Source organism: Numenius arquata, chromosome 10 (genome assembly GCF_964106895.1).
Source record: "Numenius arquata chromosome 10, bNumArq3.hap1.1, whole genome shotgun sequence".
NCBI lineage: Eukaryota > Metazoa > Chordata > Aves > Charadriiformes > Scolopacidae > Numenius > Numenius arquata.
The window spans coordinates 27698965-27843143 of NC_133585.1; the positions used below are offsets into that span (position 1 = coordinate 27698965).

The following is a 144179-nucleotide window of genomic DNA, read 5'->3' on the forward strand; positions in this document are numbered from 1 at the left end:
TTCTCATTGCACGGGGGTGTTCCTAGGAGAGAAATAATACTTTTGTTGTATACATCTTCATATCATTGCAACTTAGACTGTGAATCAGAGATGGAAAGGGTCAGAGATGAAGCTGCAGCTGAAACACACTCAGATCTACTTACTGCTAGTTAACAGGCATTTCCAGCTGCTGTTGATAAGCCAAGTCTCCAGGCTGAGCCTAGGTTAGAAAACACAAGGGAGAATTGGAGTGCTATAAAGGCTCATGCTGTGTTCCTCCTTTGCCAAATACTCGCGTGTCACACAGGAGAGAACCTGTCCCTATGTGTAAACTGAACATAAGCATCTGGATTATTGAATATGTAGTGGTAGTGATTCTCCTGAATCAAGTGGAATGAACTGCTTTTGCCAGAATGCCACTGGGGCTGTTGGGAAGTTGAGATGTCTAATTCATGCTCAGAGAAGGAAATAATGAGCTGACCAAAAAAGTCAAAGTAAGCATAGGTCAGAATGTACAACAATACATCATATTATCAAGGCAGGCAAATGCAACCACTTCTTTGACAGTTTTTCAAACTCCAATACATCCTTTATGTGACGAGCAGCCAGCCAGCCTCCTGCAGCAATAAAGGGACAGAGATAGAGAGAGAAACTGTGTTCTTCTTCCTTCCTTGGAAGCTAGCTGGGTTAACTTTGTGCTCAGGAGATGAAAACTTCCCTTTGGCAAGCAAGAATTTTTCTGTTGCTATTTTATTGATGCTGTAAGTTATAACTGTGTTCCTTGGAATGGTTTTTGGGTCCAAGAGTTCTAGACTGCAGTGACAGAGCTGTTGGGGTTGTATGCTTGTGGTGATATTTGGAGGCTTGGCAGAACAGTTTACAGACGTGAAATTTCCAACTTCCTTGAGTTCCTGTTTTCTCTTTTTTCCTATGACCAGGAAGGTCTCTTCAGAGGTTCTTCAGACCTATTGGGAGAGCTTCACAGACAGCTTTTTTTTTTTTTTTCTTCTTTAGCTTTAATCCTTGTACACTGATGAGGACTAGTTTTCTTCCTTTTTCTCCAAAACCACTTGTGATACAATCACTGCTTTTATCACTGACATTTCTTCTCTTTTTTTCACCCTTTGCCGGTCAATATTTATGTTAAGTTTTCTAGACCAGCTGGAGGAGATTGGTTAGGAAATGTAGGAACGTAGTGAAATACCCATTTTTCATTTTGGTTATATCACTACTTTGTCAGTGTCACTCCCTGAAGACTACTGGCAGCTTCAGAAGTTAATAGAATGGGAAATTATTTTAAACTGGTTCAAGAGAAGACACAGCATGCCTTTAATCCATTGGAGGCCGAAAAGTGAAGGTTGCCATTTGTATTATACCTGACATTGTTGGCCTGGCTTGGGAAATTAGAGCCAGTAGTCATGGAGAAAGCAGATTAGAAATACGGTGTTCTTTAGGGCTTCTGATTCCTCTTTTAGTTGAGTGTCTCCTGGATTTTTGTTTTCTACAGTATTGATTAGACATCAGAAAGTGCTCCCAAGGATTACCTTATGCATGAGAGAGACAAGAAAATACTGTTTCCTTCTCCTTTGTTGTTTTTGTATGGTGCATAGGACTACAAGCCAGGGAGTCAGCCTGCTGTCCTAGGCATGTGTGACCCCTCAGCTTGAAAGAGAACCTGTATTCTAATTAGATGTCCTGTAGAAAAGATGCACTTGACAGTTTCTCTGGGAGACCAAGGTAACAATGGTTGAGGTTGTGCGTCTGTAGAGCAGTTGTCCCTTGGGGGAAAAGAAGTAAGTGGGGAAAAGATGGAAAACATTCTCCTTGAAATGACTAGATATGTCCTGGATGTTGCTGTATGTTTTTACAGTGCTGCTGAAACCTTCTCAAGAGCTTTCCTCAAGTACTGAAGTTATGCTGGGCTTACATTAGCCTGCCCCTGTACAAACCCTGGTGGGAGTTCTCCACTTCTCAATTCCAAAATTTGACTATACCTTTGAAGAGATACGGGAAACCTGATATATCTATTGCACAGTCCTTTGTATTTAACAACTTTGTGCCTAGAGGAAGAAGGATGATATATAATTATCAGGTTCTGTGTCATTAGTCAGGTATTTTCTGTTCTCCTTTTCTGGAAAGCTCTTGCTATTACCAGTGAGAGAGGAAGTATGGAAAGGGAAATTTTATCTGAGATCATGCACATCTACATTGCCATAGATTTAATACTCCATTTTGAGCCCAAACCAGTTCAAAGTAAGGACGATGTCCATCTGTGGTTTTCCCATACTCTCCTGGCACCTGCAAGGATTGGACTGTTCTTTAGTTTCCCATCAGGGGCACTAAAGCATCTCTACCTTGGAGTTGAAGTCAGTAACTGCAGTGCTTCGGTAGTATTTGCTTGTCTTTACCTTCCTCTGTATGTTAATGATTTCTTCCTATTTTATAGGAGCCAGGGGGAGTGTGTGGCTTGGGGAGGGAGGTGGTTTGGACTTGGTAGGAGGAGCTGAAGGGAGACTGGGAGCTTCATACCCTGTGTATATGCTCAGCCATTTCAGGGGATGTCGATGGGAAGACGGCAGGTGCTCTTGCTGTGGTGTTCAGGTGGGCTGGGGGTGCTCTGTCATGCACAGAGCAGGAGTAAACATGGAGACAGTGGCCTCAAATAATGACAGCAAGGGAACTTTATTTTCTGGAACTATTGCTTTGGTGCTTAGAAACCTTTTTTAAATAAGCCTGTTGTAGTCTTGTTTATAGTAATTAAGGGTTTGCTAGTAGTTTAAACAGTTGATTTTGGCAACGTACAGATCATCTTCTCATAGGTACTGGTAAATGTAAGGATGAAAACATTTACACAAGAATAAAAGTCAAGGAAGCAGGTAATTGACCGATTTATCAACCTTAGCAGACAATTTTTTTCTGATGCGTCGTGGTAGCTATGGTAAATTTACTCTGGATTGCTTAAGGGCACAATCCTATATGGTGTGTAGAACACATGAGGGCAACTCCTTGAAATGAATGGGTGAAGGAGCAGGTAATCAGCCAGCGTCATTTTGGTGCCTCGATTAGCCTTTTGGTCAGTAGTTCGTCCCCTAGGAAAGTTTGGACTTGCCCTGCACAGCACAGCTCAGCTCAGAGCATGGGTGTTTTATGGCTTTTTTTCCTGGAACTTTTAGATGTGATTCTGTGATTCTGTAATTTTAGTCTTTCAGGTAATGTGAGAACTTTTTGTAAGCTTCTGGCCATTCCCAGGCTATAATACTAAATTACAGTTGTGATCAGAGAGTTATTGTTTGTATGCAACAAAGCGGCATGTTGGAACACTTTTCTAACTTTAGTCAGCCCCTTTTGCCAGCTGACTTGACACTTGCAACTTCTCATCCACTTCCTTTCCAAGTGTAAGGGTGACTAAAATCATGTTGCTGTGGTGACCCTGTCAGTTTTAAATGAGTGGCCACACCAACATTAGTTGCTCATATTGAGGATAAATCAGTGTTATGATAATCTATAGCATAAGCAGTTTGCTTTATTCTAGGCTGCTGTAACTTGTGAGGAGCATGTGAAAATTCTGGTGCCTACTTTTTACTGTAAGGGTTGTGACTGTGCTGAGGCTTGCAGTGCATTTCAGGCAATGGAGATGCATTTGTCGCAGTAAAGAGTTGAGACAGCTATCACTGCAGCCGGTTCTGGGGAGGTGGCAGGTCAGGTGCAGGCCTTAATTAAGATGAATTGTTAGCTGATGAAGGCACTGAGTAAGAGCAGGCAGTTTAGAGATGTAGCTCAAAAACAGAGAACATAGATATGCAAAATAGAGTGGACCACCAATTTTATTTGTTACCAAGTCAAATGAAGGTTAGAAAGCAAAGCTTTCCTGCCTTTTTTGGCAAGTGATATAAGAAACTGTGCTATTTGTGCTTAATGTCTTACTTCAGTTTTGCTATGGAGGTTTCTTTTCTTGGGAAGTGCTTGCATCGTACAAGTGATACCATTAAGGGTGCTCTCCCAATTTTCTTCTGGTGTTTGCCAAAGCCTTGTGGATACCACTGACAGCCAAGAAGAGTATAATCACTTTAAAATGCCTTGAACCATTAAGTCGGCAGATAGTTTCTCTAAGCTGTATCTTATGCTTAGTCTTTGTCTTGGAGACTGATTCTCACAGCACAAAAAAGCATTGTAGGGTATATGGAAAGAAATTCTGCTGGTCTTGCCTGAGCTGTTCAAGGCAGAGGCTTACCTCTCTGAAAATGGATAAATTTCCTTTATTTCTGAGCCTTTTATTCCAGTCATAGGTCAAGTTTTTGTTGAGTTCCATGATCATTCACATGTGCCCACCTCCTTTCTTGAAATCCAGTGCCTTTTAAGGGATGAAAGGTATGAAGAACTGAGGATGTTATCCTGTTGTCCAGTTGAATGTATCTTGTCTTCCATAACACCTAAACAGAACTGTATGATGATAGATTGAGAGTGCTGAATTATTTCATTGCTTGAGCTCATACTGATTCTGTACTCTGACCATGGTTTTCCTTCCTCCCTCCCTCCTTCCCCTCCCTCCTTCCCCTCCCTCCTTCCCCTCCCTCCTTCCCCTCCCTCCTTCCTCTTTTACTTTTGTAAGGCAGGGATAATTGCACCCTGAGATCTCATCAGAGAAAAAAAAAATTAATATCTGTATTTTGTTGTCTTCTACCTCAAATATACAATAGAAGACTATGACCTAGAATTGAACTACTACGAAGCAAGTAGCCAGTTGGAAATGAGTAACTGAGCCTCTGGTTTTCAGATAGGCTATGTTTAAGATAAGGCAGTTTTGTGTTTCTGCTTAGAATTTCTTAATAGAGACACTAGTTCTGTGTTCTGTAAGCAACTTTTCAAAGAAGATTTCATTAATGACCTTCTAAAGGAATAAAATCTCTTCTCATTCATGAAGTTAATTGTTATTCAAGGATGTCTTTAAAATATTATGGAATCCTATATTGACCATTTGGCATTCATGTGATTATCTCCCACAACAACTTGATCTAGAGTAGAAACTAAGTTTCCTCATTTGGAGATCTTCTGGTTTTAGCCAGCTTTTCCAAATTGTTTGGAGTTTAATTTCTAATGAAGGCCTATGATGGAAAATCTAAAAATATTTCCCCTCCTTTATGAAGTAGGCTGAAATGGTAAGACTTGACTCTATATGCTATGTATAACAGAAGTCTTGAGAATAATGCTCTTATTTTGGAGGTGTCAGCATCCTTATTACCTTTTGGTGTGTGATACTTTCTCACTGCAACAGCCTGTTGCCATAGACATCTATCTAGAGAAAAAGAAATGAAGAAGCAAAGTGAATTTTGGCTAACTAGGAATAATTTTAAGGAGTTTTAAAACTTCCTTATACCTAAGAAAAGGTAGAATTTCTAATCGCTGTACTGAACTTAATATAAAGGTGAGCCTACAATGGTAAATGTACGCTGATGTAAATGATACACTGCCACTCCAGGTGCAGGGAATCTCTCTGGGTAGACTTGCACATGGACCACTTGAACCATCAAAGATTGTTAAAGATGATTCTCATTTCAAATAGAGCTGTGGGAATACCAGTTGATCTCCCGCATAATTAGTTTGTCCTCAAATTTTTAATTCTCTGTTAGAGTCTTAATCTGATATCATAGCTGGTTTTAAAAGACCCAGGGAAGCCTGAAGTTCCTGATAAGGGGCTTGAGTCTGACTCAGAAGTTGCTGCCTAAGAAGTGTTTGGTTTTATAGCAAATAGTTTATCCTATTCTCTGTTTTCATCGGGTAAGAGAGGTGTATTCCTTTGATACATCCATGTACAGATTTCAGGTTTTCAGATGGCCACATTCTTTTAGTGTATAAATTAGTCTGATTACTATCTTGTGCTTTATGAAAGGTGTGCCCAAACTCAACTATAGATTATTATAGGATGTTCACGAGGGCCTGTGGAAGAAACTTTCAATAAGCCTGGCTGTGGTATTTTGCTCAGTCTCCATAAAAGTGTTACAAGAAGAACATTGATACCATAAAATATCTTTTGTAAGAAACATGGTTTTCTGTTGTTATACTGACACTTTATGTGCTTTATGAATCTTGTCTTGGGGCTACTAGCCAGACTTTGCAGCATAAGCTGACTTCAGAAATATTTGTTTCTTTTGAAAACCTCAATCATAAAAATCAGCTGTCTTTGTCTACCTTCTCTCCTGGAGTTCTAGGAGAACTCCAATGGCCAAGTCAGCTGATGAAATCTTCTGATGTAGGATGCTCTTTTGTGGCATACCACTTGAGAAATGGTCTTTAAAAATATTCCCCTCCTCTAAGCCCATGTGTGTTCCATTCTGTTTCATGCACACACCTCAAGTACTTCAGCTCACTGAGCCTCAAATAATGGCAAAATCCAGCTAGAACAGAGTAATTCTAAATTGTAGTGAGGCAAATAGTATACGTATATTATTATACACATATTCTATATATGTAACATTGTCTTGTAGTGTAGTATGTATGTATAACATACTGCTCTGCCCACCTGCTTTTCAGGGTTGGTGATTACTGGGCCTCGCTGTTAAGATATTATTTCTGTGTCATTAGGACTTGTTCTTCTCCCAGGAAGATGCTGCCAACCAATTATAGAAAAGAGAGTTTTTAATTAGTGTCAAAAGAGTCTGTGGTGGCCAACCCAGTTGCAAGTGTTCTACATAAGTCTTCTAAAGCAGCCTGCGTGATATTGACTCCTTTGGCCATCCTGACTGCACAGGCCATCTCTACCCTGAGAGGTGTAGTACGTTGTTGGGGTTTGGGGTGGGAGAGAGAATCCTCTGGTGTTTTTCATTGACAACATGTGATAATGCTTTGTGCCCCAAAAGACCTCAGGAGATAGGTGGTTCAGATTGTTGACTCCTTCTCCTGCTTTCCCATTCCTGACTCCTTCACATCAGTTTTATTCTGATTTTGTGGAAGAGTGAGTAGTTTTCTGCCAGATTAGTGAGTTGAAATTGGTTCACCAAGTAGTCAAACAACAGAGCAAATGTAAGGGAGGGTACAGGACCACCATTTCCATCTGTCTTGAGCATTTGTCACCTTAACAGTGTCTTCTAACTGCACTGTAAGGCAGTGCCTGTTCATTTGGTGCATAAAATCTCTGAGACCCGGTGGAAGCAACACTCCTCAAACACTGATCCCGCAGCTACTAACTATAACCTCTTGCCTAGAACAGAAGACTAGTTAATCTTTCTTGGAGGCAAGTTGTCAAACATCCATTGTACTAGGAGTTATCTTTTGAAGAACTTGTTTTGGGGGAGATCAGACTTGTTGTCACTATAAGGTCATATGTTGTGGTATGTCAACAGCCCTGAGAACCTGCATCAAGTAGTGACAGTTCAGCTCAGTAGGAACCATGTATTTCTGTCCTCTTCCATGGATACTTAGCTAGTAAAAGAAGGATCTTTTTGGCAGGTAATGAAAGCCACTTGACACATTTATTCTGGGGCTTGTGGCTGAAAATAAAAGGTCGCTGGCTCTGTTTCCCATCTAACCACAAAATTCTTCTCCTTTGAGGGAAAAGAAATAAAGGCAATTTTGTGTTGTCTGTGACAAGCTTTTTCAGTAAACTGTCCTGCTTCCTTTCTTCCTTACAAGAGTCCATAACACCTGGATTCTGCCTTTGAGAGGAAACTGAGGTGCTGTACGTGCATTTTGACCTTCTATGGTTGTCTAGCAGTTGGGAAACCTGAATGTGTGGTACTTCTGCACATTCACCGTTGTTTGTGCATACGGGCAAAGCATCCTGGAGAGTTCCAGTTATTGCAAGGTAATTAACGTTCTCTAATCTTGTTCATCTTGGAGCCCTTTTTTAAAAAAGCAGTACTAGATAAATTACTAGGTGAATATTCTGGGGTTTTCTTGTAAGTGGATTTTTTCAAAGTCACTTTAAGTTAGGGATAAAAGTAGATGATATGTACCTTGGCTTTAAAAGCTGTGCCTTTCTTTTCCCCTATCCTCCTTCCCTCCAGTTAGGAAAATCATTATTTTAGAAGATGTGGAGATGAAATAGAGAGTCCTACCTAGGGCTGCTTTTCCTGTCTAATTGTGTGAGTATTTTCACACATCTTAAACACAGGGGAGAAGGACAGAACAGAAGAGCTATGGCTTTTTGGCAGTTCCTTCTTGCAGCTGTGCTGCTCTCTCTAGGTCAGCCTGCAGTAGAGAAATTTGGTTCAAGCACCAGCAACGCTGCTAAACCATTTTGTGATGAGGTCAAGAGTTGAATAATCATCCCGTTGATAAGTGAGCAAGCCAGAAATTCCATTCAAAGAGGACAGTGACTTTCTGTGCTGCTTACCTATTATAGGTCACAGAAATCATGAAGGGAAAACGGGGGACTGAGGGCACTCTAGCACATCACTGTTTATGTAACACTGACTTTTATTTGCTGCTGTCGATATAATAAAAGGAGTTAAGGCAGGCCTTTGTGTCTTTATTAAAATCATGACTTTCTTGCAAACATCCCTGTGGGAAAATCAACGTAGCTGCTGCTCTGGATGTATAGTCTAATCAGACGTGGCTGTAAGTGCTTTTTGGAGGTGGAGCCTGTGGAGTGTCGGTGCACGGTGTGCCCAGCTTCTCAGAGGCAGTCCTACAGCTCACACACCTACATGGTCTGGTGGGTGTGGGAACCCACAAAGGTTGTTCAGCCAAAGAAAAGACATTCACTCGATTTATTTGAAATGCTTAAAAACCAGCCTGAATACAAAAAGGATAGTTTATGGGCAGCTAGACGGAGCAATTTATATAGGATACCACAGAATAGACTTCCCAGGTAAGACTGCCACTTTTAGGCATGCGTATGCTGCTTTCTGTTGTACCTGGTCGTGAAATCAGCAAGGGTTTATGTGAAGCTGACACCCAGAGACAATGTGAATTAGAAAGTGATGTGATATTAGCAAGTGATCTCTTAAAATTATTTTTTTACCAGTGCTAAAATGATGCACTTACACAGTGTACATAGTTTACCTAAAGGTATCTACTGTATTCAGGCATCACCTCCTTCATTCTTTTCTCTTCTGTATTATCTGGTCTGCACTAAATTCCGATGTGGCACTTTTGTGGCTGATAGTTCTCACTGAATTTGCTCTTGGCAGTTACAACTTCAAGGTCCTCTCCTCTAATTTCATCCTGGAGTTTCTCCAGTATGGCTTCTGCTTTCTTTGTTCCAGTAAAACTGTCCTGCCCAGGGTGGCTAGCAACCAGTCTCTGGCAAATTTCAAGGCTTCCATGCCAGTGGTACTTACTGGGTGTGGCTGAAGGAAGTGAGCATCCCTCTGTAAAGGGCATAAGTTGGCTGACTGTTGCAGAGCTAAGATGGAGACATTGTGGGCCTGCGTTCTCCTCTTGAAGCAACAGTCATGTGATGGGGAACTCTTCTTACTTGCATATGATGCTGATTCTAACCTGGGTTACAGCAGCTGTAAAAAGAGGATATTCTGAAATGGACTGCCAGAAGGGCAAATTTTGGTTTGTGGCCTGATCCCTAATCCTCGTTTGAGGGTTAGACAGAAGGGAGCAGGACATGGGAAGCTATTCTGGAGGCCAAATATGAGCACACCAGTTTACAGTCTCACCTCTTCCATGCGCATGACTAGTTAAATGACTTTACAGCTGTCCATGCATTATCGGTGGTCAGCTGCTGTGTCTCTTCGTTCACTCCCCTTTTGTTGCTATTCTTGATAAAAGTCATACAAGGCTAAGTTCTAGGTTGGTCAGGTGTTCTCTGACTTATTTTGATGCATTTGCCTATTTACTTGGCCTTAAACTGGTTGCTCATTTGAGTCAGTCTGCGTTTCCTCAGAACTCCTTATGGATGCCTTGCTGCTTCGTTTAAGTTTAATGTGTCCTTTTAAATTCTTTAGGTATCTTTGCAGACCTCCTCAGTTCCATAGTGTAAACCTATAACTTAATCTTTCAGTAGGTCTAGGTATAGTTAATATAAGATAATACAGAAAATGTTTTTTTGGCAGGTGTTAGAGATGGAATAAGATAAGCTGTTGGGGCAACAAATTAGGAAGATGACCTGAGTGCCAAATAGCCAACAAATGCAATTGTAACTTTATTCAGACTGACACAAGCTTGAATGATCATGTCTGAAATCCTTATATAGATCAAAATATTTGATATCAAGATAATAAAAATGCAGTTTGGGTCTCCTGTCCCTTTAAATCCTGGTCCTGTAGATTCCCAGATTTTACTTGAAATGTAACTGGTGAAGGTAGGGCAATCTTATCTAATTTATCTCCTCAGCAATTTTCCAGTGCACATTTCTTTGAAATTATTTGACTTCTACCTACTTTTATATTTGTTTTAATTTTGATTCTGTAATCCCATAATTACAATTTCCATATGTTTCATATCACTGTAGCATATGGATTTGCAATGTTAATTCTGTATTGAAGTTCTTTAATTTACTCATTGCACTGAATGATTAAAGTGAAATTTTGTCCTTCTCAGCATGAAAATTCGTTCTCTTTGGAGTGGGTTCCTTCTCAGATAAACTCTGGTAGTCCAAATGGTGTTCTTTCCATGATGTTTTCACTGCCCATGTCTGTCACTCAGTGCCACAACCTGGAGACTCTTCCCTTTTCCATGTGCTGCACAGACTGTTTCTAGATCTAGCCTGCTATATTCTTATTTCTCCGCTCCAAGTCCTACAAAGTTGAACTGTGGATCATCTCACACTTGGCCACTTTCAGGAATGGAACGTGTACATTACGTTGGGTACAGTTCAAGTTTCCAGCATTTGAATTGGGTGGCTCAGTATATAAATCAACAAACATGTTTGTCTTTCTCGGTTTTCAGATATAAGTAGTTTGGGCAAGTTAATATTTACATTACTAATGATGTCTGTGTCAAATTCTACTCACCACTCTAAGTAAAAGGGCAGATGCTCATAAAGTGAAATAACATACTTTGCAATCAATAAGATTTATCTTTTAAACTGATCTCTTGAAGAGGAAACAGAACTTTTCCATATTTGAAAACAAGCAGATGAGTGGATGAGCGAGGGAAACTGGCACTTTTTCAGACAGTGCTTCTGCACACGTTTGGGGCTTTGCCAGAGATTGTTTGATATTGGGCTATGTCAGTGGCAGCAGTCGCCCGACAGTACTTTGGTGCTTTTTGTCATTCCCGACAGGGGTGGGAAGTCCTTGTGTGAGGCTCCTGGGTGCTGTGTGATGGGGTAGTCCCGAAGCAAGCAGGACACCTGTAACTTCCACTAGCCTCTGCCAGTCACAAATGGTTTGGGAAGCAGTTTGCTCTCCAGAACTGGCATGGAAATCAGGGAAGAGAAGCACTGACAGGTCTTGACTCTTGAATTATGCTGTGAAGAGGCAATCTGGTGAGTGGTTACTCGGTAAAAGTTGGTGAGAGTAGCCAGGCCTTGTTCCGAATGAAGTCAGTGAGAATTTGCCTCTAACTCTGAAGTTACCTTTTCCTGTTTTGCAACTTCCATGTTCTTTCGTACCCATGTTTAGGATTTCAGGCTGCAATAGAAATGAAACACCAGTAGCTTAACATTAATAAGTAAATCTATAATAACAAACTATGGTATGTTTATGGTGGAGAGAAGAAATTTAAATGTGTTATTACATTTCTATTCCAAGCTTTCAAGGACTTCTTACTGGAGCTCCTTAGCTATGTTGTGAGAAAAGGGGAAAATAAATCAGGCAGGTCTTCTGCCACAGATGTGAAATACAGCTGAAGTTTCTTGACAGACACATCGAGGTTGGCTCGTGTTTCAGACAAACCTGGTCTGAGTGTCCCATGAGCCTTCTGAGTTCTGAGGGAAGGTTTGATTTAATTTGAAATCATAGGAAAATTGGTGGATTGGACTAATTTCTCCTGGAGTTCTCAAGCTTGTTCAAACTCACAGGCTCGCAACTCGGTGTGGTTGAAATCCTACCCGGAAGGCCCTGAATGGTAACTTTGCATAGAAATGAAATTGCCAGGCTTCACTGTTATGCTTCTAAACCAATTCACTACTGTTTAAAAGGAGGTTTGACTGAGCTCATGTTAAGACAGTGATGCTGGCTTTTTAAGCATTAACCTTACAGCCTTAAAATACAGTGGACTTGATACTGCAGCAACTGCGGGAATTACTGAGAAGAGGAAAATTAGAACTGTGTCAGCAGTTAGAGGTCTGGTTCCTGGGTACAGAAAGAAACTGCGCTGGTGAAAAAAAAAATCCAGCAGGCTTTTGGGATAGAGAGGCTGCAAAGGAAATTTGCCCTTTGTTTTGGAGACCACTTGGAGATTTGAATGCCTGAGTGGTTACAGGTAAATTAGTAACAGGAGGGGGAGCTCTCACTGCGTTACCCAAAGAGGAGGGAAATTCTGGACTTGGTAGCAAGCCTTTAAATTAGGAGTACTGCACTCCTGCTGCTCCCTGCCAATAAAACGTTGGTGGCTGCTCTTCACATAGGCAAGACCAACTGAGAATGTGCATGTCTGCAAAAAGCAAGGCAATCTATGTCCTGTTCCTATCTCTTCTGCTATTGCTACCTTTTTTTTTTTTTTTGTTTCAGGCATAGTGTAGTCGTGTTACTGTCAAAGAAAGCTATATTGCTGCTATGCTGTAGCAGATGTAGTTCCTTTCCTCCCATCCTACCATCAACTCCAAATACCAGTGTCCTGTTCCTCAGTTACTGTGAAAGTCAGCTTTAGAGAGGAGGGACAGATAGTGCAAAGACGTGGGACGTTACTTTAATGGTTAGAGCAAAAACTGGTGCAGGTGAGAAGGAATAATTTCTTCCCGGTGCAAGTAGGATGAACAAGATTGAGAGATTTGTAAAACAGTGTTATTTAACTGTTATTTTAAAGGCTGGTTGTGACTAGGAAGCCCATCAACATTAAGAAATTGAGGCTCATGGCAAGGAAGAGAGACATTTGGGTGTTTATTAAGCTGGAGATTTCTCTAAAACAGAAATCCACTTCCTCTTGTAACCATTTACACTTGAATATCTCTCAAACTGTAATTTTTGGATTACTTTCTGAGTGAAGGGAAATGCAATTCTCCATCCCTATTTATGGACAGGCAGCGGAGACACGGAGAGAATAGGGTTTGCAGGGGATAAGAGGGGTTGTTTTAACACAGAAGTAAGCAGACACATGGGTGTAAGTGGTAGGATGCAGGCTAGCTCTGGCTCAGAAGCTGTGTAGTGGTGTCAACTCTAGGCTGTGTCCCAGAGGATGGGCCCTGCTCTTGGTGTATCGGTTCAGGCAAAGTGCCAGTAAGATGCTTTTTTGGCTTCCCATCCAGAACTTCTTTGCATCTGGGATGAGTGGATGGATCTCTCATCTGAGTGCACCCAAATGAACAGATGTGCCTCAAGTTACTTTTTAAGTGTTCACAGGGTGAAAATGGAATACATTCAGTTCTCCTTTAACCTGCATAAGAGCTGGCTCAACTGATTAGCATCTATTTTCTTGATTTGAATGTGCATGGTATTGGCCTTTATGCACGTTATTGTTGATCTTGCTGTGTCTGTGATGTTAACTTGGATAATATAAAAATAATTTTAGGTAAGTGCTTTGGGGTTTGCTTGGCTTTTGTTTGTTTTGAATAGGAAAGATGCAAGCCCTCTTCTGCTTGAATTATTAATCTAAGGTAACGGAGTGGTTTTATTGTGGGCTCTTAAAACATTGGTGAATTTTTTTCCAAGGGGTTTTGAGTAAAAGGAACTTGCTGCGAGAGACTATTCCTCAAATTCTGTATAGCGTTAAAAAAATATATCTCTGCCTTCAGTGTATGTTGGTATCTCTACACTCATGATACATTTGGCTGGATTTGAATCAAAGCAATAATAATAAAAGAAAAAAAATCTAAGTTTTTATTCATCAATTTCTCTCCAAGTTTTGTAGTTTGCTGGAATTAAATAGGGAATCTGGGAATAATACATGATCATAGATACAGTACATATCATGCAGGCTTTTTTCCAGAATGTCAGTGGAGGGTTATATTAAATCCTTTTGTTTTGCTGTAGCATGATTACAAAGATTCTTTTGTAACTTGGGACATTGAGTCTGAAAGCAAGAAATGTGAGAGGTATCTGGCAAGAGAAGATAACATGAATTGAATTCTAGCATTGCTGTTGTTCTTAACTATATTCTGATTGGCTATCATGATCTGCAAAAAAAGTCTTGGTCTTGTCTGTATGACTTTGAATACCTCTCAGGAAGAAGAGCAATCCAGGGTCACGGTGCTTTAAACACTGTCAGTTAGGTCTCAGGAGAGACTAGATGTGTTGCAGTTACCAGAGAGGAGAAAATGTAACTAACTGCATTGAGACCAACACTTTGTTTTTTTCTTTTTTTCTTTCTTTTTTTTTTCCTTTTCAGCTAAACTAAGTTTGGTTTAGGACGGTCTTTAAAACTTTTACATTAATGAAGAATGACAAGCAAATGACAAGCAAGTAGTGTCTAGATAAGAAGAAAAAACCCCAAAGATTAGTTTTGTGTGTGTGATATTCCTTTCCCAAACAGTTGGAAAGATGAGAGCTTTAGCCTGCATTCATGTATTAGTCATTTCAGCTATTCAGGAAAGAATTGTGTATTATTGGTACAAATTTTATTTTCTTTTAGATAGGGGTCACTGCAGGATTGGGCTGAAATTTAAAGTCACTGGAAGAAACTACTTTGAGTAGCTACACACCTGATGTGCTTTTGAAGGCGCTCCTGTGCTAGCTGTATAAAGACACAAGTATCCAGTAATTTCTGGGCCTATTAAATCCCTGCTTTATACCACAGAGTTCATAATATTCTGCAGGATGTACAGACTATACCAATAATGAAATATTTGCAATTTACAAACATATATTATGTGTATTTGTATTGTTGCAGTTTTAGCTGTTTTAGTTATACTGACTGAAAGAATGGCTTGTCATGATTGTTTTCAAAGAAAGACTTACTTGTTTTCAGAAAACTTTTTTTCTTGGTCACTCAATCCAGGCTGATGCCAAGTCCATGCACTTTAGGGGGACGTTAGGTGACTGTTCAGAAGGATCATGCAGAGGCCAGGCATACTTTCTGCTAAGAAGTTATTTTATGCAGATTTGGGAATAATACTGTTGTTCTTGGTTCCACACAGATGGTACCAGACAGGAAGAAGTGGAAGGTGAACTCAGTGAAGAAGAACGCTGGTTTGGAAATTCTTCGGAAACTCCTTCAGAAGCATCATATGGAGAAGTCCAGGAGAACTTTAAGTTGTCTCTTGAGGACAGAATTCAAGAGCAGTCCACTTCCCCAGATACTTCTTTGGGAAGTGCAACTCCTAGCAGCAACACAGCGGAGCTGGGTTCCATTGAAAATGAGGCAGTAAGAGACACATTACAGAGCAAAGAGCACCTTTCTCCTGATGTGTCATCTCTGTGTGAAGAAGAACCTCCTGGTCCAAATAAGCCACTGAGTAGTAACCTGAGGCGACTACTGGAGGCTGGCTCTCTCAAGCTGGATGCTGCTGTTACAGTCAATGGCAGAGTTGAGTCCCCTGTAAATCTTGGCTCAAACCTCTCCTTCTCTCCACCTGCTCATCATGCCCAGCAGCTAAGTGTTCTTGCCAGAAAGCTTGCTGAGAAACAGGAGCAAAGTGACCAATACAATGCAAGTAGTCACTTTATATGGAATCAAGGTAAGTGGCTGCCAAACTCAACCACCACCTGTGGTTTGTCCCCTGATTCAGCTATCCTGAAACTGAAAGCTGCAGCCAATGCCGTTCTGCAGGACAAATCTCTTTCAAGGACTGAAGACACTATAAGATTCGAATCTTTTTCCTCACCTTTTAGTTCTCAGTCAGCCAGCTCCACGTTAGCAGCTTTATCTAAGAAAGTGAGTGAAAGAAGCATGACTCCTGGGCAGGAGCACCCGCCTCCAGCTAGTTCTTTCCTCTCTCTGGCTTCCATGACCTCTTCAGCTGCCCTTCTCAAGGAGGTTGCTGCAAGGGCTGCAGGCACCCTGTTGGCTGAGAAGAAGAAATCACTGGTTGCTGAGGATCCCCTGCAGCTTTCAGAGATGAAGCAAGAGAAAGCAACTCCACCACAGTCTTTGGAATTATTGTTACTGCCAGTCCCTAAGGGAAGAGCATCCAAACCCACTAATACAGGTATGGATACAGTTTGAGCCACTAAGCGGAATGTATTTATTTTGCTATAGGCTTATATAACATCTCTTCAATGGGTCTGGATTTGGTTTGATTCCACAAGAATAAGAAACAGTTTCTTTAGGTAATCAGTAGAAAAGCTTTTTAAAATACCACTTCAAGACCAAACTGTCACAAATGTTTCCATATTTGAAAGACGCGAGTGTACAGTACTTTTTTTTTTTTTATTCCATACAATGATATTTCCCCTCTTACGAAGTTCAGAATAAGGCCACACAAAATATTTAATGGAGAAGATCAAAGTGTCCCTGTTAGGAGGCTGATGGTATCAGTGAGCATGTACAAAACTAGTGCTTTTGAAATACTGGACAAGGAAGAATTCTCCCTCCTGCTGTCTCTGTCACAAATGGACTTTTGTATAATCGCTTACTACCCTGTCCTAATTTACCAGAGTATATTATTATGTTGCCATTTTTCATTAAATTTTTTTTCCGCAGTTTGGTATTTTACAATCCTTTGTCATTAAAAAAAAGCAAACTGCGTTTCTCCAATTTGCTCAACAAGAACCGTTTTGCGTTTCTGACTTCCCTCCACCAGTTCCAGCTGTTGGCAGTCAAGGAATCAGGCTTATAGGGAATAGGAAGAAACAGTTGTGGTAACAAAAGCTTTCAAGAACTAGCAAGCCATGCAGGGAAATTTAAATGATCCATTTTCAAAATAAGGAAAAATAAAGTTTCTTTCATCTCTTTCTATAAAAAAGTTCACATCGTGGATTCGTATTTTGGGTAGAACATACAGCTTCAGGTGTCGTCAGCGTTCTCCCTGGAGTGGCGTTCTGCTGCAGAGGGGAAGGGAGCACATCGGCTCCCTTCACAAGATGCACAAAGTGGTTCAGTATTAGAGCTTTATCAGGCTCAGCTTTATCAGGAATACTAGCTTGACTGTACAGGCATATAGTAAGTCAGTGTACAGACATGAAGCTTGACATGGACGTTGCATAGTTGCACTGCCGTCTTTCCGACCTAGCCTTTTTATTTAGGCGTGTTATGAGGTCTGATCTGTCCCTGTGCAGCTCTTTGTAAAAACTCGTAGCGTAGAAGCTCTTGGATGGAGAGTGATGCTGATTCTTCCCTTGGAAGAGGAGGGGGAGGGATGGAACGAGGTGCAGCCTGTACCAGATTTTTTGCTCCGAGTTACATGTGTTCTACAAATGCTTTGTTGGTGTGTTTTGCCAAGGCCATTAAAGTGGCAAACTATTCTTGGCATGGGTCTGGCCTAAGGTTTTCATTAGTTTAGATTAAGTCCTTTTTGAAGTAACATAAGCTAAACCAAGAAAAGACCCTTTTGTGTGGGAATAGGAGTACCACACTGGTTACACCAGTGTGACTGTGGGCATTAATTTAATATAACTTTCCCTATGAAGACTGGCCTTCATTTAGGAAAAGCATCAATGTATAGAAAAGGAGTAAGGTTAAAATCTATTTGAAGTTATTAGTTTATTTTCTGCTGGAGAAAAAGCTGTTCACATCGTTAAGTTTTTACTGGGGAAAAGTAAATGGTTGTAGTAAAATCCAGGTTCTGTGTTTGACCAGCAAACTGGGATTTGTCTGTGCAGCTTATGCTAGGGCAATGCCCTGTACCAAACTAGCTGTGATGCAGCAAATTCCTAGCAACTATTCTCTTTGCTGAAGGCCCAAGCATACTGTGCTGCTAGAAGATAACAACGGGGGCTGACTACCTCAGATCCTTGGTAACCAAGGAACAAGGATTCATTCTTTATAATATATGGGACTAGTATCCCAAGAGGAAGGGTGTTTCCTCTCAGTTCATACGCACTGGGCCAATGCCAGTTGGCATCCAAGCAAACTTTATAGTGCAGTATTGACAACAAAAATTCTTTTAAGTCCATTTTCTGATATGCTATTAAGTTTTTCCTTTCTAAATAATTAACTGACTGAAAATAAAAAGCAAGCTATTTGTTAGCGTATCTGCGTGTTGATTATGGACAGCCAGACTCCTTGATTCCTTCAGCCATGGAGAAATACAGCTTTCAAAAAAAGGGTCAGTGTTTAATGACCTTTGATTGAAGACTTCACTTCTGTAAAAGTTGAAGAGGGCAGCTAAGCATGTATATTTGCCATGAAAATAAATGTTGCACGTTCCTAATTTCCTTTTGCACCTACAACCTTATGGAACAAAAGGCAAAAAATGGTATTTCATTTTATAATGTTTTATCTTTTTGTGTGTGTCTGATTGTTCCTTGAGACATGTAAGGCCATGTAGGGAAAAGAATAGAAAGGCCAAAGCCCAACTAAAACTTAACCTGGCCTTGGATGTTAAAAACAATAAAAAGAATTTCTATAAATATATTAGTAACAAGAGGTGGACTCGGGAGAATCTCCATCCTCTATTGGATGCGGGACGTGACATAGTGACAAAGGATGAGGAGAAGGCCGAGGTACTTAATGCCTTCTTTGCCTCAGTCTTTAGTAGTAGAGTAGGTTGTTCCTTGAGTACCCAGACCCCTGAGCTAGCAGACAGGGGCGGGGAGCAGGATGAAGTCCCCGTAACCCAAAGGGAGGTGGTGAGGGACCTGCTCCAACACCTGGATATAAACAAGTCTATGGGGACGGATGGGATCCACCCGAGGGTACTGAGGGAGCTGGCAGAAGTGCTCACTGAGCCACTTTCCATCATTTACCAGCAGCCCTGGCAAACTGGGGAGGTCCCAGCCAACTGGCATCTAACAAATGTGATGCCCATCCACAAGAAGGGTCGGAAGGATGATCCGGGGAACTACAGGCCTGTCAGTCTGACCTCGGTGCCTGGGAAGGTCGTGGAACAGATCATCCTGAGTGCCATTACGCAGCACATGAAGGACATCCAGGCAATCAGGCCCAGCCAGCACGGGTTCATGAGGGGCAGGTCCCGCTTGACAAACCTGATCTCCTTCTGTGACAAAGTGACCTGCTTGGTGGATGAGGGAAAGGCTGCGGATGTTGTTCACCTGGACTTTAGCAAGGCCTTTGATACAGTCTCCCACAGTATCCTCCTGGAGAAACTGCATGCCCATGGCTTGGATGGGATTTTATGGCAGTTTAAAAACTGTCTGGAGGGCCAGGCCCAGAGAGTGGTGGTGAATGGAATTAAATCCAGTTGGAGGTCAGTCACAAGTGGTGTCCCCCAGGGCTCGGTATTGGGGCCAGTTCTCTTTAACATCTTTATCAATGATCTGGACGAGGGGATCCAGTGTACCCTCAGTCAGTTCGCAGACAACACCAAGTTGGGTGGGAGTGTCGACCTGCTGGAGGGCAGAAAGGCTTTGCAGAGGGATCTGGACGGGCTGGATTGATAGGCTGAGGCCAATGGTATGATGTTCAACAAGGCCAAGTGCCGGGTCCTGCACTTGGGTCACACCAACCCCCTGCAGCGCTACAGGCTTGGGGCAGAGTGGCTGGAGCTGCCTGGCAGAAAAGGACCTGGGGGTGCTGAACATGTTGAACATGAGCCAGCAGCGTGCCCAGGTGGCCAAGAAGGCCAACAGCATCCTGGCCTGTATCAGGAACAGCGTGGCGAGTAGGACTTGGGAGGTGATCATCACCCTGTACTGGGCACTGGTGAGGCCCCACCTCGAGTACTGTGTCTGGTTTTGGGCCCCTTAATGCAAAAAAGGACATTGAGGGGCTGGAGCGGGTCCAGAGAAGGGCAACGAAGCTGGTGAGGGGTCTGGAGAGTAGTAAGTCTTATGAGGAGTGGCTGAGGGAGCTGGGGTTGTTTAGCCTGGACAAAAGGAGGCTGAGAGGAGACCTTCTTGCTCTCTACAACTCCCTGAAAGGAGGGTGTAGAGGGGTGGGAGTCGATCTCTTCTCCCAAGTCACAGGCAACAGGACAAGAGGAAATGGCCTCAAGTTGCACCAGGGGAGGTTTAAATTGGATATTAGGAAAGATTTTTACACTGAAAGGGTTATTAAGCATTGGAATGGGCTGCCCAGGGAAGGGGTTGAGGCACCATCCCTGGAGGTGTTCAAAAGATGGGTTGACATAGTGCTCAGTAACATGGCTTAGTCATGTTGGGGGTGTGTGGGGGGGTGTTTTTTTGGTTTGTTTTTTTGTTTGGGTTTTTTTTGGGGGGGGGGGGGTTGTTGTCTTTTTTTTTTTTTTAATATCAGAGTTAGGCTGATGGTTGGACTAGATGATCTTAAAGGTCCCTTTCAACCTAGACAATTCTATGATTCTATGGGTTTTTTTTGTCTTGTTCCCAGAGAGAGACATCTGTTCCCAGTAGGCATAGCTTGAGAGGTGGTTTTTTCCCCTCTTACACTTTGAATTTTAAGGCACTGGTGAGTTTGCTTTGTTGTTAGGAATCTGATTTACTTACCTACTAGCAACATGTAGCTTTGGTTATGAGATCAATACTCAGTGAGATTAATTAGATGTTGACAAGTAAGGAACAGCAAAGATGGAGGCTATTTAAAGAGTAATATTTTAATAACAAAGAGTATGCCTGCTGCTCTTTTGTCCCCATGTTGAGCTATTTGCTCAGAATTGTTACACACAAGAAGCTGGAGCCATGGCTTGTCAGAGCGTAGTCATCTCTGAAACTGTATGTCAGGTTTGGTGGACCTAATCATTACTTGCATAGTTTATAGTAAACTGGTACAGAGAAGACTAACTTTTCTATCAATCTCTTAATATTGCCAATTTTATAAAATGCTCGTGTGTTTGGGGTGAAATTTAAAGGGAAATCTGAAATCTGTTAAAGTTCCGATTTTGTTTTTGAAAGAGTGTGGGTGGCAGACCCTTCTTTTATTGACTGAATGCTTGTTTGGTGTAACCTTTTGCCTGCAGTGCTCGCAATTTTGCAGTTTTGTTCCTGAAGCTTCTTTGGGAAACCCTGGCTGATTTTTTCCTCACCGGAGTCACTCTTTCCAACTAATTGACACTATGTGACATGAAATAGACATCAATGTAAATGAAGGAAAGCTGAAGCCCATGATTTTTTTTTTTTTCTTGTGCTGAGGTTTATGTAGTATAGTGAAGAGCTAACATGGTTCAGCTTTGGAGAGCATTGACATAATTCCTGTGTGCCATTAATTGGTGAAGTCACACGCATTCAGTCCAGTTCTTTGCATATTTTGTAATGTGTTAAGTTACTGTTAAGCCATCTTGCTCGCAGATTTACTTTTAATGGGGTGGAAAACAGTTAATACCTTGTTACACATTTCTGTATCCTTTGATAACCAGAGGCTGGAGAAAAGATATGATAGAAAGAAGAGAAATGATAGGTAAAAATGCTACCAATATATTTTGTTTTCTGTGGTTTGTCTTTCTCCTGCCTTTTGTGAAGAAGTAAAGATATTTAAAACCTGAAATGCCATCAATTATAGGATTGTCTTTCACATACTCTTTAGAGGTGCAGAGAGGGGAACAATTTGATAATATGTTGAGCGTGATAGACTATTTAATAAGGACAATTTCTGAACTTGCAGAAGTGCGTGTTTTAACAATGTGTCCTTTTTTTGTACTTATGTAATGACTACTTAATCAATTGAATTACAGCGTTTTTGTTTCCTACCTAATAGCAAGAGTTATGTTTTAGGATATGAAAATATTTCTGGAGGTTTTTATCATTTAGTTCTTCTTCAAGAGAATTTGATGTTTGCTATATCCTGATCAGTAGGAAATAACTGATAATAATGGGATTAAATATTCTGAGAGAAATTCCAAATAGCAGGATGCATGTTGCTGAGCTCTGGATACGTGAAAGTAGTCTATCTTTTACAGTGAAGAAAAAGGCTTTTGATTCCACAGTAATACTAGGCCTTTCTTTATAATAAGCAGAGGAAATCATGGTGAGAGGATGAATGAATGGTTAGTTGTGTAAAGGTGGCAGCAGCAGGAATTTCTCTTTCCTTCAACCTTGAGATGGTTCCGCCCTCAGTAGACTAACCATATTTGCCTGATAAATGCCACCAAATCCTTTTCTTATCTTAGGTGAATTGGGCAGTAAAGCAGAGTGCAAACATTTAGGAAGGCAGTAGATTTAAAGCCCTGGCAACTAGAGGAGCAGAAGAAAACCCACAACCCGAAGACCCCTGATTGCTGAAGTTGCAGCAGCTTCTGCTCAAGCCTTAACTAAAGTTCAACAGCAGGGGCTCTGAAGCCATTCACTTCTGGAGTTAAATATATCTGATATGCAATACTAGCATGCTTTCCAGTTAAGTTGTGGGTTGTTCTATGCTTTATATCCTGCTCCCCTGCTGGCTAACCATCAGGTATGGAAATGGATCATTTTTTAACAGTTAAGCATATTTTCCATAACCTAATACAACTGGCCTTTGATAGGAAATGAAGCTGCAAAGTGATGATTATGAGAGACATCCATCTCAGTTCAGTTATATTATAAGGAACATTAGGACCAGGTGAGATAAAGTACCATCCCATACTGATTAGCTAAAGGATGTTTGGGACATTAACCTTTATAAATTATGGTGACCTTTCTTAGAGGGAGAATAACTAGATTAAGGGAAAAAAGGATATGCAGGGGGGAGGAACTGAAATTTCTGGTACCTGTTGTTGTTTGACTGTTGTGTCTCTTTGCAGATGAGATTCTAGCATTGAAAAATGATATCTTGCGTATGTTTACAAGGGGAAGGTATTTGACAAGTGGCGGTAAAGGATCTTCTCTTTTTCTTTCCCCTTCTGCTAAGCCTCAGAAGAAGAAGGAGGAAAACCTTTCCAGTGTCCAATCTGTGGTTTGGTTATCAAAAGGAAGAGTTACTGGAAACGGCACATGGTGATTCATACAGGTTTGAAAAGTCATCAGTGTCCACTCTGTCCATTTCGCTGTGCACGCAAGGACAATCTCAAATCACACATGAAGGTAAGAGAAGTGTTTACTGACAATCAAAACACTTGAATAATCAATCTAACCTTTTGCATTTACAAGAACAAAATTTCCCTAGCTGTACTACTAATGATGCTTTTATTTAAATAAAGAGACCATAAAAAGAGGGAGAAATAACTTTCTTCCCCTTTGCTTGCCTTTCCCTTTTATGCGATGTGCCTTGGGTTATGTCAACATGGTGCAGCACAAGCTGCCTGGGACGGATTTAGTTCTGGACCTGGAACTACCAGAATTAGGGATGTTAGCTGAGATGTGACACTATGCAAACACAGCAGTGCTGCTTTTCAGGGTGCCGGCTAGTATCTCTGTATGCCCTTGCATCACAGTAAGTGGGCGCAGCAGCTTGGCCACTGCTAGCAGGGGATCTCCCTGTTACTTTCTATGGACAGGCCTGCAGTTTTGACTTTTTTCTCGCTGTAGGTTTTAACTGCAGGCATTTTGGGAGCAAAGGATCCAAAACAAAATGAATGACAGATTATATTGTAATGTTTTGTTTTCAAATGTTTCCACTAAGTTTAAAGTGTGCTTTTAACTAACTCAGCCTAGGTTTTAGGCTCAAACCGAAGATGACATTTGAAGGAAGCAACATCTGTGTTGATACAGAAAAATATAAAAATGTAAATAAACTCTGTGTCTGCTTAGCTGGTTGCAACATACAAAGTACCTGGTCTTGCAAGCCGTAGAACGTGCTTGGTGAAGTAAAAATAATACCTGTCCCATTAGCCCATGGATGAAGAAGCTGAAGCGCAAAAAGTTTCCCTTATTAATGCAGCTGAGTTTTATAACAGAGTGAAGTGTTTTATTATAGTTAGTATTTTGTCTGGTTTAGACAAATGTGTGTAACAGAGTATCAGGCTGGTGTGGAAGGGGACAGAAATGCCTGTTCAGGTTTCATATATGCTATTAAAGAATCTGAGATCATGAGACAGGAGTCTAACTTTGCTTACACCTAAGTAACTATTCACTTCAGTGTAAATGATTCAGATTATTCCACTGATTGCAACAGGAGATCTTGCTGGTTTTAGGTCTTTTCTGGGCCTGAAATCATCCCCCTAAAATCTGAAGGTTCGGCCTTTAACTCTTTTACTGTGGATCAAAGCATCATTCCCAGGTGTTCTTGGTGTATGATGCTAATCCTCATCAGGTATGAGTAGGTTTAGTGTTTACGGCTTGCTCTTTTAGGATTTGGTGTCCCATGTTGACTAGAGGACTCGGTTGTTCTGAGTAGATGGGTAGAAAGAATGGCAACACAGCATGGTAAGAAAGGGGTTTTTTTGTGTTCAGTTTTTGACAGCCTGCACAGATGTATGCATCACTTAAAAGGTTGCTATTCCCTGGCAAAGACCTGTTGTTGTCCCCTGCTTTGGAAAGGATATGCCTATTATTCCCTGCAGAAATTCTTGTTCTCTGCTTTTTTTTTTTTCCTTTTTGGAATTATTATTTGCATGTTGAGGGCCTATCCCTTCCTTTTTGGCATGGTGGTTTCCATAGGTGGTCACAGGTAGTACGATGGAGAAAATTAGGGACTTTTTCACTGTCTCTGTGTGCTCTTTTCTGTGCCCTGCCTAACATAAACCCCTTCATTAACTGATCCCGTGTCATCTTAAAACAGACCCCTTGTACAAACAGGTAAATGTAGTCTTAATTATTTGGTGATATAGTAACTATTATCAAGTAATGCCTGGTTAGATATCATTGAAGTCAGTCAGGCCCGGTGCTGCTTGATGTGCAATGTAAGAGATTACAGTCTCCTTTAGCTTTACTGTGCAGATAAGATCTGAAATCTCCTCAGTCAGTGCAGTCCAGTCATGCAGGTTATGATGGTCTTTGCTGGTAAAACTGCTCTCTATTTAAGATGAAAGCAATTGTCTTACAAAACGAGATGTCCTGTATTTGGTCTTTTGTCCTTGTTATAGTTTTATGGATAGATGTAAAGAATCACAAGTACAAGAATCTGAAAGGTAGTGCTTTACCTTAATTTCAGTGTGTTTCATACATTTTTCTCAATCAAGTAGGCCATTTGTAAAAATATTTTCTATCACATCAAAATTGAGGCAGGTGAATGAGGTAGGGGCATGTTAGTCATCTGTTAAACAGTGTCAAATTAATTTTAATTCCCTTTGGCGAAAGTTTAAATTAATAACGAGATTAAAAATAAAAAATATCAGATTTACTTTCTCATTATAAAAGAAGTGCTTCTTTTAAATCTGTATGTAAACAAGCATGAGATTATAATAACTGACACACATATAAACCAACAGTGTTCAAATTGGAGTGAATACACATGAGAAATGGTGCAGCACAGATGGGAGCTACTTAGGATGTAGCGTTCTGGTAATGCCAATCGGATGTTTCAGTTCTCTTCATTGTCCTAGGATCCTTTGGGAGCTACCTGTCCTTATCTCTTTCCTGGCAGGCAACCCATGAAGGTAGACCTGCCTCTAGCTCTCCATCCCTCTCTGCCTCCCCATGAGTCAACTGTGGCTGTGGGTGAAAACACATGTTTGCAAAACCAAAAAGGCTACTCAAAATTAGGGTACTAGGCTGGTGTTTGTCATTCATTGTAAGCCAATTTTTATTCTAGGATGCTATCACAAGCCAAGCTTTTTTCCTTTATGCTGCTTTTTGGTTTTCAGGGTTTATGTTCTACTGATAAGGATGACAAGCAAAACCTGTTGAGGTGTTTTGTCCAGCTGCAGTCCTCAAAAACTAATAGTGTTGGTTTTGTTTCCTCCTAGGCAGCATAGGCCCGAGCTGAAGCACCTCTTCTTTTTTTTTCTAGGTTCTTACAAGCATTTTCCATTGAAACGAGTCATTTAGGGATGTAATTTCCATGAGTGGTTTGTGTGTGTCGCCATATGGGCCTTCCTTATTTTGTGTATCCTTAGGTTAATGAATAATAACTATATAATATAAATACTGTGTAATTTTATGGTAATTATAACATGTCAAACTGATTGGCCCAGAATACAACATTGCCAACATTTTTGGTGTCTTGTCCCCTGCTAGAGAAAATATTAGCAGAGAGCTGGACTGATTCCAGCCCTGACTGTATTCAGATCTACATGTGCTACCCACCATGTTGATGAAGCGTTCCTCCAATAAGGGCACTTTGCCAGGACCAACTCACAACTGGAGGCCAGGAAGTGAAAGGCAAGAAGGGAAGCAGAAGGAAAGTTTCCACACAGAGACACAATGAACAAGGGAGACTGAGTAGACTGCCTTTTAAGGCACACGGTATTATCTATAATTGTTCTATGGCATTTAGATTCCACACTGATAGGCACCTTAGAAAAGTCCTAAAATAGACACGGTGCAGAATTTTATTAGTCTGTTTTGGAGAAAAATTATAGTACATGCATAACCACAAGTTTTGGCCCTTATTCCCAGGAATCTGGAGATAGCATCACAGGACTTGATTCCAGTATCATAGCGTGGTTTCCAGGGGTGCTGAGAATACTGAACATGAAGCTGGACAAAATGAATGGGTAACTGAGAGGTGTCTTGTCCAAGCAGCCAGCAAGGGTTGTGCTTGAGTCATTCTCTCTGTTTATCTAAACATATATTTAGTTGGAATACGTTGTTTTCTTCTTGAGAGAGTATCTTATGTATTACTTCTGCAGAAGGAAACAGAAAGGGGTGGTGTAATTCAGCAAGATGTATTCAGGCTTTTCTGTTTTTCCTGGTAGGGAAGTAGGGATTAAATTTACCTCAGAGCAATACCACAAGCATCAGTCAGACTTTGGCCAATTGGTGTCTTTGGATCATGCACATATCTTCCTCAGCAACTGGTAGACGGATAAGCTGTGAGATCATACAGATATGTTCCAAGAAAGCAACAGGATATTATCCTGAGCTCTTGGAAGGGGGGATGAGGAAGAGGAGCATATGGCCAAAAATAATATCTATAAATGTTCCTTGTGCTGCTATATAGACATAAGGCAGAAATGGGTGAGCTAGCTCTTTTAGCAGTGGAAAAGAAGGTTGGTATTGTGAACACGTGCTGAAGCATGATGGTATGACAGAAAATGAGGAGAGGGAAGACTAAGCTTAACAGAGGAGTTAGATGCAATGGCAGGCAGGTCACGTGATGCTCAACCACAGGACCTTCCTGCTTCTGTTTCTTCTGAAGAGGGACAACATAGTGAGATCTCAGGTTAATATAACTGTGTAATATGAAGAGGGTTATAATCAGTCTCCTGATTAGGGAGAGGCTATTAATTACATGATAGTGGGAATTAGGAAAGTCCTTGAAGAATGTAGCCAGGGGCTCACTATCCCTTGGTGATTTCCTTTTCCCTCGTTCTTCCTCAGCTAGGGTTAGACAACTGAATAAGCATTCCTAATTCATTTTAGTGAAGTATAGGATAGGTTATTTTAAAGTGTCCTCACTATACTGGAGGAAGGAGGTTGACGGTGTTTTATGGGAGGGTTTTTTGTTTAGTTTGGTTTAAGCTAACCTTAAAGAGTCCTGGGAAGCACCTGTGATTCCATTACCTCCCCTCAGCCAAGGGGAGGTAATGCAAACTTGCACAGCTTTTCAACAAGTGAAAATCTGTGCCCCGAGTCTCAGACAGGTACAAGTGACTTCAAGTATCTGCCTTTTATTCTTGACACTTTTTGCATATGAGACAAGGGGTAAGACAGGAAATGCACTGATACCTTAAATCTTAAAGAAAAAAAAATACAAAAAAATTTTTTTTTGAAACACATAGTCTGGTCTAGCACTGCAGAGAAGCTTTTCTTTTTTTTTTTTTCCTTTACTTTCAACCAAAGCAAGGAAATAGTTTCAAAAAGAAAATACTCTATAAATAATGTATGTGTCCTGAGGGGAAGGATCATATCAAAACTAGCACTGTAGCACTAAACTTCTGAAAGTGCAATACTTTAAAAATGAGGGAACTCGTCAGAAAAGAGCATCAAATGAAAAAGCAGAGGGCACGTGATAGATGCAAAATGGAGACCTCTCAACTGTACTCAAATGCAGACACAGAAGGCATTTTACTAAAAGAGATTTAAAAAAAAAATAATAAAAATAAGCCCTAAACAAACAGAAAAAATCAGTGAGTAGGCAGGTATGGCTGAATGGGTAGGTTGTAGTAGTTGTTGATTGCAGTAGTTGTTTAACAAATGCCCCTCTCATGGAAATGTTAATCCACTTGAAAGACGGTGAGAAAATGAAAACCTATAGCAGGCAAAGAAAAACAAAGTGATAATTCTGTTACAGAGAGTAAAGACTGAGTAGCCAGAAGCAAATATAGCAGTGAATGGATTGAGAACCACAACCCCGTTATGTTTTGATTTTGCTTGGGAATGAAGGTTCTCAGAAAAAACATTTCCTCTTATTCTGAGTGTTTGAAAAATAACAGCCAAAAAACCGTGTTAAGTCCCACAAAAGAAAGGTGAATACCAATCCTTCCCTTCCTGTGCCTCGTAACTAGAAGGAAGAGTCTGTGCAAAGCATTACTCCTTCTTTAAGGAAGGGGAAAAGAAAAGATCTACCTCACCAGTACTATAAAATCGCAGGACATGCCTGTGTCACCATTTCCCTCACCCCTACTTCCCATTGTACCCTGTTAGGTGTGATCATGTGTATTTGTAGCTGTGGTACATCTCTATGGGCCAGTGTGTATTTCCCATGACTTAAATCGGCTGGTAAATCAGCAGGGATGTTGCTTTTAAGTATGAAAAGATGATTCAAGAAACTGCTTATGATGCCAGAAATGTTAGTATGTCAACAAAAAATGTAACAGAAAAAATACTGTGATACGAATGATGTGATACATAGGGACATGTGGTTTCTGTAAAAGAAAATCGCGTGTTCTTCTGCTAAGATGTTTTGAGCATGTCAGGAAATTATGGACTTAAGAATCAGTTGAAATTTATTTGGTCTTTAAAAAAGCCTTTGGCAAAGCTTCTCAGTGAGAAGCTGCCAAATAAATTAAGCAATGTGATGTACTATGGCAAATTAGAAATTCACCAAGAGACAGTAAAACAAAGGGTAGGAAGGAATTAGCAATTTTTAAAGTATGACAAAAGGCTAACAGAGGGTTGTTCCATTACCAAGAGTGGAATTGTGCATATTTTAGCAAATGTGATCAGCACAAAATGATGACTGTGGGTAAGAGAATTGTAGACGATACAACCTGATGTGCATGAGTCAAGATTAGAAAAGGCAAAGCTTGAAAGGGAATAAAAAGGGGCTGGCTGACAGATAAACAAGGGGGCAAATGAAGTTATTGTTGACAAATACAAGGTACTGCACCTTGGAAACAAGAGTCTAATCATGCACCTGGCTGTCTGATATAATGAACTGTAACTACTCAGGGAAAGTATCTGAGTATTGTTGTAGACAGTTCAATGAAAACCTTTTCTTGGCATGAGCAGCAGTGGTTAAAAAGTACATTAGATATTTCAACGTCTGTAGAATAAAACAGAAGTAACACTGAAAATATTACAATGCTATTATTAACATATGGTATTCTGCCACTTATGATACTCACTTCTGGTCACTACATCAAAAAGATATATCAGAAATAGAAGGGATTTTAAAAGCTGCTAATAATGATTAGTGGGATGGCAAGAACTCCCTTGAAGAAAGAAGCTGAAAAGAATAGGACTGCCAGATATAGAAAGGAGGTGTGATCAAAATAATGCCATGTGATAGAGGAGATAAATTGAACGGCTTCTGTTTTTCTTTCTTGTAATATAGAAGGAGGAGGCAACAAGAGAAACTCAAAGAAACAAATTTAAAAAAAAATAATTGACCAATAGATAATTTGTACCCAAATCCTCAAACTAGGCCTAAAGCTTGTAAGGAGTTGTCATGGGTTAGGCCAAATTGGCCAATGACAGCGACAGATACTTCCCCCCCCCGCCCTTGCTCCAAGGAGAGGAGGAGGAGATATAAGGAGATTTATGAGTTTAGAAGGAATTAAACTACTTTAATGAAATATGAATATTAAAATAAAAATAAAATAATGACATAGAAACAAAATATACAAAACCGTATCAAACTTGCAGGCTGACGCCACCAGCAGGCACTGGGGAGGTCCCGGACCAGACTCAGCAACAGATGGGAACTGGATTCCAGTTCTGGAGTCAGGAACACACGGGTCAGGATCAAAGGCAGATGAACAGACAGGGTCCTCTTCAGACGTCAGCCATTGAAGAAAGAAGAGCTGACCCTTTGATCCCTCAGCTTTTATACTGAGCATGGGGCAGATGGGATGGAATACCCCTGTTGGTCAGTTTGGGGTCACCTGTCCTGTCTGCTCCTCCCTGCAGGTGGGACCCCTCTACGCTTTTCTGTTTCCAACCCTCCAATGGGGCAAGTAATGAAATTAGCTGACCTTGGTTGTTATAGCAATAAGTATAAGCAAGAGGCTCTCTGCAAACCATTCCTTGGCATGAAGTACAAACATCGGTCTTATCACTCTGAGAATGAACAGTTTTCTGCACAATATGCTCTTTCAAAGAGTTAGAAGAGGCCTAGCTGAGAAGTAAAATTACTGAACAGAAAGTTGGTTCTGTTTTACCTCAAGCCAGGACAGGAGTGTAGAGTTATGTTGAAAATTATTGCGTATGTTGTATCAAGCACACACTGGAAAAACTTAGAACTGAGAAATAGCACTTGAGACTGGAAAGACTGTAGGGTTAAAATAAAAATGATAAAAGTACTTTGCACTGTAAAGAAGAATATCCATGGTTAAATAAAATAAACTCAGAAGGTAGGAGTCTTAACTGTTTCTGATGTAAGTCAAACATAATTTTTCTGGGGTTTTGAAAGAACTATTCTATATGAGCAGGTTGTGCACTATAGTTTGTTGCAGCATAATTGAGAGAGATTCAAATCTGGCAGTAGCTGGGCTCAGAGTGGGATTTTAGAGAAAACCTGTCAGCTGCCCTCTTGTCTCCTCCTACCTGTGGTTCTTGGAGTAACAGCCTAGTTGAGTCTAGAGAGGCCATCTGATGGTTTGGGTAGCATTAGCACAGTGCAAGAGCCATTCCCTGTCTCATGGAGGGAGAAGACAGCAGAGTTGGGGCTGTTCAGCCTGGAGAAGAGAAGGCTCTGGGGAGACCTTATAGCAGCCTTCCAGTACCTAAAGGGAGCCTACAGGAGAGATGGGAATGGGAATGTTGAATGAGGGATAACGGTTTTAAACTGAAAGAGGGGAGATTTAGATTAGATATTAGGAAGAATTTCTTTACTGGGAGGGTGTTGAGGCACTGGAACAGGTTGCCCAGGGGAGCTGTGGATGCCCCATCCCTGGAAGTGTTCAAGGCCAGGCTGGATGGGGCTTTGAGCAACCTGCTCTAGTGGGAGGTGTCCCTGCCAATGGCAGGGGGGTTGGAACTAGATGATCTTTAAGGTCCCTTCCAACCCAAACCATTCTATTCTATGATTTTGGACTGTAACATTGCATGACCTGGATCTCCCCTGTGGCTTTCTTTATAGCTCTACAGGGTTTCTTGTTTCTTATTCTGCAGCAAGTAGTCGCTGCCTTGAGTTTTCCCTCCGAATAACATAGAATGGCAATTTTTGGCTCTTTTAGCTGCTGTCAAATGAGAAAATAAGGGGTGGTTTTTCCTTTAGAAGGACTTTAATTCTTAGCTTCTATTTCCAATAGCGTTCAATTTTTAAAATAATGTCTTGTGGTGGGACTGGACCCAGAACATTGGGAGGTAAATATTTGGCTTGATGTTGTTTCATATGGGCTTTTTTGTAAATCTAAAATTCTTCCTTTCAAAACTCTAAATATTGGGTTTGAATCTGTCATTCCTTGCCTGCGAGTTATAAACATACTTTATTTTATGAGAAATCCATTGGTGATGCTGCAATTGTCTTTGAGCAGGAGAAAATTCCAAATCAGATGAATCAGTCCCCTCCTATTCTCATCCGTTCTCAAAAGATATTGCAGGGGTGGCATGCCATGCTCCTGGGAAGAGAAGGTGGGCTCCCACACACTTTGCCACCCGACTGCAGCAGTGACAGCCTTCAGAAGGCACCATATTGATGATTGTGATAAGGGGTCTCTAGAAGAAGTGGTTAAATATGTAGGCAGGGAAATGTTGATTGAAGGGGATCCTGGAGAAGAAGCCCTGGCACACAGAATCTCAGTGGGTGTAAGAGATAAAGTTGCCATGGTGAGAGTGCTTGCTACCATTAGTACATCTTGGTGCTCTTCGTGAAGAGTGCTTACACACTGCTCTGCTCACAGATTATCCTGTTTCCAGTAGGGTAGACAGGCAATCTGGTTGGCATTTCTGTTGTAACCTGTTGATATTTAGAACTTATTGTGCTGCTATTCTTCTGCAAGGTTGTTGCTTTAAAACTGTCTTAGGTTAGCATTAGTGTCCAATTTTTTTTTCTTGTCAGGTGCAATTTTAAGATTCCAGAATTACTTTGTCTATGAATGTCATGTTTATACTATACTGAGAATGTCATTCTGGAAAGTGGCTGGCCAAGAGAAATTCTCTCTTCCTATCTGTTTGTTTAGTACCTAATCTCCAGAGCCCTCGAAGAACTACTGAATGAAAAGTTATACACCCCTAATGAAATGTGTCTTCACTGAATATAAAAAAAAGGGCTAAAAGAGGGACGTTTCCCAGCATCACGTTTTAGCAGACCTGAATTCAGGTCATGTGTATGTAGAGCTGGGAATGCTGGATATGAACCTGTGACTGAATTCCTCTTAGAAAATGAATTGGGCCAAATCTACACTCTCCTCTACTCTGCCCTGGGGAGGACACATCTGGATTACTGTGTCCAGTGAAGGGCTGTGAAGTTGATCAAGGGATTGGAGCATCTCTGTTGTGAAGAAAGGCTGAAAGACCTGGTTCTGTTTAACCTGGAGAAGACTGAGAGGGGATCTCATCAATGCTTATAAATATCTAAAGGGCGGGCGTCAAGAGGATGGGGCCAGACTCTTTTCGGTGGTGACCAGCAACAGGACAAGAGGCAACGGGCGCAAACTGGAACACAGGAAATTCCATCTGAACTTGCAGAGAAACTTCTTTACTTGGAGGGTTCCAGAGCACTGGAACAGGCTGCCCAGAGAGGTTGTGGAATCTCCTTCTCTGGAGATACTCAAAACACGCCTGGACACTATCATAAGCAACTTGCTGTAGGTGAACCTGCTTTGGCAGGGGGGTTGGACTAGATTATCTCCAGAAGTCTCTTCCATCCCCTACCATTCTGTGATTCTGTGAATCTCCAACCTGAATTTTGACAGAGCTGTGTTTGTGAAATGCTACTGGTTACCCCAGAGCTCTGCAGCATCTGCACCAGGACTCTCAGGATCTAAATCCCAGCACTGCAGGAAACTGGAAAATGCTGAAAGCCTTAGTTAAAGCTAGGTTTTCCAGGCTTCCTGGTGTAGAGCTGAGCTGTCACTAGAGCTTGAGCTCTCAGGGCTTTTGGACTCCCAGGCTACAGCAGCGAGCCTTGGATCCCTGGCACAGCTGGCTGCTTCTGAGCCAAACCCAGGGAGCTGGGGGGAAGAGTGCCACTCAGTGGGGTAGGGGAATCACGCCTTGTTTGCCAAGAGTTCATCAAACCTCTCCGTGTTTCAGGTGAAATATTTTGCGTTACACAAATTGCCATTTTCCAACAAAAATCTGTCTCACTGAAATGTTTCCAACCAACTCCAGTCACAACTGAAAATGAACGTGTGGAGCTCAGTCTGGTGCCAGTTTGTCCTGATCACATGTTCATCAATTAGTAGGGAAAAAATGTATGTATTTGCCAGTCTATCTGCAGGGACTGCAGGGAGTGGCCTGGAATGCTACTGGCAGGATTTAAAATCCATTTCTGAAGCTATAGGGAAAAAACTTTAAATATACCTGCCACTATTATGCTGGGCTCAGCATCATTGTAGTCATACTGGAGCATGCAGTCTCTATGAGAATGAGCCTGCAGTCAAAATATGAGGACAGTAAAATTAACTGTGATCATTAATTGGCTGATAAAATAGAATAAATGGCAAACACCATGTCTCATGTTTGTATTTTATGGTAACTGAGCTGTTTATTTTCTGGTAGAATTGATTTGCAGCAAACTGTTTCAGTTGTGCCTTGGTATTGCCAGGTGCTGTGTTTTTATTCTGGTGATACATGAATCAATGATGGACGTTGCTGTGCAGGTTGGTGTTTTTCTGGGTTGCTCTGAACAATTGTTATTTATGAGGTAGCGTATAAGGATCATGCTTAGCAGAACATATAATAGATAGGGATTTGTTTGTTTGTTTGCTTTTTAATCAAGAAAGCTACTAGTTATAGCTTGGAAGTCATTTTATGCACTGACAGGTCATCGGGATCCAGTTGTAAGGACTTTGTTTGATCCAAAGCAGACTTCATCATTTCCATGCTGCAAAACAGATGTTCCTGATTTATTTTTTTTAGTTGAGTCTGATGTTTATATTCTTTAACTTATGTGTGAAAGAATCCTACTGTTCTTAGTGCCTGACCTCGTTCCAAGTGCTCAGAATGAATTCATCCATTAGTTAACTTTTTTTTTTTTTAAAAAAATGGCATGAGAAGTGTAGAGTTGAGATTTCTATAATGCTAGTGAGCTGTAGTAAACTGTTTTGCTTAATACATGCTTTTATCTTTCACCTCTTGAACCAGGTTCATCAGCACCAAGACAGGGGTGAGACCTTTCAATGCCAGCTATGCCCTTTTACCTCCTCCCGCCACTTCAGCCTGAAACTCCATATGCGTTGCCATCAACATTTCCTCAGGACAGAATCCAAAGTGAAGGAGGAAATACCAGAAACTGAGGTGAAGGGGTCACCACAGCTAAATAGTGACCCCTGCCCGGGACCACAGAGGGAAGGAGGTGGACCTGACCTTACGGGATCAGCATCTGTAACTAAAACACCTGATGTGGCTGGGCAGCCTAGTATTCCACCTTTACTAGTGAAAGAAGAGCCCAAAGATGACAGTGGCATCTCAGCTGCACCTTTTGCTCTTAGCACTGTTGACAGAGCCCCCAACAACACAAAGCTGAAAGACTCCTCTGACTTTGTCGCCAATACAGCATCAGCACTATTCAGCCAAGACATCTCTGTCAAGATGGCATCAGATTTTCTTATGAAGCTGTCAGGTAATTGAGCAGCAAGCAGCAGCGTCAGCTGCTCCTTTATGGGTTAGGAAACACTTTGCCTTGGGTTTGCTAAATCATGGAATTGCAGGGAGAAAAACATTGCAACTTCTTAACTTATAATTTCTTGTTTCTTTTGATAAGGAGAGGTGCATGATGGAGGGAGGAGGGGAAACAATGAGAGAAGAGAGGGATTTGTGTGTTTAATTACTGGGATTGGGAGTGAGAATTTTTTATCCAGGCTTTCATGTTCATTGACAGTTACCTTGGCAAATCTCCTTTGGTGTGTTTTTCAGGCATGCTGAATACCTGTGGTTCTGGTTTGAAATCTCCAAGAGTCACAAGTGCCCAGCATGTTAGAGAATTTAGCTCTAAAGTTTTCTGCCTTTACCCATCTGTTAAATAGGATCAATAAAGTATTGGTCACCTTCGTTTCAGAGTAGTATTTGAGGTCTAACTAGTAAATATGTGTGAAGTATGAATGTTACTGCATTTCTTGATTATTAACATTTGAAAAAGGTAGTCTTAGAGATCCATGAACAGCTTTTAAATTTTTTTACTATTTTAACTGAAATCCACATCTAATGCAAAGCATGTATTTATTTTGTTTTCTTTCACTGTCAGATTATTGCTGTAAGAATGATATTCTTATGTGAAACTCTGAAGTGGAGGATGTGTTTAGGGCGAATCTGTTATATTTCATGTGCTCTTTTATTGATTTGACTGAATACTTCAAACTTTGTTGTTAGGTAAACTGAGGAATTAGCTCTGTGCTCATGCCATAGCCTTGATGAAACCACAGCCATTTATTTTGGAAAGGCTTGCTGTCCTCATATGCCCATACCTTTATACCACTGGGATTGCCATTCTGTGGGGAATCGAGTAGAATGGGTAAACACAAGAAATCAAGCCTGAGGCTTCATGGAGCCAACCAGGAAAATGGAAAAGAGCTGAGGACAAGCAGGAGGTGAAATGGGCTGGCACAAATGGTTTGTGGTGTGGGTTGGAAGCCACAGAAACCTCACCTTTAAAAAATAAATCTGTTGATAATAATTTATTATTATGACCGATAAAAGATGAGCGAGGATGATTCTGTTTTGTTTTGCTTATACATTTTTTAATTGCGTTTTGAATTTGGATTCTATATGAAATCCATATTTTCAAGTTGTCTGATAGTTGTCCCGTATGTGTTGTTGTTCCGATGTCTGTCTTAAATTTGGGTTGCTGTGCACTAAGTGGCTCTACACATGAACTGTGCTTGACTGGTAGATGGTAGTGCTTATGATGGCTGCAAGAATGAGAGCAGAAAGCAGGAAAAAGGGGGAAGGCCTGAAAGCTGAGAAAACATACAACATTTTGATGTGTTGTTTTTCATGTAGCAGTTGATGGGGAGCTGTTTACAGTTTGGCAGACAGTCATGTTTTCAGTATCTAATCTACTGGCATCAGAAAAAGGATACAAATGTACATTATTCATGCAAAAGGCCTATGCAGTTATTTTATGGTGACTTACTAAAGGTCTTGAAACCTGACTTGTATGCACTGTTACCTAGCAACATGTTATAAAGTCACTGGGGGAGTGAGATGTATCTGCAGTTTTGTATGTGTGCATATTTGGATTAAAATGTACTGCCAGTCACCAAGTTTATTACACCAGAAGAGCAATGCTAAAAGGAAAGGAATTTCTTTTCTCCTGAGATTTATATTGTGTTATATACATTTAGCTCATGCTTTCTGCCATACAGCGTGCACAAATTTAGAGTAGAAATAGAAGTAATTCTCTTTTAGCAAGTTGGCTAAGTATTAGGTGCAATTTTTTGACTGCTTGCTGTGCTGAACCAAGTTCCTTTGAGTGATTTCTTTATTACGACACTGTCTTGTTAGGCCCATCAGAACTTCAATTATTGGCCCTACCTTTTCAATGATATAAATCTTTTGACATCTCAAATTGTATATGCCAATTGTAACAGCCAACACAGATTTGTCGAGACCAAATTATGTCAAAACAATCTAATTTTCTTCTCTGACAGGCCTTGTGGCTAAGGAAGAAGCAGTAGATAGATATATAGACTTTTAGAATTTGACACTTATTCTTATTGAATATTGATGGTTTAAATGAACATTTATTTTTGCTTGCCAATGTTTATTGCTGCTCTTCTTCTTGGTTGGTGTCAGTTTGTATGCGCCCAGTTTCATGGGAGACCTCAGGGCCTGTTGGTTTTCATTTCTGGGCAGTTTCAACCTCTTCTTTTTCCAAGCGTGGGACTGAGACAAGTGCTTGTCTCCCTTCAGAACTAAGGCTTACAATTTCCAGAAATTTATCTGGTGTGCCTCAAAGATGGTACAAAATTGGTGCTTATTAACTATTATGAATTTTTAAATCGAGTCTTAATAGGCATGTACATAATCTTGACTCTCAGTATTATTTCTGATTGTGTGATGCAGTACCTTTCTAGTCTAGATGACGTAGATGTCAGATGGTTGGTAAACAGTACATTGAAAGTAGTCCGCAGCCAAAAGAGATCTGTAAAAAATGTGCTACTGTTCAGCAAACAGTTGCACGAATACAAAACCAGGAACAGCTAGCTAGGTAACAGTTCTGTGGGAAAGGAACAGGAGTTAAAACATCATACTGCTACTAAAAAGGCAGTCATTTTACTGGGATGTATACAGAGAGAAACAGCATCAAAGAAGGGGGAAACAGTCTTGCTGAGGTCCAAGGTTTTGGCACTATAGTTTATGAAGAGTGCGGACAGTTGGAAGGACTTCAAAGGAGAGCAGCAGAAATGACTGGAGGTTCAGAAAACATGTGTAGTGAGGACAGATAAAAGGGAGTGAGATTGTGAAGCCTATAGAGAAGACTAAGGAGAGTCATTCATGAGCTTTCAATGCATTAAAAAGTCCGTGCAAGGAGAAGGAAATAATCTGCTGGTAATTCATTGTAATTAGTACAAAAATAACAGGTTTATATTGCTGTAGGGTTGAAGTTGACATTGGGAAAATCTTTCCAAAAGTTGAGGTAGGTTAAAACTCTATGATAGTTTGGCTGGAGCCATTGTGGCATCTGTGCCACTGCAGAATTTTAAAAACAGGTTAGATAACTACCTGTCAGATACGGTTGATCACATATTAGGCAGTAAGATGGACTAGATCTGTGTATCTCAGTGAAATATAGGACATCAGAAGCAGTTGCAAGGAATTTCATCTGAACAAAAATGAACAGCAAGCTGTAGAGAAGCAAAGTGGGGAAAAAACTTACAGATGTTCAAAGTTAGACCTGATTTCAGGTGGGCCAGAAATGAATTGTGATGGCGCTGCTCAAAATGGCCTCTGAATTCTTTTCTGACAGGCTTAGGGGAGCTTTAGATTTAAAGAAATATTGGTGTGGGTGACCTTTTGAGATCTTTTCAGCCCTAATTCTGTGCTGTTCATTGCCAGATAGATTTTTAGTTACCTATTTTATGAAATAAGGCATAACAAAAATCACCAAATGTAAATCTAAAAATAAGAAATCTTGTTATTTTTTTCTTGATTCCATTCTCTAGGTCCTAGTTTAAGGTAGAACTTTAAAAGGGTCCTCTGAAATTTTATTTAAATTTGGAAAGGGTTATTGTTTGTAAAGACAATTAGCAGATGACATTGAACATATAAACATGCTATTTAAGCATGGGCACGTTTTTACCTTCAAATCTTCCCCCTCTTATTTCAGTAGGACTGGTTGTATGCTTTAAGTTGCCTGAACTTTGCTGGATCAGTGCTTTGACAGAATGTTTTCTTCTCCCAGTCCATTAATTCCACATTGAAACTTTGTAACTGCATTCATATCTGAATTTGCAGAGTATTTGCTTTTCCTGTTTCAAAGGTTTCAGCAGCAGACATTATACAACACGTCTTTAAATACTGTTGTCCTTCCACCCACTTCTAAGGCTTGTTTTCTTTTGTAATAAAAACCAGCTTTCACAGTGATCCAAATTACAATGGCCAGTGTACTCTAGTGAAGTTATTACTATGCCTATGTTATGTGCTGCAGTTACTTTTCATAACGTTCGAAAATAAATGAATCTCATCAAAATGAATGGGATTCTTGTGCTATTGATCTCAAAGGAATTCTGTGTGGAAACAGTAATTGTAAAGCATACTTCATTGCTGGCCTCTCTCCACCACCTCTCTTGTGTTCACCATGTGCGTTGCTCTAGAAAGGGTGTCTTGTGATGGTGTATATTATCAAGTGTGCCCTGCTTCTGCAGTTCTTTTTATGTTCCCCGAGTTATTCGCATTGAAAAAAAACTTTAAAATAGAGAGGAAGAAAGAGAGAGAACATGTTGAGGGTCTGGGGCTGGCCATGTTAAACAAATGAGAAACTATGTTTTCTCCCAGTTTAAGTCATACATGCTGTCACCAACATGTGAGGAGTCAAATATTTATTTTGGAAAATAATGTCATCCTGGGAATTTGATGACTGTCCAAAGTACTTGGACTCTGCATTCATGTTTTATTAGCTGATTCCATTAATGGAATAATGAAATAGGAAATCACCAGACAGCTACATACAAAGTATTAGTTGATAAGCTAAGTAATCACTTTGATTATTTGTTCTGTTTGGCTCTTTAAAATTACTCCATTCCTTAAAGGTAACAAAGGTAATTTGAAATGTTTTAGCATTTGCCATTGACAGTACTGAACTGACTGCCTCGAACTCTTCAAACAGCTATTTTATTTAAAATAAAAGCATGACCAGTTAAACTGTCATAATTGATGTATTTGTGTAGCAAGTTCCAAAGAAAAGACCATGCTGCCTATATTTAGGATTTGTAGTTTATGCCAGAATGTAAAATTTCAATTAGAATATGTAAGCACACAGGACTGGCAATTATTGAGCCATATCCTTAATTTAAAAATACTGTGAATTCCATAATGCTTCTGTCAGTGTAAATACCCCTGATGTCATCAAGCTCTGTCTTTGAAGTGTCTCTCCAGATTCACATTTTCATAATTTCCATATAGACCTTTAATTTAAAATAAAACTGAAAAAGAGCAATACCATGGTTAATTAAAACTTGGGCAAATAAAAGCTTGTACTAATCTTTGCCACTGATATAGCACCACCCTTGTAATCTCTTTTCAGCAATTGCTTACATCCAGGAAATTGTGTCTTACATCCACAATTCCCTGACATCCTTAAAATTATACCCATCATGTTTTACACCTTGAAGAAATATGTAGAATTTAGCAAGATAAAGCAGTGTAGACTCTGTTCTAATTCAGTCATTTAAAATGCAGGATAACAAACTGCTTTTTTGTGAACTCAGCCCAATAACTTAAAAGAAGACATTAATATGATTCTGGACCAGCTCTGTGCTTACAATGTAGTTTTTTATATCTACACAAACTCTTATACTTGGAGTATAGGACTAGACTAGACTGATGGCTCTTTTGCTTCCCTCATTACACTGTTACTCTGGGCAGAAGTCTTAGGTCGTGAGCCTTTCTGTCCCATCTGTCCAAAATGGGAATTGAAGACATTGTTAGTTCAATCATCTCTGATTGTTTGGTTTGGTTTTTCTTTTCTTAAACAAATATAAAGGTCAGTCTGGAGGTGTTTCCTTCTCTGTTTCTGTTCGTTTATAGAGAGAAGAAATTTCCATGCTGCAAACAATTCTTTCCTATCAGCAACAAATTTCCCTTTGCTCCTTTCACTCTCCACCCCCTCTTTTCTCCAGCTTTCCCTGAATTTTACCTATTCTGTTGTTTTTTTGATTTTTACCTGGAAAGGAGAAGATGGTCTTGGCAGATATTGCAACCTTATGTATAGCTGGTGGAACTTTGGCTGTATAAGAGACATCTTGGGGCATGGGGGGATGTGTGGTCCTACAGGTGCCTTAGTAAAGTACCTAATTTCTTCGTTCCTGGACTAGAACATTGTGAAATTTTGAGGGGAGAGTAGCAGGACTGGTTATTCTCCAGTGCTGTGTCTCATTTTGCTTGACTACAGCTCCTTAAATGCAAAGCAGCTGTAGAGAGCATCAGGATCATTAGCTGGCCTTTTCTTAACCTCTGCTTACACAATTTTAACATACTTAAGCAAGATGTTTTGGAAAACCTCATGTTTTAAGTGGCTTCTGGAAGGCCAGAGGTGGCAAGTCTTGGCATCATCATACTTCTCATGATTGTCTATTCTGCCATTCCACTGCTTTGATAAAAAGAAATGTTTTAATACTGAGCGACCTTGAGTCATAAGTAGCTTTTTCATTGAGAGCTCCCATCCTCTTCCTTGGAGTCCTACAGGTTAGTTCATTTGGCTGAAGGCAGAGTAGAGGACTTTGAAAGTGAGATGTAATTGAGTTCGCAATCCCAGGAGAGTTAGGTAACATGAGGTGCTCTGGGATAGATTAATGCTCCAGGCACTAAAAAGAAACAAGAGACCAGGTAGACTGTCCTGACAGAAGAACAGTATTTCTCCTTTTGGGCCGCTTACCGTGTAGACAGCCTCTGTGTTTAACAAGTTGAACATAATTTATCAGCCCAATTGGATTTTAGCCTGAAGATTCTCCAACAGGTTCCAATTGCATAGATTTTTCTTTCAAAGCAGTTAGCTCACTGGTGGCTTCTTCTGCAGTGTTTGTACCCCTTACTCAGTTATTGAATGTCATCAAACACGAGCCATAGTCTCTGTGCAGAATGCCAACACCTACCTGCACATTTCAATTACCAGAGGGGAAAATAGCAGAAGACTCAAGTCATACCATTTATTGACCACAGCTGCCTTCAGGATGATGATGCCCAGTGTTGGGGAAATGTGTTTTCCAGTTATAGTGGAACGGAACTGTCAAAGGCCCATGGTTTGTTTTAACCACTGCAGCTCGCAACTAACCACCTGGAATGGAAGGCTCCGTGTGTCATTCAGATGCTCTGGCTCCGGTAAGACCTGGATAAAATACTGTCCTTTCTTCCTCAGGTAGAAGTCATGCCATAGTTCTCTTGCCACGGTGGCTCTGAGGAGAATCACAAAGGAAGGTTTTTCTGCAAGATCTTAAGGAGACCAGCTCAATTTGCAGTGCCTTTTGGAATGTGGTCTCGCTCCCTTTTCCCTTGGCCACAGCTGACCTGCTCTCTCTCATCTTCGTAGCTGTAGTCAGGCATCACTTATAAAATAATATGATGTTGCAGCAGTGTACTGTGGCATTTTCATCACAGTTCCTTTCAACCCAGACTCTGTAGATGGTTTTTCTCATGGCCTCTTTTGAGGCAGCATTTTTGTTGTGGATTCTTTTTTCTTTCTTTTGTTCTTTGCTCAGACAGATGGAATGGTGACCAACTCCTTGCTGATTGTGACTTGTAACATTGAGCTTGGCTTGAAGTAATCAGTCCATTTTTCCTCTTTCAATTATAAACAATTTGAGCATTTAGAAATCCTCGTAAGTGGACTGATGCTGTTAGCAGCTTCTACCGGAGTGTTTCAGATTAGTGGCAGATGCCCAAAGCTTTTCTTGTGGCCTTTGGCAGTTTGAGGAAAGTGTTATAATTTTCATCATCTACTTTTGCCAAATGGATCAAATTATTCCAGTTTCCAGGAAGATAGAAATCAGCAGTCTGGAATCTTCTATGATCTGGTTGGGTTTTTTTTCTGGATATGGAATTATCTACCCTGCTTGAGAGACTGCTGCCTGTTGGTTGTGTTTGTTGGGTGGCTTTTTTTTTTTTTGTTTCCTTGCTGTGTATTTCAAAATTAAATTGCTGGGGTTTTTGGATTCAGTCTGCAGGCAACACATCCTTCAGTCTGTTCTCATTGCAGTTCAGAATGAATATGAATATAAGCTAAATACAAATTAAGTATATGTATGTGTATCTATTTTTGTATGTAGATAGAAGATGTTATTCCTTCTAGGGAGTAATAACTTTGTAGTTCAAATATACTTGAATAGACTTCAACACCATCTTTTTAATCCTTGCCTAGTTCTAATTTTTAGAAGATTCCCTAGTCATACAGTTTTTTTAAAAAAACTGGTCTCAGTCAACGTTTATTTCCCTTATTTGCAATGTTTTTTCTTACGTATGTTTATTGTTCTCCCTAATATGATTAGTGGATGCATCATAATTGCTATTTCCCATGTGTTAGCAATTTTGCCCATAACTGTGGTGGATCTAAGATGGGACAGAGGCAAGAGTGGTGGGGTTTTTTGTTGGTTTTAGGGTGGTTTGTGTTTTGATTTTGGGTTGTTTTTTTTTCCTTTAAGTTTTAATGTATGGATCTGATAGACTGGACATCCTCCCTCTTGTTTTATTTGTCCTATTTAGGCTTCATTTACCTTGGAACCTGCTTTAGTATATTTCTAGAAAGCGTAAAAGCCCCATTAATTGAAGCAAAAGCCCCATTAATTGAATCAATTGCGTTGACAGTGGCCCAATAGTTGTCTGATTTTATTTGTTTTTGTTTTCTGGGTGAAGAAAAGTAAGGTAAATAACTCTTCTATTTTTGTGATTTGTCTAGAATTAAAAGGTTTGATTTTTAGAAAGTGTGGTCAGTTCAAGGAATGTGCTGTTGGTTAATTTAAGAAATATAACGTTACTCCTTTCTAATTTATTATTTCTGTCTTTTGTCCAAAGCAAAGCAGATAAGAGTAGGCAGAAACAGCAACATAGGTAGGAACAATAGTCTGGGGGTTTCTTTCCCTTCACATAATACTGCCGAATGCATATCTTCAGAGCTTCCTCTGGGTTGTGGGACCCTGACCATGTTTTATATTTCTCATGGTTCGTATCTTTTAGACACACAGGGACAAACTGAGTATACGGATCTCATGAAGAGCTCGTTTAGATTATGGCTGATGTTGTGCTGGTAGATTGGTCATCAATGTAGTTTTAGCATTGTTAGCCCGAGTGGTGGCTCAGAAGCGTGAGGGAGCAGTGGCTTCTAGCAGCACGTACTGTCACAGTAGGAGAGGTGATGTGTGGGGTAGGGAAAGAAGGGGAAAGTGAGACATGGGAAAGGAGGTAAACTTGATGGATGCCCTGTTCAAGACATTCTGGATATGTCACTGTCATGAAACTATTTAAACTCAGATGTGACCTACCTTGAATTTTTGGTTCTCTGAGCTATTAGAACTTGGCTTCATCTCAGTAGAATTTAAGAATACCCTGGGATGAAAGGAACAGAGGTACCACTTGTTACTGCCCTTGGTTTGGGTCGAAGTGGCTGCTGAGTTTTGGCTTGGTGATAAGAGGGTTTAATAAATGCTCATTTCTTCCAAAAGCACCCCTTTGATCCCCCTTCTTGTGGCAGGGAAATCCATAAGGCATCTGCCACTGCACACTATAGCACCTGATTCTGAAAAAAGTCCCTGTGATTCTACTTGTGTATGGATGGTTTTTCTCTTAACCTGCCTTATAGTGGACACTGATCAGTGTATGTGAGCTTAATATCAGCTCTGTATTTCAAATGGTAAAAGCATATACTGCTTCTACCTTGTCTGTTTTCTGCCCTGGGTCACGGGCAGATACACAGCTGGCTTCACAGGTTAATGATTGTTCTCAGTGGGTTGTCTTTACCTCTTCACTCAGACAAATGTTTCCTTCATTTTCTAGGAAAATTTGAATTTATACCTTCTTGAAATGAATAAATTCAAAAGATTTTTTTTCTCCAGGTTCTCTGAAAGTTCAGGCGGAATGCTCTCCATCAGTTTCGCTCAGCTCCCGGTGGAGGTATTTTTGATGTCAGTTGCAGCTAGAGTGGCATGTTTCAGAGCCTTAACCTGTATTTGGATGAATTAAAACGTGCTTTAGTGTTTCATTTTTCTGCTTTTGCTCTTTTTTTTTTTTTTTAAAGGAAAAAACAATCCTAATACAGGTAAAAGTGCTTATGGGTCATATTAAAAATTACATGGATAAGGTAATTTAATTTCTGAAGTAGTAAATAGCACCAATGTGTATGTACATGCTGCTTGTGTACACTGTTTATACCACTTGCTTTAATCTTTTTCTTTGATTATGACTTGCCAACCAATAAGAAAGGAGAAAAATCAAACAACTCTGGAATATAAATTGTTGAGTTACAGGGTAATGTAGCAACTTATGAAAAAAACCAAACAAAACAAACCACCACAAAGAAAACCGCAAAACAATGGACTGTGTGAAAATGAACAAAGCTCAAAGTAGTAAGTGGAAGTGTCTATTTGCAATGCAGATGGCAATTGTACCCCATATTTTAGGATTGAGCTCTCTGGCAGATGGTGAGCGCTTCACAGTTGGATGCAGGAATTCAGATTCTCTAGGAGTCAGATTTTGGGGGGACTGCTCAGAAGGAGAGTATCTGAGGACATAAGCCAGGAAAGTGAGGAACCGGGAGGGTAGGTAAGAAGCAGTGAAGTAAGTTGGAGGAGAAAGTAGACCAAGGGCTTAAGGGGGTAAGTGTTGACAGATCTCGTTGGGGTGATTTGACTGGTTAGTACCCTGCCCCTTCAGCGGATATTACCATCCCTGTGATACGTCAGCTCCTTGTCTTTTCCTGTTCATGTCACTGGTTTGTAAAATAAACAGCTCTCTGCAGCAGGCAATGCACATTGGCTTCTAGTGCCTTGCTGCAGCCTGTGAAAGGAGTGGTGGGGTACCTCCTTACACGATCCGAGTGAGATTTGACAGAGCTCATCTGCTCTGTCAGGCAGATGAGCTGATAGGTAGGCAGGGTATTGTTGTGTAAAAGGAGGAAAATATGTAGGAGAGGTAGTGAGGTAAATGGTGAGAGAGCTTAGAAAGATAACAAAATGGGGACAATGGTCTATCTTTCATACTTGTGGAGACAGAGGTTTAGGGAGGTGAGAAAGATGTAAACTCATCAAAGTTCGTGGCACTGAACAAGTCGTCTGCTGTGTGTTACTGGGAATTTAAAGTGAAATTTTGAACAAGAAAAAGCCACTAAGACACAGGGAAGAAAGTATCTCTTAATGGTCAAACGTAAAGAATTATAAGAAGAGCTGTTGGAAAGTAGTGCAACTTCTTTAGCCTTCTGTTTGTCATGCAGTCTGCCTGTGAATTTGTATTGCTTGCGTTTGGAAGTATTGTTTAAGAGGCGCTCTTGGTTTTATCCCTTCAACCAAATGCAGTCCAAGGGATCTACTGCTGTCAAGGGGTATCAGAAAGACTGTTCAATAACAACATTGTTCAGTGTCTAGATTTTAAGCAGCCCCAAGGTCTCTGTACCCTTCTCCGAGACTGGGCAGCTGCTCACAAGGAGTATTTGAAAGGATTATTTTAAACGTGTTCTTTTTTTTTTTTTTTAATGGATGTAGAACCTGAAACAGTGCTCTAATCATAGAATCATAGAATGGTTTGGGTTGGAAGGGACCTTAAAGATCATCGAGTTCCAACCCCCCTGCCGTGGGCCGGGACACCTCTACTAGACCAGGGTGCTCAAAGCCCCATCCATCCTGGCCTTGAACACCTCCAGGGAAGGGACATCCACAGCTTCTTTGGGCAACCAGAAGAAGTTCCAGTGTCTCACCACCCTCAGAGTAAAGAATTTCTTCCTAATATCTAATCTAAATCTTCCCTCTTTCAGTTTAAAACTGTTACTCCTCCTCCTATCCCTGATGACATCTTCCAGTGTAGAGCTGTCTTCTGAAAATCTCTGTTCTCTTTCTTAACAAATGCCAACTTTCAGGACATAAGAATTTGCTGTTCTTTTCCCTTTTACTCCCCTCTTAGGTTTCTTCTCTTTGTACTCTTCATCTCTTGTCTCTCTTCCACGCTTTAAGAACTCAATATGTAGTACCCATGGGTTTTGCTAAATTTGCCTTTATGTAAAATGATGTTTTAAACTTCCATCAAGCCTATAGAACATCTACAAACCAATGACCAGGGGAATGTTTTCAGGAAGAGTAGGGGCAAAAAAGTAGGAGGAGAAGGATGGTTTCTTGAGCTCTGGTACATGCAGATTTTTGTGCTTCAGAACTGTCCCTTTTAACAAAAGATGCAGAAGTTTGTTCACCTCTTGAGGCATCTTTCAATACTGTTTGACATGCTTGCTTCCAGTACCTGCTCTAGCATTTCTCAGGTTATGGTTTCTTCCTGTTACTAGATGCTCTATGACTATATATTACATCATTAAGTGTCACTTCTTTCCTTCTCTTGACAGCTGCAAATCAAAAAGAGCCATTGACTCCTAAATTTAAAGTGAAAGAGGAGCCTAAGGATGAAGAAGCTGCAAGTTCAGCCTTGTCTCAGTCCAGCTATGTGTTCAGCCAGGAGTCCGAAGCCTCAGCTCCAAACGTCCCTGAGGAGAAACTCAAGCCACAGGAAGCGCAGGCAAATGTGATGAGGCAGGACATGTCAGTCAAGGCAGCATCTGAGCTCCTCATGAAGCTCTCAGGTAGATATTTAATTGAATGATATTCAATTTCGTAATTTTTTTTTACGTGTGTTAGGAGGGTTACCTTGCAGAAGATACGTTTAGCTTTAGTAGCAAGTGAAGAAACAATTGAAAAGGTTCATATACATCTTAGTTTGGTCTGTCACCATAGCATCTAATAATCAGTGCTCTGGCTGGCACATTAATGGCTATGGGATAAGTTAAAAGAAATAATGCCTTAAAGCTTTTAGATATTGTCATTTTTAAAACGTACCAAAACATGTTAATACCAAATTATTCACACGTGTCACTTCATTAACATCATAGAATGTGTGTCTGTACTGAACTATACCTGATGTGGCTTTATAAACGGTGATTTTAAAGCTTTTTACTTTTTGTGACGATAGGTTGTACTCAAAATTAAAAGATTCACTGTTAAAAAAAAAAATCTAAACTGAGCCAGCTTCCTGCTGTTAGGGAGACCACTTGAACTTGCCTACATCGCCGTAGTGATACACCCTCCTGCCAGACAAGTAGACAGTATGCATGTGTATACACATATGTACTGCTGCAGCTGGAGGGAGTCAAATAAAAGTGTACGTTCTGCTAATTATGCTTTGTCTAACTATCAGAATCGAGGTTTAACTTTAAGAGAAAGTAAAAGGATTGAATTCTCCCTGCTGGCAACAGGTTAAGTGAATGATAAAAAGGCTTTGAACTTCTAATAGACTTCAATTTTTAAGACCGAGACGTGAAAGTCAGTCTGGGAGGCTGGGTTCCATACTGCTGCACCTAAGCTGGATCAGTTAGTTTTCAAGTCTTCTCCAAAACTGGACAAGACTTATTTTTTTAAGTATGCCAAAGTCACGCAGGAGGTGCCAATATAAATGCTCACAAGTTTAGTAACTTCTGAGATCCCTGCCAAACCTATCTGAAATTATTTGGCTTGAATGAATGCTGTCAACATTGAATTTGAGCTCAAATTTATACCTGAAAGACTTTAACTGACTAGGGTCTCCTCCGTAAGTTCTAATGTGTAATTAATTCACTCCAATTCATACCTGCACACTTTAATTTGCAGAAGAATTTGAATCATTGATTTGCAAGCCTTCTGTGTTAATTGTGCAAAAAGTGCTTCCCAGGTACAGAAGTTGATCCGAGCAGAAGTTTCCCAATTTTTCACGGACTCACAAATACGAAACATTTGGTTATTGATATAGTGCACTGTTGCTGCTGGTAACTGGTTCAAGTATGGTGTTCTGGTAGCAGAACTTTACAGCCTAATGAGTGTTAACCTGTGACTTTATTTTTCTTGCTGCATATATATTTATATAGCTGTTTTCCTAAAGAAAAAGTTCCGTAGCTTAATGATTTCTCAAGTGCTTCAGAGACACTAGGATTCTTGATTGTGAATCTTGAAGTCAGCACTAGCAGTCTGTGTTTAACTAGTTTTACTACAAGCTATTATATTAGAATATTTGTGCCTTCAATATCTGTTTATGTGAGTGAAATCTGGCACGTATAAAATCTTGGTCAAGTCTTTGGTCACTTCTGTTAGGAACTCCTAGTCTTTAAAGGTTGTAGTAAGAAATACACTAGTTAAATATTTATATTATGATCTCTTAGTGATTGAGCAGCTTTTGCTGATAGTGCTCTTTTCAGTTAATCCATAGATTAGAAAGTAAAGAATTATTCTAGGATTTACTCTGTTGGTATTGCTGCGGTTGGTATTCCTGAATCAGCCAGTGGGTGGGGTTATACCAACTTTATCACATACACTTTTTTTTCAACTTGCTTTCCTGAATTAACATCTAAGGCAGAAACTAGAGAGGAGGAAAACACTAAGATACAGATTAATGTAGGAGAAATATAAGAGGAATATCTAAGATAAATAGCCTCTTTAGTGTTGGTTTGTTGTTTTTTTTTTTTAAACACTTACTTTCTCTGGTAGAATACTCTGCATTGACTTCCCAACTTATTTTAAGCAATTCTGCACTCTGTTTTTGGTGATTTAGAACTTAATTAATCCACTTCTTCAGAATGAAGTGAAAACTTTTTCCTGGTACTAGAAGGAGAAAAAAAAATTATGGAAAGTAACAAGGATGTCTGGATGTTCTACTGTCTGTGGGAAATCTTCAGTCAAGTGCCCTTATTAGATTTGATATATTATATAATTGGGTTTAAGTCAGGTCCTTCCAGAGTCTATATATTCTTGGTAAAGACGGAATGGATTACAGCCTTGCCTTGTTACTTTCACTTTCTTCTATGTAATACTGATTACCAAAATCTGCACTGCATACAAATTCAGCAAGGGATTTCTGACATAACAGTATTTTGCTTTCTGCATTCCTGACATACGTGCTTCTGTTATCCCCTGAGCAATAATATTGCCGATTGTTGCAGCCTCATAGGAGCCTCTTGGGATTTAGGCATGGACCTTGCTGTCTCCTTTCATGTGAAGGATACACTGGTTTGTATTTTTCACTGGGAAATCTCTTTTCCCAAACAGAGATACTATGTTGCTAGCTCTCAGCTGAGCTTGTACACTGTAGTGGAAGGCCATTCCAGCTCTGGAGCCTAGTTTGGGCTCATGCATACTGTAAGAGAGCCTTGCGACAAGTCACCAGCCCCTATAATGGAGGGACTTGTCAGCCACTCAGAAACTTCTCTAAAGCTAGAAAAAGTTAGAAGAATAAGCATATTTTACTGTAGTAGAACATTGACAGAACACTTACTAGTTGTCATTGTAGAGGTAGATGTACAGAAACAAGAAAATCACATGCAGCTGTCTCCATTAGTTCTATTACACAAGGCTCTTTCTTTTTTCATTAAGCTAAAAAGCTGTGAGGACACCTGCATGCTTCTAGCAGCACACAACCAGTGTTCAAGATCAGGCCTTTACCCTGCATGTTACTTTGGTGGAGTTGGACCTTATCTGGAGGTGCTATGCCCTTTTATATCAGGTTTTTTTCTCCACTGCGTTCCGCTTGGATTCAGATCTTCTACTTCAGAGTTCACAAACTTGATACCTAGTCACTTGATACCTAGTCGCCCTTCTTCCAAAGGATTATTCAAGCTGAGAAGGCTAATGTCGCTTGGGCATGTCTAGGCAGAATGCATTTCCATCCGGATAGTCACAACAAAAGTTCCTAACAACTGATCTGCTATTTAAAAATAAATGAAACGCCCATTTGGAAGTAATGGTATTCGGGGGTTAACAGGCAAAATTCGAGCCTCAGTGCAGACTTTCAACCTACATTTTACAGAAGGACATAAAATGACTACTATGATTTATATGAATGTACAAAGGTGAGCTGTTAATTCTGTCCGTTGCTAACTCTTTACTGAGACTAGACCCAACGCCAAGCAAACAGACTTCAGGAGGTAGTGGAGTGGGGCAAATCGCTCTCATCTCTGTTTGGAAGGGTACCATCCCTGCACAATTTTAAATTCCTATTAAATGTTGCACAAAATCACTTACAAGAAATGGAAGTTTCACCTATACCTGAACCAGTTTTCTGCTTTCTTACCAGTTTTCTTTCATGGAAAAGCTAATTTATTTCTCAAAATGTTTACTTAAGTGGTACACCCAGTGATCTCTGGTCAGTTTTATGCACTCAGTCTTGTAAATTGAAGGGTAGGTTTCAGAGGAGACTGAAATTTAAAATAAATGTTTGCATTTACATGCTAGTGTTTGAGTCTAAAAACTCATTTTCTGCTGAAATAGTCATGCTGCTAATATATTTTGGGCGTGTATTATCTTTCAGAAGCGTTCAGTGTTTTGCCTTCTTGTCCAAAAATGAATGCATAGCTGGAGGTGTATAAAATCTATTCCAGGTACTGGCATTTTATAAGTAATACTTTACCCTGGTGCCTTGAACTATGACATTAGTATGTCCCCATCTTTCCTAGAAATGTTGTCTGAATCACATTTGCCTTTATTTCAGCTATATCTTATTTGTGCAATGTAGTCATTTTGCATTTCAGTAGTAACTCAGGTTGTTTTCCTCCTCTCTCTCTCTTTTCAGTGGATCAATTCCCCATGTATTGCACATATCCTTGTTATCACTAGCAAATGCATGACCTTTGTGCTACTCAGTTCCTTTGGATTTTTTTGTACTTCAATCCTCAGGTCACGCAGTGTTTTCTTGTAATACACCAATTCCCCAGTACCAACAATGTGTCATAATTTTGGGTTATCAGCAGATGCAATTAGTGCATACTTACCTTTTGTGCCAAGGTCACAAAGTAAAATGTTGCATACAATTGATTCCAAAAGCATTCTTAATCAACTCCATTTATTATCACCTAATTATATGACAATTTCAGCACAACTGGTAATTCCGGGTGTTTGGTGGGTTTTTTTTTTCCCCTTTTTTGATTAAGTCTTTATCTACTTGAAAATGCTTATTCTAATTTCCTGTTTCGTGCCTTGTAGGGGTTTTTGACACTGTATCTCACATTTAACTGATACCACATGAATTGGAACTTCTATTTAAAAAGAGGAAGAAAAAAAAAAGAGAATGATAGTGCAATTCTAGCATAAGATGAAGGCCAGAACACCTCAATGCTAGTCCCATACCAAAAATGGCATATCGTGCATTAGGGCACAGCGAGGTGAAGAACCATCTGAGAAGGCTTTAAATTAGCTCATACCAAAACCAGCCCAGTGACAACAGCACAGACTTCCAGAGGAACTAAATAACAGTATCAGTTTAAAAAGTTTGCTAATTAGGAGTGCTATCTATGCATGTGTGGCTGGACAGCTGGTGTCACATTTACCTCATCTTAAGGCTTGAGTGGCTTTATGCTCGGCTGTCATCAGCAATGTGAATTGACAACAAACACGAGCCCGTGGCTAGTAAGCTATTATTCTTAGCAGTCACAAAATCTTTCCCAGTTTAGTGGGTTGCATTGGCAGTCTTTTGGTTTATTGTTACTACAGTGAAGAAAAAGTACATTACTACATTCTTTGGGTGAGGTGAGGGACGGAGAAACTAACCTTCCTATATATTTCTTTTTCATAACTTTGTGGACTCTTGTGGGAAGTGCTTGTATGGAGCTAGGCTGCTGATTTTGGAGACAGCTGTTGTCGGGACCTTGTAAGAGTCTCCGTACCTACATTGCGGGGGAACTGCCAAGAGTGCTTTCATCCCTGCGTAGAGAGCCTTGATAACAGGCAGAGGAGTGAAAATACAGGGAAGTCGTTTGTTCCTTGGTCTCTAAATAGCTCATTAGAAAGCTCTGGGCAGCAGCAGGTGCTTCTGTAGAGGCCTAGAAAAGTAAGCACAGAAGTATATGACCCAGCCAGCATGGGTTTATGAAAGGGAGGTCCTGCTTAACCAACTTGATCTCTTTCTATGACCATGTGACCCACCTTCTCGATGCGGAAAAGGCTGTGGATGTTGTCTACCTGGACTTTGGTAACGCCTTTGACACCGTCCCCCACAGCGTTCTCCTGGAGAAGCTGGCGAATCATGGCATAGACAAGTGTACTCTTCACTGGGTAAAAAACTGGCTGGATGGCCGTGCCCAGAGAATTGTAATTAATGGAGTGAAATCCAGTTGGTGGCCGGTCACCAGTGGTGTCCCTCAGGGCTCAGTTTTGGGGCCAGTCTTGTTTAATATCTTTATTGATGATCTAGATAAGGGGATTGAGTGCACCCTCAGTAAGTTTGCAGATGATACCAAGCTAGATGGGAGTGTTGATCTGCTTAAGGGTCGGGAGGCTCTACAGAGGGACCTGAACAGGTTGGATCAATGGGCCAAGGCCAATGGGATGAGGTTTAATAAGGCCAAGTGCCGGGTCCTGCATTTCGGTCACAACAACCCCAGGCAACGCTACAGGCTTGGGGAAGAGTGGCTGGAAAGCTGCCCAGCAGAAAAGGACCTGGGAGTATTGGTGGACAGCCGGCTGAACATGAGCCAGCAGTGTGCCCAGGTGGCCAAGAAGGCCAACGGCATCCTGGCCTGTGTCAGGAACAGCATGGCCAGCAGGAGCAGGGAAGTGATGGTGCCTCTGTACTGGGCACTGGTGAGGCCTCACCTCGAGTGCTGTGTTCAGTTCTGGGCCCCTCACTACAGGAAGGACACTGAGCTGCTGGAGCGTGTCCAGAGGAGAGTCACCAAGCTGGTGAGGGGTCTAGAGAACAAGTCATACGAGGAGAGGCTGAGGGAACTGGGCATGTTTAGTTTGGAGAAGAGGAGGCTGAGGGGGGACCTCATTGCCCTCTACAACTCCCTGAAAGGAGGGTGTAGAGAGGTGGGTGTTGGCCTCTTCTCCCAAGGGAATAATGACAGGAGCAGAGGAAATGGTCTGAAGTTGGGGCAGGGGAGGTTTAGATTAGATATTAGGAAGAATGACTTTCCTGAGAGGGTGGTCAGGCCCTGGAACAGCCTGCCCAGGGAGGTTGGTGGAGTCGCCATCCCTGGAGGGATTTAAGAAATGTGTAGACATGGCACTTCAGGGCACGCTCTAGTGCCCGAGACTGTTGGTTTGTGTCTGTTTGTGGGTGGGTGTGGTGTGGGGTTGTGGGTGTTTGTTTTGGTTTGGTTTTGGTGTTGTGGGGTTTTTTTGGGGGGTTTTTTTGGTTTTTTTGTTGGTTGGACTCGATGATCTCAAAGGTCCTTTCCAACCAAGAAGATTCTGTGATTCTGTGAAGATAAAACTTTCTCTTGATGGGAACCAGAGAGATGGCAAGTTGCATTGCCAAATTAAATCCCACTACTAGCCAAGTGTTTTTTACTGTTTTGGCTTTTTTTAACTGACAGAAATAGCTAGAGTGAAACTGTGTTTTAGTTACAGTATGGGAAAAGATGAAAGTTTCTAGATAGCTAGATTTATTATTGCAATGTGTCAGGTTCCATATTTTTTTTCAAGATTCTTCTGCCAGTGTTGTACTACACGAAGTTTGTATCAGGCCATGGTATATTTATTCAGTTTAATAAGCTTTTCCATGACATCTGCATAACAACATAATCTCAAAAGAACTCAGCTAGTAATGGATTCTTACCTATTGATGGGGTTTGCCAAGTTTCATGACAGCTTGCAATGTCTAAACTGAAAAGCAGGAAAAATGTGGAAAAATACTGCCCATTCACAGGAGAAGTGTAAGGTTGGAAGTATAGAAGTCTGCAAAGTCTAATCATCCCCACCCCTCCCACTCCCCTCTTAAAAATACAACCACAAAACAACAAAAATCATAGAAAAACAAGTACCTTGTAACAGACCCTAGCTTTTAGTTCAGTAGATGCTATACCGTACCTTTAAGTTATTGCAATTAATCTTCTTCCTTTTTTCCATGTCAGGGTAATCTTGACATTTAATGAAAACCATGTTAATTTAAAAGATTAGATAATTTGGAATAATAAGAAAATATAATGCCTGTGGTTCAGATGTGCTTCTTTTGGTGTTCTGGACTTTGGTTTTGATTTTTGGGTTGGTTTTTGTTTCTTTGTTTGTTTGTTTTTGTTTTTGGAATTGTCACTACAGAGTTTAAATAAACCCCCTGATCCTTTGCTTTACTGCTATACCTTGATGATGTTCGTTCATCATCAGGTAGGAGTGGCCACAAAGCTATGGAAAGTGGGCATGTCAATTTTTTTCAAAGTGTTAGGGGATTGTGGATGCACAGTATTTGCAGAAGGGCCTCTTGCAGTCCCCCTTGCCTTTGGAATGTCAGCTTGTAAAGGCAGGAGAACTGGAACCAGGCTCTCTGCAAAGGTACAGCTTGCTGTAGGAATGCTAGACTAGAATTTTCTTGAACTAGGAGAATTGCATAGATTGGAGTATGTTATAAAATAACAACTCACTGCACTTGTAGACATTTTATTAAATTCTTCTTGATCTATGTTTTGAGGGATTGGCTGTGTTCTGCAAGTAGGGTCTTTCAGGTAAGCACCGTAATCCTACCACTTAAATGGAAGGAGCAGAAGGTGCATATCACAACTCAAATTAGTCTATTGCTTTAATTTACTTTTTGTAGTTGTTGTTGTCTTGCATTTTTTGTGAAACTAAGCCTGTAGTTGCAAAATTCTATAACATGGAAGTTCAGAGGTTTCACTTTAAGAAATATGAGCCATTTTGTGATATATTTGTTATAATGCGGGATCCTGTTACATTGATTCAAGGCCCATTGACATTGTCTTATATAAAACAGCAGTTTGAAAAAAATACTAGCAAAATAAAGCAGCAAGCACAGCGCCCTAGGGAACATCAGATGTTACTTGTTGTGTCTCTGCGGCAGAACCTTCAGGGCTCGCCAACTGTTCCCTACCTCTGAGGTTTTATTTAAGCTGTTTTAGGGCATGTTTATTTCTAGCAAATCAGAACAATTAGCATAACAAAATGCCTGATTCTCTGTACTGAAAGCTTTTGAAGTCGGTACAAGTTGACCCACTAGTTACCCCTGTCTACTTGATTGTGAAAACTAGTACATGAATCCAATTTATGAGACATATGGGAAAGGCTTTCTTTTCTGAGTTGATTCATAAAGTTGATTTGCAAAGCTGATGGGCATTTCAGCAAATACGAGCAACTTAGAATTTTAGTTGCGGGATGAAATTTTAAATAAAATGGTGGGAAGAAGCATGAATGATTTAACAAGTATTCATTTGATTTCAGCAATGGAAAGTCAATGGACAGAATTGCATCAGCAAAAGCAATATTTACTACATGACTTGTGTGTTTTATTAAATCAGTGCTCTTGATTTTGACTTTTGTCTCAAATAAAGTGAAAAGCAGACTGTGCTGCTTTAGAAGAGCGTGTTCAGTGTGTCCCCTCTAGAGCAGGTGAGTGCTGCATAGAATCATAGAATAGTTTGGGTTGCAAGGTCATCTAGTCCAACCCATCTGCAATGAGCAGGAACATCTTTAACTAGGTCAAGTTGCTCAGAGCCCCGTCTAGCCTGACCTGGAATGTTTCCGGGGACAGGGCGTTTACCACCTCTCTGGGCAACCTGTTCCAGTGTTTCACCACCCTAATTGTAAAAAAATTCTTCCTTTTATCTAGTCTAAATCTAGCCTCTTTTAGTTTAAATGCATTACACCTTGTCCTGTCGCAAGAGGCCCTGTGAAAAAGTTTGTCCCCATCTTTCTTATAAGCCCCCTTTAAGTACTGGAACGTTCCTATAAGGTCTCCGCAGAGCCTTCTCCCTGCTGAACAACCCCAACTCTCAGCCTTTCCTCAGAGAAGAGGTGCTCCAGCCCTCTGATCATTTTTATGGCCTCCTCTGGACCTGCTCCAACAGGTCTGTGTCATTCCTGTGCTGAGGGCTCCAGGACTGGACAGGATATTCAGGTGGGGTCTCACCAGAGTGGAGTAGAGGGTGAGACCCCACTGCTGGGCCACGCTTCTTTGGATGCAGCCCAGGATATGATTGGCTTTCTGGGCTGCAAGCACATATTAGTCAGCTCATGTCCAGCTGTCCAGCTTCCACTGGTACCACCCAAGTCCTTCTTGGCAGGGCTGATCTCAAGCCCTTTATCCCTCAGCCTGTATTGATACTAGGGGTTGCCCTGACCCAGGTGCAGGACCTTGAACTTGGCCTCATTGAACCTTATGAGGTTCACAGAGGCCCATTTCTTGAGCTTTTCCAGGTCTCTCTGGATGGCATCCCATCCCTCAGGCGTGTGAACTGCATCACTGAGCTTGATGTTGTCTGCAAACTTGCTGAGTGTGCACTTGATCCCACTGTCTATGTCATTGATGAAGATATTAAACAGTACTGGTCCCAATACAGACCCCTGAGGGACACCACGTGTTATCAGTCTCGATAGGACATTCAGCCATTTACTACTACGATGCGTTGGATGGATGCAACCATCCAGCCAATTCCTCATCCGCTAACCAGTCCACCCATCAAATCCATATCCCTCCAAATTAGAGAGAAGGATGTTGTGGAGGGCCATGTCAGAGGCCTTACAGAAGTCCAGATAGATGACATCCATAGCTCTTCCCTTGTCCACTGGTGTATTCACTCCATCATAGAAGGCCACTAGGTTGGTCAGGCATGACTTGCCCTTGGTGAAGCCATGCTGGCTGCCTTGAATCACCTCCCTGTCCTTCCTGTGCCTTAGCATAGCTTCAAGGAGGTAGGTGCATTCCATGGGTGCAATGTTTCCCTTTTCCAGTCACCAGGGACTTTACCTGACTGCCATGACTTTTCAAATATCATGGAGAGTGGCTTGGCAACCACATCAGCCAATTCCCTCAGGACGCTGGGATGCATCTCATCAGGTTCCATAGACTTATGTATGTTCAGGTTCCTCAGGTGATCTTGAACCTGATCTTCTCGTACAGTGGGAGGGACTTTGCTCCCCCTGTCCCTGTCTTGCTGTCCATCCACTCGAGAGGTGTGGGAAGAGAGGTTGCCAGTGAAGACTGGGGTAAAAACGTTGTTGAGTACCTACCTCAGCCTTCTCCTCATCTGTTGTCAGCAGTTTGCCAGTCATTTTCATGGGGGGTGATATGCTTTCTTTGGCCTTCCTTTTCTTGTTGACATACCTGTAGAAGCCCTTCTTATTATCCCTTGCGTCCCTTGCCAGGTTCAGCTCCAGCCACACCTTGGCCTTCCTGACCCCATCCCTACACAACTGGTCAGCATCCCTATATTCTTCCCAGGATACCTGCCCCTGCTTCCACTGCCTGTGTGTTTCCTTCTTGCCCTTTAGTTGGACGAGCTGGTCTCAACTCATCCATGCTGGTCTGTTGCCTTCCTTTCCTGATTTCTTACACCTGTGGATTAAGAGCTCTTGTGCTTTATGGAAAGAGTCATTGATGTTCTGCCAGCTCTGTTCTGCTCCCTTGTCCCTGAGGGCAATTTCACAGGGGGTCCTATTGACTAACCTCTTGGAGAGCTGGAATTTTGCTTTCCTAAAATTTAGCATCCTGACTTACATCCCTTAGGACTGGACTGCAAACTCCACCAGTGCATGATCACTGCAGCCCAGGCTGCCTGCAATCTTGATATCACTGATTAGCTCACTTGCTTTGGTGACCATCAGGTCCAGTATCACATCCCTTCTGGTAGGGGTGTCCATTATCTGGCTTAAAAAGTTATCCTCAGTGTATTCCAGGAGTCTCCTGGATTGCCTACAGCTCACCATGCTGCTTTACCAGCAGATGTTGGGGTGGTTGAAGTCCCCCAGCAGGAAAAGAGGGTACAAGTGCAATGCCTCCTGTAACTGGGAGTAAGAAGGCTTTGTCAGTAGGCTCCCCTTGATCAGACAGCCAACCACAAGTTTCCCTTTATTGCCTCTAATTCTTACCTGTAAGCTTTCAGCCTGCTCATGGCTGTTCTTCAGAGACAGCTCTTCACACTCTATCCATTTCTTATATAGAGGGCAACACCTCCTTCCTCGCCTGTCCCTTCTGAGCCTGTAGCCATTGATAAGCTGCACTCCAGTTATGGGGTTTGTCCCACCATATTTCAGTAATGGCAACTAGGTCACAGCTTTCCAGCAGCACGGTGGCTTCGATCTCCTCCTGTTCGTTGCCCATGCTGTGTGCATTGGTGTAGAGGCACTTCAGCTGGGCTGTCAGCTGTATCACCTTCTTAGAGGAACAGCACTTAGTTCCTTTGAGGTATTTCACTGGTGTTTCAGTCTTGGCTCCTATTATTTCAGGAACCCCTGGCTTATCTCCGTAAGACTTCTAGTGTGCTGCAGTGTAGCCAGCACATCTCAGACCAACGGGCTGAGGGCCTTTGCTAGCACCCCATCCTTCTAACCTTGGCGTGTCATCCCACAGCTTGTCACAGGCAAGCCTGATATTATCCCCTTTCTCCATTCAAGTCGAGTTTAAAGCTCTGTCAATGAGCCCCACTAACTTGTGAGCAAAGACCCTCTTCCCCCTTTGAGAAAGGTGAATCCCATCTGCCTGGTGGGGTGTAGGCCACCCCACTATTGAAAAACCCAAAAGTGTGGTGGTGACACCAGCCATGGAGCCAGGTATTAATAGACTGGGTCTGTCTGTTTGTTCCAATGTCGCTGCCCACAACTGGAAGGAGAGAGGAAAAAGGTACCTGTGCTCCAGATTCCCTTACCAAGTGTCCCAAGGCCCTGAAGTCTCTTTTGATTGCCCTTGGACTATGCATTGAGGCTTCATCACCACCCACATGGAAGAGCAGTAATGGGTAATAGCCCAAGGGCCGTACCAGGCTAGGAAGTGTCCTAGTGCTGTCCTTAACCCAGGCCCCAGGGAGACAGCAGACTTCCCTAAGAGGAAGGGTCCATCTGGCATTTTGGACCCTTTGTTCCCTTCAGAAGGGAGTTGCCTACAACTATTAACCTGTCTTTTCCTCATGGAGGTGGTCATGATATGGGGGGGTGTAGGCCTTTCTGACCTTGGCAACACCTCTGGTATAGATGGACCATCATCCACATCATCCGTTGACTGGCCTTCCACGTCTAGAGCCTTATATGTGTTGTACAGAGGCACCTGGGAAGGTGAGGTGGGCAAGGAGGGTGTTCACCTGCCACCCTGAGTGTGAACTTGCCTCCATTCTCTCCTTTCCTTTAAGCTAGTGCCTTCAGCCTAGTGGTGGGAGGATATACAATCCCATTGATCTTGAGTTTTTTCCGGTGGCTGTTTCTGTCTCGGGGAGAGCAGAGCTTAGTTCCACCAGTCTCTCTCTTTCTTAGATTCCCTGATGCTCCTTAACCTTTCTACTTTCCTGCGTTGTGGAATACTGTACCATTTTTGGGCTCCCCAGTTCAAAAGGGCTGCTGAGAATTAGTAGACAGTCTAGAGGAAGGTAGCAGACCTGATTAAGGGTCTAGGGCTCATGACCTACAAGGAGGCATTGAGGGAACTAGGCCTGTTTAGTCTGGCAAAGGGGGGACTGAAGGCAGATCTAATTGCAGCCTGCAACTACTTGAAAGAAATTTAGGAAAGCAGTGGAGTCGAACTTTCCTCTGTAGTGACAGATGGCAAAAAATGGAGCAAGGGCTACCAGCTGCAGCTTGGAAGGTTCAGAGTGGACACGACGAAAAATTTCTAGTGCAGCACTAGAACAAGAGTTACCCAAGGATGCTGTAGCTTTCTCTTGCTTGGAGCTTTTGAAAATTCTGTGATAAACCTGCAGCTAATCTGATCTAGTGCTGATGATTCATGGAATAATTTAGTTTGGAGGGGACCTCCAGGGTTCATCTAATCCAAACTCTTGCTCAAAGCAGGTCCAGCAAGACAAGGCTGTTGAGGGTCTTTTTAAATTTTGAATATATCCAGGGATGGAGAACCCAGCCTCTCTCAGCAATGTGTGCCAGTATTTCACCATCCTGACTGATTTTTTTTTCTTCTGTATATATAAACAGAATTTCCCATGATCCAACTTGTCTGTCTCCTCTTATGTTAGCACTGTGCATTTATGAGAGAAGCCTGACTCTAGCTTCTCTATACCTTCCCTTTATACCTTACAGAGTTGTCAACAGCTTTTAGGCAGTACAAGTTCTATGTTTCTGTTGCGTTTGGGTTTTTTTAGCAAGTGCCACTACTTTGCAATTCCTTGCACTTGTGAACGCCAGAGAACTTGAAAGCGATGGAAGAATTTACTTCCTCCTGGAAAAGGTCTGTCCAATGCTGCATTTTTCATGTCTAATGTGGAAAATTGTCTCACTCGATGTGAATTGGATGAAGTTCATTGAGGCTTTTATAGATCAGCTGATTAAAAGTTACAGTGCTCTGTAAAAAACCAGCGTCTCTGTGGCTTGATGATAGTACATCCAATTTTATCTTATTTTATTAAGCTGTTTCCGTATCACAAAATTAACAGCAGAAAAAGGTGTTATTGGGTGATTTAGTTCATCTTCTGCCAGATGAGCAATGTTTGCTGCTGTGCTGTTGCTCTGAGCTTAAGCCAGGTTAGTTTTGAATGAATAGCAGACCATGTTTAGGACATCACAGTCTGGATGCTTTAAAGCTGCTTGATTCTATATCCCCTGCTGATTTTTGCTAGGAATTAGATGTCTGTGCTGTTATAAAAATCTGGCATGAAGAAAATGACTCTGATATACTAACTTTGTATTCTGATACATTGCAGTTTATTTAACTAGACCATTTAGTCAAGGAGAGATGCAAAAGTGGAAAAAAGCCAAAACTATTTCACTGAATTTCACTGAATTTTTTTTTAGAGTTGGAAGGGACCATATAGATCATCTAGTCCAACTCCCCTGCTGAAGCAGGATTGCTTAGAGAATGCTACTCAGGACTGCATCCAGGCGGGTCTTGAAAATCTCCAAAGAAGGGGACTCCACAACCTCCCTGGGCAGCCTGTTCCAGGGCTCTGGCACCCTCACCGTGAAGAAATTCTTTCTCATATTCGAGTGGAACCTCCTATGTTCCAACTTGTGCCCGTTGCCCCTTGTCCTGTCACTGGGAACCACTGAAAAGAGTCTGGCTCCCTCCTCCTTCAACCCACCCTTGAGATACTTATAAGCATTAATAAGGTCTCCCCTCAGCCTTCTCTTCTCCAGACTAAAGAGTCCCAGCTCTCTCAGCCTTTCTTCATAAGGGAGATGCTCCAATCCCTTAATCATCTTCGTTGCCCTTTGCTGGACTCCTTCCAGTAGTTTCCTATCCCTCTTGAATTGGGGAGCCCAGAACTGGATGCAATACTCCAGTTGTGGCCTCACCAGTGCAGAGTAGAGGGGGAGAATGACTTCCCTCGACCTACTAGCCACACTCTTCCCTATGCAGCCCAGGATTCCGTTGGCCTTCCTGGCCACAAGAGCACATCTATCATGATTTTAATTCTTTGAAGCAGGTGACCTTTCAGTGTACCAGTCCTTGACTTGAAAAACTTTAGCCTGTGCTATGAGCACGTGAGATACCTATGTAAGGAAATAAGGGGTATCACCTTACTGCACAAATGAACTGTCTGTAGCACAGAAGGGAAAATAATCTTCAAGAAGTTACAGTTTGCCTGGATGGCGAGATGGGTATTGGCATAACCTTAATTGTAGTCTTTCACTAGCACAAGATCTAGCACAGCTGGGTTGTGTGCCTGTGATTGCTGCTCATGGGACAGACTGACGCTGGTTTCCTTTTGTTAGCTCTTGTAAAATTATCATAGAGACCCTCCTTCAGTCTTCTGCATGCGTTTGCTTTTAGGAATCGGAGTATGACAGGATTCACATTTGGCAGGGACATTCTGTCAGATCAAAAGGGTGCAGCTGGGGAGATAAAGGTCAAAGGAAATGATCAAATATGTAAATTTAGTTAGGGCAATTTGAGTGCTAGCTGATTGTGAGGGAGAGAAGGTCATCGGTGTTGCTTGACTCTTGCCTTAGTTGGGGTCGTATCAGTTTGTCTGATTCAAAAGCATTTGCAGGACAGGGAATTAAACTGTGTGGAGCAGGAACAGAAATAGAAAGAATATTTTAAAAGCAGAGAGCAGCAAAGGTCAGCTTGACTCTGCACCTAAATTTGGCAGGTGGGTGCAGAGCTCAGTCTGTCAGACATCTGAAGAACTCATTTGTTTGCGGAGTTACCTGAGCTTTTGATTGACAGTGTTACCTGATGCGTTCCTTTGCTGTTCTGTGTTCACTTTCAATGCACAGCATGCTATTTTTACACTTTTCAACACAGATGCAATGTTCTATGGTTTTATAATAAGAGGCTAATGGAAGCTTTAACTAAAAAAAAATATAAAATCTGCTTAACAGGACAAAAAGGGCATTATATGGTATTTCTAACTTGTCTTCAGTTGAGAATTCACTATGAAGGTTTCCAAAGTCTGAAATGTATCTGGTGGATCATAGATGGTAAGGATTTTTATCAAGGTTTATACATTTCTTTTAAAGGTCAAGAAATGTCATAAGAAAAGATTGAAAGAACTTCATGTAAATCATTCCTGGAACATATCCAAGCAGCTTTTATCTCCTGGCTTTGATTTTTTTTTTTTTTTTTAAGAGCTGTAGGCAGCAAAGCCACTTTTTCTCCACTTAATAACAACAGGAATGTGGGGAGAGGGAGAAACCAGGGAATTAAAAAGGACTTGGTGACGCACATCAGTTAAATTTTAGGTGGAATGCATATGCCTTCATGCTAAAGAGATTCTGTTCATCTTTGGTCAGAGACTACAAGATGACGCCAACCAGTTGACTAGCTTAAGGATGTTATCAGGGATGACCAAAGCATGTTTTGGTGCCTCTGAGGTTCATTGTGGTGTTTAAAACATTTACAACTGGAATAAAATTCGTGAGGCTGACACAATCATACGTGAGTTACGGGAAAGCAGAGAGACCAGCAACAGATTCATGTATCAAGTGAAGTTAGTGGGTTCCTATCCCCCCCCCCCCCCCCCTTTCTTCTCTCTGACCTAACGTTAATAGAAAAAACTGATTGTGTTTGGGCTTTTTCTTATGAACTGGTATTAATTTATTTATTTCTAATATCAAAGACTTCTAAGTAGTAAAATTTGGCAGATGACAAGGGAACTTCCGTGTGAGGAAACTCATTGTGCAGACTGCCTCCATCAGTGACCTGATGCTATCAGGAGGCAGCCCCTGTCTGCACCAGTTAACGTGCTGGCCCACGGTCATAGATCTAATCATGTCCCCGCAGTCTGGGCAAGGGCCAGGCTGCTCTCTCAGGTCCTAATCCACTCGGCATCTAAGCCCTCTGCTTCTCTGGCTCTGTGTGCTGCCGTGTGGCTGTCCCTACCCTCTGCCGTGGCCTCTTTTGCTGGGTGCTAGGGTTGCCTTTTCCTCCTTTGGGTCATGAAGTCTGAGCCATTCAAACTCACACTTTCCCTTGACTCCAGCAGTGGAGGCTACATAGGCAACAATTTAGGGCATGTGCTAATCTTGAGTAAACAGAAGCAGATTTTCCTCAAGTTTTTCAGTATCTTGCCTAGTACCAGAAGGACATGTACTCATTTAGGCAAAATTAATAAATGCCATGTCCTTTTTTTTTGTTGGAATTATTCCTTACCTGGATGGTCCTTCTGGTATCTAACTGTGTTCACGCATTTATTTATTTTCTTATTCTCCCAGACATATCGCCTGTCTTAGGCTACCTGTTCCCGAAGTATCTGGTCAGCGTCCAACCAGCAGAGGCAACGCCTAGTTGGACAGTTGGACATTGCCATGATACCAATGTCCTTTCAGGAGCACTCTGAATGAAAATAATTTTAAAAACTCATCATCTTTCTCTGAAACTAGATTGAGAATAAATTCTACAGGTCTTCAACTTTTCATTTCACAGCACAAAGTCTGAATCAAAAGGGCTGTGTAGGTATTTGGGGTGTGGTAGGTAAATTACCTTGGAGCCTTGATTTTGAGATTTCAGAGCTTTTATTCTGAAGAAAAAAGTCATCACTGACCTTGCAGCCAAACCCAGAGCATTCAGCAACACCCAGGGAATCTCAAGTGTAGAAAGTGAACTATGAATTGGCTTCTAGACTGTGGTTTTGTTGGCTGGACCTCTAGGACGCTGGAGAGGAAGGCAAGCAGGCAAGGATATGAACATATAGAAACTGGTCATTAAGGTTATTGGATCTTGTAATGTATGAGGGAATATCTATGCTTGTTACAAAATCAGACTTCAGAAAAGCATGGGCCCCAGAATACTCCTCTCATCTTGAAAGCATATGCAGATATAACAAACCAGTTCCTCACATAGTTGTCTGGAATTTTCCATAAAAGAAAAAGAGACCAGAAGAGGAGCAAATGAGGTTTCCTCCTCCACCCCTATCCCCATACCAATACTTCTGACTGTCTGTGCTGGTACTTCTGCTGATAAGGGGGGAATTTAGGGTTTGTGAGACGTCCTCAGTGCCCATCTTTGAAGAGCTGGTGTGTAGCTGCAACTTCATTTAATAAATAAAAACGAAGCTTTGCTAACTGATGTGTGATCACCCAGTATTCATAGAAAGTGATACAACTCTCATATTTACAAATATGCAACTGTTTTCTGCTCTCTAGTTTGAAAAATTGATTTCAAGAGATTGTTTCTATTTATATAATCCGCAGAAGAATACTGTAGCAGTCAGCTGCTTGCTTCTCTTACCACTTGCAGTGATACGGTATACAAATTATAACTTTGTAATTGTGATTCCTGCCTTGAGTACTCTGAAAAATTGTAGACTAATTAAATAATTGTGACGGTTGTTTATTTTTTTAAATACATGCAGCTGAGAGTTACAAGGAAACCCAGATGGTAAAGATAAAGGAAGAACCAATGGAAGTTGACATTCATGATTCGCAGGCCTCAGTGTCACCCAGCCAACCCAGCCAAAATGTTGGCTACAGCACTTTATTAGGGCGAGACATTAGTGAACACATACAGAAGGCACCAGAAGGTCGTGTACTCCCAGAAAGAAATTTATTCAGCCAAGATATATCAGTGAAGATGGCCTCCGAGCTGCTCTTCCAGTTATCAGGTAAAAGCAGTGGAAAAAGTCAATAGTTGGATTTAAAGAACAAAAAGAGATTGTGTATAGCCATTAAGGTGCTGTGAAAGTGTGAGATTGCTACGGCTGAAAAATCATAGGAGTTAGAGCCCTTCTACCCTCACATTTGGAATGCAAAAGCCTTGCCAAATGTCCCCCATAGTTAGCATATGCTTTAGAGCACTGTGACAGTCAGGTCAGGTTCACAATATTTGAACTGAATTGGAAAAGCCAGAGTTCAACTCCTGTATTTTTGAAAGCTAATTAAATAATTTGTGACAACCGGTTGATCCAGGCCTTAGAGTATAGGAGAACCTATAGATGGCAGTTACTGGCATAAGTGGCCAGTGACTGCAGCATCCCGTGCTCCTGGGACTGCACTGTCCATTTCTCTTGACAAAGAAGGTGAACCTCAGCTATTACATAAAGGCAATGATATCAGCGCTGTGTTTAATGAATGCTTGTACTGGACACTTTGCATGGAGCACTAATGCTGACACATGAAGCTGAAAAAAATTGTTAGGTGTTAGTTTAAATAATGTTATGCCCATTCTCTACTCATGCTGTAAGCAATTACCCTAGATTACTCTGGATTATGCTGTTATCAGAAAGCATTAAAATAGTTCTGCTGAAAAAACCTGATAGGAAAAATATGATATATGCTAATCACAAAAAAACATGTATGTTCCTCTGCAGAAAAGGTGAGCAAAGAGCACAACCACAATAAAGATAACGCCATCAGAACTACAGCCAGGTAAGTACAGTCCATTGTTATCTGCAAAGCTCTAGTGTAAACGGCATTGCTTCATTTTGCCTTGTGAACTCAAATATATCTGTCACCTGCAAATGTGACCTGATATTACAAGTGTAAGATATTTTCATGAGTAATGTAACCTATATCTGAAAAATTACACCTATAGATCTAATTGCTTAGAGTTCATGAGACAAAAGGCCTTTAGGCCAAAATGACTGTTCTCCTCTGATCAAGTATTCAGACATCATTTTAAAAATTATTTTTTCTATTTTTTTCTGCAAAACCTGAAACTTAAAAGAAACTGCATAGTACCTGCAGTGCTTGAGGGAAGAACAGGCTGACAACAGGATTTTAAGACATGGACCAACGTAAGAAGAGGCGGTTTTGATTCAGTCTTTCCTTAATAAAATTTCAGTTTAGTATTTCTATCATCTCAATGCCTTCTAGAGATGAATTTTTAAAAGTCAGACTGTAAGACAAAACTAACGAAACATTTGTTAAAGATTACAGTCATATTAATACAATAAATGAAATTATCCACGAATTAAAAACATGATCCAATTATAGCACATGCTGTTAAAGAAATAGACGCTCCACAGTATTGTGGCTGGGAACAAGCCCATGCATTGTTTACATATACCTGAGCAGCAAAGTGAGGTGTCCCTGTGGGAAAATTCAAAGCTCTTATGTAATAAGTGGTATCTGGAATTGGTAAACACTTAGGAGCCCATGGTGAGGAGTAGGCAGGAATTGGCAAGGGTACGTATATTTTCTACCTGAAAGTTCCCTAATCAGTGTGGATGGGTTGGAGACTGAGCACACTGAAGTGATTAAAGGTCCTTCAACGATAGACTAAGACGTTCTGTGCTTCTGCAGCCCCTTCTACAGAACTTCCCAGCATGTTCAGTGCCTGCTAACTGAGATGACTTTGTCTAGATAGAAATTGAAAAGCATTTCAGTTGCAGAAGACAAGATCTCTAAAATACATTGTTCTTAAATTCCTAGGCCTATCCTATTTGTTCATGGTAGCTGTAATAAATAAATAATTTGGTTTTAATAAACTGACCAGTTCAGTAAATGTACATTAGGGACTTTCTGCTGTTATAAGTTGAAACATAATTAAATTGAGCTTTTAACTTTTGGCTACTGTGAATGCTTCCCATATTTGCTAGTTTGGGAATTTGTGGGATATGTAGCCTGCATAGCCTTCCTGTGACTACTTAAAAAGCATAAGCCTGAGAGATACATATGGAGATAAATGCACATATCATCCAAGTACTCATTAACCATCCCGTGTGCATTGCAGGGAGGGGGTGACAAATAGTCAGTTGAAAATAGATTTCAATGTCTTGTGATGTTACCGGCGGGACTGGTGTGAGAATCCAGAGCTACTTTTGGATCTATCAAAGATAATTCAAACTGGAAAGGTTGAGGACAGTTCAAAGATAACTTTCCCTTCTGCTGGCTGCCAGCTTTTAGAAGGTAGCATGGCTGGCTGTTGTCAAACTTGCACTGAGTTTTGCTGAGAAGTCCTGATAATGGCTACTACCCATCAAGGCATGAAACACTGAGTGCCTGACTGATTCTTCTGGGTGCTTTTCTTACCTTACCTATCTATCAACAGAAGAAGACATGAATGAGGAGAGCTTCTTAAGGGGAAGTGAGTAAGTCTACTAAATCCTGCGAGTTCAAGTAGATTGACTTGAAAGACCTTGCCAAAAAAACCCCACCCAAAACCAAACAGACAGCTGGAAGTCTTTACTGGTAAGGGTATGACGCCTTCTCAAAAATAGAACGTGATGGAGCAGCCAGCAGAGGATAGAGGCACTCAGACTGCATTTAGTGTTGCACTTTAGCTCACCAACCTACATCTGGAGTAATGACAGAAAGGCATTTGAATCACAAATGTTACATGAAGTTTACTGACAGCTGCAGAGAGCCAAGGTGAGGCCAGTGTTGTCCACCTGTGAGTAGCTGGGCAGCAGAGAGATTAAGCTGTGTCATTGGTGAGAGTCTTGAAAGAGCAAAGCCCAGCAAGATGGGGTACGCAAGCACTTTTTGCTCTCTTGCTCCATATTAGCATTTCTAACTGTCACCTATCTGTTGCTATCCTCTTCTGAGTATTCCTGGACTTTGCAATCATATACTTCCATATGACTTTGCTTAAGCAGCCGAAACTGGCAAGGATTCCTCACAGTTCAATGGCTGAGTGAGATGGTAGAGCCTGCCATCTGTGATATGAAGACAAAAAGTGGAGAAGCAAATGATCTGGAAGTGAGTACGCCAGCGTAAGATGCCAAGATAAGTTTCTTTCATCTAGAGAACTCTGTAGCCATAAAACTGGAAAAGTGCAGCCAGGAAAAAAAAAAAAAATCCTAAAGCTTAGTCTTCATCAGAAGGGCCTTTGTGCAGTGATTGAGAACAACTTGTGTAGTTTCTTACTATGAAGCAGGAGCTCCTCCCTCCATTCTTTGCACTGGGAATTGGAGGACATATCTGCTAAAATAAAAATAACAATAGGGCCAACTCTGAAGAGACTCGGCTGCCATGCTAGAGGAAGGCAGAAAAGAGGTATCCAAGGACAGCTCTGTAATTCACCGGAGGCCGATGGCAGAGCGGGAAATCCACAACATCCAACAGTCTTCAGCACCAGCCTGCTCATGATACATGGCCTAGCCAGAAACAGATAAGCTCGGCATCATCCATTTTGCTTAGAACCAGCAATGAGCAGTGTCCCAGTAACTGAATCTAGGGCACAAGCAGGCAGGCCAACACGGGAACCTGAGTGGATTACAAGATTTGAAGAGTTACAACAGTAGTAAAACTTTTTTTTTTTTATTGGTGTTTTTCTTTCAAATCATTATTAAACCAGTGAGAAGAATGTTGCAATAAATGATGCCATATTTTTATACAGCGTCAGTCTGTTTTATATTATGTCACCCCTGAGTGGGAGTGTGAGTCTTGGAAAAAGTTGTTTTGCACATGTGGGCTGGAGCTGTTTTGCCTTTATTCTGATCACTTGTTTTCTCGAGTATTATGCATAATTCAGATATCTGCATACACTGAACTGTTCAGGTTTGGGGCAGCTTCATGCCTTACCCTTCAGCACAACCTAATGGTGACTGAATTTATGATTATGTTCAAACTTTTGTAGAAATACCAAAATGTCCCATTAACTGTCACATACAGAACAGCACAAAATGAATAATAGCCAAAAAACTTAATGAGAGGGTAAATTGCCAAAAGGGTTAGATGACCAAGTTAACTAATTATCAACAAGTTTCCCAAAGGCAGAAGAGATCTGAGTAGGAATCTGAGTGACTCAGTGGAGAACACCTTGTTCACTCTCTGCAGAAAAACTGTACGAGGGAAAACTTATACCGGAGTTGTCATTTACATTGACACCTTGGGTATCAAACTGATAGGGTCAGCTTGGTTGATGCTGCTGGCATGTACTTCCTGGTTCTGGACTACCCACTTGCAATGCTTCATGAGACCTTATGCTACGTTCTTTATCCTGAAAAGGTTCTTGGATTTTGTTACTGAATAAGAACAGGTTGCATAAATGAGCTAGCCTTCCGTTCTGCGCCTTAAAAACATCTACTATACACCAGCTTGATACGGATTCTCAATATGAAAGAGATCAGATTTTATGTAATTCTCATTTTGCTTGGAAGAAATTGATAGTTGTGTGCAGATGGAATACATTGCCTTAGAAAACAGTTTTCCAAGAAAGACTGTCCTTTTCCATTTTGAATTTTTTTATATACCTCTTACTGATGTCTGTCTGTACTGCAGACAAGGAATTCTTGTTTCTGTTGTGATCTTTAATTGAGCAGAAAACAAAATACTATGATAGAAATGCCAGCTCACTATTGAAATTGGCTTTTTACTGCCTGTTAATTAAAACCAAAGCATGCTATGCTTTTTGGAGTCAAGCAGCTGATCATTTTTGCACTTAATACTCTTTGGGAAGTAACCATTCAGTTAGCTTGTATGAATTGTTTCCTGCTTTAAAAATCAAATTCATGGAGTTAATTTCATTCATGGAATGCCACATCAAAAGAGAACTATTCAGCATCTTAAACTAGAATTTGAAAAATTTTGTTTTAAAAGTAATTACTATATACCTCAGATTATGAAAAAATAATATTTTCTACCTTTCCTGATTGCCCCCTCAGATATCACAGTAGAATACAAATTTTTGAAGCATTAATTTTAATGATCCGTATTGTAGTGTGATATTTCAAATCTGAGATACTGAAACGTAGTTAAAAGCCTTTTGTGAGGACTTCAGTTCTCAGTCTAAGATGTGATTTTACCAGAGCATGCCTCTTCTCCACACCTTGCCTCACGGTCTGCATATCTTTCAGCATTAATTCTGTAAATGAAACAGGGATTTTAACAAGGTGGTATTTGTTCTAATGTTAAGATGTTAGGGTCAAAAATCATATTTACTACTGTGGTTAACTGTTATTTTGTTTACAAAAAGATGTCTTATTTTTTCCTACAGCCCTTTCTTTTCTGAGGACACATTTAGACAATCACCATTCACTTCCAACTCAAAAGATCACCTGCCTAATGAAACTACTCTTCATGGAAGGACATCTGCACCAGGTCAGATACTTTTTTTCTTTCATTAAAAGTTATATTAACTGGAAGTAAAAATTTTCTTACTATGAACTCCACCACCTGACCAATGCTCTTAAAATGTAGTTTGCTTTGTCAAAAGGCAACTCTCTCTCCATCCCAATGAGTGCTTATTATTAAGAAGAAAAAGAAAGAAGTTAAATATTGCTGAATCATTTGTATTAATAGTTTGTAAACTACTATTTCCATGTACAAGAGTCTGTAACAGATTAAACCCTGAACTAGTTGACAGGCATTTTTTGTCCACATGTAGCTTGGGATGTATTCTGCTTTAAAATGGAAAATACAGACATGTAACAATACTATGCAAGGTGGCACTGAACACATGCAAAAACTTGATATGTGCCTTTACTGTTCTGTTGAAAAATAACTCATTTGCTAGTTCACTGCTATCTGTTCTTAAATTAATAGCTCTTGGGATCTAAAGGTCAGTAATTACACAGCCAGCCATAGGGGGGGTTATTCACCTTTTCTTAGCAATCAATAAAGTTTTGGGCACATTACTGCTAATTTTCAGCTATAGACTGTCACTTAATTTACAACTTAACAGACCCTTCATTGTTTTAAATGCTTGAGTAGTCATTTGACAGCTTGTGAAGTGGCAGATGAGGTTAAGAGCTAGATGTTGTCTAAGGGTAAATATGCATAACAGGAAGAAAGAGAAAATTTGTAGCACAAGGACAAGGGTCTTCAGGCTAGCCACAGCCAGGCTTTTGTAAGGAAGCAGTGGATTTTGGATTTTTGAGCGAGGAGAACCAGCTCAGGCACGGTGGTTTTAAGTATTAAAATGTAAACCAGGTTAGCACTTCAATCCTGGCTTTTGACCTTGGCATAACATGGAATATGCATATACCCAGATGAAAGACGAGAACTCTTAGACTCCTCAGGCAGTGCTCGATACCTCAGAGGACATGGCCTCTAGCAGCAATACTCTTACATCATACCAAGATGAACGTATAAGAATTTTAATTCTTTTTAAGACTTAATTCTCAGTGAGGCCACTAAAACTGTGGATGGGTTTTGGTGACATGTTTAATCTTCTGCTTAAAAGATGTAAAGTATCTAGTTGGTTAGGACATCCTGGAGTGTTAGAATGGCTTCTGAGGAACTGGGTTTTGCGTGTTTATGCTGCCCCATATTCTGCCTTATGGACTTATATAAGTATTACCTTGATAGGTCTGTGTATTATAATACATATTGCTCTGTGATTCTAAGACTCTGATATGTAATAGCAGCATGTATACTGAAAATCAAAAATGCTAGTTTCTGCTTCATTCTTATTTTTGGAACAACTCTATCGTTCCAAATATGTTGATTTTTCTCAGCTTCGTAATAAATTCTTGGACCTGAAGTGCAGCTTCACAGTAGCACCAGGAACGTTATTTAGATTTTTAATCAATTACAAATGTGATATTCATGTAAAAGAATAGCAGAATAGCCACAGGTAGATTTCCTACTAGTTTCAGCCTTGCAAGGAGAAATAGTCTATGTAGTGCTATGGATAGCTCGGAAGAAACTATATCCCTGCAGAGAGTGGCATAAAGGAACAGTAGCAAACCATTGTAAAGGCTAACAGGAAATGCTGTGGAAATGTGTGTGGTGTCCCATGGATAAATGGTATGTGTGCCTTCACTGGAGATTTGGGTTGGGTTACTTCATCCCTGAAACAGGATAGTAAGAAGTAGAAAAAGAACAGCATAAGAAAATGACATGAAATTTCCCGTCCACTGTCATCTTCAAATCATCAACTAAAATCCAAGCAGATTAACTGCTAATAGCCAAGAGTGTTCATTAAGCAGTGCTCATATCCAAAAACGCAACTCTGTGCCACTGTCACCACAGCTAGCAGAGTCTGATGAAGAAGCGTGGGGTCTGAGCTGCTGCTTTCTGTGACCAGGCTCGACTCAGGCAGGCAGAGTAGCATGAGGAAGCCTTCACTGCCAGCTGGTCTAGGTGGCCCTGGTGGAACCACACGTACATAGTGCTTCTTTCCAAGAGAGCACCAATATGGATGGTTGTATCCCCAGACTCCTGCCAACTTTCTGTCTGCAGACTCCTTGGCACCCTAGCTGCCTAGAGGAATTGGGAAAAGTGACAGGAACATAGGACAGTAAGATATCTCATGTGTCAAATTCAATTCTTTTCTATAATAGGTAACAACACTATGTAATCTTATTCATTATCAAGATCTATCTTAAACCTCTTGTCATTATTTGTATGAGGACACTGTTTCAGAAGCTCACCCCTTTGAAGGGCTGGGACAGCTCATTCTTTTCAGCTTGAATTTATTCACAGCAAGTTCTACTCTTGTTGTTTCACCAATGCTGTCCTTCAGTTTTGATAATTCTTCTCCCTTGTGATGTTCACCATCTGATGTGCCATCTTACATCCCCCTAATCCTGTCTTCATTTTGAAAAATTAAGCCAGCCAATGTCTTTTAGTCTCTTTTAGTATAATAGGGTTTCCATTTCCTGACTGACATCATAGACTTTTTCTGCCTCTGTTTAGGGAAATTAGTTTCTGCAAATATGAGTAGTCGGAACTATATATGCTATTTTACAGAAGGTCTTACCAATGACTTTTTCAGTGGCATGCAATCTTCTATATGTATATTGGAAATGCCTCTCCTGATTAATCACAGTCTGTAACTACAGCATGCTGATGACTCTCAGTTCATTTGCTAATCAAATAGTAACACGTTTTTCTTTTCCTTTACAATTTCAGCTGATGATTTCAGCATGCAACAGAAATTCTTGCTCCTAGTTTCTAGGCATATGACCTCATAATTTGAATTGTTTAATTTGTTACTCTAGCTCTCAAGATTATTTCTTTAATACTCTGAAATTGTTGATACTGCATGATTAATGCAGTGCTGGGGTTTTTTTCTACTGAAGCTATTAAAGCTAATTTTTAAGTACAGTTTGTCCAAAGTTCAGTCCTTGAGACTTCTGCGTACTGGTTTCTTCAGCACAAACCACTTCTCTTCATAGTTTATAAGAAAATTGCAAGATCAGGTATTTAAGAGGAAGAGCACTCTTTGTAGAGCATTGAGTATACAAGATCCCCAAGGAGTATGAAATAATTAGGAAAGACATATTAAAAGATGTGTGAGAACAATTTACTGATCGGGACATTTACTAAAGAAAAACCAAAACTAACTAAATAACGACATAGCGATGGATTTGGCCTGAAATGAAGGTGAAGTAATCCTGATCAGCAGCAGTATCACAGGCAGGAGGAGTGATTCTCATGCAGCAGCTTTTAAGTCTGGTACCCAAGGCAATGACAATGCAATCTCAAACAACTGTCAGAAAGGTATTCAACAGTCCCACAGAAGTCGTGGTAACTCCCTGATAATCTGTGGTGAATTCTTAATATTCTAAGTAGGGAAGAAAGTAATTTCCTCTAGTACGTAGTTCAAAAGTATTGGATAGATTTGGGGAACTACTTCCCTTGCTTTTTAAGGTATTTTGGATGTTAATAACCGTACAAGGTTAGTTGTAGTTACGTTACTCTCTTCTGTATTACTGTTACTGTCCAAATAAGCTCTTTTTTACTCAAAAATTGAGATAAATAAAATAGTATTGATGTCTACATCACTCAAACACATTTTGCTCAAAAATTGCCATAGTATCAAACTCATATCTAATATAAAGTCATACCCAAAACAACTCAATAATTTCAGCTTTCCCCTATGAGAATAGCAAAATTACCTTTTTTGGCCTAGCAAAAGGTAGGGAGAAGAAATTAATGTTTTCATGTCAAACGGTCAATTTGAAAGGGAATTTTTATCTTCTGTTTTAGAAGACTCTTCTTTTGACAGAATAGAGTTTAGTTTTATGTCAGACTGTATGGCTCAGTCCAGATCGCTAGATAAATTAAAAACTTGATCTTATGCTGGTGTTCCTGACCCTCAGCCAATCTTTAATGTGTTTTAATAGTTTTCCACTATCACACTGACTCATTCTGTAAATCAGACCTGCCTTCATGAAATCCTTATGAGTGATATTCACTATTCCTTTTCCGGTCAGTTCATTAATATTGGCGAAGACTCCAGCCATGGGTTTTTGGGAGTATTTTTTCTCCATGTATGTCTGTGTGTAGTATAATAATATTTCATTATTTTCTCTCCTATTCACCAAGGACCCGATATTCTCCTTCATTTACACTGACAGTGCCAAATATTGAAACAGTCTCATCTGTAGAGGATTAAGTTAAGAAAAAAAATAAAATCCATCTTTTTGTGAAAATGTACTACTTCTTGCAAAACTGTAGTTTTTATTGTGGTAAGTGAATTTCACATGGCTAAAATAGACTTTGGAACTGGAGGATGTAGGTTTTGGGGAGCTGTAGTCCATGAATAGCCCTAGTTTTTTAATTTTGTCCGTTGGTGCCAGAGCTAAATTTACCAGTGTATTTTATTTCAGTGAAATAAAGCCAATAACGCTTCTGTCCTCAGGTATCTTTTTGAAAATACATCAGAGCTTTTTCTGTCACTGTGTTTGCACACTCTTTACTGACCTGTAAGATGACAGATAGGCCATGCTTCTGCTTCAGAAATGTCCAGAAGCCAATATTGAATCAGTAGCATGATACTTAGTTCTGTAGGAAATTGGAAACATAGTGGAAAAAAAATTGGATTTTGGTACTGTCTGTTGTATTTTTACTGATGATGTAATTAGTGACATTATCCCATATTTATGTTTATTGAACTAAGGTAATATGTGCAGCAAAGATTCCCGTATGTTTGGAACTACAGGACTATTCAGGAGATGTACAGGTTTCTCCTGTTGCTGTTCATATGCACATCCTCCTTCTACTATTTTTCTTTGAAGTAGTAATTTCACTGTAACTTTAATATACTTAAAGGGGAAAATCTGCTTGTTCCCTGGGCCTCATCTTTGCACATTCTCCAGCACAGCAGTGCTAACATTTGTGCGGCCACATTGTAAGCCAGATCAGGGGAAGTAGAGAACTAATCTCCTTTTTTTTCTAATAGTTTGTGGGAATGTTGGGATGTGAGCAGGGTGAAGGCAAGGCAGTATCTTTCAGCTGTGTGAAATTCCAGCATTTGTGTGAGATTGACGTGGCTGTGACCACATTTAATCTTGTTTACTTTCTTCTGTGACTGTAGTTGAAAAATACCTCCTGAGGGTTTAGAATTTTAACTTGAACATGATAAATAATCAAGCTGTTTATGTTGCACAGATACTACATTCTTTAATATGAAGTATTTTGCATGTGTCTTCTTCCTGATCCCTTTTAAAAGATGCTTTAAGGTCAATGTACCTCTTGATGTTGTAATTTTGTGTGGCTTAAAGCATCTAGAAAGTAGATAGGAAGAGTTCTTTTCGTCCAACCTGCAAACTTGCTCATTCATATATACTATTTTCCAGCAGTATTTGTGCTTAATTCTGGTCTCCTGTGCTCCCCAGCAAACTAATCTTCTGCAACTACCTACAGCAACCAGCTCTGAAGTTTGGGTCATCACTAGGTTAATTAAGAAAGTCAGGGCTTTAATAAATTGAATACAGGGTTAGAGTGAATTTGACGATAGTTTCCATTTCTTCATGAGTTGCCAGTGACAGTTTTCCTTCTTGGTCTCTTTTAGCCTGCTGCCAAAGACTTCCTACTTTTAACTTAGCTCACCTTGTCCCTGAGACCTCTGTAACTGCACTGCAAAAATGAAGGGACACCTTGAGGGTTTGATTTCTGTGTAGGGGACTGTTGGCACTTCTTGTCACCCTTGGAACATGTCCTTAGGCCTTAGGGGACTGTGAAAGGCACAAGCCCTAAGGATTTCTGCTGAAGTGATCAGCAATGAAATGTTGGCATTTAAATTGCCCTTGCATAGCTTCCCAGGTATGTACCCATGGAGTTAATTAGAACAATTCGCACCTTCTTATGGTTGTTGTTTACTTGCATCTGCCAAAAAGCCTCTAACTTCAGATTGTGGGTAGTCCTCTGTTTCCTTTAGGAAGGCTTTCTTCACAATCCTAAATGCTAGAATTTGTAAAGGAAAGATAGGGGTTAAGAGCACAACTGCAAGCAACTGATTCCTAATTAATTCAGGGCAGCAGAACCTGTGGGTTATTATTTTGGGGAGAATCACGGCATGGTTGAGGTAGGAAGTCTAGTTCTACCCCTTTCCTTAGAACAGTCAGCCTGCTGCTCAAGACTGTGTCCAGTCAGATTTTGAGTATCTCCAGGGATGGTGAGTCTTTGGGCAACCTGTGCTAGTGTTTGACCAAGCTCACAGTAAAAAAAGTGTATTTTTATGTTTAAATGGAATTTCCTGTGTTTCATTTTGTGCCCTTGCCTCCTTTCCACTGGGCATCACTGGAGAAGGGCCTGGCTTCATCGTCTTATTCCCCGCTATCAAGTATTTCTGCGGATTGGAAAGATCCCACCAAGCTTTCTTTTCTCCAGGCTGAACTGAGCAGTTCTAGCTCTCTCAGGCTCTTCTTGTGTGACAAATGCTCCAATCCCTTAATCATATTTGCTGGACTTCAGACTTCTTTGGAAGTCTGAAAGAATATTTCAAGATCCTGGCAGCGGTTTCTGTCCCTGTGACGGAACAGCAATTTTTATTGCCAGTATAGTTGCAGAGGGAGTGCACGTGCGCATGAATTGACTTATATAGTGCATTTCCCCCCCCTGCTTTATCCTGTTATTAGTGCTTATGGTCATTTTATTTGTTTTCAGTTTTGGTCTGAATTATGAGCTCTGCCCACCCAGGACATTAGATATCCCCTTCAGTTTCTTGATGATGAGAGTGCCTGACCCCTATTGGTTTCCCGGCAGGGTGGAAAAGCATGGAGTGGCACTTAATTCACTACAGAAGGCATGCTCCATCAGGCACTCAGTCCTGTTGTTCATTTCTATCTCGGTATTTCTGTGAAACATGCTTGTTGTGAAAGTGGTGCTGGAGGTAGATGCCTCACCGCTGTCATCGCTGCCTGCAGAACACGATGGTAGGTACTCACTAAGCCTTGCACAGCCTGGTTCTCTCGGTCCTCAAAAGCACCCATTTAATTTTATTCCTCTTCCAGTACCTGTCTGGGGTAAGATTCAATCAAATGCTCTTCTTTTTATGTGTGTGTGTGTGTGTATGTGTGTATGCATGTGTGTGCATGTGTATGTTTGTGTAAAAACCCATGCAGATGCATGGATACTGGAGAGATTCCTCTGACAAATCCAGTCTGTATGACAGCTTCATAGGAAAATTTTTGTGACGCGAGTGGCAGATTGATTTGAGTTACTGATTTTAGTTCCTTATTTCCAACATGCATTGTACTTCCATTCTTCACAGAAAAAAAATGTCTTTTAGTTGCACATTGACTGGTATACACTCTCTACCTTCGCACTCCCTAGAAGGCTAGGGACTGTCAGCCATCGTGGTTGCTCTCTGAAGTCTGATAGCAAGAGAGGGGGAGCTGGCAAGTTGCAGAAAGTGATTCTAGGAAGGTGAGATAGTTGGACTGCTACAGAAGTGGGCTGTGCTTAGCATAGTTCTCCAAAGCAAGACAGATTTTTGCAGAATTTGTTCAACATAATTCAGTGCTAAACTGTGTGACAGTAGTTCTGGCTCTAGCATGTTTTTTATATATTGCATCCTGTCTTCAGATTCCCATGATCGTCTGCCTGGGTGCAGCCTTCTTTCGCACCCAGCTGCCTTGACAACCGCTTTGCACTGCAGTCATCGAGCAGAGGGTTCCAAATTTCTGGTTCATTTAATGGGATCATAACCAACGTGGCTGCAACTGATTACATTTCCCTTGCAGCTTTTTCTGGTCTGCTGCCAAGCAGGTTTGCATCTAGTTGCGTGTGTGTTGCAGATCTGTGATACGGTAATAGCGACTATGTCCCGAGCAGACACCCTGTCTTCATACCTAACAAAGTCCCTTTCAGAACGGAAAAAATTATTATGCAGAACAGGCCATTTCAAATCAGCAAATCGCCTCTTGCTCAAATATGCGCGGTGTGTTCTTTGGCTAAAATAGGACAAGTGAAATGTGCAGCATGTGCGTAGTTGTACACGTTTTAATTTTTCTCAACAATCAGTATTTATTTGCCATTCCTACAGCAACTAAGGGAAATGTGACCAGATCCTTCTGAGGAACACATGAAACTCCAGGTGAATTGGCCAGTCCCTCTCTCAATCCAACACATGCTAAATAGCAGGACTTTGCATGAATTGTTATGGGCATACAGAGTTCACTTCTTTTCCTTGTGAAGTCACTGCACTAATTATTTTGCCAATTATTTACAGGACCTTCAAGATGAAAGGTATTAATTAAAATAGACAAACAGAAAGATACACGTTCAGGTCCATGTCTAATGGCTGTCTTAAAAGGCACTTAACATCTCTCTGAAAATTTGTGATCCTTGTTTTATTATGGGCTGCCTTTATACAGGGTGACTTTTTTCCCTCTGATACCGTGCAGTCTTCTCATACAGGCAAAATATTTATTTTGATTTCATTTCCCTTTTACGTTTGTTCCTCCTAAAGCAGGATCAACCTCATGGTAAAGGACGGAAGAACAAAGTAATTTTGCTCAGAACAAATACCTTCTGGTTTCATTCAGAATAAACCCAAACTAGACCCCATTCATTAAATCCAGCAAAGCACAAGCTGTTAAAAAACACCACCACCATCAAATCCAGAGCAAAATGGCCAAAGGTAACTGTTTCATCCCACATGGAAAAATAAAACTTAGCAATTGGGTTTTTTACCCCTTCAAACAAGGCAGGTTTTGGCACCTCTTGTCATTTTTTTGGTAGGTTTTTAGTGTCTCTAATAGTTATTCAACAGCAAGTGATTTTTTAAAAAGTAAAATAACTGTTGCTATCAATATTTTTAAATAAATATGTAACACAAGTGGAGGTCAAATTTGAGAAGGGCTTCTTGAGCAGCTACACTCACCCAAAGTGCAGAATGAGAAATGTGGGGTTTTGCCTACCTTGTCTTCTGCTGGCAGGTGTATCCAGGACAACACAAGGCTGTCCAGCAAGTTCTTGGGACCTCTGTTTCGATACAGGTCACAGAAGGCAACTTGGTGAGGAATGACCATGAAGTGACAAGAATGTGTTTTTTGGGAAAGGAAGAAGGGAAAACAGCAAAACAACAGCAGTTGGCTTCAGGAAGGACAACTGTAACCAACTTGGAGATTTGTATGGAAAGAACCCTAACAGTAGTTGTTGCCAGGTCCTTAAAGAAACTTGACCTCTTGAGTGAGAATTTTGGCACTGCCTCCTGTAACACGCTCATAGTAAGCAGGGAAACCAAGAGAAGGTACAACTATAATTAAGTGTTTAAGTGTAGCTGTCAAACCCCAGGACCATGTGCAGTTCTGGAAGGGTCTGTGCTTGCTCTGGTATTAATCAGTCCTTTTATTAATGTCGTGGATGATGGAAAAGAAAGCGTGTTTATTAAATACCACGGTGATACCATCTGTGGAAGTGCCATAAGCACTTCATAGGACAGAATTAGAGCTCAGTCTTGTCTTGAGGAATTGAAGAAACAGCTTGGAAAATAGTAGCCCATTCAGTGAGGACAAAATTCTGTGCCTGGGGGACTGATGAGCACCAGAAAGAAAGAGGAGGGATGAATGCCCAGGCAGTCCAACTTAAGGCAGGGATCTGGATTAGTCTTGGTCAGACAGTGTATGTAGAGCTGACATTGTATGCATTGCAGAAAGGGCAAACATCCGGCTGAGATGTCGGGAATGTTGTCTGTAAGGCACATGTGGTAATTGTGCTTTACAGCTGGAGCCCTCAATTTTGGGCTCTGTAATCCAAGAACAATGTGGAGGACAGCCATGGTCAGAGGTTTAGAAAACATGAGCTGTGTGTAAAGGTTGGAGAAATTTTATTTATTTAGTCTGGAGAAGAAAAGAGGGGAGACATGATAATGGTATTCAAATATGTAAAATGACGGCTTTGGGAGAAAAAGAATAAACCTTGCCTATGTTCATGTGAGCAGAATAAGGAATAACAGGTTCAAAGGACAGCAGAGGAGATTTAAGTTAAACTTTCTAGCGGAAGAACTGGTTTTGCACTGACACAACTGTCACAGGAGGCTGTGGAACCTCTGTCATGGGAGGGTTTTTACACAAGTAAGTTAGACAAGCACATGTCGGGACTGACAGGTATGTTTGGTGTGTGGCCGGTGGGCATCCAGGCAAGGGAGAGACAAGGTGGCCTCCTGAGGTGCCTCCCAGCTCTAATTCTGTGATATAAATTCAGTAGCAAAGCTATAATGGCGATTAAATAACCTCCTGAAAGAGAGTTGATAGATGAGGCTTTTGGTTTATAAATACACAGCATGTCAGCATGCTGTGTTTTAGACTCTGCATCTTATTCAAACCCATCTAAAGTTTCATATCCTCGTGTCTTTCTTAATATCGGAATCTTTTGTAAAAGTCAACGTCAGCATTGAGTCACGCTGTTTCCTGAATACGAAACTTTTCCAAATCCAAGTTTTCCAATAGAAAGACAGGTTTTAAAATTACTTTTCTCACTTTACAAAAGGAATTGGAACACATCATTCCTCACACTTCTTTTTAGAGTTACCTTGGAACTCTCCAGTCCTCACCTATCTTATGTTGGACAAGGTTGTTTTCTGCAATATTTGTCTGCCAAAGAGTGAATTAAATGCAAAATTCATCAGGCTACTTGGACAGCTATATATATATCTAAAAAAAGCAAACAACAAAACACACCGTTGTTTAAAAATGATCAAAGCAAAGCTGAGGAGGATTTTTTCTTCTACAGCACGATTTCGGTCGGGGTATAAATTAGTCCTACTGGTTGCTGGCTGGTTTAGTTGAGTTTGGGGCAGTCGTGGTGCTGACTAGTGCCCTGCAAATGCAACCCGAGCATTTGGGAGAGCGGTGGGAGAGCAGTGCAGCAGGAAGGAGAGGGTGGTTTTCAGGTAAATGCATGTGCTTGTGGTAAGAGAGGGAGCAACAAGAGAAGCTGGAACATAGGAAGTTCCACTCGAATATGAGGAAGAACTTCTTTCCGGTGAGGGTGCCAGAGCCCTGGAACAGGCTGCCCAGGGAGGTCGTGGAGTCCCCTTCTCTGAAGATCTTCAAGCCCCGCCTGGATGCGGTCCTGAGTGATGTGCTGTAGGCAATCCTGCTTTGGCAGGGGAGTTGGACTAGGTGATCTGTAGAGGTCCCTTCCAACTCTGACAATTCCGTGATTCCGTGAAGAGAAGTAAAGCTCTTAAAAGAGTGAGTTAAGGGCTTCAGGGAAATTGGCAGATTCACTGTTTATCGCTTGGGGAATCTGCAATAAAAGCAGTAAGAACGTTTTCTTCCACAGCAGCAACGACATACCGTGAAGGGTGGTGCCCTTCTCTGGCAGCTTCCTGAAACATGGAAAGGTGGGTCTGGATGAATGTTCACCGTTACTTTCATCTAGTTTTGACTCTCTTGTATTAATTCAGTCAGCTCAGGAAGAGAGACTCCGTCTGAATTTGGGGCTTTATTTTGCATTCCCCCACCAAGGTTTCTGGTCACCACCTTACAGTTTCTCTAGTACACCAGCTTTTGCTTCACTAAAAAGGATGCAGAAGACTGAACAGCAAAAATGTTGTCTAAAGGCCAATTTGTCTTTACTGGTATCTGAATTCTGGATGGGGAGTATTAGTGGTAGCCCCTGCGAAGTGCCCTGGGGTGTTACTACCTTCTCTGTATGAAAGAAAAGCCACTGTTCCATGTCAGCTTGCAAGTAGAAATTGGCACACTGACAAAAACAAGAGGGGAAAAAAAGGAAAATTTGCACATGCGTGGTCCTAAATGTGCACAAATGTCTCAGATTTTTAAAAGGGTTTCTTAGGAACCGTGTCTTAAACAGAATTGTAGGAAAGAAATTAAAAGGGTAGAAATCTATTTGCATTACGGAAATTAATTAATTGTGGTTTAAAAATAACAATAGGAACAAATTATACTTTCATAAGTTCATATAACTCAATGTTGGAACACCCAATATAAATGTTATAAGCAGTGTAAATGGCTGAGCTAAATGTGAGGGCCACCTGCTTGGAAGTGAATTAGAGAAAGCTTATGTAAATTCCTTACAGCACATCTTAAAGTTACCATAAAGGTATTTTCAGCAGGATATTCTAGAATTATATCGAAATATTTAATGCAAGGTTAACAGAGAGCACGTTTATCAGGTTTTTCTCTGACAATAGATGCAGAATTTAACTTTCATTTTCAATAGCTATTATTTCTAAACAAGCCAAAAAAAGTAAAGTTACGATGATGGATCTCTTTGCTCCTGAAAGGACCGATTGTTCTCTTGGCCAGCAATGATCAGGTAAGCTTTTAAAAATGCTTCTGGGGGAGCAGAATTGTTAGTGCTTCCTATCCCCTTTTTGCAATGTCTCAACTCCCTTGGTGAAAAAAATAAGCCAGTTTCTGTCTGAGCCATATTGCATTACTTCATCTCTAGTCGTGAAACCAAACTGACCTCCTTCACTGTGATAACTGCGAATGATTGAGGAACTCCTGGAGCCCGTGCAGGCAGCTACAGGGACTCTTCCATGACTATGTCTTTTTGGGCAGTAAATTCATAGCTCAGGGCTTTGCTTTGCATATGTTAGAAATTTTACATTGTTCTATTCTTTCTTATTGTGTAAGGAATTAAGTTACCGCTAAGACAATCCTGTTTATGCTTGATGCTTTGTGGATAACACAAGCTGCAGCTCCAGCCGCCTTGCACAGAATTTACATAGACTGATTTAAGTTTTGACGTGGGGATTTTCTCTCTTCTTGGTTGTTTCTTAGGTTTTGAGCATAATACAGGCAATAAAAGAAAATCTCAAAGCTTTATAATGCAGATGAAGGTTATCACAAGCCTCACTGTTTACTCAGAAGTCTTCTGTTGTATAAGTGAAGTTAAAATAGGTGTTGGTTTTGATACAAAGGTAGAAGGTGGGGAGTGGCCCTGTGTTTTGAAGTCGGTGTGTCCCTACCTTGTCTCTGCCCTGACTCAGGTTTTGTTTTTCTCACTCTGAGTCTCCAGTTTTGAGCAATGGGCTCAGTCTTAGCAGTGAAGTGTGGGCTTCACTGTTTTTCCATGTTCCTCAGTGGAACATGGCATCTTTAAAAGGCATCTTTAAAATTAATCTTTTATTTGTTTTCGTTCTTTTCACAAACCCTGAGATTTTTATCACTTCTTAGTGGCCTTTTCAAGTGTTGTTGCCTATCATTGCACATTTGGAATACCTCTGTGCACAATACTAATGTTTCTTTTTGTGGGTCATGCAAGTTCTTTATCGAAATATTTCCAGCTTTTATGATTGATGTTTTTAGAAAGAGCAACTTAAGCACCATGCTGCTGATACATAAAATCATTTGGGTTCTATTTTCTTCCATATCAAGGATTTTAAATTATCATAACATTACTGCTTTTTACCATACTCCATAGTAATGTTAGGTATTTGCGAAAGCATTTGACAAAAAAAAATAGCATTAGTTGGTAAAGTTTTTTGTTTAGCAAGGAGACTTTCTCTGCTTCCTCTGTGCAGTTGTTCTGTCATTCAGACTATCTGACTATGTGCAGGTTTTCAGGACTTAGGAAACAAAAAGTACCTGTCCCCCTCACAATTGGAACTTGGGTTCTTTTATTTGAGCAATATTTTTGTGTTAACTTTTATTTTTGATTATTAGAGTGTTATTAAATCCCTTCGAATAACTTCTCACACCTGACGGAGGCTGTGACTGAGAGCGTGGCTATGCAGGCCCTTCCTTTGTTCACGCTTCGAACGTGCTGGCTTGGGCACTGGGCTCTGCTGCCAGCGCTAGGTGCCCGCAGGCTGGTGCAAGCTCACCCCTGGCCGGCCCACAACACACACAAGGGGACTTGGGTTTGTCTGAACAAATGCCCCTGAATTGATATTAATGGGGGCAGCACTGACTGCTTTTAATAGCTACAAAAAGGCATTAAAAAAAAACAAACCCACAAAAGAGTCAGGCGAACCAGCTCACACTTTCAGCTGAAGATTGAGTTAAATAAATTTAAAAAAGGAAAAGTTTTCTTACTTCTTTTTATTTTTGTGGGGAATATAGAAAAAAAATTATGCCAAAAAAGCAGTTGCTTCTCTCTGGCTGAGTCTGACTGAGTGGATGAGTCTACTCATAGTAAAAGATACATCCGAAAATAAGACCAGACAGGTTGCTGTGATGCTGGTGGTGACAAATGAAGACTGCAGGACCACTCAGGATCACAGACACCTTGGATAAGTTGCAAGACATATCTTACTCGGGAACTAGAGTACCTGGAAGGATTCCACTGTTTATTTTAACTGACTTACTAGAAATAAGAATTCTGGTGCTACAAATAAAACCTTTGTTGAAAGTAAGTTGGGAAGGGAGTAAGATATATAGTATTTGGAGCGCTGCAATTCATATAGTCAATATATTTTTAAGCTTGTGAGCCTTTCGCAGGCTTTTGGCAAACAAGCTTGCAGCAGAGCCTTAATTACATATTTCACAAAAGGAGTTCTCAATTTTTAAATACAGTGTGCTTGCCAGAGGTGATAGATAAACACGTAAGTGGAAGGCTCCAAAGCGATAAAATGCATCTCTGATGATGGGGACACTGCAGAAAGTAGGAGGACATTATAATAACGCAGACGAATGCAGACAAAAGAAGGAAAGAAAATTTCTTTGACCAAATAAATGTTTTTAAAGCAGCATTTGGATGATTGCCAGACCTGAATACCTTGTTTCTGAATAAATGATTTCTTGAACTTTTTGTCTTTCAGACATAACAAAATATAAATAAGCTTACAAATGGAACAAGTTTTTGTGACATTCACATAGAGCTGCATACAGTATAGTTACTTTTTGGGTAAATGTGGGGTACTTTAAAGACAGCAAAGGACAGGCTAGCAGCAATCCACTTCAGGCTGGTAGTAATCGAGAGTTCTCTCATGACCGTTTAATGTCCTAAATCATTCACAGTGAAGTAAGTTGCCTTGCTGTGGGACATCTGCACTACTGGTAGCGTTCATCCTCTTGCCATGAGCTTGTTGAATTCTGGTTACCTTGTCCAGCACTGTCTCTCAGTCAGTTTATTCATTTTTTGATTTGGCGGAATTTTTTAGATGCATTCTCCCATGGGAGCTTCCTTCTGCATCTTGTATTCTTCACATCAAGTTTTATCCCCTGGAGTATGAAGAGGGAGGTACTGCACACTTCCTTTCCTCTTTTCCTGTATCAGCTATCATCTACCTTTGCCCAGTTCACCTCCTCTTCTGAGTTTGGCCACCTCTCCCCCTTAGCTCTCAGCCTCACCCTGGGTGGCTATTCTGTCACCGGATCCTCTAGATATCTAACTTGTTTTCTTCATCGCATTTGGCTTGCAAGCAAGATCGAATGAAAATAGTCTAACCACCACTCTCTATTTCCTCCCTTCACAGGATTTCTGTTCATTTTGTTTTCAAAATTACGTACCTGATTCTTCTTGACCCATCTGTGTGGTGTCAAACTGTCTGAATAACCTGAAGTATAAATATGACATACACTTCCAGAGGAATGGAGAGACAGTAAATTTTGACCTTCCTTGTTAAGGCTCATCAGCACCTCTTACTTCCACCTCTTTTAAGGAATAGTTGTTGCAAAGGACAATCTATTTAATTTATATCTGTAGGATTGCAGGTGACCATAAGGATCTGCCCTTCTGGATTTTGTTGCTTCTGAGCTCTATGGAGGTGTGAAGATGAAACAGAGAAGCAGCTGTTTAAGTGAGTTACAGGATATGAGAGCAGACAGTAAACCAGCAAAGGTTATAAATATGAATTTATCTTCTTTGAATGACACTTCAGCATACTTTTTGTTTTCTTAGCTTTGTCTTTTTCAGTTAAATAGTGGTTTCGTTCTTTCAGTTATTAGTATAAAGATATAAAGGTAGGCATGGCATTGAACAACAGATTAAAACATAATGTAGTATAAAACACTGTGAAGCAGTAATTGAAAAATACAGAAGTTAAGTAAAAGAAAATAAGTAATCAAAGTACCACATACCAGAGTCCAAAGCTGGTCCCTGGGGAACTTTTTGTGTGTGACAGCTACTAGCAGTCACAAGGCTGATTTGGTGATTCTAGACTTATGTATTCAGGTCACATTTTGTTCTCTTCTTCAGTTACAGCTGCAGCCAGATAGGGCTCTTTCAGCATTTCTTGACAAAAGTCAGGCTAAAGGCTTTTCAGAAGGGGTGGTTAATGCACTCTCCAGATTGATATTACCAGGTTGAGGATAAGAGGAAAAAAAAATAAATTAATCACTAGAAGTGAAAACTGAAAATATATACATGTTCAGAATTAGGTCCAACAGCTTAGGAAAGGAGTAAGTAACTCTCTCAAGCTGCTGGGCTTTGTTTGCCAGAAATGAACCTATTTCTGGCAAACAGGGGGCAAGAGGAGGGACAGAACAATATTTCTGCAGTTAATGTCCATCTTATCCTCATCTGAGGGAAAATAACAGATAGTGACAGTCCTGGCAGTTTCTAACCTCATCTTGGATGATCAGCTTTACACAGCTACTCGTTATGAAGCTGACTTGGGGTTAGTAGGGAAATGCTACCAGGTGGCGCAGCAGGGCGGGAAAGGTGTCCATAAACACGTATTTCACTAGATTTCATTGAGAATTAAGTTTTACCTGTATGTTAAATTTTTAGCTCTTAAGATTTTTATGCAAAACGATTTCAAAATTATTTCATTACTAGCCTGTAATAAACTGAGTTTTAATCTTTCTATTACTTTTTAATGATGTACTGGAGAACTTGGAGGCCTTCCATTTTACTAAGCATATTTTGTTTTAAACTCCAAAACCTGTACAGAAATGCAGTCTATTACTTAAAAATTTCAAAATTATTTTGTCAGGTATGCTTTTCTAACATGGAAGTTTTGAAATTTGCTGTGGACTATTCATTTAAAGCAGAAATCTTATAAGTAGTCCTTTCCCCCCCCCCCTTCATTTTAGTATAGAGATGTCATGGTGAAAGATTTCTTTGGGACATCTCTCACAACAGCGATTTATTATTTAACATTTGTTGGTCTCAGTCCATCTTTTTCCTGGCCACTGTGTAAGTTATTCTTAAAGGATAACGATGCTTAAGTGTCTTGATAGAGTGCTTTGGGATACACAGAGAACGCTGTGCACAAACCAGTTTTATGGTCTCAGAGCCAATGGACTTGTACTCACTTTGCAGCAAACACCATTCCTCGACACTAATTAGAGACAGAGCTCAAGGATTGAATGTGGATGTTGACTCACCTGATTCTTCAGGTCACTGGCCAGGTCAGTTGCTGGGTATGTTCTGGGAAGATTTCTGGACCGCTGTGTGGACACAGAGCTTCAGTTTCCAGGCTGCAGACAAAGCTGCCCAGAGGTGGGTGGAAGTAGGTGGTTTCCCTTGGAGCTGAGAAGTCTTCCACAATCCTCCACAAGGTTCTGAGGCTTCTGTTGCACCAGAGACCACAACTCTGGTTTGCCACAAACAAGCTAAGCAGCTCACCGAATAGAAAAGGCACTTTGCTACAGAGCAAAAATTCAGTTGAAAGAGAAGAAAGAGGCACTGTAGTTAGGACTCCAGGAATAAATCTTTAAAGTAAATAGAGGTACTTTCAAAACACCTCCAGTATCGTCTTTTGCATCAATGAAAAATATGCAGCTGCTTTGCAAAGGACTAGCTTTCACCAGCTCAAGATAATCAGAAAGCTGATATTTTTCCAGCTTCCCGTGAGCTCCCCAGAACTGATAGCTATAAATCCACCATAGGGAAGAGATTATTATATTTCTTCTTCTGAAGAGATAAAAGAGGGCTGATGACTAATGCTGAAGTGAATTGTTAAGAGACTTATTTACTTAATTGAGCCTGCTTGTTTGGTATGTGTCCCAATTAAATCATTTTTGTTGTGACCGTATTGAAGCAACCTACACCCTTTTGACCTTCTCTTATAATTATTACCATATTCCTCTTTTGAAGCACTGTTTTGATTACGTACTTAAAAAAGCTCTGCTAAAATGTCTGTAGCATTAGTACAGAGTCAGACTTTTCCATTGTTTTGAACTCAAGGATATTAACAAAAAGAACCATTTTTTTTTATTGAAGTTCTGGGAGGATACGGGTCACAGCCCTTAGGGGGTGGGGGGGATCCTTCCTTTTTAATGTCACAAAATGACTACTTTGAACAGGCAGAACTTGTTCTCTAACTAGAAATTCTTTTAAGAAAAAAGTGTTGTTGGGTGGTAGCACTCAGAGGGGCCTCCTAATTCCTCTGGTGAGCTTCATGTTGCACGTTACAGGTTCAGAGGAGAAAGTAACAGCAGTTGAAAAGGGGCTGGCAAATACGACCATCCCTAAACTTGCTGAGGTTGCTGTGTGGAATCTCTGCCCCAAATGAGGCATTGTTTTTATTATTGCTTAAATTAACTATAATATTTGACAGCTCTTTGCCTAAACCACAGTGGAGCTGTCTGGACACCTCTCTGTGAAGGTGAGACTCTTTCAGACACGGCAGTCAAATTTGCAGTGGTAAGCGACTCTGTCAGTGAGGGGTTTCCTGTACAAGAGGTGTTTATTCCTCGGTGCTTCATCAGATGAAGATTTTGCTGGTTTGTGCCAACCTCCACGATAGTAACTTACACTCAATAAGGTGTTTTTGTACTCCTGTCCTCAGCTCCTCTCCTCCTGTTTACCTGAAAATCCCAGCCAAGTGGTTTTCCTCCACCACGGCACGCACACATGCGCTGGTGGAGCTGGTTGTGGGCAGCAGTCCCCCAGGCGGTGTCGGTTTAGCAAAAGGTGCTCTGCATGTTGCATCTTTCATTCCAGTGGAATTAGAAGGTCTTTTACCAAAAGTAAGTCTTACACCAAACCCCCTCGCTGTTGCATTTGGAAAGCTGCTGAGTATCCTTGCAGTTTTGTCTATCTCTTAGAACAGCGGTCCCTTCTCCTCAGGCAACAGAACCCTTGCAGAGAATATTTCTTTACGCAAGGCTTGCTGATACTGTTTCTCTTATCGAGCTAAGTAATGTCACTGCCATCCCCAGGCTCCATCAGCTCTCTGCTGCCTTCTGTCCAGATCAAAACTGGCCATGCTTTTAACTTCTTGAAGCACTGTGTACCTTTTCTTCTCTTCCTCATTCCCAGTCCTTTTCTCTCTACTTCCTTACAGAGTGCCATCGTGTCTGTGTTTTAAGCTGTGTGGAGTTTGTTTTTAGTATCGCAGACTGTCTCTGGCTCTGAAACAATTAAAAAGACTTCTTTAAAGATAATGGCTTGCTCTGGGTCTCAGTTTTTCAATGGATAACACTCTAAGCTGCGGGGGATTTTGATGCCTGGGGACAGCAGGTGCTGGGTAGAACTTACCCTAGATGCCACCCGCTCATTGGCGTGCTGTGTCCTCTTGGTTAACTTGGTCTGAGCAATCTTCTCCTTCACTGTAAGATTGCTCACGTAGCAAAAAACCCCTGCATCAGGAGAAAAGGTTTGGAAATCTTCCTTCAGCAATGAATAATAATCCAGTGTAAAATGGACCACCATCTCAGACCAGGCCTTCTTCATGCACCAGGCAAAGGTGGGTGATTGAAAAAGCCAAAGGAGTGGTCTCTCCACAAAAACAGAATAAGAGGTTAATGCTTTATCCTGCTTGACTTTCTCTCTTTACATAATCTGGTTTAACTCTTTGAATATGTCTACGTCTAGAACACTTTGACTAAGCGTTCTGCTTTAGAGTATGTATGAAAGATGCTGTGTGAAAGATTAATTTCCTTTCCATCGTCGGGAGTTTCCTTTTTTACATGAACTCATGTGCCAGATCACACAGCGTGCAGCCGAGGTGGTGTATTTTATGTGACACCTACAGGACTCTACTGAATGAAATCTGCAAGTCTTCAGAGTTCTTAAAATATTACTTTCTGTTTATGTGGTTTTTGGCATAGAAACCGAAAAGCTGGGGCTGGAGGTGGGAAATGGATTGCCATCTTGGAAATTTAACGACCAGCTCTTTCCCTGTGACGTGTGTGGAAAAGTGTTTGGTCGACAGCAGACTCTGTCCCGGCATCTCTCGCTGCACACAGGTAAGCCCGTGCTTTGTGCCTGGTTGTTACAGCACTGAGGGAACCTGTGTGTTCATCACGCTTTGTTTAAGTGGAGGGGGAAGAAGGTAAGCAGAAGAGTGTGTGAGCCTTGCACTTAGAGCAGAACCACGCACAGAAACAGGACAGAATGTCAGAGGGGCGTTCAGGGAGTTAACTAACATTTTATTTCTTTACAGCCTACTTGTAATTTATCTTTACAAAATGTGTAAATTCAAGTTTGTTCAGGTTCCACTAGACCAGCCTTAACAAGCCTGTTACTGGAGTTCTGAAGAAAAAGCACGGCCTTTCTTACGCTCATCTGATGAGCTTTTTGAGTCACCGAACAGCAAAAGCTTTGGCCTTGGTCTTTCAGATCTGGCGAAACTGAAAGGATTTAATATCTGTAATTCATCTTTGCCCTCATCATCCTGTCCTTCTGAGAGGAACAGGGGCTGTTCTACCCCATACCAACTTTCTTAAAGTGAATCAGCTTCAAATCAGCTGAGACTAACAGAGTTTTTATATGGAAGGTGCACCTTGTCGGCCTGCTGAGGTGCACTGCACAAAATAAGGCTTGAAAGCAAGAATTTCTGACGAAATGCTGGAAAATACTGTTGGTATAATGCCAGCATATGTTGTACTGTCTAGTAGAGCCATGCTGAAAAGGTTGAAATGCTCTCTTCTGTGGCGTCGTGGGGTTTTCTTAGTCCTAAGCTGCTCTGTTGAATACCTTTCCCCTAACCCTTGTAGCATTTTATTTCAAATTTAGAGCAGCTCCTCAAAGGGAAAGGTTGTAAAAGCTGATGTAATGTTTGGTTATTTTAATCAACCCTTTGCAAAATAAAACCTGGCACATATGAAAAATGTGCTGCCAGGATTTAGGAACACTTAATTTAAAATAGAACCATTTTTATTTTAAATTGTTTAATTTGTGAAGCATCAGAAACTCATGATGAATTTGTTTAATTTTTTCAACTGTTCTTTGAGTAAGTTTTTTTCGTAAGTTTGTGTTCTGAACTGGCCTAATGATACAGCATTCCCTTTCCTCCACACCCTCAGATTTTAATACAAAATCATCAACCATCAATTGTCTGCAAGTGATCACATGGGCAACCTCAAGAATAACTGGACCCCAAAATCAAATAGAGACGCTAGGTAACGAAAGTGGTTGTAGATGATTGACGTGTTTCTCTACTGACTCTGCTGCAGTTCTCATAGCACTAGTTGCCCCACTTTTCCAGTTTATAAAGTTTTGTATTATCTGACTACAAACGGTAGAGCAAGTTAAAAAACCTGGCCCTAAACTACCTCCAGATCATGGTTTGGTTTTTTTTTTTTCTGAGTAATTGTTGTGACTCCTATAAATTTCCGAAATGTCAAGCTTCCAAAGTACCTCATTCTGAAAGCTGCTCGGAGAAACCCAAAGGAATGCATACTTGCTTATTGGCAGCTTTAAAAATAGCTTGCTTTGACATGAAGTATACGTTTAAGGTTTTCTGTTTCTTTTTCAGAAGAGAGAAAATACAAATGCCACTTGTGCCCCTATGCTGCTAAGTGCCGTGCTAATCTGAACCAGCACCTGACCGTCCATTCTGTGAAGCTGGTGAGTACAGACACTGAGGACATTGTCAGCGCTGTCACTTCTGAAGGCAGCGATGGAAAGAAGCACCCTTATTACTACAGGTGAGGACCCAGGCAAGGGCTGTGCACCAGACGCTGGAATCTGAATGTCTTACCTGCCTGCTAAGGACGTGCTAAGGGCCACCCTTCTGGTGTTGCAGGGTGGAACTGCGAAGAAAGTATTTGTCTTGCCCACGTCTGACTTAGGTTAAGCAGCAGAACCCAGCTGGCTGCCTCATGCTGTTTGACTTGGCTAGCCATTGGGAAAGACTCGGGGGTTTGGTGTGGGGTTGTGTTTTTTTAAACAGCTTTGTGAGGCAGGTGGGCTCTTAGAAGCCTCTTTAACTCTTTATGCAGCGTTCGTTTAAGTTTTGTGTTTGGAAACATCACACCGTGTACGCAGATTCATGGCAAATTTAAAGCACTGTGCACTCTGACAGCTCCACTGTTTTCAGCCAAATCCACAAAATCAAATAGTAAAGTGTAGTAAGAATTGTTATATTGATATACATATTTCCTCCATTTGCTAGAGGTGTATACATTCAGTGACCAACATGATAAAAGAAAACCTCTAGGAGAGTTTGCTTGAAAAATTAAAAGGAATAAGCCAGATAAAATGGATAGTTGGACATTCTCCATGTTGTATGCACTGTTGTGCCCTCTGCAAACTGTGATACGCACTCCAGTGGCCAAGCAGATTACCAAATCACTCTTACTTTTAGTCAAAGTGCCAAGAGCAGATTTAATTACAAAATCATAGAACTAAGAAATAAATGAGACCTGCTGGATTAGATTATCTAGTCCATCCCCCTGGGAAAGCAAAATAGTGCCCTAGAGTATATGCCTTTTTAAATGTTTTTGGTTTGTTTTAAATGTTAATGGCCTAATCACAGCCAGAGGAGGACTCTGCAAAGAAAGTTAAATTAAAGGGTCCTTTCCATCGCCTCTCAATATCACTCTGTTTATGCACTGGCTGTGAATTCTGTATCCCTGCTAATTATTTGCATAGCTGATGACTGCTGCTTTCCAGTCAAGCATAAGAAATGTTTGAACCCATTTTTACTTGCTTACACTGAAACTGCCAGGCAGTTTTGCACAAGATCCCAGTTTGGCATGGGAACCATTCCAGGGCTTGAAAATAACTCCTGGAGTGTGCAGCAAGCTCTCCGTTTGTCAGTGTATCAGCCGTACTAAACATCTTGGCAAAGCTGCAATGCCTCTTATTGCCCAAAGGAATCGGCTAGGTGATGTGCGGCATCTGGAATCTGTAGTTTTTAATTAACTTTATGATTATTTAGCGTCATTATAGCATGTACAGGATTGTTGCATTGTGCCTGCTCTTAATCACGTTGGCATGGCCATCAGTTCAAAGGCAGTTCAGCAGACAAAAGAATTTTGCAGTGAACATTCGTCAGTGCCGAAGAGAAGAAATCTGTGCAGTGAGGTTTTTTCCTTGCAAATTCAGGGAAAGGCAACCTGCTTCCGTTCGTGGTTTGTTTTTTGATGTTTCTTACTCTTGAATTCCCTTCTGCCTGCAGCTGTCATGTGTGTGGGTTTGAGACGGAGATGAATGTCCAGTTTGTCAGTCATATGTCCCTCCATGTGGATAAAGAGCAGTGGATGTTCTCCATTTGCTGCACAGCATGCGATTTTGTCACTATGGAAGAGGCAGATATGAAGGCTCACGTCAACAGCAAGCACACAGGTGATGATCCCTCTCTCCCAGCTGCAGTGATCTCTCTCTTCCTTGCTTTTTAGGTGCAACCTTCACACTTCCCATTAGCACTCTACTTTCACTGAAACGCTTGCTAATTAAGGCCTGATCTCTCAAAGTTGAAGTGAATTGGACTCCAGCCAGGCAAATAATCTGGTAGTGCAGATCAATTTTCAAGCTTAGTGAAATAAAGGAAGCACTACTTAGCCCTCCTTCTTCCTATTCCCCTTATCCCCCAGATGCCCTCCCCTGTTGAAGTCAGCATGCTTTGTTTGTTTTTCTGACTGATTTACTATTTCATCAAAATCCTGCTTTGACTTCAGTGATGATAAGGTGACTTTGAGTGCTAATTGTGCCTACCTGGCTGTAAGTTTGAAATGCACAATAAGTTGAGCTTCGCTCTTCAGTGTGTTTGCCTCCGCGGTCTCTCGGTTTGGAATGTCACGCTGATGTTTAGTTGACACTGCAATCCGGCAATACCGTAAATGTAACTTTGTACTAAATAACAGAACAAGTCGTGTGTTCTCTCCCTGGTCCTGTTCACTTGATAGCCAAAGAGAAGAGCAATAGCAGTTTTCAAACAAGCTCCATATGCTTAGTCCAACTAAGGCAGTCTGGCATAATGTAAGGAGAAGAAAAATTAGAATCCTTTTAATTAATTTCTGGTTTTTAATGAATTTATCTTCTCTTTTTCGGCCACATACTAACAATTGTGTTGACAATACTGAACCTGAATTGCATCCAGCACAGTTTTTCCATTGCTAAATTGCTTTTCCTGTCCTACGAGGAATAAAATTAGGAAAACAGTAAGGGGAGAAGAAGAAGGAAGAGAAGAATGCAGTTGTTTGTGCTCACAGATACATAAGTTAAATGTAACTTCAGAAATACAAACCACTGGAAAGCTCTCTAGGGATTTTATGCCAGCATAGCTCTCGGCACTATTCCCTGCTACCTGAGGTGTTTGCATCTAACTCCACTTCATATATAGGAATCATAGAATCATAGAATGGTTAGAGTTGGAAGGACCTTAAAGATCATCAAGTTCCAACCCCCCTGCCGTGGGCAGGGACACCTCCACCAGACCAGGTTGCTCAAAGCCCCATCCAGCCTGGCCTTGAATACCCCCAGGGATGGGGCATCCACAGCTTCTCTGGGCAACCTGTTCCAGTGCCTCACCACCCTCACAGTAAAGAATTTCCTCCTAATATCTAATCTAAATCTCCCCTCTTCCAATTTAAAACCATGACCCCTTGTCCTGTCACTACACTTCCTGACAAAGAGTCCCTCTCCAGCTCTTCTCTAGGCTCCCTTCAGATATTGGAAGGCTGCTATGAGGTCTCCCTGGAGCCTTCTCTTCTCCAGGCTGAACAACCCCAGCTCTCTCAGCCTGTCTTCATAGGGCAGAGTGCTCCAGCCCTCTGATCATCTTTGTGGCCCTCCGCTGGACCCATTCCAACAGGTCCATGTCCTTCCTGTGTTGAGGACTCCAAAGCTGGAGGAAGTTACAGCAAATGAGAAACGCCACCCATGCCACGTGAAAAGCTTGCATCAGAGCTCAAAAGTGAGCTGTACTCTACTGTATCTTCCTATTGTGGCTAAAAAATTGGAGCTGCTGCTTCTCTTTTAAAGAAAGACAAAAAACCCCTCGTTCTTCCCTCGCCCTGTCAAACTGAGCCATTCAGCTGGCGATTCAGCCAAATGCTTACACGTATGGCAAATACAGAGAGTAAAAAATAGAATGGATTTTCTGGGTCACTTGACTCCAGTCCCTTACCCTGTGATGTTACCAAGTCATAAAAGACTTGTTTGTAAGGATGTTGGCATATGTCTTCAAATAAGTATAATTGTTTTAAACCAACTACTTCTACAGACAGGCAGCTGTCGATTTTCCTGCATTAAATAGGGATCTTTTTAGTATTTCCAGCATGTGTCTTCCTGATAATCAGAATACACATACGTCGTTCTTGTGCCAGAACTGTCCTTTATCTGAAGCAGTAGGCCACCTCTTGCTCCCTCCACCTTTCTTCCCTCCTTCCACAGCATTTATTCCCTTAGTATATTTATGGAGAACAACCCTCGCCTCTCATATGTACATATGTTCTTGTTAGAACCCCTGCTCTCGACATATGCAATCACAGCTGTACATGGTGAAATGAAATAAGTAGTGGTGGCAGTGTAAACCAGCAGCAGCTACAGGGAATAGCTCACGCAATAACATTCTGTGATCAGATTGCTTGAAGGCTTCCCCACATTGATTGCTCATATTCATCCCATGTTCTGCCCATGTTCTGCCCAAATTCTTCTTTTGTTTTCCTTGACTGTTTCCAACTTAAGCACTCCTCATTTGTAGCAAAAATTCTTGTTACTCTCCCTTCAGGTCATAACCTTGTACTTGGTACTATTAAATTTCATTCCATTTCTATTACTCTGGTCCCCAAGGTCAGTGCATCTTTCTATATGATATCCCAGTCATCCTCCCTATTGACAGCTCGGGTCATCAGATTTCATTACTGCATTCCTACATTTTTATCTTAGACTTAAAGGTGCCGCTCATCAGTGTAAAGCTGGATGTTTGCAGAGGCCTTGATCAGGGGACTTTATCACATAGAGAATACAAAGTTTTAGTATGGTCTCTTTTTAACACAGCTGTGATTAAACCAGGACACAGGTGGGAGGTAATAATTTGCCCATCCTTGCCTCGTTGGCTCACAGCAGTTCTCATATGAGAACTCTCACTCTTGTTCATTTCTAGTGTGTGATAGGGTTTGGGATTTGAACTTCATACATTTATTGCACACATAAGGAAACTCTGATGGGCTTCAGCTTTAGAACCGGTTAAATAATGTGGTTTTTTTTTTAAATTCGTGATCTTCTCTTACCATCATTACTGAGGATGCTCCTCAGTACGAGTGAGATTATTCTCCTTTGCCCTTCCTCCCAAATTTACCCATTGGACCCACGTTCATGAAAAGGTGGAGGAAGTTCAGCTTGGACCAGTAGGCACTTTTGGTTTCTAGGCCCCAGATTTACAGAAGCTCTGCTTCCTTTCTAAGTGACAAGGTATTCATTGGTTTTGAACTCTGAACTAATTAAAATGTTTTCTTGGGATTTTTTTCAGCCTCGTAATGAGGTAGAATTGCATGCTTCCTTCCCACTACCATTACAGACAGACTCAATTCTAGGATAAACTGAGAGATGTGTTGTTGTAAACGCTAATAAAAACGTGCAACTATGATCTTAACGGATCAATTCATTTCAGACTTGTTTATAAGCACATTTGAATTAACTTTAAATACTTTTTCTGAAATTTAAAACAGGATCATTGAGATTCCATCTAATCTGCTATACTAGTCATTGCTCCTTATTTCTCTTTCTCAGCTGAAGAGAGGAAGACACCCAGTGAATCCAACAGTCCGTCTTCATCTTCGCTGTCAGCACTGAGCGACTCTGCCAACAGCAAAGAAGATGCCGATATAACCCCAAAAACCAAGGGTTCAAACAACCTGCTAGTCATTTCTGTAGTGCCTGGTAGTCAGACCTTAGTGAACACTGAAGAGAAGTCGGAGAAAGGTAAAACACTGTTAAACAAATACAAACTGTCACCTTCTACGCAGTTGATCTGGCCATAATGTTAAAGAATATGTTTTTCTGTTTTATTTTTTCAGGCTTTGAATGTGTTTTCTGTAACTTTGTCTGCAAAACAAAAAATATGTTTGAGCGCCATCTGCAAATCCACCTCATCACACGGATGTTCGAGTGTGATGTGTGCCACAAGTTCATGAAGACACCTGAACAGTTACTGGAGCACAAGAAATGCCACACTGTCCCCACCGGTGGGCTCAAGTAAGGAAAGCAAGTACACAAACTTTTACTGTGTTAAGCACCTCTAATACTGTGGGAACAGGACAAAAAGAATTCGATTAGAAAGGGTTAGTTAAATGTCTGATAATCCAGATTTGGAGCTTCCTTTAGTTTAGATGACCCAAGTGCAGTCCTTTATTGTAGGCTTGCATCATTATAGCAGATGTAGCATGCAATGGTCTTAGAGCTGTGACAAACTACGGTCCTTCCCCTTTTCAAGTCAAATAGGAGACAGTACGTGGTGGGTCCTAGAGAGAATGAGGCAGCGCTACACAGAGGTGTTGGCAAACTAAGAGGGGTTTTTCCAAGGCATCAGAGCAAAGGAGAGCACACAGCACAGGCTCTGTTCTGCACCTGGCTCAAACTAAACCTCCTGCAGTCTCTGCAACTAGGTATGAAGTTATAACCTTTGTAGACTCTAATGCAAAGTCAGTCCTCTCCAAGAATTAATAACCTTGATGCTTTCTGCTTTGGTTTGCATGCCCCAGAACGATCACTATTGTATCAATTAACATGTAACGAGTAATACTCTTTTAAGAAAAAAGCCCTTTAGCTTTGGTTAAGGTGGTGTCCTTTAAGGTCTGTTGGTGCAGAGTAGTGTTTCTAGAGAATAAGCGTGCCCTTATGTCAGAGTCGAACCCCTGAGGGAAGGAGTGGCTGCTGGGGCCATATGCTTGCTCTCTGTGGGCAGGCAGCGTGATGTTATGCAAGATGCACATCTCTGGTCTCCGTTTGTTCCAGCTGCTGCAGGAAAAGGGGCTGCAACCACTTTGAGCTCAGCTAGGGTTCAGCACAGGACTCCCTGCTTCCCTTGCCCTCGCTAAATGCTAAGCAGACGAATGTTTTCAGTGCACTGTAACTGTCACATGCCGAGCCCACCACATTTAACGTTACCACGAGTAGCTCTATCAGTTTGCACTGCAGGTTTTGAAAACTGGTTCTGTTTGCCAGGCAGCGTCTGGTCTCCAGCTCAGTAGTCCCACGAACTGGGATCTGCGGTCACTTGAGATGTGATGACTGAATCTGGGAAGACCAGATTGAGAAACAAGTAGCGTGCCAGAACGACGGGATGTCTGTCTTGGACGTACAGACCAGTTGTCTAATACGCTTTGGGTTTAAGCTGCGCAGAATCTGTTCTATTTACCAAGGAAAAACCATGACCTATGACTCAGACCTTCCTGACAGAATGGGCTTCTCAGTCTACATAAGTTATTCCTGCCCAACTCAAGTAATAACGAGGTACCTTGAAAGCTGCACCTAAGAAAAAGCTCTGATTTATTTTTTTTTTTAAGGCATCCAGAAGAGCCTGAAGAGATCTAAGTAAATTGTATTTTTCTGTCTCCTGTTTGCTGTGGGGGAAGAGAAAAAATCATGATTCCTCCAGCTCCAGGTCAAAATCTGAGATTCTGATCCAGAGAGCACCCAGCCCAGGAGAGGTATGTGTGCATAGACAGCTGAGTCCTCTGTCGCAATAGAGCTAATCATGTTAGCAGCCTCAATGCCAGGCTCCCTCTCTGGATCAGAGCACTTGATGTGCATCAGGAAAACTCTCTGGATATCCTAGTATCCTTGTGTCCTCCTGTAGTACTCACTGTGTTCAAAAGTCTCTCAATTAGCAGGTAGATTAATATTACACCTGTATGTGCAACCAATTGTAGCAAGGGACAACACACATGGAGAGAGAAGATCTCTGCTTAGAAATGATGTGAAATGCTAGAAAACGGTTGGCAGACCTGCTGAACAGGGAGCACGGATCAGCGGCAGGTAGGGGTGTCTGCAAGACAGTAGCCAGGTGCCTTAGTTGTATCTTTTTATCTAGACCTGCTCTTTTAGCTCACCAGTGAGATCTGGAAGGGAGCGTGCTTTGTTTAATACCGCAGAGATCCCTGGCTGTCCTCACCAACTTCCTCTCGGCTACATAAAGCAAAAGCGGGTGTGTTTTGGGTTTGTTGGTGTCCGGGCTTGTTCAGCTCAGGCTTCCTTCCAAGCTTTCAAGATTCCCTTCTCCAGCCTTCTCGGTCCTTCCTGGTCCAGGAACCAGGGGTGAGGCCCTTTGCCACGTCCACCCCGGTCCGGACGCTTGCTGCTGTGAGTAAGCAGAGCCCACATCCTGTTCCTACACGGGAACAATTCCTGCCGTGGCAGAGGTGGCTGTAGGCAAACACACGCCCCCTTTGAGCATGGCTAGCTCATCTCCCAGAAACGGGAATCCCTGCAAGTCATCCTCACAGACGCTTTCAGCTGCTCCTAGCAGGATGCCCAGCAAGCTTATTGTTCAAGGTCACATAAAAGGAATTTCCTAAGCTTTTGCTGTACATGTGGTATTACAAGTTTATTCCATCTTTACTTAAACAGCTGCTTTCATACTCATCTGTAAACACTCACTTTAAACCACTTCTTAATGGAAAAAATGGCCAAAGTGACTTCGTGCAAACACTAGGAATGTCGTTACACAAAGTACCTGTGAATCAGTCACCCACTCTGCGCCACCCGGCCTGCTTTGCAGAATCTTCCCCATCAAGGTAAGCCAGAAGATTAAAGGGATGCTCCTTTGGAGTGAATCAGTGTTTTCCTAGGAATGCGGGAGCTCTACTGCCATTAAAATGGGCAAACCTCTTCTAAGTAGAGACGTGTCGAGGTGAACCAAGTATTCAAAAGAGGCTTTACAGGGAGAATTAAGTGCTTTTTTCTCCTCTTTAGTAGGTCAGAGAGGGGTCGAGTGACAGGGTTAAGCCAGGAACACAGGTCTTCAGGCTGAGTGACTTCTCTTTTCTCTGTCCCTGCCTTTCCTTGCTGTGTTGCCAGGTGCCCATTCTGCATCTACTCCACTAACCGCCCCGCAGCGATGGAGTGCCACCTGAAGACCCACTACAAGATGGAGTACAAGTGTCGGATCTGCCAGACAGTGAAAGCAAATCAGCTGGAGCTGGAGATGCACATCCGAGAACACCGCCTTGGCAACCATTACAAGTGCGACCAGTGTGGCTACCTGTCCAAGACCGCCAACAAGCTGATTGAACACGTGCGTGTCCACACCGGTGAGCGCCCTTTTCACTGTGACCAGTGCAGCTACAGCTGCAAACGCAAAGACAATCTCAACTTGCACAAGAAACTGAAGCATGCTCCACGCCAGACTTTCAGCTGCGACGAGTGCCTGTTCAAGACCACCCACCCTTTTGTCTTCAGCCGCCACGTGAAGAAGCACCAGAACGGGGACTGCTCCGAAGAGGAGAAGAAGGGCCAGTATTCAACCTCCAAGGAAGCCAGTCCACTCCTACCAGTGAACAGCTCCAGAAACCTCCTGTCACCCCTCTCAGTTATGTCTGCCTCCCAGGCTCTGCAAACAGTGGCTATGTCAGCTGCACAGGGCAGTGGGGCACAGCCAAACTTGGCAGTGAAAGCCTTGGCCATCAACGGCACTTCCTTGTGCTTTGATAAATACTGGAACTCAGAGTTTGCCCACCTTATTCCTTTAACGATGTTTTTCCCCAAGAACCACTATGATCTCACATTCCATCCACCCAGACCTCAGACTGCACCGGGAGGTGCCTCTTCACCTAAACACTCCTTCCTTGCCTACCTTGGACTAACAGAAAGGGCAGAAACTGTCTGAGGGCAGTTACATTCTGTACCAAAAATACCCCAACAAACCCAGCAGGTATACATTGCTGCAAAACGTAGAGCGAAGAGGTAACGAACACTTGTACTATATCATTAGTAAGGTTTAGAAAATGGCTCTGTGTGTATACTTATTGCATTGACATGAAAGCTGCTTTATTAAATCTTCAAGAGGTGACCTACTGCATACTTCTACCTTCAGAGGCATGTTCCCAGTACTCTTATCTAAGAAACTATTTTGTCTTGTTAAGCTGAAAAAGAGTGTCCTTAATGGCAATCAGCACTTGTAAGATTACATATTGATGCATTTTATTTTTGGGCTTTGTGTGCGTGCGGGTGCGTGAAAGAGAGGCTGCCTGTAGCGTGCCCGTGACATTGCTTTTGCACATCCCTTGGATTGGCTTATTTAATTATTATTCTGTTCTCCTTTTCACACACTCGCTCCCTCCCTCCCCTCCGTCTCCCCCTGAACTGTAGACTCGTGGAAGGAGCAACGCTTGGTTTGGGGTGGATTGGTGTATTATTTCAGTGCTGTTTGCAGCTTCCTTGACTTGTACGATGCCTTGAGCTCAGTTGTCAAGGTTTGAGGATTTGGGGTAGAACTGATGAGGAAAATGTTGCTTTCAGCACTGCAGGATGAGAGTATGACAACGAAAAGCTTGTGTATGAACACAGACGCGTATGCGGTGTGTGCAGTCTACACACCCACACAGCGGGGCCCAATTCTTAACTGTTACACAGGTCTAACAAACACCTGCGTCTGGGCCATAGCATACAACTTTTGTTTTAAAAGGGCATATAAATATTATATATATATATATATATATATATAGTATTATGCAGCGGTTACCTTTTAGTTTGCAGGAACAACTTGTATAACTAGAATTCTATGGTGGAAAAAAATCCAACAAGGGGATTAAAAAAAGGGTATGGATAAATTCTGGGTATAAATACTCAGACTAAAAAAACCGGCAGTTTTGCACAGTGCTTTAGTCTTGCACTAGTTTGTTTCTCACTTGCAAAAAAAAAAAAAAAAAAAAAAAGAAGGAAAAAAAAAATCTGTGGGCTGAAGGTAAGACGACTGTTTCTTTCAAAAGGTACCAGTAGCTTCTTTGAAATATAAACCTATAAAAAGATGCTGTTTGAACCATACAGTTCTCTTTTATACCCTCAGTATTTCAATTGTACTTGCAAATTCTGCAGTCCTATCGATAACCCTCCATGTTATTAGTAATACTTTATTCCTTTTTGTTAATGGCAGATAGAGTGTACACTGCTAGGAAGCTAACTTTATACTTATTTAACGCTCCTACTTGTGGTCATTAAAATGACATGTTATATGTAGCACTTTATTGCAGGAAGAAGCAACTGCAAATTGGTTGTATAACCTTTGTTAATCTCAAAATGCCAAGAGTGATCTTAATTTAAGAGAAGCTAACCGACTGTTAATTGATTTGTGTCTCTTAGACAACTTAATATCCAGGAAGAAAGATCAGGATTAGAAATACTCTAGGTTAAAATTGGGAGTATAAAATATGAAACATTTCAAATTATCATGTGACTTACAGGAATGCTTTGTTACTGGATTATTGTTTCCCCGTGGTGTCTCTGGGATTTGGATCTCACTGCCTTTCACCGGATATTAGAAACATCTGACCTAGCTTTGTCAGAGTCCCCTCTCTGTCCCTTGGCCAAGCCACCGTAGGAGGCACCCTGAGTCACATCTAACCTGCTATCCACCCAGCCTCATGCCGTCCTGAAGGAACTTCTTCTTCAGGTTGTTGTGGGATGAGGAGGATCTGACATGCCAGTTGGAGCCCACCCCTTGTTCGTGACAGCACTAAAGCAACACCCCAGTTCAGGAAGGCATTTCTGGTCCAGAAGGGCTCTTAGCCATATGCACAACTAGAAACATAACTCAGTGAAGACTAGTTCTAATGAAGATTAGTTCTTAAATGAAGCTTGTGTAGAAATACTTTTTTTGATGCAAAACTTGCATCATTTAACCTATTTGCAAGATTCCTACATTTGTTTTGCACTGAGATGGCCAAACGTTCTCCATTGTCATGACCAAACTCTTCCTGAACATCCTGAACTGTGCACTCCTGCTAACATACTGGAAGCTATTTACAAGGGGGAAATATCCAAAATAGTAGCTGGCCATCATTTGAAGTTAATTAATTAAATAAATTAATTAATTAAAGGACAGAGAAGTCCCACCATTTTGTTTACATTCCAGCAGACAGTTTTGGTTCTAACGAGCACGTGGCAGTTCTGTCTGTGAAGGCAGTAAAGAAAAGCCACCTGTTCCAAAGTAGGTACAAACCTTCGTAAACAGCCTGCCTAACTCAGGGCCCTGTTTGCCACACTTCGCTCCATCGGAACTCCTGGTAACACCTCCCACCCCACCCCCACCCTCCCGGAGTACAGACAGAACAGAAACTGCTATTGAAAGCGTTAAAAAAATGCTTAAAAAAATTGAGGATCTTGACAGCATGAAATACGCCATCTGCATCCAGAAACTATACTGGTTCTTTAAAATACACTCAATGCCTCTATCTCTGAGCCCACCATAGAAGAGCAAACACTTCCAAATCAAAAAGCTTAGTTTTCAAACCGGCAGGTAAAGTACAGCTGTTTAGGAGGAAGAAGTAGGAATATTAGTAGGACACTTTCTGTAAACCAAGCGGCAGTTTAAATAGGGCTGGAACTTCCAAGAACGAGCTGTCAGCATGCCAACGCCACGTGTTCAACCATGTTCCACTGCACCAGTATCTGACACAGTAATGTTTAACGTACCTGGGAAATTTGTTTAGCACTTTGGAAAGGATAAATTAAGGCTTTCTGGCAAGTTATAGAAATTTTCTCTGTAAGGAAAAGTGTGTTAGGAGGTTTTTATTTTTTTAAGAAAAAAAAATATGGTATTTATCAGAGCTCATGCATATTAAAATAATTGGTTTGCAGTTCAAGGCTAAAGAAAGGAACGTTCTCCAGAGGTTTCCCCTACTGTCTAATGACCAACAGTTCTGATAAATTCCTCCCCCCACCATAAAGGTAATTTCATACTGGTTTTCACTATGCATTCTTTAACGAAAGCTAGCGTGTTTTTCCATTTGGCAATTCAGTTAAAGTTCTCAGCACTTTTTTCTTTCTTCTGTCTTTTTTTTTTTAAATTGTTGTATTATGTTCAAATATAATTCTGTCAAGGTTTGTGTACATTAATAAAAATTTGTATTGTATAAAGCTTTTTGCATTATAAGGCTGTACAGGGTCATTTTGACAGTAACTGGTATATTCCTTTGCATCTTATGTTGCATTGCCAATTTCTAGTGTATCCAGTTTGGAAGTACAATATACTCTAATTAAAAAGGTTGGCTATATTCTTCTTTCTTTTTGGTTTTCCTTCCTCTCTTTTTTTTTTTTTTTTTCACCTTACATAGATCTAGGCTTGATTTGGAGGGAGGAGGAAAGGATTCTCCTACAAGCCAAGAAGATACGAAGCAAAAAAGGTAAGAAGTTACCGATGGTTGAAGTTGAAAAGGGAAGTTCTGGTTATCGCTACTGATGAAGAAATACAGCAGATACTCCCGGGACGGCTACAGGACTTCCCTCTGTGGGCTCTGTCCTTGTACCAACCTGCCAGGTCCATTCTGCGAGGGGGGGGATAACACCTCTTCTGAGGAGCCTGCTCAGTCAGAGGATGATGGAGCTCCGGCCCTGCCCTCCTCAGCCCTGCAGTTCAAAAAGCAGTAGTTTGGTGAATTTGGCCTTGCTTGGGAGCAGCCCCAATCAAATCAGGAGAACCCTTTCCTCAGAGAGGAGCTGTGCAGCGAATAAAGGAACATTATACATTGAAAGATTGTAGTGGAAATCTATTTTTTTCTATTCTAAAAATATCATGTATGCATTTTGTCAGTATTTTCAAAAAAGCTATTTTTTTCACCAAAGATTAATGAAATAATTAAAATGCACAGAGGAGGCTAAAGAAGGAAACACTAAGAACAGACAAATTTCCAAGCAGCAAAGATATTATTGGCTGCACTGAGCAAGAAAAGATACTGAACATCCTGAAAGGAAGTTAGAGTTTTTAAACACTAACCAAGGAAAAAAAAAAAAATCTGGGTATTCATTAGATAAAAATTATCCTCAGATAAATTAATGTTAACATTAAATACATGTGGATTGCCCCTTTGCCCTCAAGTGGGGCAGTGTTGTCTAATCAACTGAAAAATTCTTGCGGTAATTGCTGCTGGGGTGTGGATACTAATTTTCAGGGCCTCTTTCAGTACCTTGTTAGAGAGCGTGGAGCTGTTAACAGCTTGTGTGTTGAATCCACCGCTCCTGCTTTTGGTGGTGACGAGTGATTTAGGTGAAGGGAAGGCATCTTGAGCTTTTCATTAGGATGGTAAGATGTTCAAGAAGAGCTGGTCTTTCTCTCTTCCTGCACTATCTCTGTAATAGAAAATACAAAGTGCTGCTCCATGTGGTGGTTTTTGTACCAGACTTAAAATAGTTAGCCTAGCAATTAAAAGATGACCATGCAAATTCTCCGGTATAATTTTGACAAGTATTTTGGAGATTGATCTACTAAGTCCTGATTACGTCTTGATGGTTTTAAAACAGATCTCTGCTGGTGCAAATTGTTACAGTTCTGTTGTAAATTAATATAACCGTTCATTTAATTGAGACAATGGTTTAAGAGGTAGGTTCAAACGTTCAGTTAAAACAAGCCGAGAAGGTGCAGGGAGCGAGTCGAAGGAGGAGAGGGGACACGGCTGTCTCTGGAAGCAGCAGACTCTGCTCTAGTTGAGTGTCTCTCGGAGGGGGCTGAGAGAGGACCGAGTTACGCTGCCTGCGTCAGGAGCCAGCCTGCAGCTGAGCGCCAGTCTTGGAGTAGCTCCAGCCCTTCAGCCTTACTCTAACTTTTGTTTAAAAGCTGGGGCCCAATTTCAACCAAAACTTCAACCGTCCTCTTGCAATCGGCCTCCCTAGCTTCACCAAAAACCATGTATCTTACAGAAGAACCTGACGTGCACCCAAATAGGGGGTATTAGTGTCACATGCCGATATGTGATAAAGAGCCACTGTCTTTTTTTTGCAGCAGGTGGCTATAGCGTGCTTGTAGACCTGCACAGTTTTAATTAATTAACTCAACTTTCCCTAATCTCTTTTCTGATGCATACACCAATATAGACGTGTGGTTGATAGAAACCATCTCGGTTTCTGTATTGACCCTCTCAGAACAGCACGAACTGCCCTGTTTTCATTCTGCATCTACATATATTTTTAATATGCCACATATGTTTAAAAAAATAATTAAAAGTTGCCATTTTTTCAAACAGAATTAGTTCTTATAATCCTACACTTGCCATAGTCATCACAAGCCCACTAGAACATGGCTTAAGGGAGAAAGAATTTGGAAAATAAACCCTAAAATTTCCCTGTATTTGGAAAATAAACCCTAAAATACTTGACTGTAGAGAGGGATTATTTCGCAGGGGATGGCATCGTTTATGCAGAGCCATGCTTTAAAATACACGTTATGTTAAAAATATATCAGTTGTGCTCCTAACAGACAGACATCTGCATTATATCACCTACCATCATATCTGCTGCTAATTGGCCTCCTTGTTGACAAGTCTCAGCAGCAGGGTTAAGTACTGGCTGTAAAAGCAATCTAGCCCCTTGCCCGAGGGGTCAGAGCTCGGGCAGACGGCGCAGGAGCCTGCGCAGCCTCTTCCCTGCTATATATTTTCCGAGAGCTAATAAAACAGGAGCGCAATCACTCCTGCCCGGAGGTCTGCCAACCACGACCGTGTCTGCGGAGCTGCACTAAGTGGTTTGTCACCTTCTCATCGCAGAGGCACGCAAGCAGTCTGCATGGGAAGAGGCATCGTCTTCTGCATCAAAGGTTTAGAACCCACCAGTGAAGCATCTAAAAATTCCAGAAGTGTCAGCTAACCTTGGACATGGGGCAGCTGAGGCCTGAGTGCCCAACAGGAGCCCCGGAAGGGCCGGGGGAGGGGAGGCAGTTTTAGTACCCCAAGCTCAACACCCCCTGAAAGGTGAGTGGCTTCAAGGCGACTCGACCAAACAAATCCACCAGCTGCTTTTAAAAATCTTGGCCTAAAAATCCAGGCGGGAGGCTGCAGGGAGCAGCCTGCTGCCCTTTTCTGCCCCCCCCCCGCCAGTGGGCACCGGCCAGGGTAACGCACTGCCGGCATTGAGCCATTTGGGACGGCGCAGAGGTCACACGTGTCTTGGCAAACCTGGGCTGAGCTAACGGGTTACATCTGAACCAAAGACCAGAATTTTAGTTGGCGTGAGGGCTTCTTGTGTAGCTCCTGGGGGGGGCATAATGCTGCATTTACTAGGAAGCCATCCAGTTGCTCGATGCGAGGCGATACGTCAGAAGCGCAGCTGTTGCGTCCCACATGTGCACAACAGCTGTCTTTCGCCACCCCGGCAGTGGCTGTATTTACATGTGTGACTCTCTTCAGTAAGTACCCACCATTTTTAAAACAGAAAAGAAAAAGAAAAGATAATTTGGAGCTGAGCAGTGGGAGCGCGGGGAACACACCAACTGGAAATGTTTCATTAAGTCAAAAAAACCCCACAAAAAAACCAAAAGAAACAAAAGAAAAAAAAGAACAAACTCCCCCACCACCAAAACCCCCAACAACTGTACAGCGGAAGAGCACAACGGGATACCCTGGCTCTTCTTTGCAGCCTTGTGAAGCCTCTGGGGTCTATTTCCATACTTTAAGATGCACGGGGGAGGCGTTCCATGCTAGGAGGTGGGTTTGCTTTGGGGTTTTTTGGGGTTTTTTTTTGTGGGTTGTTTTTTTTTTTCTTCAATTGTTCTGTCGCCCTCAGCCATGATTAAAATGCAACAGACGGTGCAACTCTGGAAAAAAAAACAAAACAAAAAACCCCACAAAACCAACAGTTTTTCCAATTTAGGCTGTAGTTCATGAAAAGAGACTTTGAGTTCCTGTAGTATCTTGTGTTGTTTGCATGCAGTTCTGCTCTACTTTACTTCCTATCACATACCTTTTTTTTCCCCAGCATTTTACTGGAACTGCAAACTTGGGGTTGTTACTCTTCTGGGAAGGTGCCTGTTTAAATAAAGAATAGAAAAATGCTCTCTATTGCGGAGCCCCTAGACCTTCATGCCAACCTTCACAGCAAAGCCTAATGTAACCAAAACCAAAAATAGGCCTTGCGTTCTGGCTGGATCGTAACAAATAAAAAATAAAAAAAAAAAAAAAAAAAGTCAAATACTTTCTTGATTCTTTCCCTGCTATTTAGGACTGGAATGTCCATTCACACACTAGACTGAAGAATTTGCTTTTTAACAGATTGAACGGGAAACCAGTTGGGAGGGTGAGAGCTGTAACGTGCTCACGCATAGTTGAGTAGAACCTGTTTATGCATAACTGCGTGAATGAATACAAGTACATTTTCCCCGGCTTGCTCTCGCTGCCTCCTTAAGCATTTTGCCACAAATAACCGCACGAGCCTGCTCTAGCCCCTACTCAGAAAGGGTTCTCCTCTGCCTGAACGCTTACAACAGCAGCACTACCAGGGCGATGGCCAACACCGATAATTTGCCAAAAAGCCAGAGCTCGGGGCTGGAGCAGAGCGCTGTCCTGCCGGCAGCACCGGGGCCGGCCTCAGGCACCTCCGTGCCGCCGCGGGGCTCACACTGACTAGTGTCAGGCACACAGATTTTTGTCTGGGTACTGAGAGCAAGCGTTGCTTGAGAAGAAACCAAGAAGTGATTTGGCTTTCTCGTAGCACTAACTTTTCTAAAACTGTGTGGGCAGATTAATGCAGACTTTCTTGCTAGAACCAGAAAAATAAATCATGATGAACTATACCTGTCTTGTATTTCTTGCCTTGCAGGAATTAACACTTACCTGATATGTAGACTTGCCAGTACACGGCGTACAATTGCATCCCGTTACAGTTGGAAGCAGTAGTTGTTTTAGCAATAAAATCACAGTGTCTTTTCTTCCTGAAATTGAGGAAAAAAAAAAATAAATTAAATGGCATGGGAATAGAAGTAAAGAAAAACAGTTGCAGGAGCGCCCCCTCCATCAGTGTGATTCTGAAATAATATGCATACATTGGTGGCTGTCACTCATGCCAGTGACACTTTTAAAATGTACCAGAATAGCTTGATTCACAGGTGTTACCAGAGAAATGCCCGTTTGCACTCTGAATATTTAGTGAGCAAGCATCAAGACTTCATGTTTTTATAGCTAGCTACCTATTTTTAATGGGACTGCATACCTACAACTTAACAAAAAGATCTACATATAATGTTAGCGTGATATTAAAATATGCACTGCATCTTTTAAGTTGACATTTCAATCAAAAATAAGTAAGATCCAGCTATATGGTGATACTGTGAGAAGATTGCATTTTTACCAGTCAAGTTTAATTCTTATTCGAAGCGGCAGATTTCTGTAAGAACAGTGAAAACTGTTCAGCCATCAAAACCCGGAAACTATAATTGAAGGTGCACTTAATTGCTTCCCAAAATTGGGATATCGCGTCCTATGGATAAATGTATTTTGTGATAAACACATTGTTATCTTCTCGTGGCTAGTCTATTAAAACTAATAATTGCATCCTAAAATTCAATTCACATGCAATTTTAACAGGAAGACAATGCCATGTACACTGTGAAAGGTGGTTACACGCATCCACGTGTCCGTACCTACCCTCTAAAGCTCTCCCAAGTGCCACCTTTACCTGGGATGCAGAGCTCTGCTGCAGGACAGGGAGCCCATCCGGAGAGCGCACAGGTCTGGCAGCACTTGGCTCCGGGGGAATGGTCTCGGCACACTCCTTGGCCCCACGCATCACCTAATGGCTCAATGCTTGGTGCTGAGCTCCAGCTGCTCCACAGGCATGTTGCAGTCAGGGTAGCGCCTGTGCCTGGAAAGAACCCCCCCCCTCCACGGCATTCCCAGTATCCTGGCCCAGCTCAGCTCGTGTAACAAAGAATTTAACAGGAAAACAAGAATCCACTCACATTTTTTTATATAAGCTCTATTTAATTAACTAAGGTCCCTTTGGTGCTGCTGTAGTAAATCACATCTGACGCGTTCCTAACACGACTGCCCGAGATGTGAGTACTTATGATACAGAGGCAGGATTGACCTGTTGTCACTGAACCTGGGTGTTTCTTTAAAACTATTCCAGCACCGCGTTGTTCCACGAGTTACATATAAATCCACTACCTAAAAAAGTACTTGGTTTGCTCTGCAAAAATAGCTCCTGATTAGCCTTCCCCGAGCTGTTTTACAGCAGCCTGCTGCAGGCCCTTGGGCTGGACAGTCCCACTCTGTTTGCTCTCGCCACAAGCAGAGGCCACCGGGTACTTGTGATCCTCGCTGTTACCCTCCTCTGGCCCTCTCCACTCACATGGAAAGCTCATTCTGCTCACAGTTCACTTCCATATGTGGGAAAAGGCTTGACCCTGCTAGATCGTTCCCATCCATTCCTCGATTCCAGCCAGTATCCTGCTCTCAGGGTAAACGCTACTGACTAACACTTCCGAAGAAAAAAGAATTTAAAAAAAAAAAAAAAAAAATCCAGAAATTGAGATTGCTCAGAAGTTTCTTCCAGTGGAATGTTTTGCTGTCGGACAAGTTTTAAAAGACACAGGAATTTCCTGTGGAGCAGAATTTGCGGTTCCTGACGATCAGCCCTACTGGCCATGTTCTGACCAACTCCCTTTGGATCTGGTTCCCAAAATTCTTTACAGAGAGAGGTTTTCCTGAGAATTCTTTAGAAACTGGATGTTTTCCATCAGGATTTTTGATTCTGTCACCGTAATAGCCAGTTCCTCAAATTGTGTATTTGGCAGCAGACATCACCTCAGTACTGTCATTGGTTTTCTGTCACCTAATCAATAGCTTGTCAAGATCCAGGCCCTTAATTGGTGGTAGGGACTTCAAGAATCCTCCGCAATTAGGGAGCCAAATCAAAATGGTTTTTTTTTTTTGTATAGTTCAGAAAATTTGTTTCCTATGGGACTTTTTTAGCTTCCTGGGCTAGACTAACAGAGGAACTGAGATGCCTAACTTCTACTTGTAATGAATAAATAAAAATAAAATAGATGACCAAAACCTGTCACTGGCAGCCAGAGAGAGGCCAGGATGCCGAAGCCTCTAGTGTGAACGTTCCCCAGCTGCCAAAAGCTTGCATGGTTCAAAGCTTGCTCTTGGCACTGCCAAATGACCAGGGACTACCTCTTCCCAAGTCATCTGCCAATCCATGACAGGCCAAAATCTCAAAGAAATCCCTTAGCTCTGCAGCTCTTTCTAGAAACCTCAAAAAGAAAGGCTACTTTCCTCTAACTCCTCCGAGATCTGCTGTCTGTATGTATGTTGACATTGAATTTACTGTGCAAACACTGAAAGCCAGAGAGCTTCTACCCCAACAGAACTCACAGAAGTCCACATACCTTGCCTCCTCTTGCTCTGTTCTTGCAGAGGGTGGCCCATTTGTTGTGACAAGTTGCACTGCTGTAACAAACTCAAATCAATTATCTTGCTTCTACAGTAACACAGCCAAGTCCCTCAAATCTTCTCGCTATAGGCCCAGCAATGCAAGGGCACTTTCTGAAGACTTCTTTCCTGTTAACTTCAACAGAAAAAGCACCTGCAACACCCAATAATGCAATTAATATCGTCAATCAAGTGAAATCTGAAATCTTACACCATCCCAAAGAAGGATTCAACTTGAATTCTGATGGTAGCCTTGTTTCCCCTTTCCTTCCTGGCAATAAACAGGACAGGCAAAGAAGAAAGCTACCTTCAAGGAAAGACCCCCTCCCACCTATTCAAAGCTCTTTGAAAAATCACCCGGGAGGATGGGAGAACACGGAGAAACCTCCCACACGTGGGCATAGGTCGGAGATGGCTGCTAAGTGCTCTGAAACTGCAGGGAAGAAAGTCTGACCCTTTTCGAGGCCAGTAGGCAATGCGGGACACCAGGCAGAGACAGCCCGAGAGAGGACACATCACCCATTTGCCCACACTGATATATCTCCTCCTGTTCTTGATAACATGCACAGTTTCTCTTACCAATGCACAATCAAGCACGGGCCAGACCCCATCCAGTCTTCAGGTCATTACAGGAAGGACCTGAGACTCGGGTGGTAACACCTGAGATTGGCAATAAAACTCTCCAGGAATGGAGAGGCAGGAGTTTGAGGCTCTAATCAAAAAGCCTGTAGGAGGACCCGAAACCGACACTTTCTCACTGGCAAGCTCAATATGGCTGTGCCCTGACAGAGCCTGCAGGTTACTTTGGACACGAGAAGTGTCAGAAAACAGATTAATGCAGCCTAACAAGGAAATGGGGAATGCATCCACAGGCCCATGGTTCACAGGCTGGCCCTGAAGCAAAACAACGGGTATTTCTTAATTTATAAGGCATGGCAGTTAACCTCAAGGTACTTCCAGTTCAAAATATGGTTCTTTTTTCCTGTTTATGATCAAACAGTACAGCGTAATTCAAACCCATGTCCTGGAAAGGTGAAGAGCAGCCAGCCATACCAGCTGCTCAGGGCACCTGCTTCCAACGACCTACCCTCTTCCTTGCACAAATAATGTCAGAAGACAAACACCTTACTTAAGTAATCATCCACCCTCATCCCCTTACTGCACATCTTATCTTGCGTGAGCTACCACTATCGTATGTCCCAACTACACAGGATTTCTTTTACTCAAAATATGAAATAATGCAAACACACAAAACACTACAGCACAGCGAACTTTTTTTTTTTTTTTAACACTTTAAAAGCAGTATTATTTTTTTTCAGGAAGAAACTGCAGACAACCCATGTCAGCAGCCAAATTAAAACAAACAAGTCTTTCTGAACAAAAGGTGCTCTTTCTAGAGACTGGGGCTCACTCATTAACTCCAGACTTAATGGACTGCAGATTCTTCAGCTTTTGGGAAATACAATTTGACCATTTGTAGAGGAAGACTGATTTTTATTTATATACATCTATAAATAAAGACTTCATACTGTGACACCAGCCACTCAGACGCATGATAGAAGTTCAGCATCTTTTGCAGAGAAAGGGTCAGGATTTGGGCCGAGGGACTATAGTGTGGATCCTTTTCTAACTCCAACTGAAAAATGCGTTTTCCTTTATCACATCTAACACTGGTGAGGGTGGCTGCATCTGGCAGGTGCCTCTTACTGCCAGGATTGCAACTTGCCCTCTCAGGCTAGAGAAAGGTCTGTCAGCCCTTGACAAATGAGTCAGAAGACAGGGATGGAGAGATACCGTGTGGAAGGAAATGAAAGAGAAGAGCTTTGCAAAAGTGGGATTTTGCTCTTAGGAATCAAAAGTAGCATGAATTTCACACCGGCTCTAGCAGCTTCCAATCCATAGACAGAAGCAAGGAAAAGGGGAACAATACGAAGTGCGATTCACTGCCAGAAGACTGCAGAAATGCACCTTCACGAGAATCTTAAAATATGAGCAGAAGGAAAATTGAGGGATGGATAGTTTTAGCAAGGCCAACCCATGTAAACAAAAGATACCAAGGGAAAAATAAGATGGGGGGAAAGGTGGGACGGGGACTGGAGGAGGGAGAAATCAAAATAGATTTGAGTCTGTTGGGGCTACAGAACCCAGGTTTCCTGACCAAGAGATTGAACAGAGTAGGCCTTGAACTACTTAACTACAAACAAGCCTCTACAAAAAAAAGTTATGCCCTTAAAGTTATTTACCCAACAGCTGGGAGTCCTGATCTTGCCAGCCCTGCACCTTCTCTCCTCCAGCTGTAAAACCTTTTATAACCTCAGTAGTTCTTGCCCATCACAAAGCCCTGGTCAAAAAAAGTCAGAAATGCAGAACCCAGAAGGGAATGAGACCCGAGGCAGTTGATTTAGGACTCTGCTCACCATTTTCTTCAGCACATTTTCCCTGGTTCTGTGTAGTCCAATACGCTTCTGAAGGAGCATGGAGCTGTTTGACATACTAAGGAGGGGGAACAAAAGATGGTAACAGGTGGTTGTTCTTTTTACCTTAGCTGTAAACCTGAGTAAGACACACAGTGCATCGCATCAATGCCAAACAAGTGCAGGCAGATATACAGCACGCTGCTTGCCCTGACCAAGCCATGGAGCAGCAGAGAAAAAAGTAAGGCCCCCTGGCAAGACATAGCAATGCTAAAATCAATTGTAAATAGGATTGCAGTTTTAAGGAGGTCTAAACTCTCCTGGTTCCATAAAAAAACATCACTACTACCTAGACAGAGCAAGACCCATAGATCCCAAACAGCCCTATAGCAGACACAGATTTCAGCTGGTAATGCGCACATTTTTAAGGAGCAGAGCAGTGCTAGAAGGCTTTTTGACAGGATTTAAAAAAAAAAAACCAAAAACAAAAAACCAAACCAAACACCCCAAAACCACCAAACCAAATCCCTCCCCACCCCCTCCAAACATTGAAATCAGCTCAAATTGAATCTTTGATAGGGGCAACATGGTTGCTACATCTTGGTGATTTTTTAGGAAGAGATAAAGAAGTTCTGAGGAGGTACAACTCTCCCCCCTCTGAACCATCCAGGAAGAGAAACATTGCAGGAGGCGATCTAATCACCAATGCCATGACTGCTTTGCTGCAAGTCCAGCAGATCTGGTGATGGATCACAAAATCTATGGGTTGTTTCTTGTCATGCCTGGTGTTATAACACTGTATGTTTTGACAGGTTTGTAGGAGGAAAGTTGGGAACTGACAGCAACTCCCCTAGCTCTTGGGAAGGATTCACACCAAGAGGAACCACTAAACCATCTGACGCCAGAAAACGCAAACCGCACAGACCTTGAAACCTCCTTCTCTGCCACAAGGAGTCGAGCTTTGAACTGCCCAAATGTTGAGACCAGGAGCGTGAGAGCCTCTCTAAAGAGATCATTTGTCTCTTTTGTAGGATGTTTTACTCAGGTCTCTCTGGAGTTCCTCAGTAGGGAAGGCAGAAGTACTCAATGCTGAAATTATGTAGCCATCAGCACCTACCATGAATCATTTGGCATCAATCACAAGTGATTTTTTTTTTTTCTCTCTCTCACTGAAAGTACACAGTTTTTCCTATGTGAGACTGTTTGACTATGTCTGACTCGATCATCAGGAAGAATGAAAGCAGGATGCCTGATCAAGTACCGAAACATCACTCAAAAACACTGACTAACATTTACGGTTCCATCTCTGATCAGTTATTTAACCAACTTCAGTTGTGAAAACTCAATTGTGGTTTAAAAAACAAAACAAAACAAAACAAACTCAACCCTCAAAAAATCTGAACCCACTTGAAAAATTGTTAGAGATAAATTAGTAAAAAAAACCAAAAAAAACCACCACCAAAACACTCACCTCATCTCAGTACAAACAACTGAGGGAACAGGGAACAACTACATTGTTTTTGCAAAGCAATAACTATTATGACTGGTACCTCTGAGAATTAAACAGAGCAAGCTCTCCAGTGTTTTGACCTCCAGAAGGTCATGTTCACAAGTCAGTGACCGTAAGAGCCAAGCTGGCATTCCCAGTGCCCACAACAATAGATCCAATTACTTCAACCAACAAACATTAAAAAGCAAATGCAGCACATAAAGCTCCTATTGCTTTGTTAATTCAAATACATATATCTGCAGATATAAAGACGAGAGAACGGCACCCTTGCCATTTCTATATGCTATACATGCTCTTGTTTCTTAACTTCCCTTACACATTTTGTTTTCCGCTTTTGTTTTCCTCCCTGGGGTTTGCCTGTTTGGAAACACTTCACCCAAACTCAGACCAAAACAGAGCTGAAAAATTTGTTTTGTCAATGTCATTCTTCCCACCATTATTCACTGCAATTTTTCAGACTTGGCTCAGAGAAAATACCATTTTGTTCTTCTTTCAATTGCAGATGCATACATCTAGGTGCTCAGTAAAAAAAAATAAAAAATAAAAAAATAAAAATAAAAAATAAAAAATCTCAAGCTTCATACTTACTACTCAGTGACCATTTCAAATTTGCTGAGCAACTTAGGAGTTCAAATAATTCATTTAGAGGAAAAACAACAAACAGAAATCATCAGCAAGTACACTGCTGAAGCCAGTAAGTTCAAAGGGGATCAATAACATTTTATAAAAGGCAGATTAAAAAAAACAACCTACAAAACCCAGCAACGCCTACCAGGTACCCCAGCCCCAGGGACATTTGAGGAATGGCTGGGATCAATGAAAACCCCTTCACAAGTATTCAGCATCCTCCCCTCTGTCCTTCTAGGTGGGGATGAGGTTTGCCCTGGAAAGCCTAAAGGCCATCATCAAATCTGTCACCTCTGTGGTCCTCCACACCTGCACCTCAGCTCCTGCACTGCCCGGGTATGCTACTGCTGGCTCTGTCTCACACAACACAGGGAAAATGCTGACACCAAAATCCACTATCACCTCTATATTCTCCCCAGGCAGACAGACCTCTGCTCAACGGCTCCGAAGTGGTAAAGTGCCCCAGCTGCTGCCTGCGGGCCCACAAACACGCACTGGTCACTGCAGAGGACCTGTTGAATACGAGTTGAATATGCGGCTTAACGTGACTGGTAAAGGGGAGGCTATTTATGCCTACTTCGTAGATGGCCCTATTTACTTTAAATAAAGTCGTGTTAGAAGAGCCAAAAAAAAACCACCTATCATTAGTACAGTAGACAAAACTAACTGTGGAAGTGATACTGCCCCAGAAAAATGTGAGTAGCCAATTTTGCAAGGTTGCTAATTATGTATTATTAAGGACATTATACAGCGACCTATTAATACATCTAGAGCCCTCTGTTGCCCTATTATCAATAACAAACGGGAACCTTCTGTACTATTTTGGGAAATGACCTTTCTCCACGGCATTGTAGTGTAGCACGAGCCAGGAACCTCCCGAGCTGTAATGCCAGCTCCACCATGGACTTGCTGTGTGATGAGGGAAAGTCGCTTTACCCTTCGGGGGGGGGGGCTGTTTCTTTTCCTGTAAAGTTGTAGTGATGCTCACCTACCTCTCAGCTCGGCGGAGTGCTTCACCAGGTTCAAATATTTGAGCAGAGCTTTGAGGATGCAAAATGCCAGCTCAGTGCGACACACGGCTGCAGCTGCTTAAGGACTTTAATACGGCAGAAATTCTGCTGCAGCAGGAAGAACATACTGCGCAGACTACAAGGTTCCCTTTTCACAGGTGAGAACTTACAGCCACTAGCTTTAGGCTGCAGGTCACCACCTAGTAACGTTTAACTCGCCAGTGATTTCAGCTACAGGGTTTCTCAACACACGAGAGAGAAAAGCTCAGTACTCGTTCCCTCCTACATGCCAGCAGAATTTGGGGTAATGGTAACAACTCACATAACGGCAAAGGATACACCTAAAATAACAGCACGCAGAGACCATAGGATGAAAATTACTGGGACAAGCAGAACGCTCAGCAGATACTCAGTTTATGCAGTCTGGTACATTTCAAAGGTCAAAAAAAATAGCTGGGTTATAGGAAGTTAGAGAGATTAAAAAAATAGAGCAGAGACTGTAACAACACCAGCTCTTTCTCTCTCTCTAAATAAATAAAAGTCATGACTACATGAAGTCATTCTGAAAACATGAATTATTTAATTTGCTTTGGCGGAATATTCCCAGGCTTAACCCCCTCAAATTGCGGTAAAAGGTGGGAAAAAATCTGATCCATTTACAAACTACAGGAATGTGCATAAGCACACAATAAAACTATAGGAAGGCTATACTCCCGACTTAGAAAAATCCAATCACTTAACTCTTTTCCAAGGGGCAGAGGCCAACATCTCACTTGATTTTCAATGTCTCACTTCTCTCCTGCCTCACTACAGAAGAAAGGGCTAGATACTGGTACACTATTCGAGAGTTGTCTAATAACCGCCTTTCATAATTTCACCAACAGTTTCCAAATAAAACTTACTTTGTGGCTTCGGACCCATCCCGCTGGAGGAAATTCCACTTCAATTCCTTTGTAATTGACAGCACAACTCAAATTCCTAGATCTGCATCCTCAAGTTCTTCAGAAATAAAAAGAATTTAACAGTGCGGAAGGTTTAACCTGAAAACCACAATACCACACCCATATTTATGTGAGGAAGTTCCCAGGGTGAACACTGTTCTTCCATCACGATGATCCTCAAATGCCCTCAAAAACTCCTTAGCTATTATTTAAAAGTACTTTTACAGACAGATAGACAGCGATATATTTAACACAGATGTTTAAGGATGACATGATTCAAGTTTTATAAGAATTAAATTACAGCAGTTATTGAAATCCATGTTTGAATTTAATATTTAATACGTCTCTACTGACAGATTGCATTTAGTGACCTTAATTAACAGTGCCCAGAGACAGTTTATCCACGTTCTCCAGATTGAACTATGGCAAAATTTTAGACCTGGGCTATGGATCCATGGGCAAACAGAAAACAAAGGACAGGAATATGCATCACTCAGTAAATGGTTGGGTATAACACTTCGGAAACAAGGGGGGGGGCGCTTCCTCTCCTGGGCAGAAAGCTTTGACTGGTGGGGAACCCCCTGACATGAGTGAACACACAGGCCCCCATAGTCATTTTTCCTTCCACAACTTATTCATGCAACGTTTTGGAATTCATTTTCTTTCGCCAAACAACTTCATGAAAAAAGTTTACATCTCATCAGTAGCCCAAGATCAGAGGGTCAAGAAATTAGGCAGCTGCTAAGGAAGCCTTTTACCAGTTTAGTAAAGCATACTCTCAGCTGGGCCAAAGGCACCCCCTAAGCTAGTCTGACCCCGTGGAAGGGCTGGGGACCTGGGAGGCTGATGAGGAGAGCGAGGAAGGGCTGAGCGCTGCTGCACAGCACCATCTAAGGGCACTCTGTAAGGACTGCAGTGAGAGGCGAGGACCGCTCACTGTTACTGCTTCACCAAAAATCACGTAGAAAATGACGTTACTGAGAAGCTGGCTGAGGAATACTATTCAGAATAAAAAGATTTACCTTTGTGACTTGTAGCAATTTGTTTCTCTCCATCGCGATTTCTTGGTACGCAAACAAGCTGGTTTACTACACTCTAGATTAAGCACAGGAGGAGAGAAAATTTTGTGGCTTTTAGATTTAGAAACTAAAAAACAAGAGTAGCCTTAATAATATTCGGCTTGTGCAATATTTAAATCTCTATTTCAGTTTTTCAATGCAAAATTATTTTTCTCCCTAAGTTACACAAGTCTTGTTTGTAAAAACCTTTTCTTTTGGGGTGATTTTGTGATGCAATGTAGATGAGGAAACTCCACACTAACCCGAGGATCCACTTAGTCCAGCCTTGATCTCAAGAAGCAGCCAATAAAGAAAAAAAAAAAATGAAACCAAAACCATTCAAACTTTCCCTCAGAAATGTCCTTGCACTTCAGATGCTCACTAAGGGATAGATGTTCAAAATGTTAAACGAGAGCCATCCAGACTGGGCTCACTTACAGGATCTGTGCTTGTCTCCAGAGCAATGTTTTCTAAGATGAAAGACCTGGCAGTGGACCAAACAAGATTATTTTAATTATTCCAGTTTCCCTCTGAAATTTCCTGTTTCATTGCATATGAAATTTACTACCTCAAAAACGGAAAACTGACTCGCCTAATGGGACAAAACTCAGGTGACCTGCATTCTAGGACCTCTATTCAATCACGCTTAGGCACGTGCTCAAATGCTGTCCTTTCCTGATGTCAGGGTACGGAGAAACGGTAGCATTTCCAATATGAGCAAGCACACAGCAAGGAACTGTGTGGGGTAGGAAGGGGTGTGTGGAGCAGTGTCTGCAGCTGAGCTGAAAGCCACATGCATCCTGCAAGACATGAAACTGGGACTTCCCTATTCAACACACCGTGGTTCAGAACAACTGGTCAATCTTGGTACAGAAATAAAACATTCAGTGGCTTTTAGCTGTGGTACAGTCTCCCCAGTTGTTGCAGATGTGGAAATGACAGCACTAAAGAGTCTCACTGTAAAGACACTTTTTCGCTTATAAGAGAATGCCACATTCTAAAGGATAGCTAAAAGGAAAGGCGAAGGATAACAATATTTTAATTATCTAAAGTTTGAAAGATTAATTTTTAAATCTACTCAGGTTCTATTGCCACTGTGCACAGAAATAACCAGTCAGGTAGTCTGCACCACACCGCTCATAAACAAAAAAAGTTCTTTGCTTTTACTTAAACTGTTTTTAAAAGCTTATTGATTCTGACTTAAGTTCCTCCTCCTCCTGTAAATCAGAAGTTAAGAACGTGACTTCAGCTACTTGTTTTGAATCTTGCAGGTATCAAATATTAGCAGCTGTTGTTCACTGCAGACAGACAAATCGTATTCACAGCTCAAAAAAGAAATCCTGTTTCGGTAAGCAAAATTTGCTCAGAAAGCAAGGGCATGGAAAGTCATTCCTCTTAGTCTGATCGCAGTCAGGATTTCCAGGCAGATCACTTGGTTAAGATTTGTGCCTTAAAAATAATTTTAAAAAAAATTGCAACATTCGCAACGTAATTCACATTCCAGTTTGCTGTTTACTTTACTTGATTGAGCTCTGCCAGATACCATACACTTACCATGCTTTCGACATGACACACAGGACAGAAACCATTTCCTTGTGTGGCTGTCTTTTCTGGAACGAGTATCTGATCTCAATTGTGCGATTACAGCAATATTAGTCCTCTCCGTGAATTTTATGAGACTGCAGAGTTTCTCTTTGAACTTCAGAAGAGAGGGGACACCAGAGTGTAACAGGCTTGTGAAACACATGCTGACCTTTTAATATGTTGACCCGCACTGCTGTTAACAGCTATCAACAGATCCGCAAGCGTGGATGGGGGGAGAAAGGACGGGAGAAGGGGTGGAAAGGAGAAAACCAGCAGACTGACAAGGCATTATTTTTCACATAATGTCCACAAGCTTGCAAATTTCTCAGGAAATTTGGCAGAAAAAGTATACAAATACTTAGCTGTTTCTTACTTACCTCTAGAAGTAAGAGACAAGCATCTGAGTAACAGTAAAAGGTCCAAGTCTAAGCTTGACATCATAAGGCACATTACTTGTTGCAGTTTGTGATGTCAATAAAGATCCTTTGTCTAGTTAGACTAACAATTTACAGTTCACAAGTAAGGTGAAACAAGCAACTTAACTCTTTGCACTTATTTTACAGGCTTTGCCAGGTTCGATCAGATTGAAAAAAAAAAGGGGGGGGGGGGGTGTGTACTGTCTGTATATCTACATTCAGTGCAGATCCCTAAACATTTTCAAATACATTCAATATCCCTTCTAGTTCAGTTTGTGAAACTTCTCCTAGAAGATGAGGAAATTCTTAGCACCCTAATTTCCCTTTCCTCTGTGGATTATTTTGCCTACTCCAAAATACTGGGAAAGCTTCTCTAAGAATAATCCTTACTGTGATGGCTGAAGTCCGCTTCTCCTGCCATGAGAGGAAGGTCTGACATCATCACAGCCTGGGAACCAGCTCAGCTCCTTTTCCGCATAAACAGCAGGATACGTTTTAGCACAGTTAGCTTGTCTCTAAACTTCCCATCCTCCACACCTCTCTAGGATGCTGCCTGCTTTCTTCTAAGACTTGATGAGAGAGAGAAAGAAGACTAAAGGGCGAAAGTAACGAAGGGGTCAAGAAGGGACGGTTTGCCACAGGTGCTGCTAACAGACACTGAACAACAGTTTCACACGACTTCAGAAATCCTTGTCTTCTGCTCGTGAGCTCTGTCCAAGTCTGGGTTCACCAAGGTTACAGGAAAAGAAAAGGTTGTACTTTTGTTGATCAATGCTGCTAAGCAACAAGTCATAAAAACTAACATTACTCTTGTCTTCCGGTGTTGCAATTAGAAAATTACAAGCAGGATCTTTGTGTCATGGATTCGGGGCTGAGAGAAACCTTTAGCAGCATGACTTTGTAATGCCACAAGCCACGCAGTCAATCAGAGTATCTTCTCATTATACGTACATTACGCATCCCCAGCCATTGCAGCTCAGTCATCTGAAGTTATAATATCTTTTAGTTTAAAATCTTTAGGTTATAACAGTCACTTTCAATAGGAGAAACAAAGTAAAAATATTGTTAATCCCTGAATAACTTTATGAATATTTAAGTCATTTAAAGAGGTGTATAACTAAACTAAAGCTTTTTTACGCTACTCTACCAGTGAGAGATCTAAACATAAGAGAAAATGAAGACATAGTAACTAACATACAGCAGGAACTCACTTTGACATAGTATTTTGAGGAAAAACACATGAATCTCATCACACATTCTGAAAAGTGAAGATTTTGACTTGTTACGGTTAACAATCATTTACTCGGACTACAAGGATTTCTAGCTTTTCCCCACTTAGAACACTTTACAAACAAAATCACCTAGTTCCAAAGGGCAAGTGTCTGCATTCGACTACTCCCCCACCAGATACAAATCCAAAAGATAGAAAAGAGAATTTAATTTATCATTTTTGTAAACCTCACACAACAAACACCATGGATCACACCAGTTTCTCCGGCTTGCCAGTGAATTGTCTATGACAATTCTTATCTCCCATGGGACAAAACAAGAGAAAAACAGACATTCTTCATAACATACCTTCTCCACAGACTACCATGAATGTTGCCACCTCTTTTCCTGGTTTGTTCACGAGCTGACCCAAACCTTGGTATGGCAGCAGGGAACAGAATACGCCTATCATATATGTACTGTAATTTCTTATAAGTTTTTAGTTTTGAAATTTTTATTCTCAATCCACAAATTCAAGTTCTAATATGGGGTAGGGCGGGATTATTTTTAAATAAACTGTAAGGAGTATGACCATGGAGTATCTAAGCTAGGTTTTGGAAGAGGAACCCTGTTGCTAGTCAACCTATATACTGTTGATTGCCCAAATCATGAGTTCCAGGGGAACACACTGATTTTTCTTTAAATACATGTTTTATCAACTTCTGTTTGATCATTCTTCAAACGGTATCTGTTTTAGAACAGTCCAGCAGGAATAGTTATGGAAGGACTAAGCTCTGCAAAAATGTTTCTCATTTTAACTCATGGATGTTACTTCTTGAATATGCATCCAAGGGGGGAGCAAGGAAAAGCACTCTGAGCAAGGAAAAGTAAATGGGAAATAACTATGTTTACACCAGTCACTAGCACAGAGCAAGTCAATAATTGAGTCTTCCCACGTTAAGAAAGAAAACTTTGGGAAGGAAACTGCATTGGGTTTAAAAAAAAACCATCCCAAAACCAGCTCATTAGTATCCTTTAGCTCAATCCCCATCCCCAAAAATCTCAAGACAAATCTCAAGCCCCGCAAACAGACAGCCAACACACTGCAGATTTCACAAATAAAGAAACAAAACATGTGAGGAGAACATAAAGACCGAACAGCACGCATAACAGGAATTAATGCATTTACAAAAGGCAAGGGCAGGTTAGATATCAAGAAAAAGTTTTCTGCTACATAAAGCAGGACATTACAACAGAACAGTAGTCAAGAAGGGGTCAGCTGGGTCCTGCCACTGAAAACAGAGATATTAGATATGAAAGGAGTAAGTCATACTGAGAGCATGAACTTGCTAAGAGCATTTTTTCAACCTTAAGTAACATGGCCATAAATACATATGGAGCTTGGAGTAAAGACTACTGAACTGTAACCCTTATACTCTACTTACGTGTTTGAGAGGCCTGGGTAAATCACTTTATCTCACCACACTTGTTTTTCCCGCTGTGAAGCACCAGCAACATCTATTACACAGGAACCTAGGGAAAAGCTTCACACTTACATGCAACTGCAAGACTTTGTAGGACCCAAGAGTTTGTGTATCTGAAAAGTTTGTTCCTTACCTCCCGTATCAATTTGTCTAACAGTTTATCATACCTCTAGCTACAAACTTAATCTTGCTATTATTTTCTCATAATGTTATACTATTTTCTCATGTTCTACAGTAGCTGTGGTTTTAAATGTTAACATGAGAGTAACTCGACAGCTTTAGCAACTATGAATGTGTCAACATCCTACTCAACAGATTTGTTTACTATCTTTTTTCACAAGCCTGTTTTACCTGAATGATAATGTTTTAATGCATTTTACCCCCCTTAATCCCACAGAGCTAGAAACGCTCTTTGCCATCTTGAGAAATAGTGAATTGTTTACTAAACTGTAGCCTACCAGCTAAAGCTACACAGCCCTTCTGAAGACAATGCATTTCCCCAGCCCATGAGGCCATAAACAAAATTGCGCAATTAATTGAACAGCAGTTGACTCCAAAACATGTCATAGCAAAATTCTACAAGCTATAAAACAATTTGGTTTGCACACATGAGGCTCAGGTCACAGTTTGCACAGTACAGCTTTTCAGTTTGACGGGGAATCACTGAAAACCAAAGCTGGGACCCTTGCCTATTGCCATTTCCGAGGACCCTTCTCAGTATAAGGGTATTTCTCTGTCTACTGAAGCATGAGGCACAAACGAACCCATAATTTTCATTCAGTGCTCTTCTTTAAGAAGAAAATGCAGTTGAATGAAAAGTAGAAGTTGCTTAAACCATCGTACTGTCTTCTTCTAAGAGTTCATTAGTAAACTAATGATATTTTAAAAGAAGCCACAAAACAAGAAAATAATGACTGCCCATGGCTTGACTGGATGGACAGATCTGCATCCAGAAAACATCCCGAAGAAGTGGTAAAATGTATTCTGCTTGAGCAGCTGTCATTTAAACAAATACAGGTTCTATTCTGCTTGTTTGACAGGTCATGTACAACACAGAAAGAAAACAGCAGCCCCTGACAAAAGAATGACAATAATAAGGGTTTGATCTAACACATACGCACAAATGAGGCCCCCTTAAAAACTGTCACCTGAAACAGATAGACTATCAAAAAGTTGAGAACTCACCAGTTAAAATGCTGCTCCTCTCATTAAATCATTTTCCACCTGACTCTCATTTCTTCTACTAGGTACCATCAAAATACAGTTAATTTTTAAAGCTGAAAGGATAGAAGATATCGCTTTTGGTTTGGGGCACCTTCTGTCTTATTCAACAGAGACTGTTTCTAAATAGAAAAGAAACTGTAAATGCTACATTTTTTTCACAACTCAGCATGGTCCTAACAAAGTCGCTGTCCTGCCACTCCCTAACATTCCTTCTTCGAATGAACATACTTCTACATAACTGGTTGCAGCAATCCCAAATTACTCATTTGGGATGCAAAGTCTAAGAATAGGAATAAGGGGGTCAGAGCACTGAAGCTCTGACAATTTATGTGGTGGAAACCAGCTACACCGATGCAAAATTTCTTAACAAATAAATGCCTCAGCTGTATGTCCCACAAAACACCACAGTGCTCTTTGTTAATATTTCCCTGCAAATACACATGGGGATCATTGCTTTTAATTACAAAGTATTTTTATTTTGCCTTGCAGTTTGCCTTTTACTTTCTGGTCATGCGTCACATTTTTGAAGTAAAAATATATGGACAATTACACAGACACCAATGGGAAAAATAACTGAAATGCTAGCACTGAGGATGGAGGTTTCTTCTGCATTGTTTAATTTGTGCCACTTTGACAAACCAAAGGATAAAAAATCCTCAGTATTTTCAATAATCAGTCATCTTTTCTGATAGTTGCCAAATTATACCTACACAGAAATCAAAATTGTGAAGCACAGAAGTTCAGCAGGAAAAAGTAAACTTAGTTGGGAACACACTATAACAATTGGGATGAGGGGAAGAGAGGAGAAAAAAGAAAATCACTCCGGTAGAAAAAACAAAGGGAAAGAGTATCAATTCATGTAAGCAACAATAGACTCACAAAATCTCATGCTATTTTACTGGTTTTCTGTCACATCTCCAAAAATCAGCATTTTTCCACTTTTCTCTTTATATTTAGTAGGCACCAGATGAGCTCTGCTTTCTTGATGATGGCTTAGGAAAATGCTTCCTCCGGACTTGTTCTCAAGGGAAATAAAAAAGTACTTCTGGTTGTAAGCAGTCATGTCTTCTAAAAGAGAGGAAAAAAAAACCCCAAACCCAACTGGGGCTTTTGTTTGAACCCCAAAAACGTAAGTCAGATAAAAAAACCTCAAACCATTCTTACTAGAGATCCATTACTCTAGTATAAAGGTATTTGCTATTATAACATCATGGATGACATTTGTTCCATTTGCTGCCTGCATATAAAAAAAGTCTAACTAAATTTTGGTTTTGTACTAAAACATCTATTTAGAAACTGAGATGGTTAAAATTCCATTCTCCCAGTGTACAATAACTAACTATAGCTTCCTGACAGGGACCAAACACCACTAAATTCTATTTATACCCATATAATTTATTTAAACTAAGACTGTGGTCAGGTGCTGCCAGGGGTTCCAATGTTCTTGCTGTCACTCAAGGTGAGGAAAGAAAAAGCAATCCATACTGGCAACAGTTGATACTATATTAGAATGGAAAGCACCAGCATACACTGCTCTAAGATGGTCCCATAACTGGAAAAAAACTCTGCACCACCATAAACCTTTCTGTCCCACCTTCCCAAAACCAGTCACATTTTGACATAGGCGTACATTTTTGACCAACAGATCTATGGCATGTACAAATAGAAGACTTGGAGATATACTTTTTTCAATATAGTCTTTAGTAATCTGAGCAAGTGTTTGAATTTGTCATGATCTTTGCACATACAGTATTTTTTTGCAGAGTAGTGGATAGATATTCTATCAATGTCTGCTGTAGTAAAACATTTGAATCCACACATAGAAGAACTATATTTAATGTTCACGTTTACATAAAGCACTTAACAAGAACAGAGCAGAATCTGATGCTTAGAGACCATCTTTGAATGCTTTCAGTAGCAGGTCGGCTGCCAGCCCAGGAGACAAGACACCACTAAGAACTTTTTCTTCCAGAAGTGGGATCTTATCCTTGACTGCCAAGTGACTCCGGAAATGTTCCAACATATTTTCTTGGATGAGATTCCACATCCATACTTTCTGCTGTTTCCGTCGTTTGGCAATTAACTCACCACTTGTGAGCATGAGGTCACGAAACTCTGTCATTTTATCCCACATATCTGAGATACCTTCGCCAGTTTTGGCAGAGATGCGCATCACCTGTTGGATTCAGAAGAATTTTTGAAGCCAAGTAATTACTGGGCTTGAGGGTTCAATTTACTGCATCAGGTAGATTGTGTGAAAATTAAGAAATGTGTAAGGCAAGCTTATTTCCATACACTCACTTCATGAAGCTTTAAGCAGTTTTGTACTGCTTACTTTTTCTTTTTAAAAAATATCTCAAAATTAGGATTCTACCAACTATAGGTGGACCCTGAGATCCATAGTATTTGGGATAACTAGGCCTTGTCCAACTGCTTGTATAATGAGTGAGAATCAATTTTAATGAGCCCTTTAGCTAGAAGGACTCAAGTCCTTTTACTCAAATGAAGTGTTGCCTTTCTACTTAAGTGTAGAGTTAATCACATATTCTGGTAGATATACTCTGGTAGCTGCTCTTTTACGCTTAAAATATTCCAGAAATGAGGCATTTAAACTATTTTTTGCATTTGCTTTCCAGACTAGGAATTCATTTTGCCAAAAATATTTTAGGCACGCAACATGATGGAACAGTTTTGTTTTGTTTTGTTTTTTAAAGTATCTCTCTCTTTCCCCAATCTAATGGATATGATACAGCCTCTACATATCAGTTTTTTCTTTCTTTCAGCTGTCAGACACTGCCATCACTGAAAAACAGACCAATTTCTGATAACCTGTTTAATTCACTGGTCTCAAACAGTTCTTTTGGGTCACGTTTATCAGATGTGACCTCTCATCAGATCTAGAAACAAATATTACAAAATGACGGCTAAGTCTCAAGCAGCTCAGCTGATTTAAACTGAATTCCATGGGTCATTTTTAATACCAGGGTAGAGCAAACCTCCGTTATATATACAGGCATATAAATAAAGGGAGTGAGAGTGTGTGTGTGTGTGCTTATTTTATATACACATACTGAACACTAGTACTGAATCTTTGCCTTAATAATTTACCATAACCTTTTAATAGATGGAATACTGCATTACAACTAAAAGCCCACAGGATAAGAATTCCAATAATCTAGACGTTGCATACACAAACAGATGAGGTTCTTGCCCAAGACCTTTTATTATGTGAGAAATTAAAAAAAGGTAAAGCAATAAAGGAAACGCACGAACAAGTGAAAGAACAAAGATAATCATAGGCTTCAGAGTTATAAAAAAGGGATATTTTAAGATACGCATAGTTTACAAAAAGCAAGACAAGTTTGTACCACTACTGATGTTAGTAATACATCTGCTAGTTTTTTATAGATTTTTTTTTTTTTTTTTATAAAGAGCCCACGGAGAATACTATAGCTAGATGAGATGATACCAATCCTAATTCATATGGGGGCGGGGGGAGAAGGGGGAGGCAGGCACAAACAACAACAGAAAAAAACCCCAAAACAACAACAAAACCCCCAAACCAACCAAACAAACAAAAACACATCATAAACTATAGAGAAGTACACTAACCTTTGGTCTCCAAACCTTTGAACGTTTACGAAGTAGCTTCATGGCACTAACATATTCCGCTTGTATTCTCCGTGCAGGCACAACTAAATCACCATCAGCTTTATTTATAGCAACTAGATCTGCCATCTCAATTATACCTCGTTTGATACCCTAAATGGAACATGGAGAGAAATCATCAATACCCAGGACTATGACATGCTGATTTAACATGAAAAACAGGTCAAAATGCTTTATTAGTTTCTGGTGGCTCTTGCTGATTTTTTTGTGTGTGTATGTGCTAGTTATGCAACAGTAGTGCCAATGGCCTCTGTCATCACTAGTTATTACTCTACTTTGACACAAGAAAACTAAATATGAATATCAGAGACAATATACCTATTATATATGAATATCAGAGACAATAACTTACTTCACTTGTAGAGCTTCAAGTTTAACCAAAACACGACTACGTTTGCAAACCTATTTATATCAATTTCTGTTTTCCTAATAGACAAAGTCACTCCCCAAAATCATACATAACTAGTAAACAGGCTCAAAGAAGTCAGAGAGTATAAAAATTTTACATCCTAATACTTCCAAAATTGGGGGCAAGGAGGGGGAGAATAGCAGATCCTAACTGTGCAATAAATTGATAAGACTTCAATAGTAGCAGTGTAATTTACAAAACATGATCGATATGGATTTTGTGCACAGACAGATACTACATCTTCGATTTAAGTTTCTCTTTCTAGTCCTGGGTAATACTTAATAAGAGAAACTGAAAAATACCTGTAATTCATCTCCACCCGCAGGTGGTAGCAGTAATATAAACATGTCAACCATATCAGCCACAGCAAATTCTGACTGTCCCACACCTAAAAAATTAAATCCAGAGTTCACCATTTATTGCAAACTTTCAGCCACATTAACAACAGTAATTATGGAAGATCCCAGTATTGCACCATCAACAAATTCCACTAACAAAGACAACAGGAAACACATGTTCTACAAAATAGTGTTTTTACAAAACATACAGGACTAGAAAATTGACAGAATGGGCATTCATTTTCAACCAGTAACCATGCCTGAATGCATGAGCAAAATCAAGGATGAAAGTACGCAATTAGTAACACACCTTATTCAGATAGTGCGACAGGGTAACTGAAAGACAACCCTAAGGCACATACCTACTGTTTCCACAAGAACAACGTTGTAGCCTCCTCCCTCGCACAGCAGAATGGCTTCATTTGTGGTCCTTGTTACACCTCCCAGTGTCCCTCTGGTTGGAGATGGTCTGATGTATGCATTCATGTCTCTTGACAACTCAGTCATCCTTGTTTTATCACCCAATAGAGAACCTTAAACATTTAATGTTATTTCAAAAAGTGCAAACCAGCCAAACTTCCCCCTCTTCTCCCCAATAAATGAGCAAAAAAAAAGACAGATCTCTTGGTCCAAGTCAGCCAAATAAGAATATCGCAATCCAAGTTGCTCAAGACTTTGCTGAGGACTAGGAAGTTACTGCCTAGTTCTTCTGCCTATCAGAAGCTGGAAAGGCCTGATAAGCAGACCTTACTGCTACCAAATCTGAAGAATTTATTCTAGGTCAATATGAATTCTGCAATTCCTGAATGGCTTTTTGAGGTCTGTACACAGCAGGCCACACAATTAAATCTTTGCTGTTTCTGTCCAAAGGGACAAATCTCTGCTTTATGATTCTGGTATTTGTTGCTGGTGGATTTTTTGTTTTGTTTGTAAGAAAGCTGACATGCATCACTCATACAAACTTTAAATTGGATTCAATGAGATCCACACGCATGATGCAAATTCCAAACAATGAGAGATGCTCAATTCTTTTAACCGATGCAGTCTTGCCATCGTATTTTGCTATTCTATTGATGTGTCTTGAATGTATGTATTCAAAAATATAGTCTTTCTTAGCTCCAGGTCATTGCAATGCTGAAATATTCTTTTCTTTTTAAATAGTTAAACATTGCAACATCTCCTCTGACAATGTAGAAGCTGGAAAAAGCAATGATTTTCTCTGGCAGCTGCCCATCAGAAAAAGATCAAAATCAACGTTCTATTATTTATGTCAGAGATACCATTAATCGAGCACGGTCAGCCTATAATTTCCCTACAATTTCTGGTTTGAGAGTCACAGCCACACAACTTTGAAGAATTTCAAATTTAGAAAAAAAAATATCATGCTACAAGTCAGACAAACGGTCAATGATACTGCATCAGGAGACCTTGAAACCAGTATAGTCAATAGAAATCCAAAAATTCCTGTTGAGAAGAATTAATGAATATTCTAAAATCCAACCTGATCTAAACGTTCGGCTTGCAGCATCCTCTAAATAGTTTTAAATTAGCATGTGCTTCCTGCTGATGCAATGATCAGCATTACCACTGTTGAAATTTAAGCAGAAATGAATGCCCTTCTACTCCTTCATTCACAGGGAAATAAATAAAACTACAAGAGAAAACCGTAGCTATCTAAGGTTTCAGGCAAAAAAACTGAAAAGGAACATTTGAACACTGGAAGAGAGGAAACCTGAAAAAATTAGGACACTGATACATATTTCCCAATTTCGTATCGCATGGGGGGAAAAATGAAAAAATACAGTATTTATTTTTAAAATTTTACTTTTATAGGCCCCTATGTTTTCCTCCATTTGGCCAAAAGAGATACTTCTATAGTTGACAAGGAACGAGAAACCTGACTTGAACTTTAATTCACACTCACCACCACTTGTACTAGAGGAAGGGTCTACAGCCAACACAGACACTTTGTATTTTCTTTCAGTAAGCATTTTCCCAAAGCACTCTATGAAAGTCGATTTCCCAGCACCAGGAGGACCAGACAACCCTAAACAGTCATATTAGGAAGAAAAAAATATATTGTTAATCAAGTAAATAATACATCACATGAACACTGACATCTAAGCTGATAACAATTCATACTTTAGCACAGTATCACAACAGAGGCAAATGAAAGCTATGCCACAATTGATAGACCCAACTAGGCAAGTTGTTGTGAGACTAACCAACTAAGACTTGAAATACACTACCTTGGTTCATCCAGTATGGCAGCACTCACTTCACTGCCCCTCACCCTACCCATGCCAACATAACGTTGGGTTTATCCACCTTTATTTCCTCTCCTCCAAATAAATTTATCTATACTGACTTACACTTCAGAACTTTAAAAATGTCATATCCTAAATCTGTATTTTTCAGATTTACTGACTATTTATAAAAGACACACTCTAAAAGCAAAAGCCCTTACTTTGAAGAGCTGTTATTTCACAAGAATCGGGCAATTTCCTTACATGGCAAAGCATGCACACTAAGATTAGCTTGTTAACCTCGAGCAGGTATTTCTTGCTCCCATGCCCAAGTTCTTGTTCTTACTACCTTTGTACGCATGCGAGAGATGACAGCTGGACATGACATACTTTAATAGTCCATCTCTTTACAAGGGAAAAATATTTTATAGTTTCCAAGATAACCAGGTTCAAGTCTCCTCAGCTGAAAAGTAGGCTGTTTTAAAGTAAGGCCATAAACCAGGAAGGCATGTATTTTTCCTTTTGTGGATTAATGAAGGAATTCGAGAAATACTCAAGAAAACACCTTCTTTGGAAAAAGAACAGGTCTGCTTAACTACGTCCTTCCCTATTGAAGTGTAGATAATAGCTGTATCAAACTACAAACTACCCACCTAAAATTTCAGCTTATAATAGTTATTACAAAAACACCTAATAACTGCCCCTCCCCCACAAGAAGTAACAATTACTTCTAGAGCTTTTTCAAAAGCATTTTCCAGCTCAAGCTGTAATCCTACTAGACAACAGAAGCGAACCAGATTGGTTACAAACCACAAGAAACTAGTGATCCAAGACTACAGACCATGATGCTTAAAGAACAATAGTGATAACAAAAGGTGAAGACTGTAACTCTGTCAAAGCAACTACTGGACAGACATAAAAGGACTAACCCACTCTAAAGGCAAGTGGCTTTCCTTGATTTAACTTTTCTTGTTCCCTGTGGTAGGATAATACCTTCTGAAGGAGCACCTGGGCTATTTTCTTCTTCCTACTCTGAGTTGATTCTACAAGTGTAATAGCTTCTGCTAAACAGGCTCTACGACCCTGGATTAGTCCACTGTAAAGTCTGTCTACGAGTCTTTGTTCTCTGTCAGAAAGTCCCTCTAGTTGCTGGTCAGGGGCCACTTGTTGACACAGCTCTCTCCTCAAACCATTTGATGAACATTTCCATCTTGTACGATAGAGGTGCACCGTCGTAAGAGATTCAATGCACGGGAAACCTGCTCTGGAAGTGAAGTGACAGTTCATAAAGTGCAAGTTCGTGAAGTAAGTTCTCCCAGAGAAATAACAATGAGGGAATCTCAGCAGCAAAGAGGGGATCTTCATCTTGTTTGGAATTAACAGTACCCGAGGTATCAGTTCACTTTGATCTGCAGACACCCTAAAGAGAAAGAATAAGGGTTTTTACTTCCTTCAAAGCACTCATAAGGACTCAAATGACAGCTATGTATACAGGCAATCAACACCGATTGTTTTAAACAAAAAAATAGATAGTTCCTTCTTCCCATAGAAAAAAAAAAAAGGAACAAAAATAAGAGATGGAATCTTCAATTACATAACATCTCTTTATTATCATGCTTTATAAATGAAAATATTCTTTTTATAAGTAAACAAATAAAAATAACTTTTAAATAAGACACCTTCTAAGAGCACACCCACAGTACCCTAAGAATCCAGGGGCAAACTAACCAAACCAACTCTTGTGGCTTACTGAAATTGTGCTGTATATTCTACTTTCACGGCTGCGGGGTTTTTTAAAGCAATTATTGAGGATGAGCGTTTTGCACCTTATACAAAAAAAAAAAAAAAAAGAAAAAAAAAAAGGGGGGGGAGGCGGTGAGGACAGGTGAACATTTAGAAATAAACTTAAGGAGCTGAAAGGTCTCAGAGGACGGACACGAAGCAGCAGCACCAGGCACAACGACGGCGCTCCCCGGGCCTGCTCCGACCCACCTCAGCGCGGCTAAAAGCCTCAAAATGACCGACCTAGGCCGCGCTCCTCCCAGGGACAGGCAGGGCCGCCCCCGCTCCTTCACAAAAGCCGCCCTTCCCCAAGCCTTTACGGAAGAGGCTCACCCCGGCTGCCACGACGCGCTCCCGGGGGGACAGGGCGGCCCCAACCGCTCCCCGTTACCGAGACCCCGGGGATGGGGGGGAGGGGGTACGACACCAGCCCCGCGGCCGCTCGATCGCCTCAGAGCTGCGGCGACCGTTGGGGGTTCCCCGCCTTTCCCGCCGCCGGAAGTGACGCCATCAGGCTGAGCCGGAAGCCGCGACCACCTCGGCAGGGAAATGGGCAAGGAGGGCGGCGGTGGCTCCCCATCGAGCCCGGCCGGGCTCGATGGGGAGCCACCGCCGCCCTCCTTGCCCCCATTAAGCCACGCATCCCGAGATTATCACTTGCAAGAGCCGGGTGGCACGGGCAGGCCCCTGAAGAGGGGATAGTTGGGCTCTCTGGGCCGGTGAGAATCTTCTGGAATGCGAGGGAGGAGATTAAACCGTGCCTTCAGCGGTTAAGGACAAAACTTCCTTCTGTTTTATAGGCAGTTCATCAGCTGCGCTGCCCGTCTGATACGACCCTGTTTACATTACTCTAACCTCATCCAAAAATAGGCCAAATATTTCCTTAGAAGCTGGACCGTATCTAGAGCCTCCTTAATCTACATAATTCTGCATATTATACCGCACTCTTGTTTTCCCCTTATGGTCTTCTAATGTATGTGACCAAACATGAATTTTGTTGGTCTTTATTACACTGAATTTTGGTCAGGACACTCTTTTTGTGCTCTCTCATCTCCAACATACACAGTTCTCTTGGCTCATGTGTTCTTCTACCCACTCATTGTTAAATACTTCAGTAGCTTTCCACATCAGCCTCTTGTTTCTTTTTTTTTTGTTTGTTTGTTTTTTAATTTATTTATTTTGGGGAAGGGGTTGTTTGTGGGGCTTTTTCATTTCAAATTGAAGTCATCTTCCTTTTTGTGTTCTCTCTGCTGCTTTTCTCCAGGGGTGTCAGAAGAGTAAAAACGTGCATCCCGTAGTTACTCCATTGTAGTCTGCAAACTTGTCCAAAATTTAAGGAAAATGATCTGGTTTAACCTCCTTAGTGCAAATCTACCCCAGATGTTAAAGAAAACAGTACTGCTGGTTAGTCATGAAATGGCAGTCTTCCTTCCGAGCCAGTACCAACTCAAACATCCTGTAAAGCATTATAAAGTATTGTGCCGTGGAGTAAGGGTGCGGGGAGGCACATATCTTCAGACAAAATGTGCAAAAGAATCCCAATCATTATAAAATAATAGAAAAAGAGCCTTCTGTAACTTCTCACAGGAGAAACAGTATTACCATTAGCGTCTTTGCCAAATTCCATCATGCAAATTTACATTCTAACTGGCTTCCTCTTGCAGTTTTAGTTGGATTTGTTCGTTCTTCCTTTCTCTGGCAGCAGCTCTGATCTCCCTGCTCCACTCGCCTCCTCTTTAAGAAGTCCCAAAGTAATCTTTGTGCACATGATTATCACAATATTTAATATGCTCACAGACCTACAATACTAATACAATACAATACAAAGCTAACAATCTCTATGACCCAAATGAAATTACAACAGGACAAATAATTGATGAAATTAAATAAACAGCATTAGCTTGAAACTCGCCAGCTTTTCCCTGAACATATAAAGATGTACTTCTGTTAGGAACTCTCTATTGGTCTCTCCCTCCGTACATTAAAAGGTTTAGCATGCCTACAGTCACCACTGGTTATGGTTACAGAATTATGAAATTCACATCCTTAACAAGAAGAAATTATTATTTCTTAGAGATGAGATTTTATGTCATCAGTTCTTTCTCCCCCTGTGAGAATGGGAAGGGTGTTTAAGAGGCTCTGTCATGCTCCCAGATCCCATTCTTCACTTTGCCTTATTGCCAAATGAACTTCTCGTTCAGGAATACAAATTCAGTGGCAATTACTACGTGGGCTACTCACATAGCACTTAAGAGTGTAACACCTGACTGCCTTCACTCTCTCTCTTCCTGCAACACGCCTGCTCACTTGCAAATGCGTGTTCTTGGCTAGTGTGATTGCAACTAGGCTAGTGGTTTTATTGCTATTACAAGCAATCCAAGAAAAAAAAAAAAAAAAAAAAAAAAGGTATTTCTTAACTACGTGAGAGATTTTGGTTGACACAACACAGATCAAAGTTCATCATCCAAACTCTACCAGGGTCCATCCTGCGAACACTCCCTGCCTGTCCCCCAGCCCCCAGGAGCCAGCATCGCAACGCTTTCCCCTTTTGTGGCTGTGAACCGGACCCATTACCTCCCAACACAGAGGAGAAACGAGGAGTCTCCTCCATTGCAACTTACAACAGCCGACCGGAGCGACAAACAAGTGTCTGTCTGTGGCGAGGGTTAAATCCTACCTGTGCATCAGGTTTAGCCAAGTTACAGCATAACTACAGTGTCCCTGCCACAGGACAAACTGAAACTACAGTGGCCACTGAATGACCGCTTCTCCTTTATTTTAGAGGACGCCCCTCCATTTATGTCAGTTCTCACACAAGCAGAGGAGACTGAGCCAATCTCCTCTTTACAGCACAATCCTAAGGAAGGCAACTGCCGATCACAGCCTTGTTTTCAGTAAAGAGCACCAGCCTTTTTAATAAGAACAGTCTCAGCAGCACGTTAGACAAAATACTCCTTCTGCCTCATCTTAAAAGATAATTGGACACCTGAAATAAAAAACAATGGGAAGCATATTCACAGCTGACCTCAGGTTTTGCATTCCCCACTCAGGCAAGGAAACGACACAAAAGAAGCATATCTCCCCAAAGGCTCATTTACAACTACACAAACACGTGTTTGCTGGGTACGGCCACTCGAAGGTTTTATTACAAAGGCCAGGACAGAGCAGCAAGTCAGCTCCCTGGCCAGGTCTGGAGACAAAAGCCTCAGCACAGCTTTCCAGGTTCAGCAGCCTACAAAGAGGGGGTGACTCCAGCAGCTGAGCAGGTTCACTGGACTCCTGCTGGTGAGGAGCCCTAAGGTCGTCAGAGCTGCTAGAGCTGCCTGGGCAAGCTGGAAAAAGAAATCTGCTCTTTCAGCTTTGACTACAAAAGAGTATCTGAAGAAAGAGGAAAAATTAATCTTAAATCACCACAGTTTATATTTGTGTAACATTTGCATAAACAAGGAAGCTCAAATTTCTTCACAAAACCTTACAGCAGTGACTTCACCGTTTTCTTCTTGGTATGAACTGAGTTATGATTGCACGTTAGTGAGAAATGACATCAACCATGACAGGGAAGTTTTCTACTGCTTACGCACAAGTTTTTTAATTTTTCATGATGAACTGCCTGATATAAAATGACATATAAAGGGGACAGATAAAAATTATCTTTTCAGGAGAGCAATTATCTCTTCTGTAAATGTTCACATTTCTTAGGAAATAGAAATAAAATTACTATTTTATAGAAGGTAAAATTATGGCAAAATAGAAATAAAATTATGGGCACACACACCCCCCCAAACATTATTCATATAGACTACTGGTTGTAAAAGCAAGTTAAATAATGTTCTCCAAGACTGATTTGTTGTTAAAATTATAAACCTGGAAGGGCACGTCACTTGCTAGCTAACTAATCTTTTTCTTTCAATTAAGAAAGTATTTAAAATCTTGGCTTAAAGAGTATGTTTTTCTCCATGGCCACCAATGACTCAGGATATCAAAATATTTCTCATGTTGTTGATTATGGCACAGCTGAAAAGGAAATCATTAATTGTCTCCTCCTGATTATTTTCAATACAGCAATGAAACCATAGCAAGTATATAAGTAAACACAAGAGGTATAATACAATCTGACTTTTGGCTTTGACAAGGCAACCTTGTTCCCAGCTACTTTTTGCTTAAGGAAAGGCTCAACTGGCTGCAATTTCTAAGTTCTATAGGAGTCGACAAAGACAGGAGCAAAGGACTGACATGCTGAAGTGACTAAATACAATCCTCTTTCCCCCCACCCCAGCGTGCTGTAGATTTATGAGGCTGGTATGATATTAGCACAGTCTTATACACCAAAAATTGAATACCTTAGTTCACAAGGTGAAGCACAGACTGCAGCCTGCAGCAAGGAATGAGTGATAAATGCATAACTCAGTTTACAACTTGAACATTAAGAGTAAAGACATAATCTTTCATGCATTCAAGTGTTTTCCCTGCATCTCCAACAACACTGGTGCTCAGAGGTCCCTGCCTCAACATCCCCATGCTGAGTGCTTCACAAGCAGGTGAAAACCGCAACTGGTGGAAGTGAGATAGTGGGTAGAATCGTCCATAGGAACATAACATTGGAGTAAAACATATCAAGACACATTTTTGGTTCCAGGATGACACTTTCGGCCAAGACAAAGAGGAAGACCAAGCCTATGATAAAACTTGTAATCTGGATTCAAGACTGAGATATAGGAAAACCTAAGTGCTTCCGATTCGAACAAACCCATGGTATTAACAGGGAAGCCTGTTTCCTGCAGTCCACCGAAGCGTCTTAAGCATGAGGCTATCATTTATCACGCAGGAAGTTTCTGTTTCCCTGGTATGTATGTATGTATGTGCATGCATGTTGTGTTTGCGTGCTTGCTCTCCAACGTGCCCACAAAAGCAAGGCTTCAGTCTCCTTACAACGCAAAATTGTTTAGTGATTTAAATGTCCCATTTTTTCAGGCAGCTGTAAGAGATGGGAGTGAAAGTGACAGAGAATAAGGATTTTGCTAAGCTTCAATGTTATACGATTAACCCACCCAGAAACGTAGTAATACAACAATGTAAAAGGCTGTCAAACTCACTCGGGAAGGGCTTGTTAAAAAGCATCTTGGAACATATTGTGCACTGTTGCTTTATACCACAAAACACACACCTTTATGCTAGTACACTCTACGTTTAAAAAGCCTATGCTAATGTTACGAAATACCGTGCCATACAATTAAAATGAAAAAAGAATCTTTAAATAAAACAAAAAGGCAAGCACACAAGCACACAACTCCAAACAAAAAAACCGTTATGATCATAACTGATGCAGCTGCAGGGGGAAAATTAGCATATAGAATATGAAAAGCAGTAAAATATTTGTTTCTAGCACCAGCTAATAGGGGTCTAGAAAGGCACCGGGAATCTTTCTGTCCAGAAGTTTGTTATTTTTATCTTATTGTTTTCCAAATGAGGCCCATGCTTACAGAAGAATTCTGTGTTCCAACAGCAACCCTCTCGATACATCATTTTATTATGTTGCAAGAAGCAAAGATGTTCCTCCATTGCTTCTCCCTCTGCCCCCTTCTCTGGCAGTTCAGCGTTAATACATTCTCTGAAAAATAGCGTTTATCTTTATCTTTAGAAATAAAATTGAGAAATTGTGTAACTCTTGCCTTCAGGATCACTTACTTCTTCTGGCCAGAAGGGGAAGCTAGCGCTATGTATTTTTGCCATAGCTAGCTCTGTGTATTTTTGTCAGGCAGCTTGGATATATTCTGAACACAGAGGAATTCAGTATTACTTCATCATCACAATCATAAATCTAGCCTGTTTGGCCATAGCAGACTTTTAACAACCTGAGGAACTTAAACACATGGCACATTAATTCAGAATGCATTCAGTAGGCCCCAGAATGTAGAATATAAAAGTCACACCTCTGCCAGCATGAATTCCATCTGGGTTTTGTTTTGGAGAGTTACTCACAGAAGACTAGCACCAAGTGGCTATAACCCTAATTAGGAGTCCTTTACAATGAGTTTCTGACTTTCCAGCAGAATTTTGCTATGCAATCTCTGTGGTCATTGCAGTAAATCAGGGATCTCCACATAACACAGGGCTTATGTAGGAATGTCATTTTATTTCCCACCCAAACCCAAAACAAATTAAAAAATTACAAATTACATTTTAACCAGTAGTTCTGTTTCTGTGTTAGGACACCCATTCGGAGTATCAGTGTGGGGGCAAACTGAAAAATTCATGTTAAAGGTATGACAAGTTGCCTTGTTGCATAAATCAGTGTTAAATGACTTTATGTTTTATTGTTGAGAATGAAGAGGAGAAATCTGCAGTATTCACCTCAGATGACTCACGGTCATCAGCATCCTTCATCCTTTTCAGACCAGATTCAACTGTATTTGTATTTCTATTTGATGTTTTGCAATTTTAGTAGAGAAGGAGACAGACTGAACGACTGAGGTTTTTTTCTTTCTGATCAACTATTCTGTTTCTTAGCATTACGCAAAAGTCTGTTTATTTGATTAAAGCTAATCTATCAGCCATGTTAGACGATCTTTCTCAGAGTGCTGTGGAAAGAAACACCAGTAGCCAGATATCAAAAGCTGTATCTAGTTCTTTCCAAATTTTTTAGTTTTGTATTCATCTATATGTCCCTAAGCTGGCCTAGACTTCGACTTTCTGCCCATTTCTGCTAGCAGCTCTACCAGCTTCCAGGAGAGCTCCAACTCTCAACTCTTCTCAGCCAGAGGCAGAATCTTCAAGTTGTCAATGGATGAAACATTAAAAAGTGAACAGATGAATACCCAAATACAAGGTTCTGTTACATACACAGACACACACCCCATTCCCTGTCCTTGTTTGCCACTTGTTCCAGGAGAATATATTCCTAGTCCTATTTCCTTCTCACGTAACAAGACTGATACCAGAACACAATAAACAGAAGCCGAGTACACCTCAATGAGTCGCCAATAGTGGAGGTCTGACAGGAGGCCTTACATGCCCATTAGATCTTAAAAATTACCTAAAATGATGAGATAAGCAAAAATTGATAGTGTTGCATTAAAAGTATTCAAGGAGGCCTCCTTTGTTGAAGAGTCTCTTCCTCACCACTATCCCTTTCTGCTGCTGACCTTTTGTACCTACTTACTCTAAAAAAGAGGAACGAGTGCAGACTCAAAGGATTAGAACACCAGAGTTACTTGGGGAACGGGAGATCTTGGTTTTGTCTTTAAAAGAGTTTCTAATATTTTATACCACTGGGCTATAAAAAGTTTTTTGTTGAAGAGCAACATCTTTAACCAAAAAAAACCAAACTCCAAAGAAACAAACAAGAAAATCAGAGCTCGAGTCAGTTCTTAAGCCACATTTCAGAATCACATGTCAATGACATTTCACCTTTTCTGTGCTACTGTTCAACTGAAGGAAAAGAAAGCAGTCATTCAAATCCTCACTTACTTTTGCTGGCATCCTGGAAAAACAGTATTTCATGAGTTAAAGCCTCACAATCTGTCCATCTGGTTGTGGAAAGCACAAAAATTCTGATGTCATCTCCTTAGAGTGAATCCATTCTTATAACTAAGCCTATGACAAGAATACAAATGGCATCAACAATCTGTTTTAATGACACTGTATCATTTCCAGTTGCAAAAGTAACATTTCTCCAAAGTCATTAGCGTACTGCCATTGTAACTGCCACTGTTTCTCCAGTCTTGCTGCTCTGAAAGTGAAGACTCTGCGTAGGTTCCTGTTAGGAATATTGCTAAGTCTCAGGAGAAGCTCTTTTCCAGATGGTCTCGTATGAGACAGTCATACTCCAGCCGTTCCCAATGAAGGTTAAATGCTATTAGCAGAACATGCTCTCCAGCAGAAATTGAGGTTTGTCACTAGGATAGCTGTGCAAATCACTAAATCACTAAAAAAGCTGTAACTCATCTTCACTGTAACTACATAGGCATATGGAACAAGGAGAAGAGAGGAAAAATATTCTTACTCGTTTTATATTAAATCAGTATGTCTCAACAGGCACAAAAATATGCTAAAGTGACAAAGGGATCCTCAACATCAGCATCTCTGACAGAATTCAGTTCTTACATGTTCAGACCAAGCCCTAAACAGTCACAGCACAGAGTGCAAAAGCATCCAAGAAGCCATCAAGGACACCTGTGCTACTCCCAATATGCATTTTTCTAACCTGTTACTAGCAATTTCCAATACCAATTCTCCAAAACCTATCCAGATAACTTGTTACTGTGTTTTACTATCTTTACTTGATGGTTGGACTAGATGATCTGAAAGGTCCCTTCCAACCAGGGCAATTCTATGATTCTATAAATTTCTCCCCCTGCCCTCAGTATAAAACTAAATTTTATTCTCTGCAACAAACCTGCAGGTTTGTTGCAAAAATGTGAGCTAAATAGGAAAAAACATCCTTAGTGGTTCTAGTTGACCTATCTAGTCCCTGTATTCACACTGTGGTTTATTCTCGATACATTATTGGATATCATATTTGTCCCTATTAAGTAGCAAGCTATTTTTTTGGCCACAGTTACCCGTCTCAGTACCTCAAGGGCTGTAGGAGTCAATGCAAGTAGAAGAAAAGCTAGCCTTCATTTCTCATTTTTTCCAGTCTTTGCTACAATTAATTAAAAAACAAAACAACCACCAATCCCAAAAAAACCAAACACAAAGCTTTTTCTCCCTTCTCACCCTCCACAAACTTCTACTTACTTTTAACGTCACAAATTGTCTATATTTTTTTCCTAGAAGCCTGTGTGGCATATATTTTATCATCTTCACATCAGAGAAGCTCGAAAAACCTGCAGAAGTTCAATAGTCAAAGCCCTTATTCTACAGGACAGGGACACTGCAGTAGTCTACATAAAATTAACAGGACATACCACAAAAATAACTGTGCATTTAAACAGTTAAATCTGGTTTGGTTTTGTTAATGTAACATTAAATGCCAAGACAATTGGTAGAAAAAGCTCCTTAACCATAAAACACAAACCCCCCAATCTCTTCATTTAAGAGAAAAGACAGAAGCCACTGACCAGAATCTTCAAAGACTTCCAACTAAACAAGTACAAACCCTGATCTGATATTCTTTAGCAAGCAGAGCAGAACTGTGTCTGGAGGGAAAAAAAAACCAACAAAACAAAACACACACACCACAAAACCCAAACCTCATTTACATGTCACAAATCCACTCCTCTGACCTTTTCAGTTAATTTTAAATCATATTTATTTGCCATTATATTTTAGAACAAAACTTTTCATAAATAACAACAGTAATACAGTGAGCATAGTAAGCTCTGGCAGGCAGTTTCCTCACTTGGTTCTCCCACCATGCACAAAAACACTCCTACATTACTTAAGGATGACTGCAGTGTCTGAGAAGCTCAGACAACAGGGCAGCATGTATTTTAGTGAAGATTATTTCAGAAAAGTTTATGGTCGGCCTTTCTGGAAGAAGACTGCAAGTACAGACCTAATGCTAGTTATCTAACCACATACTTTCTTAGTTCATAGAATCTAAATAACAAAGA

At 41.1% G+C, this 144179-nt stretch overlaps 2 protein-coding genes across 2 annotated transcripts; one reads left to right on the forward strand and one right to left on the reverse strand.

The window, feature by feature from the left end:
* The first annotated feature begins 14901 nt into the window (after positions 1 to 14901).
* Positions 14902 to 102170, forward strand: ZNF827 (zinc finger protein 827). Its single transcript, XM_074154976.1, has 14 exons — positions 14902 to 15004; positions 15107 to 16117; positions 22825 to 22997; positions 34650 to 35127; positions 47251 to 47484; positions 65599 to 65847; positions 66553 to 66610; positions 71124 to 71227; positions 91225 to 91362; positions 92874 to 93045; positions 94521 to 94687; positions 98075 to 98266; positions 98362 to 98539; positions 101363 to 102170. The coding sequence occupies exons 1-14, from the start codon at positions 14902 to 14904 to the stop codon at positions 102168 to 102170; spliced, it is 4065 nt and encodes a 1354-aa protein (XP_074011077.1).
* Positions 102171 to 127999: 25829 nt separating this feature from the next.
* On the reverse strand, positions 128000 to 135119 carry MMAA (metabolism of cobalamin associated A). Its single transcript, XM_074155080.1, has 7 exons — positions 134956 to 135119; positions 133770 to 134260; positions 132519 to 132641; positions 130957 to 131127; positions 130559 to 130644; positions 129791 to 129940; positions 128000 to 128354 (listed from the first exon to the last, which is right to left on the reverse strand). Exons 2-7 carry the CDS (start codon positions 134203 to 134205, stop codon positions 128067 to 128069), a joined length of 1254 nt encoding a protein of 417 aa, XP_074011181.1. The 5' UTR covers positions 134206 to 134260; positions 134956 to 135119; the 3' UTR covers positions 128000 to 128066.
* Between the last annotated feature and the right edge of the window lie 9060 nt (positions 135120 to 144179).

Excerpts from the sequence above, each read along its gene's own strand:
- ZNF827 (XM_074154976.1), top strand. The coding sequence starts at position 14,902 with ATGATTGTTTTCAAAGAAAGACTTACTTGTTTTCAGAAAACTTTTTTT. Across the intron at positions 65,848-66,552 it reads GCTGCTCTTCCAGTTATCAG|AAAAGGTGAGCAAAGAGCAC; the intron begins GTAAAAGCAGTG and ends GTTCCTCTGCAG. Across the intron at positions 66,611-71,123 it reads GCCATCAGAACTACAGCCAG|CCCTTTCTTTTCTGAGGACA; the intron begins GTAAGTACAGTC and ends TTTTTCCTACAG.
- MMAA (XM_074155080.1), bottom strand. The coding sequence starts at position 134,205 with ATGAAGATCCCCTCTTTGCTGCTGAGATTCCCTCATTGTTATTTCTCT. Across the intron at positions 132,642-133,769 it reads GCCACTTGCCTTTAGAGTGG|GGTTGTCTGGTCCTCCTGGT; the intron begins GTTAGTCCTTTT and ends ATGACTGTTTAG. Across the intron at positions 130,645-130,956 it reads TGTTCTTGTGGAAACAGTAG|GTGTGGGACAGTCAGAATTT; the intron begins GTATGTGCCTTA and ends TTAATTTTTTAG.